The 144,179-nt window shown below is 32.5% G+C and overlaps 2 protein-coding genes across 4 annotated transcripts; both read right to left on the bottom strand.

The window, feature by feature from the left end:
* Nucleotides 1-64,918: 64,918 nt before the first annotated feature.
* On the bottom strand, nt 64,919-95,631 carry LOC143052179 (fibroblast growth factor receptor 2-like). Of its 2 annotated transcripts, XM_076225140.1 has the most exons (8): nt 93,315-95,631; nt 90,660-90,753; nt 88,815-88,880; nt 80,144-80,279; nt 74,167-74,332; nt 73,531-73,694; nt 69,950-70,062; nt 64,919-65,825 (listed from the first exon to the last, which is right to left on the bottom strand). In XM_076225140.1, exons 5-8 carry the CDS (start codon nt 74,173-74,175, stop codon nt 65,629-65,631), a joined length of 483 nt encoding a protein of 160 aa, XP_076081255.1. In that variant the 5' UTR covers nt 74,176-74,332; nt 80,144-80,279; nt 88,815-88,880; nt 90,660-90,753; nt 93,315-95,631; the 3' UTR covers nt 64,919-65,628. The 2 variants fall into 2 exon arrangements, with proteins under 2 accessions (XP_076081255.1, XP_076081257.1); XM_076225142.1 differs by lacking the exons at nt 90,660-90,753; nt 93,315-95,631 and having other exon boundaries at nt 88,815-88,896.
* A 7,588-nt stretch (nt 95,632-103,219) lies between these two features.
* Nucleotides 103,220-118,448, bottom strand: LOC143052178 (vacuole membrane protein 1-like). Of its 2 annotated transcripts, none has more exons than XM_076225139.1 (5): nt 118,335-118,448; nt 108,512-108,621; nt 106,998-107,077; nt 104,208-104,295; nt 103,220-103,745 (listed from the first exon to the last, which is right to left on the bottom strand). In XM_076225139.1, the coding sequence occupies exons 1-5, from the start codon at nt 118,354-118,356 to the stop codon at nt 103,620-103,622; spliced, it is 426 nt and encodes a 141-aa protein (XP_076081254.1). In that variant the 5' UTR covers nt 118,357-118,448; the 3' UTR covers nt 103,220-103,619. The 2 variants fall into 2 exon arrangements, with proteins under 2 accessions (XP_076081254.1, XP_076081253.1); XM_076225138.1 differs by lacking the exon at nt 118,335-118,448 and adding an exon at nt 117,731-117,816.
* Between the last annotated feature and the right edge of the window lie 25,731 nt (nt 118,449-144,179).

Genomic DNA, 144,179 nt, shown 5'->3' with positions numbered 1-144,179 from the left:
CTACTGTATCTATCACACCTACATGTATAAGGTCAACATCTACCACCCCAGTCATGCCCTCATAGCACCCTAGTCAGGCAGTTGGGACATCCTAGTCATACACAATCAACCATACCATACGTACAGACATCATATCTTTGTAATAATTGTTCTATTGTATCTATCACACCTTCATTTTTAATGTCTTCATCTAACACCCCAGTCAAGCCCTTGTAACACCCTAGTCTGGCATTTGTGACATCCTAGTCATACACAATCAACTTTATAATACGTACAGACATGATATCTTTGTAATAAATGTTCTATTGTATCTATCACACGTTTATATATAATGTCCTATCTAACACCCATGTCATGTCCTTGTAACACCCTAGTCTGGCATTTGTGACATCCTAGTCATACACAATCAACTTTATAATACGTACAGACATCATATCTTTGTAATAAATGTTCTATTGTATCTATCACACGTTTATATATAATGTCCTATCTAACACCCATGTCATGCCCTTGTAACACCCTAGTCTGGCATTTGTGACATCCTAGCCATACACAATCAACTTTATAATACATGCAGACATCATATCTTTGTAATAATTGTTCTACTGTATCTATCACACCACATGTATAATGTCTTCATCTAACACCCGAGTCATGGCCTTGTAACATCCTAGTCTGGCATTTGTGACATCATAGTCGTACACAATCAACTTTATAATACATACAGACATCATATCTTTGTAATAATTGTTCTATTGTATCTATCACACCTACATATATAAGGTCTACATCTAACACATCATATCTTTGTAATAATTGTTCTATTGTATCTATCACACCTTCATTTATAATGTCTTTATCTAACACCCTAGTCATGCCCTTGTAACACCCTAGTCTGGCATTTGTGACATCCTAGTCATACACAATCAACTTTATAATACATACAGACAACATATCTTTGCAATAATTGTACTACTGTATCTATCACACCTACATGTATAATGTCCTTTCTAACATCCATGGCATGCCCTTGGAACACCCTAGTCAGGCATTTATGACATTCTAGTAATACACAATCAACTATATAATACATACAGACAACATATGTTTGTAATAATTGTTCTACTGTATCTATCACACCACATGTATAAGGTCTACATCTAACACCCCAGTCATGCCCTCATAGCACCCTAGTCAGGCATTTGGGACATCCTAGTCATACACAATCAACTATGCAATACATACAGACATCATATCTTTTTAATAATTGTTCTATTGTATCTATCACACATTCATTTATAATGTCTTCATCTAACACCCCAGTCATGCCCTTGTAACATCCTAGTCTGGCATTTGTGACATCCTAGTCATACACAATCAACTATATAATCAATACAGACATCATGTCTTTGTAATAATTGTTCTATTGTATCTATCACACCTACATATATAAGGTCTACATCTAACACCCCAGTCATGCCCTCATAACACCCTAGTCAGGCATTTGTGACATCCTAGTCATACACCATCAACTATATAATACATACAGAGACATCATATCTTTGTAATAATTGTTCTATTGTATCTATCACACCTTCATTAATAATGTCTTCTTCTAACACCTCAGTCATGCCCTTGTAACACCCTAGTCAGGCATTTATGACATTCTAGTCATACACAATCAACTATATAATACATACAGACAACAAATCTTTGAAATAATTGTTCTACTGTATCTATCACACCTACATGTATAAGGTCTGCATCTAACACCCCAGTCATGCCCTCATAGCACCCTAGTCAGGCATTTATGACATTTTGTCATACACAATCAACTATATAATACATACAGACAACATATCTTTGAAATAATTGTTCTACTGTATCTATCACACCTACATGTATAAGGTCAACATCTAACACCCCAGTCATGCCCTCATAGCACCCCAGTCAGGTAATTGGGACATCCTAGTCATACACAATCAACTATACCATACGTACAGACATCATATCTTTGTAATAATTGTTCTATTGTATCTATCACACCTTCATTTTTAATTTTCTTCATCTAACACCCCAGTCAAGCCCTTGTAACACCCTAGTCTGGCATTTGTGACATCCTAGTCATACACAATCAACTTTATAATACGTACAGACATCATATCTTTATAATAAATGCTCTATTGTATCTATCACACCTTTATATATAATGTCCTATCTAACACCCATGTCATGCCCTTGTAACACCCTAGTCAGGCATTTATGACAGTCTAGTCATTCACAATCAACTATATAATACATACAGACAACATATCTTTGTAATAATTGTTCTACTGTATCTATCACACCTACATGTATAAGGTCTGCATCTAACACCCCAGTCATGCCCTCATAGCACCCTAGTCAGGCAGTTGGGACATCCTAGTCATACACAATCAACTATATAATACATACAGACAACATATCTTTGTAATAATTGTTCTACTGTATCTATCACACCTACATGTATAAGGTCAACATCTAACACACCAGTCATGCCCTCATAGCACCCTAGTCAGGCAGTTGGGACATCCTAGTCATACACAATCAACCATACCATACGTACAGACATCATATCTTTGTAATAATTGTTCTATTGTATCTATCACACCTTCATTTTTAATGTCTTCATCTAACACCCCAGTCAAGCCCTTGTAACAACCTAGTCTGGCATTTGTGACATCCTAGTTATACACAATCAACTTTATAATACGTACAGACATGATATCTTTGTAATAAATGTTCTATTGTATCTATCACACGTTTATATATAATGTCCTATCTAACACCCATGTCATGCCCTTGTAACACCCTAGTCTGGCATTTGTGACATCCTAGTCATACACAATCAACTTTATAATACGTACAGACATCATATCTTTATAATAAATGCTCTATTGTATCTATCACACCTTTATATATAATGTCCTATCTAACACCCATGTCATGCCCTTGTAACACCCTTGTCTGGCATTTGTGACATCCTAGCCATACACAATCAACTTTATAATACATGCAGACATCATATCTTTGTAATAATTGTTCTACTGTATCTATCACACCTACATGTATAAGGTCTACATCTAACACCCCAGTCATGCCCTCATAGCACCCTAGTTAGGCATTTGGGACATCCTAGTCATACACAATGAACTATAAAATACATACAGACATCATATCTTTGTAATAATTGTTCTATTGTATCTATCACACCTTCACTTTTAATGTCTTCATCTAACACCCTAGTCAAGCCCTTGTAACACCCTAGTCTGGCATTTGTGACATCCTAGTCATACACAATCAACTTTATAATACGTACAGACATGATATCTTTGTAATAAATGCTCTATTGTATCTATCACCCGTTTATATATAATGTCCTATCTAACACCCATGTCATGCCCTTGTAACAATAAGGATACTGTGGCCTATAGACATAGTGTCAGAGTCAATCTATCACAGTGAAATTATTTATCCCGTAACAATAATGATACAGTTACCTATAGGCATGGTATCAGAGTCAATCTATCACAGTCAGATGATTTATCCTGTAACAATAATGATACCTTGACCAATAGAAATGGCGTCAGAGTAAATCTATCACAGTCAGATGATTTATCCTGTACTACTAGTGGTACTGTGGCCAACAGACATAGTGTCAGAGTCAATCTATCACAGTCAGATGATTTATCCTGTAACAATAATGATACTGTCACCTACACACATGATGTCAGAGACAATCTATCACAGTCAGATGATTTATCATATAACACTAATGATACTGTGACCTATAGACATAGTGTCAGAATCAATCTATCACAGTCCGATGATTGATCCTGTAACAATAATGATACCTTGACCAATAGAAATGGTGTCAGAGTCAATCTATCACAGTCAGATTATTTATCCCGTAATAATAATGATACTGTGACCAATAGACATAGTGTCAGAGTCAATCAATCACAGTCAGATGATTTATCCTGTAACGGTAATGATACTGTCACCTATAGACATGATGTCAGAGTAAATCTATCACAGTCAGACGATTTATCCTGTAACAATGATGATAATGTGACCCATAGACATAGTTGTCAGAATCAATCTATCACAGTCAGATGATTTATCCTGTAACAATAATGATACTTTGACCTATAGACATAGTGTCAGAGTCAATCTATCGCAGTCAGATGATTTATCCTGTAACAAAAATGGCACTGTGGCCTATAGACGTGGTGTCAGAGTCAATCTATCACAGTCAGGTGATTTATCCTGTAGTAATAATGGTACTGTGGCCTATAGACATAGTGTCAGAGTCAATTTATCACAGTCAGATGATTTATCCCGTATCAATAATAATACTGTGACCTATAGACATGATGTCAGAGTCAATCTATCACAGTCAGATGATTTATCCTGTAACAATAATGATACCTTGAACAAAAGAAAAGGCGTCAGAGTAAATATATCACAGTCAGATGATTTATCCTGTACCACTAGTGGTATTGTGGCCAATAGACATAGTGTCAGAGTCAATCTATCACAGTCAGATGATATATCATGTTACAATAATGATACTGTGACATATAGACATGGTGTAAGAGTCAATCTCTCACAGTCATATGATTTATCATGTAACAATAAGGATACTGTCAGCTATAGACATGATGTCAGAGACAATCTATCACAGTCATACGATTTATCCTGTAACAATAATGATACTGTGACCTATAGACATAGTGTCAGAATCAATCTATCACAGTTCGATGATTTATCCTGTAACAATAATGATACCTTGACCAATAGAAATGGTGTCAGAGTAAATCTATCACAGTCAGATGATTTATCTTGTACCAATAATAGTACTTTGGCCAATATACATAGTGTGAGAGTCAATCTATCACAGTCAGATGATTTATCCTGTAACAATAATGATACTGTGACCTATAGACATACTGTCAGAGTCAATATATCACAGTCAGATGATTTATCCTGTAACAATAAGTATACTGTGACCTATAGATATAGTGTCAGAGTCAATCTATCACAGTCAGATGATTTATCCTGTAACAAAAATGGTACTGTGGCCTATAGACTTGGTGTCAGAGTCAATCTATCACAGTCAGATGATTTATCCCGTAATAATAATGATACTGTGACCTATAGACATGGTGTCAGAGTCAATCTATCACAGTCCGATGATTTATCCTGTAACAATAATGATGCCTTGATCAAAAGAAATGGCGTCAGAGTGAACCTATTACAGTCAGATGATTTATCCTGTACCACCAGTGGTACTGTGGCCAATAGACATAGTGTCAGAGTCAATCTATTACAGTCAGATGATATCTCCTGTAACAATAATGATACTGTGACCTATAGACATGATGTCAGAGTTAATCTATCACAGTCAGATGATTTATCCTGTAACAATAATGATACTGTCACCTATAGACATGATGTCAGAGACAATCTATCACAGTCAGATGATTTACCCTGTAACAATAATGATACTATGACCAATAAAAATGGTGTCAGAGTAAATCTATCACAGTCAGATGATTTATCCTGTAACAATAATGATACTGTGACCTATAGACATACTGTCAGAGTCAATCTATCACAGTCAGATGATTTATCCTGTAACAATATTGATACTTTGACCTAAAGACATAGTGTCAGAATCAATCTATCACAGTCCGATGATTTATCCTGTAACAATAATGATACTTTGAGCTAAAGACATAGTGTCAGAATCAATCTATCACAGTCAGATGATTTTTCCTGTAATAATAAGGATACTATGGCCTAAAGACATAGTGTCAGAGTCAATCTATAACAGTCCGATGATTTATCCTGTAACAATAAGGATACTGTGACCTATAGACATAGTGTCAGAGTCAATCTATCACAGTCAGATGATTTATCCTGTAACAAAAATGGTACTGTGACCTATAGACGTGGTGTCAGTGTCAATCTATCACAGTCAGATGATTTATCCTGTAACAATAATGATACTTTGAGCTAAAGACATAGTGTCAGTGTCAATCTATCACAGTCAGATGATTTATCCTGTAACAATAAGGATACTGTGGCCTATAGACATAGTGTCAGAGTCAATCTATAACAGTCAGATGATTTATCCTGTAACAATAAGGATACTGTGACCTATAGACATAGTGTCAGAGTCAATCTATCACAGTCAGATGATTTATCCTGTAACAAAAATGGTACTGTGGCCTATAGACGTGGTGTCAGAGTCAATCTATCACAGTCAGATGATTTACCCCGTAATAATAAGGATACTGTGACCTATAGACATAGTGTCAGAGTCAATCTATAACAGTCAGATGATTTATCCTGTAACAATAAGGATACTGTAACCTATAGACATAGTGTCAGAGTCAATCTATCACAGTCAGATGATTTTTCCTGTAACAATAACGATACTGTGGCCTATAGACATAGTGTCAGAGTCAATCTATCACAGTGAGATTATTTATCCCGTAACAATAATGATACTGTTACATATAGGCATGGTATCAGATCTAGAGTCAATCTATCACTGTCAGATGATTTATCCTGTAACAATAATGATACCTTGACCAATAGAAATGGCGTCAGAGTAAATCTATCACAGTCAGATAATTTATCCTGTACCACTAGTGGTACTGTGGCCAATAGACATAGTGTCAGAATCAATCAATCACAGTCAGATGATTTATCCTGTAACGGTAATGATACTGTCACCTATAGGCATGATTTCAGAGTCAATCTATCACAGTCAGACGATTTATCCTGTAACAATGATGATAATGTGACCCATAGACATAGTTGTCAGAATCAATCTATCACAGTCAGATGATTTATCCCGTATCAATAATGATACTTTGACCTATAGACATAGTGTCAGAGTCAATCTATCGCAGTCAGATGATTTATCCTGTAACAAAAATGGCACTGTGGCCTATAGACGTGGTGTCAGAGTCAATCTATCACAGTCAGGTGTTTTATCCTGTAGCAATAATGGTACTGTGGCCTATAGACATGGTGTCAGAGTCAATCTATCACAGTCAGATGATTTATCCTGTAACAATAATGATACCTTGACCAATAGAAATGGTGTCAGAGTCAATCTATCACAGTTAGATGATTTATCCCGTAATAATAATGATACTTTGACATAAAGACATAGTGTCAGAGTCAATCTATCACAGTCAGATGATTTTTCCTGTAACAATTAGGATACTGTGGCATATAGACATAGTGTCAGAGTCAATCTATCACAGTGAGATTATTGATCCCGTAACAATAATGATACTGTTACCTATAGGCATGGTATCAGAGTCAATCTATCACAGTCAGTTGATTTATCCTGTAAGAATAATGATACCTTGACCAAGAGAAATGGCGTCAGAGTAAACCTATCACAGTCAGATGATTTATCCTGTACTACTAGTGGTACTGTGGCCAACATACATAGTGTCAGAGTCAATCTATCACAGTCAGATGATATATCCTGTAACAATAATGATACTGTGACCTATAAACATGGTGTCAGAGTTAATCTATCACAGTCAGATGATTTTTCCTGTAACAATAATGATGCTGTCACCTACACACATGATGTCAGAGACAATCTATCACAGTCAGATGATTTATCATATAACACTAATGATACTGTGACCTATAGACATAGTGTCAGAATCAATCTATCACAGTCCGATGATTTATCCTGTAACAATAATGATACCTTGACCAATAGAAATGGTGTCAGAGTCAATCTATCACAGTCAGATGATTTATCCCGTAATAATAATGATACTGTGACCTATAGACATGGTGTCAGACTCAATCCATTACAGTCACATTATTTAACCCGTAACAATAATGATACTGTGACCTATATACATGGTGTCAGAGTCAATCTATCACAGTTAGATGATTTATCCTATAACAGTAATGATACCTTGACCAATAGAAATGGCGTCAGTGTAAATCTGTCACAGTCAGATGATTTATCCTGTACCACTAGTGGTACTGTGACCAATAGACATAGTGTCAGAGTCAATCAATCACAGTCAGATGATTTATCCTGTAACGGTAATGAGACTGTCACCTATAGACATGATGTCAGAGTCAATCTATCACAGTCAGACGATTTATCCTGTAACAATGATGATAATGTGACCCATAGACATAGTTGTCAGAATCAATCTATCACAGTCAGATCATTTATCCTGTAACAATAATGATACTTTGACCTATAGAGATAGTGTCAGAGTCAATCTATCGCAGTCAGATGATTTATCCTGTAACAAAAATGGTACTGTGGCCTATAGACATGGTGTCATAGTCAATCCATCACAATCAGATGATTTATCCTGTAACAAAAATGGCACTGTGGCCTATAGACGTGGTGTCAGAGTCAATCTATCACAGTCAGGTGATTTATCCTGTAGCAATAATGGTACTGTGGCCTATAGACATAGTGTCAGAGTCAATTTATCACAGTCAGATGATTTATCCCGTAATAATAATGAAACTGTGACCTATAGACATGGTATAAGAGTCAATCTATCACAGTAAGATGATTTATCCCGTATGAATAATGATACTGTGACCTATAGACATACTGTCAGAGTCAATATATCACAGTGAGATTATTTATCCCGTAACAATAATGATACTGTTACCTATAGGCATGGTATCAGAGTCAATCTATCACAGTCAGATGATTTATCCTGTAAGAATAATGATACTGTGACCTATAGACATACTGTCAGAGTCAATATATCACAGTCAGATGATTTATCCTGTAACAATCAGGATACTGTGACCTATAGACATACTGTCAGAGTCAATCTATCACAGTCAGATGATTTATCCTGTAACAAAAATGGTACTGTGGCCTATAGACTTGGTGTCAGAGTCAATCTATCACAGTCAGATGATTTATCCCGTAATAATAATGATACTGTGACCTATAGAAATGGTGTCAGAGTCAATCTATCACAGTCAGGTGTTTTATCCTGTAGCAATAATGGTACTGTGGCCTATAGACATGGTGTCAGAGTCAATCTATCACAGTTAGATGATTTATCCCGTAATAATAATGATACTTTGACCTAAAGACATAGTGTCAGAGTCAATCTATCACAGTCAGATGATTTTTCCTGTAACAATTAGGATACTGTGGCATATAGACATAGTGTCAGAGTCAATCTATCACAGTGAGATTATTGATCCCGTAACAATAATGATACTGTTACCTATAGGCATGGTATCAGAGTCAATCTATCACAGTCAGTTGATTTATCCTGTAAGAATAATGATACCTTGACCAAGAGAAATGGCGTCAGAGTAAACCTATCACAGTCAGATGATTTATCCTGTACTACTAGTGGTACTGTGGCCAACATACATAGTGTCAGAGTCAATCTATCACAGTCAGATGATATATCCTGTAACAATAATGATACTGTGACCTATAAACATGGTGTCAGAGTTAATCTATCACAGTCAGATGATTTTTCCTGTAACAATAATGATGCTGTCACCTACACACATGATGTCAGAGACAATCTATCACAGTCAGATGATTTATCATATAACACTAATGATACTGTGACCTATAGACATAGTGTCAGAATCAATCTATCACAGTCCGATGATTTATCCTGTAACAATAATGATACCTTGACCAATAGAAATGGTGTCAGAGTCAATCTATCACAGTCAGATGATTTATCCCGTAATAATAATGATACTGTGACCTATAGACATGGTGTCAGACTCAATCCATTACAGTCACATTATTTAACCCGTAACAATAATGATACTGTGACCTATATACATGGTGTCAGAGTCAATCTATCACAGTTAGATGATTTATCCTATAACAGTAATGATACCTTGACCAATAGAAATGGCGTCAGTGTAAATCTGTCACAGTCAGATGATTTATCCTGTACCACTAGTGGTACTGTGACCAATAGACATAGTGTCAGAGTCAATCAATCACAGTCAGATGATTTATCCTGTAACGGTAATGAGACTGTCACCTATAGACATGATGTCAGAGTCAATCTATCACAGTCAGACGATTTATCCTGTAACAATGATGATAATGTGACCCATAGACATAGTTGTCAGAATCAATCTATCACAGTCAGATCATTTATCCTGTAACAATAATGATACTTTGACCTATAGAGATAGTGTCAGAGTCAATCTATCGCAGTCAGATGATTTATCCTGTAACAAAAATGGTACTGTGGCCTATAGACATGGTGTCATAGTCAATCCATCACAATCAGATGATTTATCCTGTAACAAAAATGGCACTGTGGCCTATAGACGTGGTGTCAGAGTCAATCTATCACAGTCAGGTGATTTATCCTGTAGCAATAATGGTACTGTGGCCTATAGACATAGTGTCAGAGTCAATTTATCACAGTCAGATGATTTATCCCGTAATAATAATGAAACTGTGACCTATAGACATGGTATAAGAGTCAATCTATCACAGTCAGATGATTCATCCCGTATGAATAATGATACTGTGACCTATAGACATACTGTCAGAGTCAATATATCACAGTGAGATTATTTATCCCGTAACAATAATGATACTGTTACCTATAGGCATGGTATCAGAGTCAATCTATCACAGTCAGATGATTTATCCTGTAAGAATAATGATACTGTGACCTATAGACATACTGTCAGAGTCAATATATCACAGTCAGATGATTTATCCTGTAACAATCAGGATACTGTGACCTATAGACATACTGTCAGAGTCAATCTATCACAGTCAGATGATTTATCCTGTAACAAAAATGGTACTGTGGCCTATAGACTTGGTGTCAGAGTCAATCTATCACAGTCAGATGATTTATCCCGTAATAATAATGATACTGTGACCTATAGAAATGGTGTCAGAGTCAATCTATCACAGTCAGATGATTTATCCTGTAACAATAATGATACTGTGACCTATAGACATAGTGTCAGAATCAATCTATCACAGTCCGATGATTTATCCTGTAACAATAATGATACCTTGACCAATAGAAATGGTGTCATAGTCAATCTATCACAGTCAGATGATTTATCCCGTAATAATAATGATACTGTGACCTAAAGACATGGTGTCAGACTCAATCCATTACAGTCAGATTATTTATCCCGTAACAATAATGATACTGTGACCTATATACATGGTGTCAGAGTCAATCTATCACAGTCAAATGATTTATCCTATAACAGTAATGATACCTTGACCAATAGAAATGGCGTCAGAGTAAACCTGTCACAGTCAGATGATTTATCCTGTACCACTTGTGGTACTGTGACCAATAGACATAGTGTCAGAGTCAATCAATAACAGTCAGATGATTTATCCTGTAACGGTAATGATACTGTCACCTATAGACATGATGTCAGAGTCAATCTATCACAGTCAGACGATTTATCCTGTAACAATGATGATAATGTGACCCTTAGACATAGTTGTCAGAATCAATCTATCACAGTCAGATGATTTATCCTGTAACAATAATGATACTTTGACCTATAGACATAGTGTCAGAGTCAATCAATCACAGTCAGATGATTTATCCTGTAACAATAATGATACCTTGACCGATAGAAATGGCGTCAGAGTAAATCTATCACAGTCAGATGATTTATCCTGTACTACTAGTGGTACTGTGGCCAACAGACATAGTGTCAGAGTCAATCTATCACAGTCAGATGATATATCCTGTAACAATAATGATACTGTGACCTATAAACATGGTGTCAGAGTTAATGTATCACAGTCAGATGATATATCCTGTAACAATAATGATACTGTCACCTACACACATGATGTCAGAGACAATCTATCACAGTCAGATGATTTATCATATAACACTAATGATACTGTGACCTATAGACATAGTGTCAGAATCAATCTATCACAGTCAGATGATTTATCCTGTAACAATAATGATACCTTGACCAATAGAAATGGTGTCAGAGTCAATCTATCACAGTCAGATGATTTATCCCGTAATAATAATGATACTGTGACCTATAGACATGGTGTCAGACTCAATCCATCACAGTCAGATCATTTATCCCGTAACAATAATGATACTGTGACCTATATACATGGTGTCAGAGTCAATCTATCACAGTCAGATGATTTATCCTATAACAGTAATGATACCTTGACCAATAGAAATGGCGTCAGAGTAAATCTGTCACAGTCAGATGATTTATCCTGTACCACTAGTGGTACTGTGGCCAATAGACATAGTGTCAGAATCAATCAATCACAGTCAGATGATTTATCCTGTAACGGTAATGATACTGTCACCTATAGGCATGATGTCAGAGTCAATCTATCACAGTCAGACGATTTATCCTGTAACAATGATGATAATGTGACCCATAGACATAGTTGTCAGAATCAATCTATCACAGTCAGATGATTTATCCTGTATCAATAATGATACTTTGACCTACAGACATAGTGTCAGAGTCAATCTATCGCAGTCAGATGATTTATCCTGTAACAAAAATGGCACTGTGGCCTATAGACGTGGTGTCAGAGTCAATCTATCACAGTCAGGTGATTTATCCTGTAGCAATAATGGTACTGTGGCCTATAGACATGGTGTCAGAGTCAATCTATCACAGTCAGATGATTAATCCTGTAACAATAATGATACCTTGACCAATAGAAATGGTGTCAGAGTCAATCTATCACAGTTAGATGATTTATCCCGTAATAATAATGATACTTTGACCTAAAGACATAGTGTCAGAGTCAATCTATCACAGTCAGATGATTTTTCCTGTAACAATTAGGATACTGTGGCATATAGACATAGTGTCAGAGTCAATCTATCACAGTGAGATTATTTATCCCGTAACAATAATGATACTGTTACCTATAGGCATGGTAACAGAGTCAATCTATCACAGTCAGATGATTTATCCTGTAAGAATAATGATACCTTGACCAAGAGAAATGGCGTCAGAGTAAATCTATCACAGTCAGATGATTTATCCTGTACTACTAGTGGTACTGTGGCCAACATACATAGTGTCAGAGTCAATCTATCACAGTCAGATGATATATCCTGTAACAATAATGATACTGTGACCTATAAACATGGTGTCAGAGTTAATCTATCACAGTCAGATGATTTTTCCTGTAACAATAATGATGCTGTCACCTACACACATGATGTCAGAAACTATCTATCACAGTCAGATGATTTATCATATAACACTAATGATACTGTGACCTATAGACATAGTGTCAGAATCAATCTATCACAGTCCGATGATTTATCCTGTAACAATAATGATACCTTGACCAATAGAAATGGTGTCAGAGTCAATCTATCACAGTCAGATGATTTATCCCGTAATAATAATGATACTGTGACCTATAGACATGGTGTCAGACTCAATCCATTACAGTCACATTATTTATCCCGTAACAATAATGATACTGTGACCTATATACATGGTGTCAGAGTCAATCTATCACAGTCAGATGATTTATCCTATAACAGTAATGATACCTTGACCAATAGAAATGGCGTCAGTGTAAATCTGTCACAGTCAGATGATTTATCCTGTACCACTAGTGGTACTGTGACCAATAGACATAGTGTCAGAGTCAATCAATCACAGTCAGATGATTTATCCTGTAACGGTAATGAGACTGTCACCTATAGACATGATGTCAGAGTCAATCTATCACAGTCAGACGATTTATCCTGTAACAATGATGATAATGTGACCCATAGACATAGTTGTCAGAATCAATCTATCACAGTCAGATCATTTATCCTGTAACAATAATGATACTTTGACCTATAGAGATAGTGTCAGAGTCAATCTATCGCAGTCAGATGATTTATCCTGTAACAAAAATGGTACTGTGGCCTATAGACATGGTGTCATAGTCAATCCATCACAATCAGATGATTTATCCTGTAACAAAAATGGTACTGTGGCCTATAGACGTGGTGTCAGAGTCAATCTATCACAGTCAGGTGATTTATCCTGTAGCAATAATGGTACTGTGGCCTATAGACATAGTGTCAGAGTCAATTTATCACAGTCAGATGATATATCCCGTAATAATAATGAAACTGTGACCTATAGACATGGTGTAAGAGTCAATCTATCACAGTCAGATGATTTATCCCGTATGAATAATGATACTGTGACCTATAGACATACTGTCAGAGTCAATATATCACAGTGAGATTATTTATCCCGTAACAATAATGATACTGTTACCTATAGGCATGGTATCAGAGTCAATCTTTCACAGTCAGATGATTTATCCTGTAAGAATAATGATACTGTGACCTATAGACATACTGTCAGAGTCAATATATCACAGTCAGATGATTTATCCTGTAACAATCAGGATACTGTGACCTATAGACATACTGTCAGAGTCAATCTATCACAGTCAGATGATTTATCCTGTAACAAAAATGGTACTGTGGCCTATAGACTTGGTGTCAGAGTCAATCTATCACAGTCAGATGATTTATCCCGTAATAATAATGATACTGTGACCTATAGAAATGGTGTCAGAGTCAATCTATCACAGTCAGATGATTTATCCTGTTACAATAATGATACTGTGACCTATAGACATAGTGTCAGAATCAATCTATCACAGTCCGATGATTTATCCTGTAACAATAATGATACCTTGACCAATAGAAATGGTGTCATAGTCAATCTATCACAGTCAGATGATTTATCCCGTAATAATAATGATACTGTGACCTAAAGACATGGTGTCAGACTCAATCCATTACAGTCAGATTATTTATCCCGTAACAATAATGATACTGTGACCTATATACATGGTGTCAGAGTCAATCTATCACAGTCAAATGATTTATCCTATAACAGTAATGATACCTTGACCAATAGAAATGGCGTCAGAGTAAACCTGTCACAGTCAGATGATTTATCCTGTACCACTAGTGGTACTGTGACCAATAGACATAGTGTCAGAGTCAATCAATAACAGTCAGATGATTTATCCTGTAACGGTAATGATACTGTCACCTATAGACATGATGTCAGAGTCAATCTATCACAGTCAGACGATTTATCCTGTAACAATGATGATAATGTGACCCTTAGACATAGTTGTCAGAATCAATCTATCACAGTCAGATGATTTATCCTGTAACAATAATGATACTTTGACCTATAGACATAGTGTCAGAGTCAATCAATCACAGTCAGATGATTTATCCTGTAACAATAATGATACCTTGACCGATAGAAATGGCGTCAGAGTAAATCTATCACAGTCAGATGATTTATCCTGTACTACTAGTGGTACTGTGGCCAACAGACATAGTGTCAGAGTCAATCTATCACAGTCAGATGATATATCCTGTAACAATAATGATACTGTGACCTATAAACATGGTGTCAGAGTTAATGTATCACAGTCAGATGATATATCCTGTAACAATAATGATACTGTCACCTACACACATGATGTCAGAGACAATCTATCACAGTCAGATGATTTATCATATAACACTAATGATACTGTGACCTATAGACATAGTGTCAGAATCAATCTATCACAGTCAGATGATTTATCCTGTAACAATAATGATACCTTGACCAATAGAAATGGTGTCAGAGTCAATCTATCACAGTCAGATGATTTATCCCGTAATAATAATGATACTGTGACCTATAGACATGGTGTCAGACTCAATCCATCACAGTCAGATCATTTATCCCGTAACAATAATGATACTGTGACCTATAGACATGATGTCAGAGTCAATCTATCACAGTCAGACGATTTATCCTGTAACAATGATGATAATGTGACCCTTAGACATAGTTGTCAGAATCAATCTATCACAGTCAGATGATTTATCCTGTAACAATAATGATACTTTGACCTATAGACATAGTGTCAGAGTCAATCAATCACAGTCAGATGATTTATCCTATAACAGTAATGATACCTTGACCAATAGAAATGGCGTCAGAGTAAATCTGTCACAGTCAGATAATTTATCCTGTACCACTAGTGGTACTGTGGCCAATAGACATAGTGTCAGAATCAATCAATCACAGTCAGATGATTTATCCTGTAACGGTAATGATACTGTCACCTATAGGCATGATGTCAGAGTCAATCTATCACAGTCAGACGATTTATCCTGTAACAATGATGATAATGTGACCCATAGACATAGTTGTCAGAATCAATCTATCACAGTCAGATGATTTATCCTGTATCAATAATGATACTTTGACCTACAGACATAGTGTCAGAGTCAATCTATCGCAGTCAGATGATTTATCCTGTAACAAAAATGGCACTGTGGCCTATAGACGTGGTGTCAGAGTCAATCTATCACAGTCAGGTGATTTATCCTGTAGCAATAATGGTACTGTGGCCTATAGACATGGTGTCAGAGTCAATCTATCACGGTCAGATGATTAATCCTGTAACAATAATGATACCTTGACCAATAGAAATGGTGTCAGAGTCAATCTATCACAGTTAGATGATTTATCCCGTAATAATAATGATACTTTGACCTAAAGACATAGTGTCAGAGTCAATCTATCACAGTCAGATGATTTTTCCTGTAACAATTAGGATACTGTGGCATATAGACATAGTGTCAGAGTCAATCTATCACAGTGAGATTATTTATCCCGTAACAATAATGATACTGTTACCTATAGGCATGGTAACAGAGTCAATCTATCACAGTCAGATGATTTATCCTGTAAGAATAATGATACCTTGACCAAGAGAAATGGCGTCAGAGTAAATCTATCACAGTCAGATGATTTATCCTGTACTACTAGTGGTACTGTGGCCAACATACATAGTGTCAGAGTCAATCTATCACAGTCAGATGATATATCCTGTAACAATAATGATACTGTGACCTATAAACATGGTGTCAGAGTTAATCTATCACAGTCAGATGATTTTTCCTGTAACAATAATGATGCTGTCACCTACACACATGATGTCAGAAACTATCTATCACAGTCAGATGATTTATCATATAACACTAATGATACTGTGACCTATAGACATAGTGTCAGAATCAATCTATCACAGTCCGATGATTTATCCTGTAACAATAATGATACCTTGACCAATAGAAATGGTGTCAGAGTCAATCTATCACAGTCAGATGATTTATCCCGTAATAATAATGATACTGTGACCTATAGACATGGTGTCAGACTCAATCCATTACAGTCACATTATTTATCCCGTAACAATAATGATACTGTGACCTATATACATGGTGTCAGAGTCAATCTATCACAGTCAGATGATTTATCCTATAACAGTAATGATACCTTGACCAATAGAAATGGCGTCAGTGTAAATCTGTCACAGTCAGATGATTTATCCTGTACCACTAGTGGTACTGTGACCAATAGACATAGTGTCAGAGTCAATCAATCACAGTCAGATGATTTATCCTGTAACGGTAATGAGACTGTCACCTATAGACATGATGTCAGAGTCAATCTATCACAGTCAGACGATTTATCCTGTAACAATGATGATAATGTGACCCATAGACATAGTTGTCAGAATCAATCTATCACAGTCAGATCATTTATCCTGTAACAATAATGATACTTTGACCTATAGAGATAGTGTCAGAGTCAATCTATCGCAGTCAGATGATTTATCCTGTAACAAAAATGGTACTGTGGCCTATAGACATGGTGTCATAGTCAATCCATCACAATCAGATGATTTATCCTGTAACAAAAATGGTACTGTGGCCTATAGACGTGGTGTCAGAGTCAATCTATCACAGTCAGGTGATTTATCCTGTAGCAATAATGGTACTGTGGCCTATAGACATAGTGTCAGAGTCAATTTATCACAGTCAGATGATATATCCCGTAATAATAATGAAACTGTGACCTATAGACATGGTGTAAGAGTCAATCTATCACAGTCAGATGATTTATCCCGTATGAATAATGATACTGTGACCTATAGACATACTGTCAGAGTCAATATATCACAGTGAGATTATTTATCCCGTAACAATAATGATACTGTTACCTATAGGCATGGTATCAGAGTCAATCTTTCACAGTCAGATGATTTATCCTGTAAGAGTAATGATACTGTGACCTATAGACATACTGTCAGAGTCAATATATCACAGTCAGATGATTTATCCTGTAACAATCAGGATACTGTGACCTATAGACATACTGTCAGAGTCAATCTATCACAGTCAGATGATTTATCCTGTAACAAAAATGGTACTGTGGCCTATAGACTTGGTGTCAGAGTCAATCTATCACAGTCAGATGATTTATCCCGTAATAATAATGATACTGTGACCTATAGAAATGGTGTCAGAGTCAATCTATCACAGTCAGATGATTTATCCTGTAACAATAATGATACTGTGACCTATACACATAGTGTCAGAATCAATCTATCACAGTCCGATGATTTATCCTGTAACAATAATGATACCTTGACCAATAGAAATGGTGTCAGAGTCAATCTATCACAGTCAGATGATTTATCCCGTAATAATAATGATACTGTGACCTAAAGACATGGTGTCAGACTCAATCCATTACAGTCAGATTATTTATCCCGTAACAATAATGATACTGTGACCTATATACATGGTGTCAGAGTCAATCTATCACAGTCAAATGATTTATCCTATAACAGTAATGATACCTTGACCAATAGAAATGGCGTCAGAGTAAATCTGTCACAGTCAGATGATTTATCCTGTACCACTAGTGGTACTGTGACCAATAGACATAGTGTCAGAGTCAATCAATCACAGTCAGATGATTTATCCTGTAACGGTAATGATAGTGTCACCTATAGACATGATGTCAGAGTCAATCTATCACGGTCAGAGATTTATCCTGTAACAATGATGATAATGTGACCCTTAGACATAGTTGTCAGAATCAATCTATCACAGTCAGATGATTTATCCTGTAACAATAATGATACTTTGACCTATAGACATAGTGTCAGAGTCAATCTATCGCAGTCAGATGATTTATCCTGTAACAAAAATGGCACTGTGGCCTATAGACGTGGTGTCAGAGTCAATCTATCAGTCAGGTGATTTATCCTGTAGCAATAATGGTACTATGGCCTATAGACATAGTGTCAGAGTCAATTTATCACAGTCAGATGATTTATCCCGTAATAATAATGAAACTGTGACCTATAGACATGGTGTCAGAGTCAATCTATCACAGTCAGATGATTTATTCTGTTAACAATAATGATACCTTGAACAAAAGAAAAGGCGTCAGAGTAAATATATCACAGTCAGATGATTTATCCTGTACCACTAGTGGTACTGTGGCCAATAGACATAGTGTCAGAGTCAATCTATCACAGTCAGATGATTTATCCTGTAACAATAATGTTACTGTGGCCTATAGACATAGTGTCAGAGTCAATCTATCGCAGTCAGATGATTTATCCTGTAACAAAAATGGCACTGTGGCCTATAGACGTGGTGTCAGAGTCAATCTATCAGTCAGGTGATTTATCCTGTAGCAATAATGGTACTGTGGCCTATAGACATAGTGTCAGAGTCAATTTATCACAGTCAGATGATTTATCCCGTAATAATAATGAAACTGTGACCTATAGACATGGTGTCAGAGTCAATCTATCACAGTCAGATGATTTATTCTGTTAACAATAATGATACCTTGAACAAAAGAAAAGGCGTCAGAGTAAATATATCACAGTCAGATGATTTATCCTGTACCACTAGTGGTACTGTGGCCAATAGACATAGTGTCAGAGTCAATCTATCACAGTCAGATGATTTATCCTGTAACAATAATGTTACTGTGGCCTATAGACATAGTGTCAGAGTCAATCTATCACAGTCAGGTGATTTATCCTGTAACAATAATGATACCTTGACCAATAGACATGGCGTCAGAGTAAATCTATCACAGTCATATGATTTATCATGTAACAATAATGATACTGTCACCTATAGACATGATGTCAGAGACAATCTATCACAGTCATATGATTTATCCTGTAACAATAATGATACTGTGACATATAGACATAGTGTCAGAATCAATCTATCACAGTCCGATGATTTATCCTGTAACAATAATGATACCTTGACCAATAGAAATGGTGTCAGAGTAAATCTATCACAGTCAGATGATTTATCTTGTACCAATAATGGTACTTTGGCCAATATACATAGTGTGAGAGTCAATCTATCACAGTCAGATGAGTTATCCTGTAACAACAATGATACTGTGACCTATAGACATACTGTCAGAGTCAATATATCACAGTCAGATGATTTATCCTGTAACAATAAGGATACTGTGACCTATAGACATAGTGTCAGAGTCAATCTATCACAGTCAGATGATTTGTCCTGTAACAAAAATGGTACTGTGGCCTATAGACTTGGTGTCAGAGTCAATCTATCACAGTCAGATGATTTATCCCGTAATAATAATGATACTGTGACCTATAGACATGGTGTCAGAGTCAATCTATCACAGTCAGATGATTTATCTTTTAACAATAATGATACTGTGACCTATAGACATAGTGTCAGAATCAATCTATCACAGTCCGATGATTTATCCTGTAAAAATAATGATACCTTGACCAATAGAAATGGTGTCAGAGAAAACCTATCACAGTCAGATGATTTATCTTGTACCAAGAATGGTACTTTGGCCAATATACATAGTGTGAGAGTCAATCTATCACAGTCAGATGATTTATCCTGTGACAATAATGATACTGTGACCTATAGACATACTGTCAGAGTCAATATATCACAGTCAGATGATTTATCCTGTAACAATAAGGATACCGTGACTTATAGACATAGTGTCAGAGTCAATCTTTCACTGTCAGATGATTTATCCTGTAACAAAAATGGTACTGTGGCCTATAGACTTGGTGTCAGAGTCAATCTATCACAGTCAGATGATTTATCCCGTAATAATAATGATACTGTGACCTATAGAAATGGTGTCAGAGTCAATCTATCACAGTCAGATGATTTATCCTGTAACAATAATGATACTGTGACCTATAGACATAGTGTCAGAATCAATCTATCACAGTCCGATGATTTATCCTGTAACAATAATGATACCTTGACCAATAGAAATGGTGTCAGAGTCAATCTATCACAGTCAGATGATTTATCCCGTAATAATAATGATACTGTGACCTAAAGACATGGTGTCAGACTCAATCCATTACAGTCAGATTATTTATCCCGTAACAATAATGATACTGTGACCTATATACATGGTGTCAGAGTCAATCTATTACAGTCAGATGATTTATCCTATAACAGTAATGATACCTTGACCAATAGAAATGGCGTCAGAGTAAATCTGTCACAGTCCGATGATTTACCCTGTAACAATAATGATACTTTGACCTATAGACATAGTGTCAGAGTCAATCTATCGCAGTCAGATGATTTATCCTGTAACAAAAATGGTACTGTGGCCTATAGACATGGTGTCATAGTCAATCCATCACAATCAGATGATTTATCCTGTAACAAAAATGGCACTGTGGCCTATAGACGTGGTGTCAGAGTCAATCTATCACAGTCAGGTGATTTATCCTGTAGCAATAATGGTACTGTGGCCTATAGACATAGTGTCAGAGTCAATTTATCACAGTCAGATGATTTATCCCGTAATAATAATGAAACTGTGACCTATAGACATGGTGTAAGAGTCAATCTATCACAGTCAGATGATTTATCCCGTATGAATAATGATACTGTGACCTATAGACATGGTGTCAGAGTCAATCTATCACAGTCAGATGATTTATTCTGTTAACAATAATGATACCTTGAACAAAAGAAAAGGCGTCAGAGTAAATATATCACAGTCAGATGATTTATCCTGTACCACTAGTGGTACTGTGGCCAATAGACATAGTGTCAGAGTCAATCTATCACAGTCAGATGAGATATCATGTAACAATAATGATACTGTGACCTATAGACATGGCGTCAGAGTCAATCTATCACAGTCATATGATTTATCCTGTAACAATAATGATACTGTGACATATAGACATAGTGTCAGAATCAATCTATCACAGTCCGATGATTTATCCTGTAACAATAATGATACCTTGACCAATAGAAATGGTGTCAGAGAAAACCTATCACAGTCAGATGATTTATCTTGTACCAAGAATGGTACTTTGGCCAATATACATAGTGTGAGAGTCAATCTATCACAGTCAGATGATTTATCCTGTAACAATAATGATACTGTGACCTATAGACATACTGTCAGAGTCAATATATCACAGTCAGATGATTTATCCTGTAACAATAAGGATACCGTGACTTATAGACATAGTGTCAGAGTCAATCTTTCACTGTCAGATGATTTATCCTGTAACAAAAATGGTACTGTGGCCTATAGACGAAGTGTCAGAGTCAATCTATCACAGTCAGGTGATTTATCCTATAGCAATAATGGTACTGTGGCCTATAGACATGGTGTCAGAGTCAATCTATCACAGTCAGATTATTTATCCTGTAACAATAATGATACCTTGACCAATAGAAATGGTATCAGAGTCAATCTATCACAGTTAGATGATTTATCCCGTAATAATAATGATACTTTGACCTAAAGACATAGTGTCAGAGTCAATCTATCACAGTCAGATGATTTTTCCTGTAACAATTAGGATACTGTGACCTATAGACATAGTGTCAGAGTCAATCTATCACAGTGAAATCATTTATCCCGTAACAATAATGATACTGTTACCTATAGGCATGGTATCAGAGTCAATCTATTACAGTCAGATGATTTATCCTGTAACAATAATGATACCTTGACAAAGAGAAATGGCGTCAGAGTAAATCTATCACAGTCAGATGATTTATCCTGTACTACTAGTGGTACTGTGGCCAATAGACATAGTGTCAGAGTCAATCTATCACAGTCAGATGATATATCCTGTAACAATAATGATACTGTGACCTATAAACATGGTGTCAGAGTTAATCTATCACAGTCAGATGATTTTTCCTGTAACAATAATGATGCTGTCACCTACACACATGATGTCAGAGACAATCTATCACAGTCAGATGATTTATCATATAACACTAATGATACTGTGACCTATAGACATAGTGTCAGAATCAATCTATCACAGTCCGATGATTTATCCTGTAACAATAATGATACCTTGACCAATAGAAATGGTGTCAGAGTCAATCTATCACAGTCAGATGATTTATCCCGTAATAATAATGATACTGTGACCTATAGACATGGTGTCAGACTCAATCCATTACAGTCACATTATTTATCCCGTAACAATAATGATACTGTGACCTATATACATGGTGTCAGAGTCAATCTATTACAGTCAGATGATTTATCCTATAACAGTAATGATACCTTGACCAATAGAAATGGCGTCAGAGTAAATCTGTCACAGTCCGATGATTTATCCTGTACCACTATTGGTACTGTGACCAATAGACATAGTGTCAGAGTCAATCAATCACAGTCAGATGATTTATCCTGTAACGGTAATGAGACTGTCACCTATAAACATGATGTCAGAGTCAATCTATCACAGTCAGACGATTTATCCTGTAACAATGATGATAATGTGACCCATAGACATAGTTGTCAGAATCAATCTATCACAGTCAGATGATTTATCCTGTAACAATAATGATACTTTGACCTATAGACATAGTGTCAGAGTCAATCTATCGCAGTCAGATGATTTATCCTGTAACAAAAATGTTACTGTGGCCTATAGACATGGTGTCATAGTCAATCCATCACAATCAGATGATTTATCCTGTAACAAAAATGGTACTGTGGCCTATAGACGTGGTGTCAGAGTCAATCTATCACAGTCAGATGATTTACCCCGTAATAATAATGATACTTTGACCTATAGACATAGTTTCAGAGTCAATCTATCGCAGTCAGATGATTTATCCTGTAACAATAAGGATACTGTGGCCTATAGACATAGTGTCAGAGTCAATCTATAACAGTCAGATGATTTACCCCGTAATAATAATGATACTTTGAGCTAAAAACATAGTGTCAGAATCAATCTATCACAGTCAGATGATTTTTCCTGTAACAATAAGGATACTGTGGCCTATAGACATAGTGTCAGAGTCAATCTATAACAGTCAGATGATTTATCCTGAAACAATAAGGATACTGTGACCTATAGACATAGTGTCAGAGTCAATCTATCACAGTCAGATGATTTATCCTGTAACAAAAATGGTACTGTGGCCTATAGACGTGGTGTCAGAGTCAATCTATCACAGTCAGATGATTTACCCCGTAATAATAATGATACTTTGACCTATAGACATAGTTTCAGAGTCAATCTATCGCAGTCAGATGATTTATCCTGTAACAAAAATGGCACTGTGGCCTACAGACGTGGTGTCAGAATCAATCTATCACAGTCAGGTGATTTATCCTGTAGCAATAATGGTACTGTGGCCTATAGACATGGTGTCAGAGTCAATCTATCACAGTCAGATGATTTATCCTGTAACAATAATGATACTTTGACATATAGACATAGTGTCAGAGTCAATCTATCGCAGTCAGATGATTTATCCTGTAACAAAAATGGCACTGTGGCCTATAGACGTGGTGTCAGAGTCAATCTATCACAGTCAGGTGATTTATCCTGTAGCAATAATGGTACTGTGGCCTATAGACATGGTGTCAGAGTCAATCTATCATAGTCAGATGATTTATCCCGTAAAAATAATGATACTGTGACCTATAGACATGGTGTCAGACTCAATCCATTACAGTCAGATTATTTATCCCGTAACAATAATGATACTGTGACCTATATACATGGTGTCAGAGTCAATCTATCACAGTCAGATCATTTATCCTATAACAGTAATGATACCTTGACCAATAGAAATGGCGTCAGAGTAAATCTGTCACAGTCAGATGATTTATCCTGTAACAAAAATGGTACTGTGGCCTATAGACGTGGTGTCAGTGTCAATATATCACAGTCAGATGATTTATCCTGTAACAATAATGATACTTTGAGCTAAAGACATAGTGTCAGAATCAATCTATCACAGTCAGATGATTTTTCCTGTAACAATAAGGATACTGTGGCCTATAGACATAGTGTCAGAGTCAATCTATAACAGTCAGATGATTTATCCTGTAACAATAAGGATACTGTGACCTATAGACATAGTGTCAGAGTCAATCTATCACAGTCAGATGATTTATCCTGTAACAAAAATGGTACTGTGGCCTATAGACGTGGTGTCAGAGTCAATCTATCACAGTCAGATGATTTACCCCGTAATAATAATGATACTTTGACCTAAAGACATAGTGTCAGAGTCAATCTATCACAGTCAGATGATTTTTCCTGTAACAATAACGATACTGTGGCCTATAGACATAGTGTCAGAGTCAATCTATCACAGTGAGATTGTTTATCCCGTAACAATAATGATACTGTTACCACTGTTACCTATAGGCATGGTATTAGAGTCAATCTATCACAGTCAGATGATTTATCCTGTAACAATAATGATACCTTGATCAATAGAAATGGCGTCAGAGTAAATCTATCACAGTCAGATGATTTATCCTGTACTACTAGTGGTACTGTGGCCAACAGACATAGTGTCAGAGTCAATCTATCACAGTCAGATGATATATCCTGTAACAATAATGATACTGTGACCTATAAACATGGTTTCAGAGTTAATCTATCACAGTCAGATGATTTATCCTGTAACAATAATAATACTGTCACCTACACACATGATGTCAGAGACAATCTATCACAGTCAGATGATTTATCATATAACACTAATGATACTGTGACCTATAGACATAGTGTCAGAATCAATCTATCACAGTCCGATGATTTATCCTGTAACAATAATGATACCTTGACCAATAGAAATGGTGTCAGAGTCAATCTATCACAGTCAGATGATTTATCCCGTAATAATAATGATACTGTGACCTATAGACATGGTGTCAGACTCAATCCATCACAGTCAGATTATTTATCCCGTAACAATAATGATACTGTGACCTATATACATGGTGTCAGAGTCAATCTATCACAGTCAGATGATTTATCCTGTAACAATAATGATACTGTGACCAATAGAAATGGCGTCAGAGTAAATCTGTCACAGTCAGATGATTTATCCTGTACCACTAGTGGTACTGTGGCCAATAGACATAGTGTCAGAGTCAATCAATCACAGTCAGATGATTTATCCTGTAACGGTAATGATACTGTCACCTATAGACATGATGTCAGAGTCAATCTATCACAGTCAGACGATTTATCCTGTAACAATGATGATAATGTGACCCATAGACATAGTTGTCAGAATCAATTTATCACAGTCAGATGATTTATCCTGTAACAATAATGATACTTTGACCTATAGACATAGTGTCAGAGTCAATCTATCGCAGTCAGATGATTTATCCTGTAACAAAAATGGCACTGTGGCCTATAGACGTGGTGTCAGAGTCAATCTATCACAGTCAGGTGATTTATCCTGTAGCAATAATGGTACTGTGGCCTATAGACATGGTGTCAGAGTCAATCTATCACAGTCAGATGATTTATCCTGTAACAATAATGATACCTTGACCAATAGAAATGGTGTCATAGTCAATCTATCACAGTCAGATGATTTATCCCGTAATAATAATGATACTTTGACCTAAAGACATAGTGTCAGAGTCAATCTATCACAGACAGATGATTTTTCCTGTAACAATAAGGATACAGTGGCATATAGACATAGTGTCAGAGTCAATCTATCACAGACAGATGATTTTTCCTGTAACAATAAGGATACTGTGGCATATAGACATAGTGTCAGAGTCAATCTATCACAGTCAGATGATATATCCTGTAACAATAATTATACTGTGACCTATAAACATGGTGTCAGAGTTAATCTATCACAGTCAGATGATTTATCCTGTAACAATAATGATGCTGTCACCTACACAAATGATGTCAGAGACAATCTATCACAGTCAGATGATTTATCATATAACACTAATGATACTGTCACCTATAGACATAGTGTCAGAATCAATCTATCACAGTCCGATTATTTATCCTGTAACAATAATGATACCTTGACCAATAGAAATGGTGTCAGAGTCAATCTATCACAGTCAGATGATTTATCCCGTAATAATAATGATACTGTTTCATTAGATAGACCATCTAACATCATAGTACTATCTTACTACACAATAAAAACCAATTATACCAAGCATGTTTCATTAGATAGACCATCTAATATCATAGTACTATATTACTACACAATGAAAACCAATTATACCAAGCATGTTTCATTAGATAGACCATCTAACATCATAGTACTATCTTACTACACAATAAAAACCAATTATACCAAGCATGTTTCATTAGATAGACCAACTAACATCATAGTACTATCTTTCTACACAATAAAAACCAATTATACCAAGCATGTTTCATTAGATAGACCATCTAGCATCATAGTACTATCTTTCTACACAATAAAAACCAATTATACCAAGCATGTTTCATTAGATAGACCATCTAACATCATAGTACTATCTTATGTCGCAATAAAAACCAATTATACCAAGCATGTTTCATTAGATAGACCATCTAACATCATAGTACTATATTTCTACACAATAAAAACCAATTATACCAAGCATGTTTCAAAAGATAGACCATCTCACATCATAGTACTATCTTTCATCACAATAAAAAACAATTATACCAAGCATGTTTCATTAGATAGACCATCTAACATCATAGTACTATCTTTCTACACAATAAAAACCAATTATACCAAGCATGTTTCATTAGATAGACCATCTAACATCATAGTACTATCTTATATCGCAATAAAAACCAATTATACCAAGCATGTTTCATTAGATAGACCATCTAACATCATAGTACTATCTTACTACACAATAAAAACCAATTATACCAATAAAATTGAGAAAGGAAATGGTGAATATGTCAAAGCGACAACCACCCGACCATAGAGCAAACAACAGCCGAAGGCAACCAATGGGTCTTCAATGTAGCGAGAATTCCCGCACCCGTAGGTGTCCTTCAGCTGGCCCCTAAAATATGCATAATAGTACAGTGATAATGGACGTCATACTAAACTCCGAATTATACACAAGAAACTAAAATTTAAAATCATACAAGACTAACAAAGGCCAGAGGCTCCTGACTTGGGACAGGCGCAAAATTGCGGCGGGGTTAAACATGTTTATGAGATCTCAACCCTCCCCCTATACCTCTAGCCAATGTAGAAAAGTAAAAGAATAACAATACGCACATTAAAATTCAGTTCAAGAGCAGTCCGAGTCTGATATCAAAAGATGTAACAAAAGAAAATAAATAAAATGACAATAATACATAAATAACAACAGACTACTAGCAGTTAACTGACATGCCAGCTCCAGACCTCAATTAAACTGATTGAAAGATTATGTCTTCATCATATGAATATCAGGTACAATCCCTCCCGTTAGGGGTTTAGTATCATACTATCATAAAATATATGAGAAGAACATAACCCGTGTCATGCCAACAACTGTTTTTTTAGAAATAAATGTGTTTAGTTCCGATGCAAAGACCCTATCAGTGAATCAATGTTAAAGCCAAAATATGCAATCTTTAATGACCTGACAACAGTATCGTAACTATATCCCCTTTTAATAAGTCTATTTAAAGGTTTTGTTAGTTTCTGAGGAGAATACTGACATTTTTGTGCTTTATAAAGAATATTTCCATAAAATTTTGGATGTGAAATACCTGAACGTATAAGATGTCTGCATGTTGAGTTATATTTACGAATTATTTCCTTATACCGGTGATAAAATTTAGTAAATGTTTTGACCAGTTTGTGATATCGAAAACCCTGGTGTAATAATTTTTCAGTAATACATAAATTTCTCTCGCTAAAATCTAAGCATGTTTCATTAGATACACCATCTAACATCATAGTACTATCTTTCTTCACAATAAAAACCAATTATACTAAGCATGTTTCATTAGATAGACCATCTAACATCATAGTACTATCTTTCTACACAATAAAAACCAATTATACCAAGCATGTTTCATTAGATAGACCATCTAACATCATAGTACTATCTTACGTCGCAATAAAAACCAATTATACCAAGCATGTTTCATTAGATAGACCATCTAACATCATAGTACTATCTTTATACGCAATAAAAACCAATTATACCAAGCATGTTTCATTAGATGAACCGTCTAACATCATAGTACTATCTTTCTACGCAATAAAAACCAATTATACCAAGCATGTTTCATTAGATAGACCATCTAACATCATAGTACAATCTTTCTGCGCAATAAAAACCAATTATACCAAGCATGTTTCATTAGAAAGACCATCTAACATCATAGTACTATCTTTCTACGCAATAAAAACCAATTATACCAAGCATGTTTCATTAGATAGACCATCTAACATCATAGTACTATCTTTCTACGCAATAAAAACCAATTATACCAAGCATGTTTCATTAGATAGACCATCTAACATCATAGTACTATCTTTCTACACAATAAAAACCAATTATACCAAGCATGTTTCCTTAGATAGACCATCTAATATCATAGTACTATCTTTCTACACAATAAAAATTAACTATACCAAGCATGTTTCATTAGATAGACCATCTAACATCATAGTACTATCTTTCTACGCAATAAAAACCATTTATACCAAGCATGTTTCATTAGATAGACCATCTAATATCATAGTACTATATTACTACACAATAAAAACCAATTATACCAAGCATGTTTCATTAGATAGACCATCTAACATCATAGTACTATCTTACTACAAAATAAAAACCAATTATACCAAGCATGTTTCATTAGATACACCATCTAACATCATAGTACTATCTTTCTACACAATAAAAACCAATTATGCCCAGCATGTTTCATTAGATAGACCATCTAACATCATAGTACTATCTTATATCGCAATAAAAACCAATTATACCAAGCATGTTTCATTAGATGGACCGTCTAACATCATAGTACTATCTTTCTACACAATAAAAACCATTTATACCAAGCATGTTTCATTAGATAGACCATCTAATATCATAGTACTATCTTTCTACACAATAAAAAATCACTATACCAAGCATGTTTCATTAGATAGACGATCTAACATCATAGTACTATCTTTCTACGCAATAAAAACCAATTATACCAAGCATGTTTTATTAGATACACCATCTAACATCATAGTACTATCTTTCTACACAATAAAAACCAATTATACCAAGCATGTTTCATTAGATAGACCATCTAACATCATAGAACTATCTTTCTACACAATAAAAACCAATTATACCAAGCATGTTTCATTAGATAGACCATCTAACATCATAGTACTATCTTTCTACACAATAAAAACCAATTATACCAAGCATGTTCCATTAGATAGACAATCTAACATCATAGTACTATCTTTCTTCACAATAAAAACCAATTATACAAGGCATGTTTCATTAGATAGACCATCTAACATCATAGTACTATCTTTCTACACAATAAAAACCAATTATACCAAGCATGTTTCATTAGATAGACCATCTAACATCATAGTACTATCTTATGTCGCAATAAAAACCAATTATACCAAGCATGTTTCATTAGATAGACCATCTAACATCATAGTACTATCTTTCTACACAATAAAAACCAATTATACCAAGCATGTTTCATTAGATAGACCATCTAACATCATAGTACCATCCTTCTACACAATAAAAACCAATTATACCAAGCATGTTTCATTAGATAGACCATCTAATATCATAGTGCTATCTTTCTACACAATAAAAACCAATTATACCAAGCATGTTTCAAAATATGGACCATCTAACATCATATTACTATCTTTCTACACAATAAAAACCAACTAAACCAAGCATGTTTCATTAGATAGACCATCTAACATCATAGTACTATCTTATGTCGCAATAAAAACCAATTATACCAAGCATGTTTCATTAGATAGACCATCTAACATCATAGTACTATCTTTCTACACAATAAAAGTCAATTATACCAAGCATGTTTCATTAGATAGACCATCTAACATCATAGTACTATCTTTCTACACAATAAAAACCAATTATACCAAGCATGTTTCATTAGATAGACCATCTAACATCATAGTACTATCTTTTTACACAATAAAAACCAATTATACCAAGCATGTTTCATTAGATAGACTATCTAACATCATATTACTCACTTACTACACAATAAAAAACAATTATACCAAGCATGTTTCATTAGATAGACCATCTAACATCATAGTACTATCTTTCTACACAGTAAAACCCAATTATACCAAGCATGTTTCATTAGATAGACTATCTAACTACATAGTACTATCTTTCTACAGAATAAAAACCAATTATACCAAGCATGTTTCAATAGATAGACCATCTAACATCATAGTACTATCTTTCTACACAATAAAAACCAATTATACCAAGCATGTTTCATTAGATAGACCATCTAACATCATAGTACTATCTTTTTACACAATAAAAACCAATTATACCAAGCATGTTTCATTAGATAGACCATCTAACATCATAGTACTATCTTTCTACACAATAAAAACCAATTATACCAAGCATGTTCCATTAGATAGACCATCTAACATCATAGTACTATCTTTCTACAGAATAAAAACCAATTATACCAAGCATGTTTCATTAGATAGACCATCTAACATTATAGTACTATCTTGCTACACAACAAAAACCAATTAAACTAAGCATGTTTCATTAGATAGACCATCTTACATCATAGTACTATCTTATGTCGCAATAAAAACCAATTATACCAAGCATGTTTCATTAGATAGACCATATAACATCATAGTACTATCTTTTTACACAATAAAAACCAATTATACCAAGCATGTTTCATTAGATAGACCATCTAACATCATAGTACTATCTTTCTACACAATAAAAACCAATTATACCAATCAAGTTTCATTAGATAGACCATCTAACATCATAGTACTATCTTTCTACACAATAAAAACCAATTATACAAAGGATGTTTCAATAGATAGACCATCTAACATCATAGTACTATCTTTCTACACAATAAAAACAAATTATACCAAGCATGTTTCATTAGATAGACCATCTAACATCATAGTACTATCTTTCTACACAATAAAAAACAATTATACCAAGCATTTTAAAAAAAATAGACCATCTAACATCATAGTATTATCTTTCTACACAATAAAAACCAATTATACCAAGTATGTTTCATTAGATAGACCATCTAACATCATAGTACTATCTTTTTACACAATATAAACATCATAGTACTATCTTTCTACACAATAAAAAACAATTATACCAAGCATTTTAAAAAAAATAGACCATCTAACATCATAGTATTATCTTTCTACACAATAAAAACCAATTATACGAAGCATGTTTCATTAGATAGACCATCTAACATCATAGTACTATCTTTTTACACAATAAAAACAAATTATACAAAGCATGTTTAATTAGATAGACCATCTAACATCATAGTAGTATCTTATGTCGCAATAAAAACCAATTATACCAAGCATGTTTCATTAGATAGACCATCTAACATCATAGTACTATCTTTCTACAAAATAAAAACCAATTATACCAAGCATGTTTCATTAGATAGACCATCTAACATCATATTACTATCTTTCTACACAATAAAAACCAATTATACCAAGCATGTTTCATTAGTGAGACCATCTAACATCATAGTAATGTCTTTCTACACAATAAAAACCAATTATACCAAGCATGTTTCATTAGATAGACCATCTAACATCATAGTACTATCTTTCTTCACAATAAAAACCAATTATACCAAGCATGTTTCATTAAATAGACCATCTACCATCATAGTACTATCTTTCTACACAATAAAAACCAATTATATCAAGCATGTTTCATTAGATAGACAATCTAACATCATAGTACTATCTTATGTCGCAATAAAAACCAATTATACCAAGCATGTTTCATTAGATAGACAATCTAACATCATAGTACTATCTTTCTACAAAATAAAAACCAATTATACCAAGCATGTTTCATTAGATAGACCATCTAACATCATAGTACTATCTTTTTACACAATAAAAATTAACTATACCAAGCATGTTTCATTAGATAGACCATCTAACATCATAGTACTATCTTTCTACGCAATAAAAACCAATTATACCAAGCATGTTTTATTAGATACACCATCTAACATCATAGTACTATCTTTCTACACAATAAAAACCAATTATACCAAGCATGTTTCATTAGATAGACCATCTAACATCATAGAACTATCTTTCTACACAATAAAAACCAATTATACCAAGCATGTTTCATTAGAAAGACCATCTAACATCATAGTACTATCTTTCTACGCAATAAAAACCAATTATACCAAGCATGTTTCATTAGATAGACCATCTAACATCATAGTACTATCTTTCTACGCAATAAAAACCAATTATACCAAGCATGTTTCATTAGATAGACCATCTAATATCATAGTGCTATCTTTCTACACAATAAAAACCAATTATACCAAGCATGTTTCAAAATATGGACCATCTAACATCATATTACTATCTTTCTACACAATAAAAACCAACTAAACCAAGCATGTTTCATTAGATAGACCATCTAACATCATAATACTATCTTATGTCGCAATAAAAACCAATTATACCAAGCATGTTTCATTAGATAGACCATCTAACATCATAGTACTATCTTTCTACACAATAAAAGTCAATTATACCAAGCATGTTTCATTAGATAGACCATCTAACATCATAGTACTATCTTTCTACACAATAAAAACCAATTATACCAAGCATGTTTCATTAGATAGACCATCTAACATCATAGTACTATCTTTTTACACAATAAAAACCAATTATACCAAGCATGTTTCATTAGATAGACTATCTAACATCATATTACTATCTTACTACACAATAAAAAACAATTATACCAAGCATGTTTCATTAGATAGACCATCTAACATCATAGTACTATCTTTCTCCACAGTAAAACCCAATTATACCAAGCATGTTTCATTAGATAGACTATCTAACATCATAGTACTATCTTTCTACAGAATAAAAACCAATTATACCAAGCATGTTTCAATAGATAGACCATCTAACATCATAGTACTATCTTTCTACACAATAAAAACCAATTATACCAAGCATGTTTCATTAGATAGACCATCTAACATCATAGTACTATCTTTTTACACAATAAAAACCAATTATACCAAGCATGTTTCATTAGATAGACCATCTAACATCATAGTACTATCTTTCTACACAATAAAAACCAATTATACCAAGCATGTTTCATTAGATAGACCATCTAACATCATAGTACTATCTTTCTACACAATAAAAACCAATTATACCAAGCATGTTTCATTAGATAGACCATCTAACATTATAGTACTATCTTGCTACACAACAAAAACCAATTAAACTAAGCATGTTTCATTAGATAGACCATCTTACATCATAGTACTATCTTATGTCGCAATAAAAACCAATTATACCAAGCATGTTTCATTAGATAGACCATATAACATCATAGTACTATCTTTTTACACAATAAAAACCAATTATACCAAGCATGTTTCATTAGATAGACCATCTAACATCATAGTACTATCTTTCTACACAATAAAAACCAATTATACCAATCAAGTTTCATTAGATAGACCATCTAACATCATAGTACTATCTTTCTACACAATAAAAACCAATTATACAAAGGATGTTTCAATAGATAGACCATCTAACATCATAGTACTATCTTTCTACACAATAAAAACAAATTATACCAAGCATGTTTCATTAGATAGACCATCTAACATCATAGTACTATCTTTCTACACAATAAAAAACAATTATACCAAGCATTTTAAAAAAAATAGACCATCTAACATCATAGTATTATCTTTCTACACAATAAAAACCAATTATACCAAGTATGTTTCATTAGATAGACCATCTAACATCATAGTACTATCTTTTTACACAATATAAACATCATAGTACTATCTTTCTACACAATAAAAAACAATTATACCAAGCATTTTAAAAAAAATAGACCATCTAACATCATAGTATTATCTTTCTACACAATAAAAACCAATTATACCAAGCATGTTTCATTAGATAGACCATCTAACATCATAGTACTATCTTTTTACACAATAAAAACAAATTATACAAAGCATGTTTAATTAGATAGACCATCTAACATCATAGTAGTATCTTATGTCGCAATAAAAACCAATTATACCAAGCATGTTTCATTAGATAGACCATCTAACATCATAGTACTATCTTTCTACAAAATAAAAACCAATTTTACCAAGCATGTTTCATTAGATAGACCATCTAACATCATATTACTATCTTTCTACACAATAAAAACCAATTATACCAAGCATGTTTCATTAGTGAGACCATCTAACATCATAGTAATGTCTTTCTACACAATAAAAACCAATTATACCAAGCATGTTTCATTAGATAGACCATCTAACATCATAGTACTATCTTTCTTCACAATAAAAACCAATTATACCAAGCATGTTTCATTAAATAGACCATCTACCATCATAGTACTATCTTTCTACACAATAAAAACCAATTATATCAAGCATGTTTCATTAGATAGACAATCTAACATCATAGTACTATCTTATGTCGCAATAAAAACCAATTATACCAAGCATGTTTCATTAGATAGACAATCTAACATCATAGTACTATCTTTCTACAAAATAAAAACCAATTATACCAAGCATGTTTCATTAGATAGACCATCTAACATCATAGTACTATCTTTTTACACAATAAAAACCAATTATACCAAGCATGTTTCATTAGATAGACCATCTAACATCATAGTAATAAAAACCAATTATACCAAGCATGTTTCATTAGATAGACCATCTAACATCATAGTACTATCTTTTTACACAATAAAAACCAATTATACCAAGCATGTTTCATTAGATAGACCATCTAACATCATAGTACTATCTTTTTACACAATAAAAACATCATAGTACTATCTTTCTACACAATAAAAAACAATTATACCAAGCATTTTACAAAAAATAGACCATCTAACATCATAGTATTATCTTTCTACACAATAAAAACCAATTATACCAAGTATGTTTCATTAGATAGACCATCTAACATCATAGTACTATCTTTTTACACAATAAAAACATCATAGTACTATCTTTCTACACAATAAAAAACAATTATACCAAGCATTTTAAAAAAAATAGACCATCTAACATCATAGTATTATCTTTCTACACAATAAAAACCAATTATACCAAGTATGTTTCATTAGATAGACCATCTAACATCATAGTACTATCTTTTTACACAATAAAAACAAATTATACAAAGCATGTTTAATTAGATAGACCATCTAACATCATAGTACTATCTTTCTACACAATAAAAAGTAATTATACCAAGCATGTTTCAAACGATAGACCATCTAACATCATAGTACTATCTTTCTACACAATAAAAACAAATTATACCAAGCATGTTTGATTAGATAGACCATCTAACATCATAGTACTATCTTTCTACACAATAAAAACCAATTATACCAAGCATGTTTCATAAGATAGACCATCTAACATCATAGTACTATCTTTCTACACAATAAAAACCAATTATACCAAGCATATTTCATTAGATAGACCATCTAACATCATAGTACTATCTTTCTACACAATAAAAACCAATTATACCAAGGATGTTTCATTAGATAGACCATCTAACATCATAGTACTATCTTTTAACAAAATAAAAATCAATTATACCAAGCATGTTTCATTAGATAGACCATCTAACATCATAGTAGTATCTTATTTCCCAATAAAAACCAATTATACCAAGCATGTTTCATTAGATAGACCATTATACCAAGCATGTTTCATTAGATAGACCATCTAACATCATAGTAGTATCTTATTTCCCAATAAAAACCAATTATACCAAGCATGTTTCATTAGATAGACCATCTAACATCATAGTACTATCTTTCTACAAAATAAAAACCAATTATACCAAGCATGTTTCATAAGATAGACCATCTAACATCATATTACTATCTTTCTACACAATAAAAACCAATTATACCAAGCATGTTTCATTAGTGAGACCATCTAACATCATAGTACTATCTTTCTACACAATAAATACCAATTATACCAATCATGTTTCATTAGATAGACCATCTAACATCATTGTACTATCTTTCTACACAATAAAAACCAATTATAATAAGCATGTTTCATTAGATAGACCATCTAACATCATAGTACTATCTTTTTACACAATAAAAACCAATTAAACCAAGCATGTTTCATTAAATAGACCATCTAACATCATAGTACTATGTTTCTACACAATAAAAACCAATTATACCAAGCATGTTTCATTAGATAGACCATCTTACATCATAGTACTATCTTTCTACACAATAAAAACCAATTATACCAAGCATGTTTCATTAGATAAACCATCTAACATCATAGTACTATCTTTCTACACAATAAAAACCAATTATACCAAGCATGTTTCATTAGATAGACCATCTAACATCATAGTACTATCTTATGTCGCAATAAAAACCAATTATACCAAGCATGTTTCATTAAATATGCCATCTAACATCATAGTACTATCTTTCTACAAACTAAAAACCAATTATACCAAGCATGTTTCATTAGATAGACCATCTAACATCATAGTACTATCTTTCTACACAATAATAACCAATTATACCAAGCATGTTTCATTAGATAGACCATCTAACATCATAGTACTATCTTTCTACACAATAAAAACCAACTATACCAAGCATGTTTCATTAGATAGACTATCTAACATCATAGTACTATCTTATGTCGCAATAAAAACCAATTATACCAAGCATGTTTCATTAGATAGACCATCTAACATCATAGTACTATCTTACTACACAATAAAAACCAATTATACCAAGCATGTTTCATTAGATACCCCATCTAACATCATAGTACTATCTTTCTACACAATAAAAACCAATTATACCAAGCATGTTTCATTAGATAGACCATCTAACATCATAGTACTATCTTTCTACACAATAAAAACCAATTATACCAAGCATGTTTCATTAGATAAACTAACATCATAGTACTATCTTTCTACACAATAAAAACCAATTATACCAAGCATGTTTCATTAGATAAACCATCTAACATCATAGTACTATCTTTCTAAACAATAAAAACCAATTATACCAAACATGTTTCATTAGATAGACCATCTAACATCAAAGTACTACCTTTCTACACAATAAAAACCAATTATACCAAGCATGTTTCATTGGATAGACCATCTAACATGATAGTAGTATCTTTCTACACAATAAAAACCAATTATACCAATCATGTTTCATTAGATAGACCATCTAACATCATAGTACTATCTTTCTACACAATAAAAACCAATTATACCAATCATGTTTCATTAGATAGCCCATATAACATCATAGTACTATCTTTCTACACAATAAAAACCAATTATACCAAGCATGTTTCATTAGATAGACCATCTAACATCATAGTACTATCTTTCTACACAATAAAAACCAATTATACCAATCAGGTTTCATTAGATAGACCATCTAACATCATAATACTATCTTTCTACACAATAAAAACCAATTATACCAAGCATGTTTCATTAGATAGACCATCTAACATCATAGTACTATCTTTCTACACAATAAAAACCAATTATACCAAGCATGTTTCATTAGATAAACTAACATCATAGTACTATCTTTCTACACAATAAAAACCAATTATACAAAGGATGTTTCAATAGATAGACCATCTAACATCATAGTACTATCTTTCTACACAATAAAAACAAATTATACCAAGCATGTTTCATTAGATAGACCATCTAACATCATAGTACTATCTTTCTACACAATAAAAACCAATTGTACCAAGCATTTTTAAAAAAAATAGACCATCTAACATCATAGTATTTTCTTTCTACACAATAAAAACCAATTATACCAAGTATGTTTCATTAGATAGACCATCTAACATCATAGTACTATCTTTTTACACAAAAAAAACAAATAATACAAAGCATGTTTAATTAGATAGACCATCTAACATCATAGTACTATCTTTCTACACAATAAAAACCAATTATACCAAGCATGTTTCAAAAGATAGACCATCTAAAATCATAGTACTATCTTTCTACACAATGAAAACAAATTATACCAAGCATGTTTGATTAGATAGACCATCTAACATCATAGTACTATCTTTCTACACAATAAAAACCAATTATACCAAGCATGTTTCATTAGATAGACCATCTAACATCATAGTACTATTTTATGTCGCAGTAAAAACCAATTATACCAAGCATGTTTCATTAGATAGACCATCTAACATCATAGTACTATCTTTTTACAAAATAAAAACCAATTATACCAAGCATGTTTCATTAGATAGACCATCTAACATCATAGTAGTATCTTAGGTCGCAATAAAAACCAATTATACCAAGCATGTTTCATTAGATAGACCATCTAACATCATAGTACTATCTTTCTACAAAATAAAAACCAATTATACCAAGCATGTTTCATTAGATAGACCATCTAACATCATATTACTATCTTTCTACACAATAAAAACCAATTATACCAAGCATGTTTCATTAGTGAGACCATCTAACATCATAGTAATATCTTTCTACACAATACAAACCAATTATACCAAGCATGTTTCATTAGATAGACCATCTAACATCATAGTACTATCTTTCTTCACAATAAAAACCAATTATACCAAGCATGTTTCATTAAATAGACCATCTACCATCATAGTACTATCTTTCTACACAATAAAAACCAATTATATCAAGCATGTTTCATTAGATAGACAATCTAACATCATAGTACTATCTTATGTCGCAATAAAAACCAATTATACCAAGCATGTTTCATTAGATAGACCATCTAACATCATAGTACTATCTTTCTACACAATAAAAACCAATTATACCAAGCATGTTTCATAAGATAGACCATCTAACATCATAGTACTATCTTTCTACACAATAAAAACCAATTATACGAAGCATATTTCATTAGATAGACCATCTAACATCATAGTACTATCTTTCTACACAATAAAAACCAATTATACGAAGCATGTTTCATAAGATAAACCATCTAACATCATAGTACTATCTTTCTACACAATAAAAACCAATTATACCAAGCATATTTCATTAGATAGACCATCTAACATCATAGTACTATTTTATGTCGCAGTAAAAACCAATTATACCAAGCATGTTTCATTAGATAGACCATCTAACATCATAGTACTATCTTTTTACAATATAAAAACCAATTATACCAAGCATGTTTCATTAGATAGACCATCTAACATCATAGTAGTATCTTATGTCGCAGTAAAAACCAATTATACCAAGCATGTTTCATTAGATAGACCATCTAACATCATAGTACTATCTTTCTACAAAATAAAAACCAATTATACCAAGCATGTTTCATTAGATAGACCATCTAACATCATAGTACTATCTTTCTACACAATAAAAACAAATTATACCAAGCATGTTTCATTAGATAAACCATCTAACATCATAGTACTATCTTTCTACACAATAAAAACCAATTATACCAAGCATGTTTCATTAGATAGACCATCTAACATCATAGTACTATCTTATGTCGCAATAAAAACCAATTATACCAAGCATGTTTCATTAAATATGCCATCTAACATCATAGTACTATCTTTCTACAAACTAAAAACCAATTATACCAAGCATGTTTCATTAGATAGACCATCTAACATCATAGTACTATCTTTCTACACAATAAAAACAAATTATACCAAGCATGTTTGATTAGATAGACCATCTAACATCATAGTACTATCTTTCTACACAATAAAAACCAATTATACCAAGCATGTTTCATTAGATAGACCATCTAACATCATAGTACTATTTTATGTCGCAGTAAAAACCAATTATACCAAGCATGTTTCATTAGATAGACCATCTAACATCATAGTACTATCTTTTTACAAAATAAAAACCAATTATACCAAGCATGTTTCATTAGATAGACCATCTAACATCATAGTAGTATCTTATGTCGCAATAAAAACCAATTATACCAAGCATGTTTCATTAGATAGACCATCTAACATCATAGTACTATCTTTCTACAAAATAAAAACCAATTATACCAAGCATGTTTCATTAGATAGACCATCTAACATCATATTACTATCTTTCTACACAATAAAAACCAATTATACCAAGCATGTTTCATTAGTGAGACCATCTAACATCATAGTAATATCTTTCTACACAATAAAAACCAATTATACCAAGCATGTTTCATTAGATAGACCATCTAACATCATAGTACTATCTTTCTTCACAATAAAAACCAATTATACCAAGCATGTTTCATTAAATAGACCATCTACCATCATAGTACTATCTTTCTACACAATAAAAACCAATTATATCAAGCATGTTTCATTAGATAGACAATCTAACATCATAGTACTATCTTATGTCGCAATAAAAACCAATTATACCAAGCATGTTTCATTAGATAGACCATCTAACATCATAGTACTATCTTTCTACACAATAAAAACCAATTATACCAAGCATGTTTCATAAGATAGACCATCTAACATCATAGTACTATCTTTCTACACAATAAAAACCAATTATACGAAGCATATTTCATTAGATAGACCATCTAACATCATAGTACTATCTTTCTACACAATAAAAACCAATTATACGAAGCATGTTTCATAAGATAAACCATCTAACATCATACTACTATCTTTCTACACAATAAAAACCAATTATACCAAGCATATTTCATTAGATAGACCATCTAACATCATAGTACTATTTTATGTCGCAGTAAAAACCAATTATACCAAGCATGTTTCATTAAATAGACCATCTAACATCATAGTACTATCTTTTTACAAAATAAAAACCAATTATACCAAGCATGTTTCATTAGATAGACCATCTAACATCATAGTAGTATCTTATGTCGCAATAAAAACCAATTATACCAAGCATGTTTCATTAGATAGACCATCTAACATCATAGTACTATCTTTCTACAAAATAAAAACCAATTATACCAAGCATGTTTCATTAGATAGACCATCTAACATCATAGTACTATCTTTCTACACAATAAAAACCAATTATACCAAGCATGTTTCATTAGATAAACCATCTAACATCATAGTACTATCTTTCTACACAATAAAAACCAATTATACCAAGCATGTTTCATTAGATAGACCATCTAACATCATAGTACTATCTTTCTACACAATAAAAACCAATTATACCAAGCATGTTTCATAAGATAGACCATCTAACATCATAGTACTATCTTTCTACACAATAAAAACCAATTATACGAAGCATATTTCATTAGATAGACCATCTAACATCATAGTACTATCTTTCTACACAATAAAAACCAATTATACGAAGCATGTTTCATAAGATAAACCATCTAACATCATAGTACTATCTTTCTACACAATAAAAACCAATTATACCAAGCATATTTCATTAGATAGACCATCTAACATCATAGTACTATTTTATGTCGCAGTAAAAACCAATTATACCAAGCATGTTTCATTAGATAGACCATCTAACATCATAGTACTATCTTTTTACAATATAAAAACCAATTATACCAAGCATGTTTCATTAGATAGACCATCTAACATCATAGTAGTATCTTATGTCGCAGTAAAAACCAATTATACCAAGCATGTTTCATTAGATAGACCATCTAACATCATAGTACTATCTTTCTACAAAATAAAAACCAATTATACCAAGCATGTTTCATTAGATAGACCATCTAACATCATAGTACTATCTTTCTACACAATAAAAACAAATTATACCAAGCATGTTTCATTAGATAAACCATCTAACATCATAGTACTATCTTTCTACACAATAAAAACCAATTATACCAAGCATGTTTCATTAGATAGACCATCTAACATCATAGTACTATCTTATGTCGCAATAAAAACCAATTATACCAAGCATGTTTCATTAAATATGCCATCTAACATCATAGTACTATCTTTCTACAAACTAAAAACCAATTATACCAAGCATGTTTCATTAGATAGACCATCTAACATCATAGTACTATCTTTCTACACAATAAAAACAAATTATACCAAGCATGTTTGATTAGATAGACCATCTAACATCATAGTACTATCTTTCTACACAATAAAAACCAATTATACCAAGCATGTTTCATTAGATAGACCATCTAACATCATAGTACTATTTTATGTCGCAGTAAAAACCAATTATACCAAGCATGTTTCATTAGATAGACCATCTAACATCATAGTACTATCTTTTTACAAAATAAAAACCAATTATACCAAGCATGTTTCATTAGATAGACCATCTAACATCATAGTACTATCTTTTTACAAAATAAAAACCAATTATACCAAGCATGTTTCATTAGATAGACCATCTAACATCATAGTAGTATCTTATGTCGCAATAAAAACCAATTATACCAAGCATGTTTCATTAGATAGACCATCTAACATCATAGTACTATCTTTCTACAAAATAAAAACCAATTATACCAAGCATGTTTCATTAGATAGACCATCTAACATCATATTACTATCTTTCTACACAATAAAAACCAATTATACCAAGCATGTTTCATTAGTGAGACCATCTAACATCATAGTAATATCTTTCTACACAATAAAAACCAATTATACCAAGCATGTTTCATTAGATAGACCATCTAACATCATAGTACTATCTTTCTTCACAATAAAAACCAATTATACCAAGCATGTTTCATTAAATAGACCATCTACCATCATAGTACTATCTTTCTACACAATAAAAACCAATTATATCAAGCATGTTTCATTAGATAGACAATCTAACATCATAGTACTATCTTATGTCGCAATAAAAACCAATTATACCAAGCATGTTTCATTAGATAGACCATCTAACATCATAGTACTATCTTTCTACACAATAAAAACCAATTATACCAAGCATGTTTCATAAGATAGACCATCTAACATCATAGTACTATCTTTCTACACAATAAAAACCAATTATACGAAGCATATTTCATTAGATAGACCATCTAACATCATAGTACTATCTTTCTACACAATAAAAACCAATTATACGAAGCATGTTTCATAAGATAAACCATCTAACATCATATTACTATCTTTCTACACAATAAAAACCAATTATACCAAGCATATTTCATTAGATAGACCATCTAACATCATAGTACTATTTTATGTCGCAGTAAAAACCAATTATACCAAGCATGTTTCATTAAATAGACCATCTAACATCATAGTACTATCTTTTTACAAAATAAAAACCAATTATACCAAGCATGTTTCATTAGATAGACCATCTAACATCATAGTAGTATCTTATGTCGCAATAAAAACCAATTATACCAAGCATGTTTCATTAGATAGACCATCTAACATCATAGTACTATCTTTCTACAAAATAAAAACCAATTATACCAAGCATGTTTCATTAGATAGACCATCTAACATCATAGTACTATCTTTCTACACAATAAAAACCAATTATACCAAGCATGTTTCATTAGATAAACCATCTAACATCATAGTACTATCTTTCTACACAATAAAAACCAATTATACCAAGCATGTTTCATTAGATAGACCATCTAACATCATAGTACTATCTTATGTCGCAATAAAAACCAATTATACCAAGCATGTTTCATTAAATATGCCATCTAACATCATAGTACTATCTTTCTACAAACTAAAAACCAATTATACCATGCATGTTTCATTAGATAGACCATCTAACATCATAGTACTATCTTTCTACACAATAATAACCAATTATACCAAGCATGTTTCATTAGATAGACCATCTAACATCATAGTACTATCTTTCTACACAATAAAAACCAATTATACCAAGCATGTTTCATTAGATAGACTATCTAACATCATAGTACTATCTTATGTCGCAATAAAAACCAATTATACCAAGCATGTTTCATTAGATAGACCATCTAACATCATAGTACTATCTTACTACACAATAAAAACCAATTATACCAAGCATGTTTCATTAGATACACCATCTAACATCATAGTACTATCTTTCTACACAATAAAAACCAATTATACCAAGCATGTTTCATTAGATAGACCATCTAACATCATAGTACTATCTTTCTACACAATAAAAACCAATTATACCAAGCATGTTTCATTAGATAAACTAACATCATAGTACTATCTTTCTACACAATAAAAACCAATTATACCAATCAAGTTTCATTAGATAGACCATCTAACATCATAGTACTATCTTTCTACACAATAAAAACCAATTATACAAAGGATGTTTCAATAGATAGACCAGCTAACATCATAGTACTATCTTTCTACACAATAAAAACAAATTATACCAAGCATGTTTCATTAGATAGACCATCTAACATCATAGTACTATCTTTCTACACAATAAAAACCAATTATACCAAGCATTTTTAAAAAAATAGACCATCTAACATCATAGTATTTTCTTTCTACACAATAAAAACCAATTATACCAAGTATGTTTCATTAGATAGACCATCTAACATCATAGTACTATCTTTTTACACAATAAAAACAAATAATACAAAGCATGTTTAATTAGATAGACCATCTAACATCATAGTACTATCTTTCTACACAATAAAAACCAATTATACCAAGCATGTTTCAAAAGATAGACCATCTAACATCATGGTACTATCTTTCTACACAATAAAAACAAATTATACCAAGCATGTTTGATTAGATAGACCATCTAACATCATAGTACTATCTTTTTACACAATAAAAACCAATTATACCAAGCATGTTTCATAAAATAGACCATCTAACATCATAGTACTATCTTTCTACACAATAAAAACCAATTATACCAAGCATATTTCATTAGATAGACCATCTTACATCATACTTCTATTTTATGTCGCAGTAAAAACCAATTATACCAAGCATGTTTCATTAGATAGACCATCTAACATCATAGTACTATCTTTTTACAAAATAAAAACCAATTATACCAAGCATGTTTCATTAGATAGACCATCTAACATCATAGTAGTATCTTATGTCGCAATAAAACCAATTATACCAAGCATGTTTCATTAGATAGACCATCTAACATCATAGTACTATCTTTCTACAAAATAAAAACCAATTATACCAAGCATGTTTCATTAGATAGACCATCTAACATCATATTACTATCTTTCTACACAATAAAAACCAATTATACCAAGCATGTTTCATTAGTGAGACCATCTAACATCATAGTAATATCTTTCTACACAATAAAAACCAATTATACCAAGCATGTTTCATTAGATAGACCATCTAACATTATAGTACTATCTTTCTTCACAATAAAAACCAATTATACCAAGCATGTTTCATTAAATAGACCATCTACCATCATAGTACTACCTTTCTACACAATAAAAACCAATTATATCAAGCATGTTTCATTAGATAGACAATCTAACATCATAGTACTATCTTATGTCGCAATAAAAACCAATTATACCAAGCATGTTTCATTAGATAGACCATCTAACATCATAGTACTATCTTTCTACACAATAAAAACCAATTATACCAAGCATGTTTCATAAGATAGACCATCTAACATCATAGTACTATCTTTCTACACAATAAAAACCAATTATACCAAGCATATTTCATTAGATAGACCATCTAACATCATAGTACTATCTTTCTACACAATAAAAACCAATTATACCAAGCATGTTTCATTAGATAGACCATCTAACATCATAGTACTATCTTTTTACAAAATAAAAACCAATTATACCAAGCATGTTTCATTAGATAGACCATCTAACATCATAGTAGTATCTTATGTCGCAATAAAAACCAATTATACCAAGCATGTTTCATTAGATAGACCATCTAACATCATAGTACTATCTTTCTACAAAATAAAAACCAATTATACCAAGCATGTTTCATTAGATAGACCATCTAACATCATATTACTATCTTTCTACATAATAAAAACCAATTATACCAAGCATGTTTCATTAGTGAGACCATCTAACATCATAGTAATATCTTTCTACACAATAAAAACCAATTATACCAAGCATGTTTCATTAGATAGACCATCTTACATCATAGTACTATCTTTCTTCACAATAAAAACCAATTATACCAAGCATGTTTCATTAAATAGACCATCTACCATCATAGTACTATCTTTCTACACAATAAAAACCAATTATACCAAGCATGTTTCATTGGATAGACCATCTAACATGATAGTAGTATCTTTCTACACAATAAAAACCAATTATACCAATCATGTTTCATTAGATAGACCATCTAACATCATAGTACTATCTTTCTACACAATAAAAACCAATTATACCAATCATGTTTCATTAGATAGCCCATATAACATCATAGTACTATCTTTCTACAATTATACCAATCATGTTTCATTAGATAGACCATCTAACATCATAGTACTATCTTTCTACACAATAAAAACCAATTATACCAATCATGTTTCATTAGATAGCCCATATAACATCATAGTACTATCTTTCTACACAATAAAAACCAATTATACCAAGCATGTTTCATTAGATAGACCATCTAACATCATAGTACTATCTTTCTACACAATAAAAACCAATTATACCAATCAGGTTTCATTAGATAGACCATCTAACATCATAATACTATCTTTCTACACAATAAAAACCAATTATACCAAGCATGTTTCATTAGATAGACAATCTAACATCATAGTACTATCTTATGTCGCAATAAAAACCAATTATACCAAGCATGTTTCATTAGATAAACTAACATCATAGTACTATCTTTCTACAAAATAAAAACCAATTATACAAAGGATGTTTCAATAGATAGACCATCTAACATCATAGTACTATCTTTCTACACAATAAAAACAAATTATACCAAGCATGTTTCATTAGATAGACCATCTAACATCATAGTACTATCTTTCTACACAATAAAAACCAATTGTACCAAGCATTTTTAAAAAAAATAGACCATCTAACATCATAGTATTTTCTTTCTACACAATAAAAACCAATTATACCAAGTATGTTTCATTAGATAGACCATCTAACATCATAGTACTATCTTTTTACACAAAAAAAAACAAATAATACAAAGCATGTTTAATTAGATAGACCATCTAACATCATAGTACTATCTTTCTACACAATAAAAACCAATTATACCAAGCATGTTTCAAAAGATAGACCATCTAAAATCATAGTACTATCTTTCTACACAATAAAAACAAATTATACCAAGCATGTTTGATTAGATAGACCATCTAACATCATAGTACTATCTTTCTACACAATAAAAACCAATTATACCAAGCATGTTTCATTAGATAGACCATCTAACATCATAGTACTATTTTATGTCGCAGTAAAAACAAATTATACCAAGCATGTTTCATTAGATAGACCATCTAACATCATAGTACTATCTTTTTACAAAATAAAAACCAATTATACCAAGCATGTTTCATTAGATAGACCATCTAACATCATAGTAGTATCTTAGGTCGCAATAAAAACCAATTATACCAAGCATGTTTCATTAGATAGACCATCTAACATCATAGTACTATCTTTCTACAAAATAAAAACCAATTATACCAAGCATGTTTCATTAGATAGACCATCTAACATCATATTACTATCTTTCTACACAATAAAAACCAATTATACCAAGCATGTTTCATTAGTGAGACCATCTAACATCATAGTAATATCTTTCTACACAATACAAACCAATTATACCAAGCATGTTTCATTAGATAGACCATCTAACATCATAGTACTATCTTTCTTCACAATAAAAACCAATTATACCAAGCATGTTTCATTAAATAGACCATCTACCATCATAGTACTATCTTTCTACACAATAAAAACCAATTATATCAAGCATGTTTCATTAGATAGACAATCTAACATCATAGTACTATCTTATGTCGCAATAAAAACCAATTATACCAAGCATGTTTCATTAGATAGACCATCTAACATCATAGTACTATCTTTCTACACAATAAAAACCAATTATACCAAGCATGTTTCATAAGATAGACCATCTAACATCATAGTACTATCTTTCTACACAATAAAAACCAATTATACGAAGCATATTTCATTAGATAGACCATCTAACATCATAGTACTATCTTTCTACACAATAAAAACCAATTATACGAAGCATGTTTCATAAGATAAACCATCTAACATCATAGTACTATCTTTCTACACAATAAAAACCAATTATACCAAGCATATTTCATTAGATAGACCATCTAACATCATAGTACTATTTTATGTCGCAGTAAAAACCAATTATACCAAGCATGTTTCATTAGATAGACCATCTAACATCATAGTACTATCTTTTTACAATATAAAAACCAATTATACCAAGCATGTTTCATTAGATAGACCATCTAACATCATAGTAGTATCTTATGTCGCAGTAAAAACCAATTATACCAAGCATGTTTCATTAGATAGACCATCTAACATCATAGTACTATCTTTCTACAAAATAAAAACCAATTATACCAAGCATGTTTCATTAGATAGACCATCTAACATCATAGTACTATCTTTCTACACAATAAAAACAAATTATACCAAGCATGTTTCATTAGATAAACCATCTAACATCATAGTACTATCTTTCTACACAATAAAAACCAATTATACCAAGCATGTTTCATTAGATAGACCATCTAACATCATAGTACTATCTTATGTCGCAATAAAAACCAATTATACCAAGCATGTTTCATTAAATATGCCATCTAACATCATAGTACTATCTTTCTACAAACTAAAAACCAATTATACCAAGCATGTTTCATTAGATAGACCATCTAACATCATAGTACTATCTTTCTACACAATAAAAACAAATTATACCAAGCATGTTTGATTAGATAGACCATCTAACATCATAGTACTATCTTTCTACACAATAAAAACCAATTATACCAAGCATGTTTCATTAGATAGACCATCTAACATCATAGTACTATTTTATGTCGCAGTAAAAACCAATTATACCAAGCATGTTTCATTAGATAGACCATCTAACATCATAGTACTATCTTTTTACAAAATAAAAACCAATTATACCAAGCATGTTTCATTAGATAGACCATCTAACATCATAGTAGTATCTTATGTCGCAATAAAAACCAATTATACCAAGCATGTTTCATTAGATAGACCATCTAACATCATAGTACTATCTTTCTACAAAATAAAAACCAATTATACCAAGCATGTTTCATTAGATAGACCATCTAACATCATATTACTATCTTTCTACACAATAAAAACCAATTATACCAAGCATGTTTCATTAGTGAGACCATCTAACATCATAGTAATATCTTTCTACACAATAAAAACCAATTATACCAAGCATGTTTCATTAGATAGACCATCTAACATCATAGTACTATCTTTCTTCACAATAAAAACCAATTATACCAAGCATGTTTCATTAAATAGACCATCTACCATCATAGTACTATCTTTCTACACAATAAAAACCAATTATATCAAGCATGTTTCATTAGATAGACAATCTAACATCATAGTACTATCTTATGTCGCAATAAAAACCAATTATACCAAGCATGTTTTATTAGATAGACCATCTAACATCATAGTACTATCTTTCTACACAATAAAAACCAATTATACCAAGCATGTTTCATAAGATAGACCATCTAACATCATAGTACTATCTTTCTACACAATAAAAACCAATTATACGAAGCATATTTCATTAGATAGACCATCTAACATCATAGTACTATCTTTCTACACAATAAAAACCAATTATACGAAGCATGTTTCATAAGATAAACCATCTAACATCATAGTACTATCTTTCTACACAATAAAAACCAATTATACCAAGCATATTTCATTAGATAGACCATCTAACATCATAGTACTATTTTATGTCGCAGTAAAAACCAATTATACCAAGCATGTTTCATTAAATAGACCATCTAACATCATAGTACTATCTTTTTACAAAATAAAAACCAATTATACCAAGCATGTTTCATTAGATAGACCATCTAACATCATAGTAGTATCTTATGTCGCAATAAAAACCAATTATACCAAGCATGTTTCATTAGATAGACCATCTAACATCATAGTACTATCTTTCTACAAAATAAAAACCAATTATACCAAGCATGTTTCATTAGATAGACCATCTAACATCATAGTACTATCTTTCTACACAATAAAAACCAATTATACCAAGCATGTTTCATTAGATAAACCATCTAACATCATAGTACTATCTTTCTACACAATAAAAACCAATTATACCAAGCATGTTTCATTAGATAGACCATCTAACATCATAGTACTATCTTATGTCGCAATAAAAACCAATTATACCAAGCATGTTTCATTAAATATGCCATCTAACATCATAGTACTATCTTTCTACAAACTAAAAACCAATTATACCAAGCATGTTTCATTAGATAGACCATCTAACATCATAGTACTATCTTTCTACACAATAATAACCAATTATACCAAGCATGTTTCATTAGATAGACCATCTAACATCATAGTACTATCTTTCTACACAATAAAAACCAATTATACCAAGCATGTTTCATTAGATAGACTATCTAACATCATAGTACTATCTTATGTCGCAATAAAAACCAATTATACCAAGCATGTTTCATTAGATAGACCATCTAACATCATAGTACTATCTTACTACACAATAAAAACTAATTATACCAAGCATGTTTCATTAGATACACCATCTAACATCATAGTACTATCTTTCTACACAATAAAAACCAATTATACCAAGCATGTTTCATTAGATAGACCATCTAACATCATAGTACTATCTTTCTACACAATAAAAACCAATTATACCAAGCATGTTTCATTAGATAAACTAACATCATAGTACTATCTTTCTACACAATAAAAACCAATTATACCAATCAAGTTTCATTAGATAGACCATCTAACATCATAGTACTATCTTTCTACACAATAAAAACCAATTATACAAAGGATGTTTCAATAGATAGACCATCTAACATCATAGTACTATCTTTCTACACAATAAAAACAAATTATACCAAGCATGTTTCATTAGATAGACATCTAACATCATAGTACTATCTTTCTACACAATAAAAACCAATTATACCAAGCATTTTTAAAAAAATAGACCATCTAACATCATAGTATTTTCTTTCTACACAATAAAAACCAATTATACCAAGTATGTTTCATTAGATAGACCATCTAACATCATAGTACTATCTTTTTACACAATAAAAACAAATAATACAAAGCATGTTTAATTAGATAGACCATCTAACATCATAGTACTATCTTTCTACACAATAAAAACCAATTATACCAAGCATGTTTCAAAAGATAGACCATCTAACATCATGGTACTATCTTTCTACACAATAAAAACAAATTATACCAAGCATGTTTGATTAGATAGACCATCTAACATCATAGTACTATCTTTTTACACAATAAAAACCAATTATACCAAGCATGTTTCATAAAATAGACCATCTAACATCATAGTACTATCTTTCTACACAATAAAAACCAATTATACCAAGCATATTTCATTAGATAGACCATCTTACATCATACTTCTATTTTATGTCGCAGTAAAAACCAATTATACCAAGCATGTTTCATTAGATAGACCATCTAACATCATAGTACTATCTTTTTACAAAATAAAAACCAATTATACCAAGCATGTTTCATTAGATAGACCATCTAACATCATAGTAGTATCTTATGTCGCAATAAAACCAATTATACCAAGCATGTTTCATTAGATAGACCATCTAACATCATAGTACTATCTTTCTACAAAATAAAAACCAATTATACCAAGCATGTTTCATTAGATAGACCATCTAACATCATATTACTATCTTTCTACACAATAAAAACCAATTATACCAAGCATGTTTCATTAGTGAGACCATCTAACATCATAGTAATATCTTTCTACACAATAAAAACCAATTATACCAAGCATGTTTCATTAGATAGACCATCTAACATTATAGTACTATCTTTCTTCACAATAAAAACCAATTATACCAAGCATGTTTCATTAAATAGACCATCTACCATCATAGTACTACCTTTCTACACAATAAAAACCAATTATATCAAGCATGTTTCATTAGATAGACAATCTAACATCATAGTACTATCTTATGTCGCAATAAAAACCAATTATACCAAGCATGTTTCATTAGATAGACCATCTAACATCATAGTACTATCTTTCTACACAATAAAAACCAATTATACCAAGCATGTTTCATAAGATAGACCATCTAACATCATAGTACTATCTTTCTACACAATAAAAACCAATTATACCAAGCATATTTCATTAGATAGACCATCTAACATCATAGTACTATCTTTCTACACAATAAAAACCAATTATACCAAGCATGTTTCATTAGATAGACCATCTAACATCATAGTACTATCTTTTTACAAAATAAAAATCAATTATACCAAGCATGTTTCATTAGATAGACCATCTAACATCATAGTAGTATCTTATGTCGCAATAAAAACCAATTATACCAAGCATGTTTCATTAGATAGACCATCTAACATCATAGTACTATCTTTCTACAAAATAAAAACCAATTATACCAAGCATGTTTCATTAGATAGACCATCTAACATCATATTACTATCTTTCTACATAATAAAAACCAATTATACCAAGCATGTTTCATTAGTGAGACCATCTAACATCATAGTAATATCTTTCTACACAATAAAAACCAATTATACCAAGCATGTTTCATTAGATAGACCATCTTACATCATAGTACTATCTTTCTTCACAATAAAAACCAATTATACCAAGCATGTTTCATTAAATAGACCATCTACCATCATAGTACTATCTTTCTACACAATAAAAACCAATTATATCAAGCATGTTTCATTAGATAGACAATCTAACATCATAGTACTATCTTATGTCGCAATAAAAACCAATTATACCAAGCATGTTTCATTAGATAGACCATCTAACATCATAGTACTATCTTTCTACAAAATAAAAACCAATTATACCAAGCATGTTTCATTAGATAGACCATCTAACATCATAGTACTATCTTTCTACACAATAAAAACCAATTATACCAAGCATGTTTCATTAGATAGACCATCTAACATCATAGTACTATCTTTCTACACAATAAAAACCAATTATACCAAGCATGTTTCATTGGATAGACCATCTAACATTATAGTACTATCTTGCTACACAATAAAAACCAATTATACCAAGCATGTTTCATTAGATAGACCATCTTACATCATAGTACTATCTTTCTACACAATAAAAACCAATTATACCAAGCATGTTTCATTGGATAGACCATCTAACATCATAGTATTATCTTTCTACACAATAAAAACCAATTATACCAAGTATGTTTCATTAGATAGACCATCTAACATCATAGTACTATCTTTTTACACAATAAAAACAAATTATACAAAGCATGTTTAATTAGATAGACCATCTAACATCATAGTACTATCTTTCTACACAATAAAAACCAATTATACCAAGCATGTTTCATTAGATAGACCATCTAACATCATAGTACTATCTTTCTACACAATAAAAAACAATTATACCAAGCATGTTTGATTAGATAGACCATGTAACATCATAGTACTATCTTTCTACACAATAAAAACCAATTATACCAATCAAGTTTCATTAGATAGACCATCTACCATCATAGTACTATCTTTCTACACAATAAAAACCAATTATATCAAGCATGTTTCATTAGATAGACAATCTAACATCATAGTACTATCTTATGTCGCAATAAAAACCAATTATACCAAGCATGTTTCATTAGATAGACCATCTAACATCATAGTACTATCTTTCTACAAAATAAAAACCAATTATACCAAGCATGTTTCATTAGATAGACCATCTAACATCATAGTACTATCTTTCTACACAATAAAAACCAATTATACCAAGCATGTTTCATTAGATAGACCATCTAACATCATAGTACTATCTTTCTACACAATAAAAACCAATTATACCAAGCATGTTTCATTGGATAGACCATCTAACATTATAGTACTATCTTGCTACACAATAAAAACCAATTATACCAAGCATGTTTCATTAGATAGACCATCTTACATCATAGTACTATCTTATGTCGCAATAAAAGCCAATTATACCAAGCATGTTTCATTAGATAGACCATATAACATCATAGTACTATCTTTTTACACAATACAAACCAATTATACCAAGCATGTTTCATTAGATAGACCATCTAACATCATAGTACTATCTTTCTACACAATAAAAACCAATTATACCAATCAAGTTTCATTAGATAGACCATCTAACATCATAGTACTATCTTTCTACACAATAAAAACCAATTATACAAAGGATGTTTCAATAGATAGACCATCTAACATCATAGTACTATCTTTCTACACAATAAAAACCAATTATACAAAGGATGTTTCAATAGATAGACCATATAACATCATAGTACTATCTTTCTACACAATAAAAACAAATCATACCAAGCATGTTTCATTAGATAGACCATCTAACATCATAGTACTATCTTTCTACACAATAAAAAACAATTATACCAAGCCTTTAAAAAAAAATAGACCATCTAACATCATAGTATTATCTTTCTACACAATAAAAACCAATTATACCAAGTATGTTTCATTAAATAGACCATCTAACATCATAGTACTATCTTTTTACACAATAAAAACATCATTGTACTATCTTTCTACACAATAAAAAACAATTATACCAAGCATTTTAAAAAAAATAGACCATCTAACATCATAGTATTATCTTTCTACACAATAAAAACCAATTATACCAAGTATGTTTCATTAGATAGACCATCTAACATCATAGTACTATCTTTTTACACAATAAAAACAAATTATACAAAGCATGTTTAATTAGATAGACCATCTAACATCATAGTACTATCTTTCTACACAATAAAAACCAATTATACCAAGCATGTTTCAAACGATAGACCATCTAACATCATAGTACTATCTTTCTACACAATAAAAAACAATTATACCAAGCATGTTTGATTAGATAGACCATGTAACATCATAGTACTATCTTTCTACACAATAAAAACCAATTATACCAAGCATGTTTCATAAGATAGACCATCTAACATCATAGTACTATCTTTCTACACAATAAAAACCAATTATACCAAGCATATTTCATTAGATAGACCATCTAACATCATAGTACTATCTTTCTACACAATAAAAACCAATTATACCAAGCATGTTTCATTAGATAGACCATCTAACATCATAGTACTATCTTTTTACAAAATAAAAATCAATTATACCAAGCATGTTTCATTAGATAGACCATCTAACATCATAGTAGTATCTTATGTCCCAATAAAAACCAATTATACCAAGCATGTTTCATTAGATAGACCATCTAACATCATAGTACTATCTTTCTACAAAATAAAAACCAATTATACCAAGCATGTTTCATTAGATAGACCATCTAACATCATATTACTATCTTTCTACACAATAAAAACCAATTATACCAAGCATGTTTCATTAGTGAGACCATCTAACATCATAGTACTATCTTTCTACACAATAAAAACCAATTATACCAATCATGTTTCATTAGATAGACCATCTAACATCATAGTACTATCTTTCTACACAATAAAAACCAATTATACCAAGCATGTTTCATTAGATAGACCATCTAACATCATAGTACTATCTTTTTACACAATAAAAACCAATTAAACCAAGCATGTTTCATTAAATAGACCATCTAACATCATAGTACTATCTTTCTACACAATAAAAACCAATTATACCAAGCATTTTGAAAAAAATAGACCATCTAACATCATAGTATTTTCTTTCTACACAATAAAAACCAATTATACCAAGTATGTTTCATTAGATAGACCATCTAACATCATAGTACTATCTTTTTACACAATAAAAACAAATAATACAAAGCATGTTTAATTAGATAGACCATCTAACATCATAGTACTATCTTTCTACACAATAAAAACCAATTATACCAAGCATGTTTCAAAAGATATACCATCTAACATCATGGTACTATCTTTCTACACAATAAAAACAAATTATACCAAGCATGTTTGATTAGATAGACCATCTAACATCATAGTACTATCTTTCTACACAATAAAAACCAATTATACCAAGCATGTTTCATTAGATAGACCATCTAACATCATAGTACTATCTTTTTACACAATAAAAACCAATTATACCAAGCATGTTTCAAAAGATAGACCATCTAACATAATAGTACTATCTTTCTACACAATAAAAACCAATTATACCAAGCATGTTTCAAAAGATAGACCAACTAACAAATTCAGTAATTTTTTCATTTGTAAAGGGGCATAACTCTAGAAAAGTAATAGTAACACCATCAAAATTTGAATTTCATCTGTATTTTGTTGCAATAAGAATTGTGTATAAGTTTTATAACGTTAGGTTGAGGGAAACTTAAGTTTGAGAAAGAAAACGACGAAAAATTCAGCAATTTTTCAATATGTTAACAAGCATACATTTATTTTTGGCATTGCACAAGTCATGTCTTCTTTGACTGTTCATGACGTTGAAATACTAAATCTCTGGGATCTGTTTTAGTTGATTTTAGTCTCTGATGCATGATTTTTTTTTAATTAATTGTTTTTGGCTTTTCAGTAACTAAGAGTACTCTCAAATCGTACTTTCTTGTTTATTTGACCTGTTGATACTATTTGTAATGCTCTTTAGTTATTTAATGTTTACTTATTCAGGGATGTAACTGGTCTATATACCAGCTTTGATAAGTGTTTGATAGTACTATACATTTTCTCTAGAAAGGTTAAAGTTATGCCACTAAAATTCAAACTTGATCCGTGTTTTGCGTAATAAGCATTGTGTATAAGTTTCAAACATTTGGTCGAGTCAAACTATAACATCCATAGCTAAGGCTGCGGCATAAAAATGTTGGTTATCCCCATTATTATTCAATCTATTGATAACTTACGTTACTATCCTTATAAATCTATCTATAATCAGCTTGCATGTTAAATAGTCTAGAGCTGTTCCATTGAATTCGTCTTCTTTTTCTGTTTCTTGAGGAAGTTAAATCAACCTGTTCAGTCACTATAAAGTGTTACAATTCATATTTAGACGCAACACATAAATAGTGACCAAAAAGGTACCGCAATCTCAGGATGAACGCTTAAATAAAAAAAAAATATGAACACACCTCTTATGTCTCACCCCGCAACATTCTGTATGTATGTTCCTGTCCCTTTGTTTATGTGTTACATATTTGTTTTTGATAGATTGGACTGTTAGATCTCTCGTTTGAATTGTTTTACAATGTCCTTTCGGGGCCTTTTATAGCTGACTATACGGTATGGGCTTTGCTAATTGTTGATGGCCATACTGTGCCCTATAGTTGTTAACTTCTGTGTCATTTGATCTCTTGTGGAGAGTAGTCTCATTGGCAATCATACCACATCTTCTCTTTGACATAAAATATTTTAACCTTCGTTTTAAAAAACACATGTCCAAAACTGGAATATGATTTGATTGCGTTAAAGATCTGAACACAGACAGAACAACTAACATGACTAAATCCATATATTTTTGTTCAAGCATAATTGATTTGAAGTCATACTCTCCTCGTACATACTTGAATTTAACACGAGATGGATTGTATGAATAAATGATATCATTATTTTGAAACTTTCGGATGCACAATTAAATTTCCTAATGGTGCACATGCGCAGAAGCGTAACCAATTTGATTAAGATTAACCCGAATAATCCAGTTGTTTCATTCGGATTATTCCAATTATTAATGTATCAAAGGCAATTATAACAACAATCAGTGAGAATTATTATTATGACCTATTAATGCTCCAAAACAAGCCATTAACTTTTAATTATTTTCATGTGTTTTCGTGAATTTCGAGAATTTATACCATTTAAATATCTGAAAAGGTTTATTTAACTTAAATACCCATAATATTAATATTTTAGTATTATGCGTCCTTGATAAAAGTAAGGAGAACGAACCCAGGGCCTTACTGCTGATTAATGTTGATGTTTGAGTTCTTTTATATACGTTATAATATGAATATACCCAATAATCTAGAAAACTTGCAATAAAAACATAATCAACCTAGTTGTTTTATACTCATCTAAAATAGATATTTTTCAAAGGTCTTTTTTATTTTTTTACCGTACACCTTTTACATTTATTGACATTATAATAACAAGAGTGCACACACACACTGAAATGTCTCGCCTTCTTTACTAATCATTGATATTATGTTGATAGTCCTAAGTATAAAGCTTTATTACAGCTGTCACATAAACTTAACATTAACCAAGATAGCTAAACAAAGACCAATGAACCATGAAAATGAGGTCAAGGTCAGATGAACCATGACAGGCAGACATGTACAGGTAACAAAGCTTCCATACAACAAATATAGTTGACCTATTACTTATAGTTTAAGAAAAATAGACCAAAACACAAAAACTACATTGTGCAATGAACCGTGCAATTGAGTTCATGGTCAAATAAACCTGCGGGACTGACATATAGATCATAATATATTTCCATACACCAAATATAGCTGACCTTTGGCATATAATACTAGATAAAAAGACCAAAACTTACAAACTTAACTTTGACCACTGAACCATGAAAATGAGGTCAAGGTCAGATGACATCTGCCCGCTAGGCATGTACACCTTACAATCATTCCATACAACAAATATAGTAGACCTATTGCATAAAGTATGAGAAAAACAGACCAAAACACAAAAACTTAACTATAACCACTGAACCATGAAAATGAGGTCAAGGTCAGATGACACCTGCCAGTTGGACATGTACACCTTCCAGTCCTTCCATGCAACAAATATACTAGCCCTATTGCTTATAGAATCTGAGATATGGACTTGACCACCAAAACTTAACCTTGTTCATTGATCCATGAAATGAGGTCGAGGTCAAGTGAAAACTGTCTGACGGGCATGAGGACCTTGCAAGGTACGCACATACCAAATATAGTTATCCTATTACTTATAATAAGAGAGAATTCAACATTACAAAAATTCTGAACTTTTTTTTCAAGTGGTCACTGAACCATGAAAATGAGGTCAAGGACATTGGACATGTGAATGACGGAAACTTCGTAACATGAGGCATCTATATACAAAGTATGAAGGCTCCAGGTCTTTCACCTTCTAAAATATAAACCTTTTAAGAAGTTAGCTAACGCCGCCGCCGTAGCCGCCGCCGCCAGATCACTATCCCTATGTCGAGCTTTCTGCAACAAAAGTTGCAGGCTCGACAAAAATCATAAAAATTTATGAATTACAATTAATATATATCTTTATTTTTATTTCTTATATATGTTCTAGACCGTATGAGTATTTGGACCGTACGCGTACGGTCTGGACCGTACGCGTACTTTTTCAAAATACGCATACGGTCGGACCGTACGCGTATGGTCTGATTAACATTAAGAAGTTAGTCAAATTTATTAGATACAAATGTATATAACAGATCAACAGAACGTATGTCTCAAATCAATATAAAAGTTCAATAGTAATGGAAATAAAAACTTAATATTTTAACTATTTAAAATAATCACGCTTATTTAATCTGTTAATCTCCTGTATTTAGCATGTCAGTAATTCGTTAACTGCATGCAGCCCATTATGCTCATTGAAATTGAAGTTATCGGAAGTTAACATAATGTGGGGAAACAATTGTTATAAAATATTTAGGAACTTTACAAAAAAAAAAACAAAGGAACATGCATGAACAAATCATGTTAATGTAAGAGAAAATATGACGTTCCTTGTGGTACATTGGTAGCAAGTGTCACCTTGGTCCAAAGTAACACAATAGGATTCAGATATATAATTAAACAAATATTTAATGTCAATTGTTCGCTTATTCACTTTATTCATCTATTTGTAATAATAACAGTTTGTATAACTAAAAATAAAGATTTTGATAAATATTTGTTTAAATCTAACCCATATGATCCCAAAACATGTCTGCTCAGCTGGACCGTACGCGTATACTCATACGGTCCGACCATACGCGTATGGTCGGACCGTACGAGTATACGTATACGGTCCGGACCATACGCGTACGGTCCAAATACTCGTATGGTCTGGAACATATACATGATAAATATATTTTTTATTGGGGCCGGATCGATTTTACATATGGGATGGATCGACGTTGGGCCGGATCGACTTGGACCGGATCTACGTGGGGCCAGATCGACCCAAAAGCTTATTCTTGCTGTGACACTTTCCTGTCGCAGAAAGGGATCAAGGCAAGAAATAAAATAGCCTTTCATGACTTCACAAAAATAACATATTTTATATTTTTCCAGCACCAGCAATAATTTTATCCCTCTATACAGGTATAAACACCATATAGAGGGTTTGTTCCCAACCGGATAAATAAAACTTAGATATGATGTCTTCTCCTTGTACATTTTTTGTACTTAGCTACAAAAGGACAGCAGGAGTCTACATGCCAGTTTGTAGAATTTGAAGCGTTTTACGTTTTTGTGGTTTTATCATAGAGTATTGACCCTTTGACTGCCATGGCATTGAAAAACGTTTTACCTTTGACTGCTAAGAATCGGCCTGGTTTCGAACTTTATCAAACAGCACCATGGCAACCCTGACAACAATTGATAACGTCACGCTATTCTGCATGGTACCTGTATATGATTGCTTGTGTGATGACACCACAGTATGTCTGCTTCGTTCATTTATCACTCTCAAGTGTCGAATGTTTTTACTGTATTTGTGGGTTTTTTTTATATTTGATCAGTCTTTTAATTGGTGTTAATTGCAATTTATTAGTATTTGTAAAAACTGATAGCCTCATTGACTTTAATGGTATTCAGAAAATCTGTGCCACATGGCCAATATTTTGGCCTTAAAGTTATTTCTCAAAAATGCCACGGCCCATTTTAAATTGTTTGTGTTGTATGAAATAAACCATAATTAGTTATGGTGACAACACCAGTGTTTAGTTTAAAATATTTAACGGTTTTACTTCGATTGACATCAGAAGAAGTGTGACGTCTTTTGCATCACTTTTAAATTCACGACAGGCTCCCGTTCTAGAACAAACTCTATGTGTAATATGCTTTATTAAACTCAAATGTTCGGATTTGTGTATCAAATTCCATTGTCAAACTTTTGAAGAAGAAAAATAAAAACAATAAAAAAACTTTGGGCTTTGGAAAAGTTTTCTGATTTTGTTCTACATGCCTTTAGTTTGTATAATATCAAACATCGTCACAGCAAATAGGTATTTCGTCAATTTCGGTAAATGATAGAGCGAGAATATAAATTTATTTGTGAAAATTGCCACTGTGTGAAATTAAGTTCCTACAATTACAGACAGGCAAATTTTCTTTGTCTTGTTTTACTTTTTAGTTGATGATAAAATTGAAAATGGAAATGGGGAATATGTCAAAGAGACAAGAACCCGACCAAATATGTTAAAGGATGGCTTCTTAAAGTCAAGTGGCAAATAAATATGCATATATTAAGGACGTGAACATGCCACTTCTTCATTTACCAAGACCTAATTCTGATTTTTTGAAAAGAACATTTAAATATTCTGGTCTTATTACCTGGAATAATTTACCAAATAATATTAAAGAAATAGATATATAACTTAGATACATTTATGACCAACTGTTCAAACTATTTTCTAACTGAACAGAATAAAGATGCATGAAACTAATGTATTTCTTTTTCTTCTTCTACTGAATGCATATGTGCTTATTTAACTGTATTATGTATTTTATATTGTATGTATTTTTGTACGTTTTTTATTTGTATTGATAGTTTTTGAAGATTAACATGTAATTGTTAAATGTGTTACCTTCGTTAAATAAAGAATTTTATTATTATTATGTAAACAATCGCCATATTGCTTTGTGACGTATTGGAATTTCCACAACAATATATATATTTTCGAATAACAGCCACTTTAACTCGCTTTGTAACTACGATGTACACCTTATCTACTAATATGTATAAATAACGTCACATAATCTGTATATCTGTGTGGACCTAATCTACCATGTACCTATCTGATCACGTGACATGAATATTAATACACAAATTCTTGTTCAAATGTATAATTCCATAGTATTTAAATAAACACAATTTCTTTTATGGTTGTGAAAATATTGAAGTTTCAAATATTAAACTCATGCAACACACATTATTTATATTTACCACAATTGATATTCTTTACAAAACAAAATCGAATAATACTGCATTCTTTTATACTAAATAAAATATCTGATATATAGATTCACTTACGTTTGCATGCAGTTTATTCACATTCGAGAGATATTTTCCTTTTCGTGTTTCAACACATCATCTCATTGTCAACTCATTGTCAATATTGATGTAAACAATCGCCATATTGCTTTGTGACGTATTGGAATTTCCACAATAATATATATATATATTTCGATTCACAGCCACTTTAACTCGCTTTGTAACTACGATGTACACCTTATCTGCCAATATATTTAAATGACGTCACATAATCTGTATATCTGTGTGCACCTTATCTACTATCGTGCCTATCTTATCACGTGACATGAATATTAATACACAAATTCTTGTTCAGATGTTAGATTCCATAATATTTAATTAAACACAATTTCTTTTATGGTTGTGAAAATATTGAAATTTCAAATATTAAATTCATGCAACACACATTATTTATATTTACCACAATTGATATTCTTTATAAAACAAAATCGAATAATACTGCATTCTTTTATACTAAATAAAATATCTGATATATAGATTCACTTACGTTTGCATGCATTTTATTCACATTCGAGAGATATTTTCCTTTTCGTGTTTCAACACATCATCTCATTGTCAACTCATTGTCAACATTGTGGTAAACAATCGCCATATTGCTTTGTGACGTATTGGAATTTCCACAATAATATATATATATATTTCGATTCACAGCCACTTTAACTCGCTTTGTAACTACGATGTACACCTTATCTACCAATATATTTAAATGACGTCACATAATCTGTATATCTGTGTGCATCTTATCTACTATATGTATGATAACTTTTTAATTTACAGTAATTTTTGGGCCGAATAAGGGCCTTATTGCTCCTACTCCTTTGATTGGTTAAGTTCCAGTGATGGTTATTTTCTTGTATGCAATCAAATGTTATGTTAAATTTTTTCTATAGTACTGGACAGGATAAAACTTTACTCATGCCAAGTATATCTTTATTTGTAACAAAGATAAATTCTGCACATTTTTTCTAAAAGTGCAAATTTAACAAAGACTATGGTCGAGTTGTTGTCGCTTTGACACATTCCCCATTTCCTTTTTCAATTTTAATAGGGAAAAATCAATGGTGGTATTACACCTAGAGCAAATCTGACATGTGTGGGTAATCTTCTTTCTATGAAACTACTGAGACACATTTAACCATACTTGACCATAATAATTAATATGTTTTTTCTTTAAAAAATGTATCAGATGACCCCACCTTCCAACCCTCATGGCCCACATGGATAAAAATGGAACATAGGGGTAAAATGCAGATTTTTGTATATATCTCTGAAACTAAACCATTTGGAGCAAATCAGACAGGGGGCAGTTGATGGTTTTCTCAGAGCATGGGTCCTGTGTAATTTCGAGGAGAAGATTTTTTAAAAGTTAACGGACATTTAATATGGACGACAGACAACAAGTGCTGCCCATTGGACCAAGATCGTTTTTAACCCTTAAAGTACACCACTTACCATTTTGTGTACAACATCCCAGGAAATTAATAATGTTTTCATGGCATCCTATTAATTTCATCACTTCCATTTCTTGCATTAAATCTGTCAATTCTCTATCGGTTGCATCCTCTAAAATATTTAAATAATATTGACAATTATTAATGGATAAAACCATTGGTCACATTCAAAGAATACTGTGGATTCATTCATTTTCATGGATTGCTTAAAACTTGCATAATCGTGGATATTTGATTTTGTAATTTTTCCAATCTCTGTATTCAAAGCCTATTCAAAATATGTTATTCAATGAACATTTGAATTCAATGTTCACCTGGACCCACGAAAATTGGTATCAAACTAATGTTAATGAATCAAAAGTAATTTGTCCCAACCCAGGACTATATGTCCCCATTCAAAAACATTGATCAGGAACCCTCCCCTTGCAGTGGCATAGCTTGCATGTATGCTCAGATGCTCAAGCATCCACATCATTTTGACAAAACAAAAATAAAAAAAACAGCAGTTTAACTCGGAAGTATCAAAATGTAACAAGGCTGAGGATATGAGGATAACATCCAGTCATTTTCGAAGCAGTATGCCTGGTCTTTCATTTAGGATAATTTAGTTTGATACATGAATCGCAGAATAGTGTTTCAAGTTAACTTTTCTTCGTATAAATAGTCTATGTCATCAGCTAAGGCAAGCGGAGAGGACTGATACGCAGACCCGTGGACATGTTTCATCTGAAATTGAACCTAGTGGAGGGATGGCTTCTCATTTGACTATAGTAACTAACAACTAAAACACCATATCCTGATATCGTTTCTTGCGACATTGTAAACGACGTGATAAAACAAATCAATTTGTAATAGATCGTGATAAGTCCTAGGCTTATGAATTCCCGTTTCTATTTAGGTTCAAATACTAATTTTATTTTTATTCAGTAAAGAACAAAGATCCAATATTCCCCGCCATGCACATTACATGTCATATTTTATCTATCAAAGGCCAAGGAACAAGGGAATAACTAAAAAAAACTTTTATTTCTTTTTCTTTTTTATTTTTAATATCTAAAAAGAAATAAAAGCTTCACAGCAAATGAAATGGGATTTCCATTACAATTTATATTTCAAAGGGACATTACTAGTTAAAAATATTTGATTACGAATTATTTTCAAAATTGTCAAAGACATTGCTTATGATATGAGTTTCACTTAATCTGACATGAATTGTACACATGAGAGTGCTAACAATACCGGACGATCGGACGCCCGGTATTTTTATGTCTCCTGCATGCGTTTAGCTCAGTAATAAAAAATCCAAGGTTGTAGACTCAAATTCCTGGAAAGAGAAGTCACTTCAGTTCCTATACTCAGAAGTTCCTAAATTATACAGAAGTGCCGCTGTAATGGAGTCCGTTTAAACGGTTTTTGATATGTCAAATAGAAGATTGGGGGGGGGGAACTTTACATCAAATATTTATGAATTGAATGATGGTAGTTTCAAGAAAACAATAAAATTTGGTTAAAAATATAAATATATGAATTGGTGGGTATTTTGAATTTAAACAAAAATCTAACTAGTGTCGGATTCTGGGGGAGTACATGTGCTTAAATAAAAAATATTTTCTGCACAAAAAGGTCCAAAACATTTTTCGGCTCGCTCGACTCGGCAAAACATCCACATCATTTCAACCCTGGCCAAGCCACTGCCTTGGATCCCCAATAGAACAAGCAGAGCTTGAATTGCTCACAAGTTTGTTTTTTTGCTTAAATCTTTCATCAATGACTGTTTTTGCTTTTCAATTTATATTTAATAATAAGAGGCTTACAAATGCCAATACAATGTTCATTGTATCTGTCATATTTTCATTAAAAGCAAATAAATGCATTTTACCCATTTGTTCCATTTTAACCATAGTGTCTTTGTTTCTTGAAGTACAAGGAAATAAAATACAAATTTATACTAAATTCATTTGCGAAGATTTATAAAGTTAAAAAAAAAATAAAACAACTTGTGTAATTTTCCTTAAAGGTCAATAACTCCGTAACGGGTCAATTGACAATTTTTGTCATAAAAAACATTTTTGAAGATGTTACTTTGCTGAACATTTTTTGCTGTTTACAGTTTATCTTTATCTTTAATTAATTTCATACAAAAACTAAAAAAAATCCTTAAGATAACCAATTTAGTGGCAGGAACCCAACAATGGCAGCCATGTTTGTCGATGGATCAAAACTTCGGATACAATTTATAAGCAAGATACCAGATAATTAAGGAAATTTTGTTTTGTTAAAGTTTGAAATCTTTGGCCCAGTAGTTTCAGAGAAGGTTTTTTGAAATAGTTAACAACAGATGATGATGGACGCCAAGTCATTAGTTATAACATAAGCTCAAATGGTTATAGCTAACAAGAATGTGTCCCCAGTACATGAATAGCCCATCCACACTATCATTTTCTATGTTCAGTGGACCTTGAAAATGGGGGAAAATTTCTAGTTTGGCATAAAAATTACAAAGATTATAAAATAGAAAACATGAGCCCTAAGTTTCAAGTTGATTGGACTTCAACTTCATCAAAAACTACCTCTACCAAAAACTTTAACCAATCCTTTAACCTGAAGCGGGACAGACAGACGGAAGGACAAACGGACGGAAGAACGAACCAATGGATGGACAGATGAACAAATGGACAGACAAAAGAACGAATGAATGGACGCACAGAACAGAAAACATAATGCACCAAAATGGGGCATAATAAATGGGACATTAAAATGGGTTTTAATCGATCCTACAAACTATCCATGTTTATGTAATAAGGAGTACTGTCTTTTGGTATGTATAACGAACACATTTACATTTATACCCTGTGTGTTATACATGACTACAAATATTTTCTTATTTTTTCAGGTCCAAAATTGGACCAAAAAATTTCCAATTGAAGTGAAAAGTAAGGATTTTTTTTGCTCAAACCCTGATTGTTTTTTATGTGTTATAATATTAATATTCTTGATTTGTCATGTTTTATTCAAATAAAATACATTTTATATCTTTGTTGTTACGTTTTTCGTGTAAATTTGTCAATATGTTTTGCAATCCGGAAATTTGCCAATTGTCTTAATATTGAAGACACAATAAAGCTTTTGTTATTGGTTAAATCAGCCTAGAGTTGTGTTCCTTGTTGTCATAACTTATTGTTTTGTATGTGTTCATCATAAAGAGTTGAAGAAAAGTGTATGAAAATTGAATAAACAACACTCATTTTGAAAAGATAAACCATATAATATATCAGGTGATCACAAGTCATGTTGGTCAGTCATGTGACATAATATTGTAAAGTGATGATTTATTCTATGAGAAGTTTATTTTTATAAATACGTTTTTACTTTGTAACTTTTCAACTTTTAAACAACTGTTTAAAACCTTTCAAGAAATTATGATTGAAAACATGATTATCACATAATTGTAACCTGAACAAATTTAATTAGGAACAAGGTCAACCTGTCACTGATTTGTTTTGACATTCATTAGACCTGGGGTTGAAGTCATAAAACTTTGCTCAGTGCTCGGAGCACAAAAATCTTGCTCAAAACATAAAATCCAGCATTTTGATTGGTTTTTATTTGTTTAAGTACAAAAAACTGACTCAAATATTTATTACTTCAAGGCCTGTTGATTGAGGTGGGATAATCCAGATTAACAGCTAGAATCATCAAACAAAAAATAAAAGTATTGAGATTTTAACAATTCATTACAGCACTAATGACATTAATTGATTTGTAATTATTTTATTGTTTGAATCAGAACATTAATTGGATATTTATAGTCTTGTCCTTTATACTCAAACAATTCATCCTTTTAACTGTGATTTTCAAAAAATTATCAAAGTTCAAAGCCCATAATTATAGCAAAAATGAGCCAAGCGGAACAAAACTGAAACTTAACAATTCCTAGTTGTGGAATTAGGGAATGACAGAATGATGGAATGACGGAATGACAGAATTACGGAATGACAGAATTACGGACATGGGTAAAACTATATGGCACCGACATCTTTGTTGCGGGCCATATTCGTTGCAGGGCCATAACAATGCAAATTTTTCAATAAAGATAAAAAAGATGGAAAAAATGCAATTCTTATTTCCCAAAATTTTATGCTTGTCTAATAAAAAAAGAAAACCTAAGCATAAATCCAGTTTTCATTAATACTATTTGATTTTTGATCTAAAATATATACGGTAAGTAAATTTTACCCTTCAACATCTTGACTGCTATGGCAGTTGTTGGAGCTTTATTTAAACCAACAGTTTCTGCTTTAAAAACTTTACCAAATGCTCCTTCCCCAAGAGGTTCACCAAGTGATAACCTATAACAATAAATAAATTATTTCATCTCATATTCATTTAGATATTGAGATACTGATTGATGTAACCATATATATATAACTAAATAAAATTCTAATAGTTGTACACATTTTCTTAGATATAAGAAGATATGGTATGAGTGCCAATGAGACAACTCTCCATCCAAATGACAATTTATAAAAGTAAACCATTATATGTCAATGTACGGCCTTAACACAGAGCCTTGGCTCACACTGAACAACAAGCTATAAAGGGCCCCAAAATTACTAGAGTAAAACCATTCAAACGGGAAAACCAACGTTCTAATCTATATAAAACCAGAGGCTCTAAAGAGCCTGTGTCGCTCACTTTTGTCTATGTGAATATTCAAGGACATGACAAAATTGTGTTTTGGTGATAACTAAGATTTATGAAAAATGGTTAAATATTGACTATAAAGGGCAATAACTCCTAAAGGGGTCAACTGACCATTTCGGTTATGTTGACTTATTTGTAAAACTTACTTTGCTGAACATTATTGCTGTTTAGTTTATCTCTATCTATTATAATCATGATAATATTCAAGATAATAACCAAAAACAGCAAAATTCAGGGGTAGCAACCCAACAAAAGGTTGTCCGATTCATCTAAAATTTTTAGGGCAGATAGATCTTGACCTGATAAACAATTTCACTCTATGTCAGATTTGTTCTAAATGCTTTGGTTTTTGAGTTATAAGCCAAAAGCTGCATTTTACCCCTATGTTCTATATTTAGCCCTGGCGGCCATCTTGGTTGGTTGGCCGGGTCACTGGACACAATTTTTAAACTAGATACCCTAATAATGTTTTGGCCATATTTGGTTAAATTTGGCCCAGTAGTTTCAGAGGAGAAGATTTTTATAAAAGTTAACGACGATGGATGACGGACGCCAAGTGATGAGAAAAGCTCACTTGGACCTTCGGGCCAGGTGAGCTAAAAACAAGAAACGAGAAACACATATAAATTATATAAACAAACTACAACTACTGTACATCAGATTCCTGACTTAGGACAGGTGCAAACATTTGCAGTGATGGATTAAATGTTTTAATGGGTTAAACCATTTATTACTAATGATTTACAATTTTCAGTGTTTTTGAACAATTTTGTACCGAGACACATGTTTTTTTTTTATCTAGGTAATGTGAGAATGTTATATTTGCTCTTTTAAAAAATTACCAGAAAATCAAGTTTCTCACATTGTATTGCATGATCAGGCCTCTACAATAACATTTTTTTCAACTTGTCCAGGAGGACTTTGCATTATAAGTTGATTCAAGGAACAAAAGAAATTTAAAACAATAGAACAGAAGTTAGTTTTATATCTTTTGAAATATTTTTCAAAAATTATGAGTCAAGAAAAACTGAAACTAGTCATGTCACAGAACTTAGGATCTACTTTTTAACAATGCCAAGTCAAATCAGACTTGCATATGAGGCACCGTCTGATAGGCATGTCAATGTAAATTCATTGGATTTGTATCTTGTTTTTATTTTAAAGTCAAATTTTTTGTCAGCTTTTTCCAGTTTTATCCATTTCATACAGTAAGTACAGAGTGAGTCATGGATGATATTACGACACTCATTCCAATTTATAATTGACTGGGGAAGATAATTAGGTCCTTTACTGAGGAATGATTTTAACTCTCCGTCTTGAAATATGTTAAGATCTCCTGTTATAACATGGGAAATTGGTCCATAAATGTATTTGGAATTACTGCAATTACATGAAGTAGGTGTATTTTCACTGATATTAAAATCTTTACACAATTGGCTATAATTTAACACAAATTTCCAGGTAGATTTCTTGTAAATATAACAAATAAGAGGGAGCTCAGTATTATCAAAATATCCAGGAATTTGTTCTTTAACAGAATGGTTGTTAAAAATACCAGCAATATTTACAAAATCAAAACCTTTATTGACATACTTTATTTTAATAAAATGTTTTTTATGATCTTCAGGACGATCAATTTTAGGAAACAGTTTAGAATAACAATATGGCATTATAATTTGAACAATTTCGTACTTAGGACTGCTATATGTTGCAATCCTCTAAAATTTTATTTAACTTATTAATCGGTAATGAACAGAGCTTTGTTAACAGATAATGTCTGCCGTTGTTTTTTGAAATAGAAATTAGGTCCGAAATATTGGTGTGATTGGTCCGAAATTTTCTTTGATTGTGATTTTTTCTACGACCATGAGAATGTTTTTTTTTCGAACAGTTTTAGAAACAATATCCAAAATGTTAACAGTATCGGTTCTTGATATTTTTTAATCTAATTTAATTCAATTATTTTCCGTGATTGTACAAACTTTGAATGAGATTCACCAGGCTGCTTATTTACTTCTTCCAAAGGTTGAACTGCTAAATATTTGATAGGATGACTGTGCTTCTTAAGGTGTTGATAAATGATACTTTTGAATTTATTGGGTTATTTTCTTGAGTGCGTTTAGATAAATATCGACCAGTTTAACCTACGTACTGAATACCGCATCCTGGTTTGTTTCATGTGAGTAAATAAATAAGACTGTTTGTTTTTCAAGTTATATCAGTTTCAAATTTTAAAGAAAATGAGCGACCATTAAGTGTGGACCTTACCGTATTGTTGGTGGAAAGACAGGGACATGTTACTCATTTTTTGGCATGACACTTATCGATAGAAGGGTAACCACGATTTTTATTTTTAAAAATGTTAGCGATGGTAGTATTTTTAGATAGGCGATTTTGAAGATTGAGACGTGTAATTACCCTTTGAACGAGTTAAGTATTTAATATTTTTCCATTTCTAAGCTTCCTATTTGTTTTTTGTTTGTGAATTATATTAGAAAGGAGCAAAGACTGGTGTCCAGAATATGAACCAGCATACAATGAATTAAGTTATGAAAAAATGATAAATCTGTTCAGCTAAAGATGTCAAACGCTATCTGTATTAATTACCCAAAAAAGATAGGGTATATCAGGGTAGCGACTGACGTCTGACTAAATATTCTCGCTCGGAAACACACTCCATAATCTAGTATATTATAAGAGCATATAAACCTGTTAAATTAAATTAATATTGATATAGCTTTTACTTGTCTGACCTTTTTATCCTCTAGTACAAGACAATCAGACAAGTGTTATTGTTCAGCCCTAATGATTCCAGTATATATATGAGAAAATGTTAAACCTTGGAAAAAAAGAGTTTTTGGAAAAACTTCTTGTTATATTTCATACTACAGTGGTTACAATATCTATTGAATTCATCTGAAAATTGATACAACCAATCAAATATCAGGTCATTATACAGCTTTTAACCAAAGAAACAATCTGGATGTCAGAAACAGTGAGCAATGCTATTTGTGGGTCGACAGATATAAGTTTAAATGTTGTCATGAGTCAATATATATGTCTTTACAGTATGATAACTTTCATGGAATGGTCAATGTTATGCTTTAACTTACTGTTCCCGTCTAAATTCCCAGTGTTTGTCCAGAGGGAGATCATACTCTGACATCATGGTCAAATCAGATGACAAGCGTCTTCTTGGACCAGGTTCAATTCTGATTGTGGGTAAAACAAATGGTTGTGTACCATCATAAGATTTGTATGGATGGTAATTCTCATTCTGGAATTGATGCAAAACATTCTGATATGAAATTAAAATGTATACCTGTTTCAAATTTGTGTGCAGATCCATGTCATTTTTTTAATTATCATGATTTTGTAATAGAAATAAACATCATAAAAGTTTGAAGAGCACACAGACTATCGCTAATAATAAATGAAGCAAGTCCATATGCAAAGCTGTTATAAATATTCAAATCTAAAATTGACAAAAACTTCCTTAAAACTAAATTAGATTCTGTCTAGATTGAATATCTCTATTTTCATAATCTAAACATTACTGATGAACATTTAATGAATCTCAATTATCTTCCTTTCTTAAGACTTACTTTGTAACTTTTACACCATATAAAGACAACTTCCTCATAAAACTTCATTTCCTAATTATAACCGAATAAGTCAAACATATTCTTTTTTGTGCACTTGTATTTGAACTTATCAGTAATAAAATATGTTTGAATATTGAAACTAGCCTGTGTCATGACAATTACTCTCTTGACATTTCTATATTTGCTGGACTGAACCCTCTTGTAACGTCTATAACATATAAATATCAGGAGTAACAGGAAGAGAACAACTACTGATGCTCTTTATCGTTTGTTCCTCCTGACCTAATGTCTACTGCTTCTGCTTGTTCATCTGCAATTAAAGTATTTGTAATTAAAAAGTTTTCAAAAGATGAAATAATATGTAGGAAATGGTAAATATGTGTCAGCTCAATAGCTGGCTTATCTACAATATTTATAACCAATTCAATCCTTTTTTCCTCCTCATCAAACTTTTAATTGTTAAAAGTCTTTATTTTAGGAATGATTGTAATATTTTTTTCTGTCTATGAAGGAATAATATCATTAAAAAAAATGTGGTGCACACTGAATAACCCACTACATAAGTTACTCTAAAGTGTGTATCAAATTCAACATTTTTAACGATGAACGCCATGATTATTTTTGGTGTTAAAACTGCTTATTCTCCTTTTTTGTAAGTGTTCTATACTTTAAGCACCTGCATAGCCATTTTTACTTGATAGAAATATAAGATAAGGGGGTTTCAAATATTTATTTATTACATATATAAAGTTAAGATAAAGTGATCAGCCATCATATATAGTTGGTAAAAAGTATCTCTGCTTAAGCTACATAATGTCAACTTTGGTAACACTATTGAGCAGTGGCTTTCTGGTAGGTAGCTGTCTCAATATGTTTAATAAAGTCATTAGGGTCACCATAGTCAGCTTGGCAAGAAGTGTAGTAAGCATGATCTTGACCCAATGGCACTGGACTTGTAGAATTTAAAATCAGATCTCCAGGCAGAGAAAATATGGCTAGATAATTGGTTGTTTTTAATTTGCTGCTAGGGTATTTGGTAATAACAGAGACATACAGCTTAGAAATGGAAAAATATTAAATACTAAACTCGTTCAAAGGGTATCTACACGTCTCAATCTTCAGAATCGCTTATCTAAAAATACTACCATAGCTAACGTTTTTAACAATAAAAATCGTGGTTACCCTTCTATCGATAAGTGTCATGCCAAAAAATGACTTACGTGTCCCCGTCTTTCCACCAACAATACAGTAAGGTCCACATTTAATGGTCGCACATTTTCTCTAAATTTTGAAACTGATATTACTTGAAAAACAAACAGTATTATTTATTTACTCACATGAAACAAACCGGGATGTGGTATTCAGTACGTAGGTGAAACTGGGCGATATTTATCTAAACGCACGCAAGAACACCTGTATCGTTTTAAAAGACCCAATAAATTCAAAAGTATCATTTATCAACATCTTAAGAAGCACAGTCATCCTATTAAATATTTAACAGTTCAACCTTTAGAAGTAGTAAATAAGCAGCCTGGTGAATCTCATTCCAAGTTTGTACGATCACGAAAAATAAATGAATTAAACTGGATTAAAAAATTACAGACAGTCTACCCTCTCGGTCTTAATGATAATATCATGGGAATTGGCAATATATCAAGAACCGATTCTGTTAACATTTTGGATATAGTTTCTAAAACTGTTCGTAAAAATCGTTCTCATGGACGCAGAAAAAATCGCAATCAAAGAAAATTTCGGACCAACCATACAAATATTTCGGACCTAATTTCCATTTCAAAAAACAACGGCAGACATTATCTGTTAACCAAGCTTTGTTCTTTACCTATAAATAAATTAAATAAAATTTTAGAGGATTGCAACACAATTTCATATTACAGTCCTAAGTATGAAATTGTCCAAATTATAATGGCATATTGTTATTCTAAACTGTTTCCAAAAATTGATCGCCCTGAAGATCATAAAAAACATTTTATTAAAATAAAGTATGTCAATAAAGGTTTTGATTTTGTAAATATTGCCGGTATTTTTAACGACCATTCTGTTAAAGACCAAATTCCTGGATATTTTGATAATACTGAACTCCCTCTCATTTGTTATATTTACAAGAAATCTACCCGAAAATATGTGTTTAATTATAGCCAATTGTGTAAAGATGTAAATATCACTGAAAATACACCTATGTCGTGTAATTGCAGTAATTCAGAATACACCTATGGACCAATTTCCCATGTTATAACAGGAGACCTTAACATTGTTCGCGACCGAGAGTTAAAATCATTCCTCAGTAAAGGACCTAAATATCGTCCCCCGTCAACTATTAACTGGAATGAGTGTCGTAATATCATCAACGACTCACTCCGCGCCTACTGTTTGAAATGGGTAAAACGGGAAAAAGCTGACAAAAAATCTTTGGACTCTTTTTTTTAATTCAGTAATGAAGATAGTTGATATTCGAATACAACATTTTAAAGAACATTTTACCCTCAACAAAAACTATAAAAACCCTATTTCGCGTATCAAAAATAAACTAACAGAACTAGCCAAGGAATTTGTTTTTGTCCCGGCTGATAAAGCTGCTAATAATATCATTATTGTTTGACGTAAATTTTATATAGAGGTTCTGCAAAAGGAAATCACGAATTCACCAACATTCCAACTGACTTCATTTTCAGAAAACGACATCTGTAACAAACATAAACTTTTAGCTACTTCTTTACAAGCAGAACCAAACACAATGAAAGTCCCAACTATGTACTGGCTTCCGAAGCTGCACAAAAAACCTTACAAATATAGATTTATTTCATCTTCCAGCCATTGTTCAACTACTAAATTGTCTGTTTTACTTACTAGTACACTTGGTACAATAAAAAACCTGATAATAAATTGTTCAAATAAGGCCTTTGAAAATAGTGGAATTAATTACTTTTGGAGTGTCAAAAACTCGTTGGAAGTACTTGATAAATTGCATGCATATATTGGTGATTTTGAATCTGTTCAAAGTTTTGATTTTTCTACCCTATATACCACTTTGCCTCATATTCTTATTAAGAAAAAATTCACATCCCTAATTAACTGGGCATTTAAAAAGTCGGAATGCGAGTACATATGTTCAAACTCTTTTAGATCATTTTTTAGTAGCAATAAACAAAAGAACTATGTCAATTGGACATGCTTTGATACTATTTATGCACTTGAATTTTTACTTGATAACATTTTTGTTCGCTTTGGAGATTCCGTATATCGTCAAGTTATTGGAATTCCAATGGGGACTAACTGTGCACCACTTATTGCGGACCTGTTTTTGTATTGTTATGAGTTACAATTTATGACTAAAATTAGCAAAGACCCATCAAAACAACATTTGATACAAAAATTTAACAATACTTTTAGATATTTGGATGATATATTGGCTCTAAATAATGACGACTTCAGTATGTATACTAAAGAAATTTATCCTGTAGAACTTACTTTAAATAAAGCTAATGATAACAATGACCACTGCCCTTTCCTCGATCTTGATATCTATATCATAAACGGGAAGCTTAATACAAAAATTTATGATAAAAGAGATGATTTTTCATTTCCTATTGTTAATTATCCATTTTTAGATGGTGACGTTCCCTTGTCACCATCTTATGGTGTTTATATATCTCAACTTGTACGATTCGCTCGTGTATGTAACAATGTATTAGATTTTAGCGAGAGAAATTGATGTATTACTGAAAAATTATTACACCAGGGTTTTCGATATCACAAACTGGTCAAAACATTTACTAAATTTTATCACCGGTATAAGGAAATAATTCGTAAATATAACTCAACATGCAGACATCTTATACGTTCAGGTATTTCACATCCAAAATTTTATGGAAATATTCTTTATAAAGCACAAAAATGTCAGTATTCTCCTCAGAAACTAACAAAACCTTTAAATAGACTTATTAAAAGGGGATATAGTTACGATACTGTTGTCAGGTCATTAAAGATTGCATATTTTGGCTTTAACATTGATTCACTGATAGGGTCTTTGCATCGGAACTAAACACATTTATTTCTAAAAAAACAGTTGTTGGCATGACACGGGTTATGTTCTTCTCATATATTTTATGATAGTATGATACTAAACCCCTAACGGGAGGGATTGTACCTGATATTCATATGATGAAGACATAATCTTTCAATCAGTTTAATTGAGGTCTGGAGCTGGCATGTCAGTTAACTGCTAGTAGTCTGTTGTTATTTATGTATTATTGTCATTTTATTTATTTTCTTTTGTTACATCTTTTGACATCAGACTCGGACTTCTCTTGAACTGAATTTTAATGTGCGTATTGTTATTCTTTTACTTTTCTACATTGGCTAGAGGTATAGGGGGAGGGTTGAGATCTCATAAACATGTTTAACCCCGCCGCAATTTTGCGCCTGTCCCAAGTCAGGAGCCTCTGGCCTTTGTTAGTCTTGTATGATTTTAAATTTTAGTTTCTTGTGTATAATTCGGAGTTCAGTATGACGTCCATTATCACTGTACTATTATGCATATTTTAGGGGCCAGCTGAAGGACACCTACGGGTGCGGGAATTCTCGCTACATTGATGACCCATTGGTTGCCTTCGGCTGTTGTTTGCTCTATGGTCGGGTGGTTGTCGCTTTGACATATTCACCATTTCCTTTCTCAATTTTATGTATAATACATTATATATCTATGGGATAACATAGTTTGCATTTCATCAAATTATAAAAATTTAGAATTTTCAAAGACAAACATACTTATACTTAGGTATTCCATTGGTTTAGATAGAAAACAAGCCATAAATATCGTATTTGATTTCATTAAGACATTTGTCTTTGAGGCTCAGTACTATAACTGTTCAATGTTTTCAACAGCATCAAATTAAAGTCTTTTTTTTTACATCTTAATCCATTGTCAGTATTTCACTTTTAATCATCCAGACGTGTGTCTTAAACTAGGTAGTTGATGACCAGGTAATTGCCAATAATTTGTTATTGCTGTATATATAGTCTAATAATAAACACCTTCATTGATTACTCGAAGCTATTTACCTTACGACACAAAAACAAGAAAAAGAAATGGTGACCTTCTGTTTTTACAGACTTTTCCGATATCAATTTCGAGTTTCTCAAGAGTTTTACCCTGTCAGTTTTAATTCTATAAACAAAAATGTTTACTGAAACTTTTTCGATGTTGACATTTTCAAAAGTTGTAGATTTCAAATTTTAATGGGAGGGATGGAAGAGGGTCTGAAAAACAAGAGATTTCGACTCCCATCGGAAGAATCACATGTATGACATACAAAATTTAATTATTACACAATACAAACTAGACTAAGTGAAATCCCTGGCCACACTTCACTCTGAAACTGTTTTATAGCAAAGTCAATGTTGGATTTCTTTGACAGACACAAATGATGCCCCTGCAGATGCAAAGTCTTATTTAAAAATAACTGTCTAACACTTTACCTTAAATATGACAAAGGTAAATTATATTATCACCCAAAAGAGCAAATATAAATAAGAATCAAAATCCTGACCCCATGCACAAAAAATGGAAAAACCACCAACTAAGTGAACACTTCCTAGCATAAAACTGTAGGACAATTATCTGTATGCGAGCTCCCCTTATGCAAGTAACTACTACAAAAAATGATTAAGAGCAAATATTAAACAAAATCAAAACCCTGACCACATGCACACCTTCAATACATGTACAAAGACTACAAACAGACATCAGAGTGAAAACTTCCTAGAATTCAAACTGTAGGAGGAGTTAAGTGGAATAACTGTACACCCATAATGGGAAGGACATACAGAGAGACACTGACAGGGGTAAAATAATATGACGTTCAGTTGTGGCGGCATTAAAAGAATTAATTTTTTTAGAAAAAACTGTACATTTCCAATTTTCATGATGCCAAACCTTCTATTTTTATGACAGTCTATAAAAAATTTATTGATAATGATGTAATCGAAAATTGATAATTAAATTCTCCAAACGATTAAATCATTTTTATGTGAATATTTTGCTCTAAGACGTATTATTTCTTGGTGAAAAACAAACATTTCTCATTCTTATCTAAGCCTTTACCTAAAACTGTTAGCCAGGCAGTCTGGTAATATCTACCAAGTGGATTAGAAATCAAGCAACCATACCATCCAGCATTATCTTTTGTTACATTCTTTATTGTCAGTATTTCTGGGTGACTTAAATTCACCTTGGATTGCTAAAATATCAAATAAAACAGCATTAGAGGATGAGTATATAAAACATTGAAAAGCAAAATTTTCAAAAAAGTGAACTAAGACAATAAATTATAAAAAAAGTGAAAAAAGAAGAAAATATTTCAATAAACTAGACAATTAGAATCACATTATTTTCTTAAGTCACTTGAGATTTGTCATGCAGTCAGTTTTTTAAATATACACATGTATATATACTATTGTATAACACTTTTTAACAGCAAGATAAACTTATCAACAGACAATAAGAAATTAAATTTAAAGAAACATTCACATCAAGATCATTCAGACACACCATATCTGTAAACATTTCATGACTCAGTGAGACATTTTTCAAGCGACATACATTTTGGTGTGAAAATCCCAATGCAACCTTCTACTTGAGGTATTAATAAGTTGAAGTTATGAAATAACTGTTTCACAAATGATATCGGATATGTTCCTTATGTTGTTACTACAATCCCCTTCCCTTTCATGAATGTGACCTACCAAATTAGACTATTTACCGGACTTGTTATTACATAAGCAACATGACGGGTGCCACACGTGGAGCAGAATCTGCTTACCATTCCGGAGCACCTGAGATGACCCCCAATTTTTGATGGGATTCGTGTTGCTTATTCTTCATTTTCCTATGTTGTGTCATGTGTTCTATTGTTTGTCTTTTTTATTTTTAGCCAGGTGCATGTTGTCAATTTATTTTAGTTGATTTATAAGTTTGACTGTTCCTCTGGTATCTTTCGTCACTCTTTTTTTGAAGTCTAGATTGACTATATAGATATAGATAGAAAAATACTGGTCTTGGCCCGTAATTCCTAAACAGTTTGGACCATCACCACCAAAAAAAAATCTGAATCTTCCTTTTGTGGTTTTAATATAACCAAAAAGTGTGTGAAGATTTATGGAATAATCATAAATAGTTTCTGAGATACGGCACAACATGTATTTTTAATAAACATGATCACTCTAAAATAAGATAAAGAATCATCACAATAAAGTAAACAGATCTTCAGATTAATATAACTTACCACTGAACCATGAAAATGAGGTCAAGTTCAGATGACACCTGCCAGTTGGACATGTACACCTTACAGTCCTTCCATACACCGAATATACTAGCCATATTGCTTGTAGTATCTGAGATATGGACTTGACCACCAAAACTTAACCTTGTTCACTGATCCATGAAATGAGGTCGAGGTCAAGTGAAAACTGTCTGACAGACATGAGGACCTTTCAAGGTACGTACATATCAAATATAGTTATCCTATTACTTATAATAAGAGAGAATTCAACATTACAAAAAATCTGAACTTTTTTTCAAGTGGTCACTGAACCATGAAAATGAGGTCAAGGACATTGGACATGTGACTGACAGAAACTTCGTAACATGAGGCATCTATATACAAAGTATGAAGCATCCAGGTCTTCCACCTTCTAAAATATAAAGCTTTTAAGAAGTTAGCTAACACCGCCGCCGCCACCGCCGGATCACTATCCCTATGTCGAGCTTTCTGCAACAAAAGTTGCAGGCTCGACAATTAGCATCCACAGATTTTATCAAAACATTATATGATTAGGCGTTGTTAATTAAAGTCTATTTTTGCTAATGAGAGTAATATTAACATGTGGGGATAAATTGAGTTATTTTGTGTTTTAGTATAAATATCGTTGCAAAATTTTGGAAGAGCAGTCACCCTTCGGAAACCCAAACTTGCACTGCTAAAGTCTATTATACTGGACCTGTAGGACTGACGATCAGTCTTCCAGTTGACTTTGTAGTGTTTGGACAAAAATGTATTTTTTGACTCCCCTTTTATTTTTGAGAATATTTTAAGATAGCAGTCAGTGTTCTGGAAGCGTAACCTCACACTACTCGTCATGCTCATGTCATTATACTAGACCTAAAAGATTGTTTTACCAGTCTACTAGTTGACTGTGCAGTGTTGAGACAAAATTTATCTCTGAATCATAATTTAATTTTAGAAAATACTTTTAAGACTTTTATATTTTGATTTTGAGATTAAGTTCATTTTATGATTTAGTAAATTTGGCATTTATTTTATATTTTACATTGTAAGGAGAAAATAGTTTTACTTTGGATTTTTTATTTTGAATTGAAACTATGTACTTTAATTGGATTATTATTATTATTTGGAATAATCAATTGTTTAATAATTGATTTATTATCATCATACGTCTAAATTATTATAGTAACTAGATATCATTGAGATGGGAGCCATCTCTGTGGGCCCCGCTGTGAATAATGTGCATTAAAAAATTGTATCTTTACCATAGGACATGGGTTTGTCAACTGAAATCAAAGTTTTTGACCTTGACCTTTGACCTATGAAGTTGTAAATAAATTATGACACACCCTTTGGTGTTGGTTTATAAACATGTCAAGTATAAACTTTGAAATGATAAAGGTTCTCAAGATATAGAGCGGACACGATCTTTACCATAGGACATGGGGTTGTCAACTGAAACCAAAGTTTTTGACCTTGACCTTTGACCTAGGAAGTTGCACATAAATTTTGACACACCCTTTGGTGTTGGTTTATATACATGTCAAGTATAAACTTTGAAATGATAACGGTTCTCAAGATATAGAGCGGACACAATCTTTACCATAGGACATGGGGTTGTCAACTGAAACCAAAGTTTTTGACCTTGAACTATGCCCTAGGCAGTCGTTCATAAATTATGACACGCCCTCTGGTGTTGGTTCATATACATGTCAAGTATAAACTTTGAAATCATAACGGTTCTCAAGATATAGAGTGGACACGATCTTCACCACAGGACACAGGGTTGTCAACTGAAACCAAAGTTTTTTTACCTTGACCTTTGACCTAGGAAGTTGTACATACATCATGACACGCCCTCTGGTGGTGGTTAATAAACATGTAAAGTATAAAGTATGAAATCATAATGGTTCTCTAGATATGGAGCGGACACAAAGTGTTACGGACGGACGGACGGACAGACGGACGGACTGACGGACAGACTGATCACTATAGGGGACCGCCTTTGGCGGGACCCTAATTAAAGTATGAAAACCTAGTGATTTTTAGCCTTATGTTACAGTTCTATGTAATATAGGCATTTTCTAGTAATATTACTGTTTTATGTAATATGGAGACTATATTACACATTTCAGTAATATAACAATATTACAGGTTTTAGTAATATAAGAATTATATTACTATTTTTTGTAATATTACTTTTACTTGTAATATTATATAAAAAAGTAATATTACAGTTTTCAGTAATTGCCTGGACTGTGATAACAGCAAAATAAAATTTCATGTAGACAAAAAAAGATACCAAAGAAGACATCATAAGTCTTAGCTTGTGTCTCATTCCCTTTGATGATTACAAATAAAATATGTTTATATTAAGGGGGCTCTCCAGTATAAATCTTTTTTTTCTTTCTAATATATGATTTCTTTATATTTTTCTATAAACATGATAAATGAACTTTATCATATACTTAATAGAACAAGAGGCTCTCAAGAGCCTGAATCGCTCACCTGGTAAACAATGCCTTATTGAACATATTGAACCATGCCAGGCAAACATGTACAGCTAACAATTCTTCAATATTAGAAATACAAGTTCTACCATGTTTACACGTTTCCTTCTAATATAATATGCATACAAGAAGAGCGGCAGGACGTTATTTTTATTACATTATAGTTACAATAAAAGAATTTTAACAATAAAATTGTTATTGTTACATTATTAAATTGTTATTCTTTCGAATTTCTTCATTCATGATTTGGATTTATTCCACTGCTGAGAAGGGGCAAGGGGCTCCAATAACAGCAAAACAGTTAAATGATTTCATTAATAACAGTTAGGCATGGACCATTTAACTTGTAGGGGACATGGTTTTTTTTCTGGTCAGAATATTTTCTATTTTTTGGAAGTAGCACAACAAATTATTTTTTTTGCAAATTGCAAATTGAAAATTTCAGGACAGGTAGACCTTGACCTAATAAATATTTTAACTTCTAGTCTTATTTGCTCTAAATGCTGGAGTTTTTTAGATATAAGCCAAAAACTGCATTTTACCCTGTGTTCTATTTTTAGCCATGACGGCCATGTTTTTAGACAAAATAGAAAATAAAACACAAACTTTATTTTATACACCCTACTGATCATTCAGTTGAAGTTTGGTTGAATTTGGTTGAGTAGTTTTAGAGGAGAAGATTTTTTAAAGTTAGCAAATATGATGAACAAATTGTGAAAAAATTGTCATTAAAGGACAATAACCCCTTAAGGGGTCAATTGACAATTTTGGTCATATTTAACTTATTTGTAGATCTTACTTTGCTTATCATTTTTGCTGTTTACAGTTTATCTTTATCTATAATGATATTTAAGATAATGACCAAAAACTGCAAAATTTCCTTAAAATTACCAATTAAGTGGCAGCAACCCAACAATGGTTTGTTTGATTCGTCTGAAAATTTCAGGGCTGATAGATCTTGACCTAATGAACATTTTTACCCCAAAATGCTTTCGTTTTTGAGATATAAGCCAAAAACTGCATTTGACCCCTATGTTCTATTTCAAGTAAGGATCAAAAATCGAAGCACACACTTTGTGCAGGATAATCTAAGGAACTATCATGCTAAGTTTCATCCAAATCCATTCAGTAGTTTCAGAGGAGAAGATGTTTGAAAAATTGTTAACGACGACAGACGACGACGACGGACACCAAGTGATGAGAAAAGCTCACATGGCCTTTTAGGCCAGGTGAGCTAAAAATGAAATAAAAAAATTGGGTCACCAATCATTTACGCTAACAATCTGCCTCTGAAAGAAGCATAATTTTTTGTTAATGTCCTTATTTACTGTTGAACTAATAGGAGAAAAAGAGGTAATATCGAAATAAAAAAAGAACTAAATTACAGAAATCGCTTAAATTTTACAAGTATTTAGTTTATGTACAGCTTTTTGAAAACAATAATAAAAAATATAGGTCATCGATGATTTAAAAAAGATATTTCAACTTTAATGCCAAAAAAATGTATTTTTGCATCAAAGGGACATAATTTGGAGCTTTTTCAATGCTATAAACATATTAAAAGTCACCTGGGGGCAAACAAAATTGATTTTTTTAGTTGATTTTTGTACCATATCATAAAGCAATAACTAATAGTGTGATGAATAAAATTTGTAATGAAAAAATTCGTAAGGGTTCCGCGGAACCCAGTGTCTCACCTACTTTTGCTGTAAATCGCAGGCTAAACAAAAAAAAGGAAAACAAGAGGCTGTCACAACGACAGCAAACCGGATTTATTAACATTTATTTGTGTCCTAGCAATATCACAAGAACCATTACTGATGAATGGTGAAAGGGAAAATCGTCAATATCAAATTTGACCTCCATTTTGTCATCAGTATCAACATATTAAAATTAGAAAAGTTTAGATTGAATGGTTCATGAGTAAATGCAATAAAGTGAATGGAAACGCCATTTTACGATCTTTCAAGAACCATAACTCCTGAACGGTAAAAGTCAAAATCGTCATTATTGAACATGTTGAACTTGACCTCTATTTTGTCATCAGTAACAACATATAAAAATTTCAAAAGCTTTGGTTGAATGGTTCATGAGAAAATGCACGGACATGACTGGAAACACCATTTTTCAATCTTTCAAGAACCATAACTCCTGAACGGTAAAAGTCAAAATCGTCATTTTGAACTTGACCTCCATTTTGTCATCAGTAACAACATATTAAAATTTGGGAAGCTTTGGTAGAACAGTTCAAATGTAAATACATGGTCACGACTGGAAACTCCATTTTTCAGTCTTTCAAGAACCATAACTCCTGAACGGTAAAAGTCAAAATCGTCATTATTGAACTTTACCTCTATTTTGTCATCAGTAACAACATATTAAAATTTGGGAAGCTTTGGTAGAACAGTTCATGTGTAAATGCACGGACACGACTGGAAAAACCATTTTTCAATCTTTCAAGAACCATAACTCCTGAACGGTAAAAGTCAAAATCGCCATTATTAAACTTGACCTCCATTTAGTTGTCAGTAACAACATATTAAAATTAGAAAAGCTTAGATTGAATGGTTCATGAGTAAATGCAATAAAGTGAATGGAAACGCCATTTTACGATCTTTCAAGAACCATAACTCCTGAACGGTAAAAGTCAAAATCGTCATTATTGAACATGTTGAACTTGACCTCTATTTTGTCATCAGTAAAACATATAAAAATTTCAAAAGCTTTGGTTGAATGGTTCATGAGAAAATGCACGGACATGACTGGAAACACCATTTTTCAATCTTTCAAGAACCATAACTCCTGAACGGTAAAAGTCAAAATCGTCATTTTGAACTTGACCTCCATTTTGTCATCAGTAACAACATATTAAAATTTGGGAAGCTTTGGTAGAACAGTTCATGTGTAAATACACGGACACGACTGGAAACTGCATTTTTCAGTCTTTCAAGAACCATAACTCCTGAACGGTAAAAGTCAAAATCGTCATTATTGAACTTGACCTCCATTTTGTCATCAGTAACAACATATTAAAATTTGGGAAGCTTTGGTAGAACAGTTCATGCGTAAATGCACGGACACGACTGGAAAAACCATTTTTCAATCTTTCAAGAACCATAACTCCTGAACGGTAAAAGTCAAAATCGCCATTATTGAACTTGACCTTCATTTAGTTGTCAGTAACAACATATTAAAATTTTAAAAGCTTTGGTTGAACGTTTCATGAGTTAATGCACGGACAACATTTGATTGACGCCCGAAAAATACCGAAAAAATGAATTTAATTTTTTACAAAATTAAGTTCTGGATACTATCTTATGATCATAAACAAGCTTCTGTCCAAGTTTGGTACAAACCCAGGATAGTTTAAGAAAGTTAAAGTTAAAAAACTACCTTGATCAAAAACTTTAACCTGAACTTTGCTCTATCATTTTCTATGTTCAGTGGACCATGAAACTTGGGTCAAAACTATAATTTGGCATTAAAATTAGAAAGATCATATCATGGGGAACATGTGTACTAAGCTGAATGGACTTCAAATTCTTCAAAAACTACCTTAACCAAAAACTTAAACCTGAAGCGAACGGACACACAGATGGACGAACTAACGAACGAACGAACGAACGGAGGCACAGACCAGAAAACATAATGCCTCTCTACTATCGTAGGTGGGGCAATCGTAGGTGGGGCATAAAAATGAAATCACATTTAAACTTTTTTTTTACACCAGAAATCAGGGACGTTCTCTGAAAGCAGGAAATATATTTCCTGACTTGTGCTCAACCTGTTCAGACGTCTCAGACTATTTTTACTCAAAAGATTTTATCCTTTAAACAGGAACAGAGGTTAAAGACAAATCCAATCAAGGTGCACTCAGTGGGTTGAAAGATGCTTCAGATTTAAGATCACCCTTGCACACAACACAAATCATGTGGCAAGGCATTATGTTTGTTTTCCTTGATTCCAAATCATATAGAAGCTTCAAAGCAAAAAAGCTTTGATTTAAAACGTTTGATGACTGCAGCATCAGAAAGGTATAAAAAAAAAACCAACGCATCGGAAAGATATCACTAAAAACCAACATAGAAAAAAAAAATTTGGACAAGAATGGCCAATAAAAATTTTCGTGTTGCAGTGATTTTACAGGGTTAGTCGTGGAAAGGGAAACAAACAATAATTAATTTTTGGCCTACATAGCTAGTTGACACACAATGAATGTTGTGTTAGAACTTAAAAAAATTAAATTGGACATTTACCTGCTATGGTCCAATATACAAAATCTAAATACATGATTTGATTCAGCATATTTTAAAAAGAACCCCAACAATTCAATTTTTGATGAAATCAAAGAAAGTTCAATTTTGGAACCTCTAGAACTCAATGTGGACCAATTTGATAAAGGGGCCCAGGCATCACAAATCTAAATAAACGATTAGAATCGGCATATCAAAGAACCCCAATAATTCAATTTTTGATGAAATCAAACAAAGTTTAATTTTGGACCCTTTTGGCCCCTCATTCCTAAACTGTTGGAACCAAAACTCTAAAAATCAATCCCAATCTTCCTTTTGTGGTCATAGATTTCTATTTACTTATACATACTAAAGTTATTATCCCGAAATCATTGGTCTTGGATGACGCTCAACAAGGCAGATGACAACAAAGTATAACAAATATCAACTAAATTTTTTTTAATTATTTTTGCGGTTGTATCAAACGGACATATAAACCCATAACGTTAAAAGTGAATGTACCCAAATTCATGCTTCATTAAAAATTTGTGTGAATAAGCATTGTGTATACATTTTTTATATTATTTGGTTGATGCAAACTTCAGTTAGAGAATGGAAACAGAAAATTCAGCATTGTTTCCATAATTGTAAAGAAATATTTAACTTAAATGGAAATTAAGACCTCATTTAACACAAAATTAAAAATAAAAGGTTGAAAAATAAAAGGCAAAGCTACAATATTTACAAACCTTTCGGCTCACTAATGCCATGAATTGATAGCCATACCACAGTGGTAACATCCTGTGTTATCTGATCTAGAAAAGAAAAAAAATACAAAAATAAATATGTAGTAAATATATATACTGTCTTAAGTGTTGAGGTACAATATCCAATAAAGAAAAATAAATTTAACATTAAGACGAAGTTGCAAGTGTTGAATTAATATTTCTGAATGCAGTTGTTTGCCAGCCCAGAATTGCATCAATTGAGGGCAGTATGTTTATTATACTAAGTGCTTGCAGAAATTAATCCTAACTACATAAGCCAAGGTTGTTTATAATTATTAGGATTTTAAATAGCATGAAACATAACCAGTGCTTAACAATTGTAAAGTATTGTGTAACTTATATTCAGAACTGTTAACGTTGGATTATGTTGCTTGATGAATTTGGTGATTAGATTTTGTCAGTTGTCATGGTTGTTGTAGGATTTTTCTTGGATTTCAGTATTTCTGTTATTCTACTTTTTTTGTTATGTATAACAGCACTTACAAAAAGATTTTAATCATTTTAATTAGCCAAACATCATGTAGTCGCCAGAAATGTGGTCATTGTATCGAAGCACGTGTGAATGGTTCCAGTATGAAAAGAAGATAATTACACTTTTGCGAGATATGAACAAAGAAATGTTTAGCAACATTTTGAAAGCATATATTTCATGCTATTTTCATTGCATGAAGTTTTAGAAGAACAATAATGTATACAAAATCATACATGTACATGTATTATTGGTGAAAAAAATTAAAAGCAAAGGAAGGGTGTTTGGCTGTTGTCTTTCATCCTAAGGTCATGGTCAAATGGTGAGTACCCTGATTTAACATAAGTGAATTTCTTTGTTAGTGTGAGTAACCCTGCAAAGACGCCATTGGCATTGCAACAATTAATAAAAGTATATTTCAGGTGTAAGTAGGATGACAAAAGTATCTCTTATATTTGGAACTTGTAGCTTAACAGTGGAAAAGGTGTTTTCTAGAATTGATGCCACAGTAAACCAATCTTATTTCTCGGATTTAAACAAATGAGTAAAGGTTCTGTGCTACAAGAAAAAAAAGTATCATAAGTATAATGTGTACATACATTTTGAAGTTATTTTGCATTTTTTACAAAAAATATTTACATGGTAATAATGAGAAGTTCTGTTAATATTCACATGCAAATTTCAAAAACGCACACATGACATAGAGGGAATAAAAAGCCATATCTAGTTGTTACAATGGTCAACAAATATGGTCATAATTTAACTTAGGACTCAATAAAAACCAACGCATCCCAGCTGGAGAAAACTCTGCAAATTTTGTTTGTTTTTGGATTTGCAAATTTTAAATTCTTCTTCTTGTCTTTATCATGTTTATGTGTTTACAGATTTTTTTACATCATTTATTAATCTCCCACATTCATGACATTTGAATCAAATGATTGATGATTTGAAACAATCACATGGTCACAGTGTGCCCACATATAACGCATCCAAAGACGATTGTGTAAGATTTATTTTAATTCATTCAGAAGTTATATTATAACTTGCTTATTTATAAAAATCTGACATTTTTTTTTTTTAATATTGCAATGTATTGTAATGAAAGAAAAAACAGTGTATCGTAATTTTCTGTCGATAAACACATCTACATATTTTGTTCTTGTTATCTACAGAGTTTTATAAAATTCTGTTGAGTGGTTTCAGAGGAGTTGGGATGACTAGAACAGGACTGATGGACAAAGTCAAAAACATTATACCCTACAGAACTTTGATCCATGGGTTATAATTAATGTACATGAAATAAAAATCTCAGACATAAGAGATTTTATTTTACTTACACACAATTTTCCATTAGGATCCCCCCATGATGCAAACTGTCACATGTCAGTTCTTACCATGATGACCAAACCAATCACTCTGTTTTTCTCGATACTGTAACAAAAAAGAAAGATACATGTATAACAAAGGTATATGTTCCATACTCCAAGGTATATCTAAAAGTAAATGTCCATAAAAACTGTCAATACAAAATCCCACTATCATATCACTATTAGGTAAAAATACCATTTTTTTTTTAATCATTGTTAATGTTCCATTTTCTGTTCATCGTTCCAGAGTTTTATTTTTTTTACACTATCTACATGTATAGTATATAAATACAAATGGTGTTGTGATGTAAACAAATGACACCATAATGACATTTATGTGGTGAAAACAGATACTTTTGCAGTATAAGCTATTTATTTGTCTAGCAAATATGAATAATTGCATACAATTCACATTTTGTATCATAATCCTTCATGCTTAACAAATAAATTATATACATGTACGTAATCTGGCATATTTGACTGTAAACACTGAATTTGACTGAGAATGTGTATGTATGCATTGAAAGAAGTGAGCTCCTTCTTCATGTGTTCATCAGAAAAACCAGATGCTCCGCAGGGCGTAGCTTTATACGACCGCAGAGGTTGAACCCTGAACGGTTGGGGCAAGTATGGACACAACATTCAAGCTGGATTCAGCTCTAAATTTGGATTGTGATTAAATAGTTGACACATCATAGGTTTCTGACACAGAATGAATGTGTTCTAATGAACTTAAAATTTTTGTTTTCTCTTAGAGCAATTCACTATGCTGTTGAATATTAAACCTCTCAAAAAAATGTTTGAAGAAATTTTCTTTTTTATTTATGAAATTTCAAATGAGAAAAATTGAACCCAATTTTTTTAATCACATCCCCCTTTCCCTTATTCCAAAACTAATCTCAATTAAAATTTCTAATGGAGTTTGCAACAATAACTACTCATTTAAATACATCATAAAATATTAAGATGTAAAAAAACTGCTTGTTATCACTGAATGGTAAAGATTATTTTAATTTATCGGTTGGTAGTAAAAAGTGAATATACATTGTATATTGTATATAACAAAGATTTAAGTTGATTCTGGACAAAGAAAGATAACTCCAATTAAAAAAAAATCTTGCTATTGCACAATATTTTGCAATTAGATATTTCTTGCTTACTATTCTGGACAAAGAAAGATAACTCTAATTAAAAAAAAATTTGCTATTTCACAATATTGTGCAATTAGATATTTCTTGCCATTGCGCAATACTGTGCAATTGAAAAGACTTGCTATTGCACAATACTTAATATAATAATTTTAGATCCTGATTTGGACCAACTTGAAAACTGGGCCCATAATAAAAAATCTAAGTACATTTTTGGATTCAGCATATCAAAGAACCCCAAGATTTCAATTTTTGTTAAAATCAGACTAAGTTTAATTTTGGACCCTTTGGACTTTAGTGTAGACCAATTTGAAAACAGGACCAAAAATGAAGAATCTACATACACAGTTAGATTTGGTATATCAAAGAACCCCATTTATTCAATTTTTGATGAAATCAAACAAAGTTTAATTTTGGACCCCGATTTGGACCAACTTGAAAACTGGGCCAATAATCAAGAATCTAAGTACATTTTTAGATTCAGCATATCAAAGAACCTAACTGATTCATTTTTTGTCAAAATCAAACTAAGTTTAATTTTGGACCCTTTGGACCTTAATGTAGACCAATTTGAAAACGGGACCAAAAGTTAAGAATCTACATACACAGTCATGACAGTTAGATTCGGCATATCAAAGAACCCCAATTATTCAATTTTGATGAAATCAAACAAAGTTTAATTTTGGACCCTTTGGGCCCCTTATTCTGTTGGGACCAAAACTCCCAAAATCAATACCAACTTCCTTTTATGGTCATAAACCTTGTGTTTAAATTTCATAGATTTCTATTTACTTATACTAACGTTATGGTGCGAAAACCAAGAAAAATGCTTATTTGGGTCCCTTTTTGGCCCCTAATTCCTAAACTGTTGGGACCTAAACTACAAAAATCAATACCAACCTTCCTTTTGTATTCATTAACATTGTGTTTAAATTTCATTGATTTCTATCATGTCTATTTACTTAAACTAAAGTTATTGTGCGAAAACCAAGAATAATGCTTATTTGGGCCCTTTTTTGGCCCCTAATTCCTAAACTGTTGAAACCAAAACTCCCAAAATCAATCCCAACCGTTTTTTTGTGGTCATAAATCTTGTGTCAAAATTTCATAGATTTCTATTACCTTAAACTAAAGTTATAGTGCGAAAACCAAGAAAATGCTTATTTGGGCCCTTTTTGGCCCCTAATTCCTAAAATGTTGGGACCAAAACTCCCAAAATCAATACCAACCTTCCTTTTGTGGTCATAAACCTTGTGTTAAAATTTCATAGATTTCCATTCACTTTTACTAAAGTTAGAGTGCGAAAACTAAAAGTATTCGGACGACGACGCCGACGCCGACGCCGACGCCGCCGACGCCGCCGACGCCGCCGCCGCCGCCGACGCCAACGTGATAGCAATATACGACGAAAAATTTTTCAAATTTTGCGGTCGTATAAAAATCTAAATTTTATGCATTTGAATATATAGTTATATACCTTTTATGGCAGGAATTTCATTGCAAACTCCATGATTATTAAAATCTGCTGAGGCTTGAGGTCCTTTAGGATATCCAGTTGTGATTGGTCTTAGTTGATTGTTCAGACTATATGTCTCTTCCAGACATGCATCTGATCCATCGTTTGATACAGTTAATTTTCTCTCCTGAATCTTCACAGAACTGAGCACACTGTAACATTTTCAACATCTCGAATCAGCTGACACTGCTCATGATCACATGCTGAGTATAATTCTAGCCTTTTGGGGTAACTGAGAAGTCAAGTAATGCAATGGTCTGCACGTCTACTCTGAGATGCACAATGTACATGACGTAGTTTAAAATCAATTTTAAGGCACTGCTTTGCTGCAGAAAGCTTATTCTTACAAAACTTGGGCTGTTCATTTGACATACATGTGGATCCCTTATTATGAAGCTCATCAATCATCTCTTCAAGTCGTGTAAATGGGCGTATGACATTTGCGCCGATTTTGGAAATTTTCATTCTTTCATTTGCGCCGATTTCATTTTTTCATTTGCGCCGATTTTATATTTGCTCCTAATTAGATTTACAGTAAGTTAATACTTGTACATGTACTATACCATTGGTAATATCTGGTTATAAATGTTGTTCACTTATGTTTAATTAGTTAATTTTGATTCATATTGTTCTGGAACTTCGTTGTAACATGATGGACATATTGCACATTAAAACTAAGCCGAGGAGTCAATTCTTTAATCAGCGACGATCATACATACAGGAAGGTCAGTGTCCTAAAACATATCTTACTAATGAACCATACAATCGTCTAAATCCAGTCACCACGGATTCTGATAGTCTGACTATTATCAAAACACAAAACGAGCATAACCATGTGGCAGATGACCGAAAGTCAGAGGCTATGAACTACGGGTACGGTCAAGGAAAAAGTCTGGAGATGTTTCTTGTTGTCCTTCTTCCATCTCCCCGTGGTGAGCAGGGGACAACAGTTATATGTTATGATTGACAATTCATTTCATTTGTACAAGTGGCTAACCGAAGACGTCTATAATAATTAATGAAAAATAACATGACTTTGTTAGAGAGTTGTCTCATTGGCACTCATACGGTACCACATCTTCTTATATCTATTCACCTGTAATTTACCTGTAAAAAAATCGGCGCAAATGAAAAAAAAAATCGGCGCAAATGAAAGAAAAAATCGGCGCAAATGCAAAAAGTCGGTGTAAATGTGTCATTTTCATCTGCTGCAATATTGTCTAGACCTTGTAAACTTGTTCTTTTTGAAGCTGCATATGTTTGTAAGATTCTATACAAGGATGATTTTCTTAATGGAGTAAAGTCAGTATTTTCACAATAAGAAAGATATATATCATATATATATTAACCATCTGTGAAAGACATAATGTTCTGACTACATCTGGAATACTTAGACTTTTGCCACAGAGTCCAATTTCATATCTGGTGTTTCATATATTTAACTAACTGATTGAACAAAACAGGAGTCAGTTAAGAATGCCATAAAATGTTTTAATTTGACAGTGTTCATCCTTTGTCTGGGGTATTTTTCTTTGACCATGTCAACTAATCCTGTGGTTTCAATATCTAATATTTAGACTGATAATACATGTAGCTTGAAATGTTAGGTATGTATCTGTTTATATCTGACTTTGTGTATTTTTTGGACAGAACAGCCAGCAGTTGCTACTTTAATACATTGTTTTCAGTCTGTATGTTCATCTTAAATAATGTTAATATAAATCCTTCAGGTAATGAAGTTGTAATTCCAGAAGATAGTTTTGCTTTCTTTTAAATTCATCAGACTGGCCAGGTGCAATTCAAATATGTGTGATACTACTTCCTCAGTTTTTCGTGTATAGTATCTTTTGGTGCAGTCTGATGTACTATTCCAAGTTGTTTTAGTTGCAATTTTAAGGAACTCACAGTATTATTTGAGATCAGTGTCAAACAGTTATTAACATTACCAAGTTGATGATCAGTACATGTACTTCCCTGTGCCACAAAAATTCTGACGTCTGACTCCAATTTGATATCTGTGAATCTGTAATAGATCCCTGAAATAAAAGAATACAATTAACAGATATCTATGAACATGATACATTAATAATTCTTATAATAATATGATTTGCATATATCAATAAATACTTGAACGGGATTGGTCAATTTCATTATTCCCCCTTGGTTTACACTTCAATAAATATAAAAAAGAAGATGTGGTATGAATGCCAATGAGACAACTATCCACAAAAGACCAAAATGATACAGACATTAACAACTATAGGTCACTGTACGGCCTTCAACAATGATCAAAGCCCATACCGCATAGTCAGCTATAATAGGCCCGATAAGACAATGTAAAACAATTCAAACGAGAAAATGATACATTAATAATTCTTATAATAATATGATTTGCATATATCAATAAATACTTGAACAGGATTGGTCAATTTCATTATTCCCCCTTGGTTTACACTCCAATAAATATAAAAAAGAAGATGTGGTATGATTGCCAATGAGACAACTATCAACAAAAGACCAAAATGACACAGACATTAACAACTATAGGTCACTGTACGGCCTTCAACAATGATCAAAGCCCATACCCCATAGTCAGCTATAATAGGCCCTGATAAGACAATGTAAAACAATTCAAACGAGAAAACTAACGGTCTATTTATGTAAAACAAGAGGCTGTCACAACAACAGCAAACCAAATTTATTAACATTTATTTGTATCCTGCCAATATCACAAGAACCATAACTGATGAACGGTGAAAATGAAAATCGTCAATATCAAATTTGACCTCCATTTTGTCATCAGTATCAACATATTAAAATTTGAAAAGCTTAGGTTGAATGGTTCATGAGTAAATGCACGGACACAACTGGAAAAGCCATTTTTCAATCTTTCAAGAACCATAACTCCTGAACGGTAAAATTCAAAATCGTCATTATTGAACTTGACCTCCATTTTGTCATCAGTAACAACATATTAAAATTTGAGAAGCTTTGGTTGAACAGTTCATGTGTAAATGCACGGACACAACTGGAAATGCCATTTTTCAGTCTTTCAAGAACCATAACTCCTGAACGGCAAAAGTCAAAATCGTCATTATTGAACTTGACCTCCATTTTGTCATCAGTAACAACATATTAAAATTTGAAAAGCTTTGGTTGAACAGTTCATGGGTAAATGCACGGACACGACTGGAAAAGCCATTTTTCAATCTTTCAAGAACCATAACTCCTGAACGGTAAAAGTCAAAATCGTCATAATTAAACTTGACCTCCATTTTGTCATCAGTAACAACATATTAAAATTTGGGAAGCTTTGGTTGATAAGTTCATGCGTAAATGCACAGACACGACTGGAAAAGCCATTTTTCAATCTTTCAAGAACCATAACTCCTGAACGGTAAAAGTCAAAATCATCATTATTGGACTTGACCTTCATTTTGTTGTCTGTAACAACATATTAAAATTTGAAAAGCTTTGGTTGAACGGTTCATGAGTAAATGCACGGACAATATTTAGTTGCTGCCCGGCCGCCCGCCCAACCGGTTGCCCGCTGTACATCCCCAAATCAATAACCGACATTTTTGTCACAAAAATCCGGTTAAAAATGAACGAACAACAAATATGTAACACATAAACAAACGTAAAACCACTGAATTACAGGCTCCTGATTTCATGTTTCTGAAACCACTTTCATAAACTTCAGTGATCTATTCATGCGCAATACACATGCATAAAAGGATCCCAGGATTTTCATCAAATTGAGATTGAAAAACAAATAAACATAACAGTAGACTTTTTTCTATTTAATGCACATATAACAGAAAAAAACAAGAATGTGTCCATATATAGTACACGGATGCCCCACTCGCACTATCATTTTACATGTTCACTGGACCGTGAAATTGGGGTCAATACTTTAATTTGGCATTAAAATTGGAAAGATCATATAGTTAATATGTGTACTAAGTTTCAAGTTGATTGGACTTCAACTTCATCAAAAACTACCTTGACCAAAAACTTTAACCTGAGCTTCACACTATCTTCTTCTTTGTTCAGTGGACCAAGAAATTGGGGTCAATACTTTAATTTGACATTAAAATTAGAAAGATCATATCATAGGGAACATGTGTACTAAGTTACAAATTGATTGGACTTCAACTTCATCAAAAACTACCTCAACCAAAAACATTAACCTTAAGTCTTTCCACTTTTCTGTGGAAAGACTTATTGTTTTTGTTCTGATTATTATTATTATTAGGTCTTTCCACTTTTCTGTGGAAAGAACTATTGTATTTGTTCTGATTATTATTATTATTAAGTCTTTCCAATTTTCTGTGGAAAGACTTATTGTTTTTCTTCTGATTATTATTTTTTTTTTCCGCCACATTCTGAAATTTTTGTTTTCGCAATATGTCGCTTAGATATTTTGTATATTGTATCATATAGTTTATACAGTTTTAAATCTCACCCTGCTAAGACGAACAATTTTCTTTGTAAGAGTTATCTCCCTATTCACTGTTTATCATCTGTGTGCATCTCCTTCGTAACAAAAAAAGATATCGACAGAATTCTTTTTACAAATTGTTCGTTACATCCTCAGTAAATTTTGGCTAATTTGGATCGAAGCAATTCGATGAACTTTTATAGGAGTTATCTACCTTTACAAAATAAATTTGTCGGTATGTTTTTTTTAACTCATAAACAGTTAACCGTATAACCCTGGAATGTTTTAATTTGCGACTCCTAGGTCAGAACTAAGAAAATGAGGTCAAGGTCAAAGGTCAAGGTCAAGTTCTCAATTGTGACTTTTGCTTGTTTTTGCATTTTCTCTGACACTTTGAAAGATACATATAAAAGAACAAGTGCAAAATGTCTGCTTTATTGTAATGAAGATATGCTACATTTAGACTTATACAATTTAATGGCATCTTATAGGAGTTGGGTCCCCTGAAATGTCTTGATATGAGATTATTTCATTATAACTTCAACTAAGTTCATTTTAAAGGCATTTGACCTTGTACAAAAGGTTAGGTGACAAATGACCTTGAAAAATGACTACCGGAAGTGACCTTGAGAAAACCGGAAGTAGCCTTTTTTGCAATTTTCTCATATCAAAATACTCAGAATCCATGTATTTTGTCATATAGATACATAAACTGATTACTGAAGACTTCAAAAAACCGGAAGTGGCCAATTATCTCCCATTCTACATACAAAAGTAAATAGAAACTATATATTTTTGGAATCAGTGTGAAAGAAGCATTCATATGAGAACGGAAGTGACATTCATTTCACCGGAAGTAGCATATAATCTCCCTTACATCATTCAAAAGTATAATTAAACCATTATTTATTGCATTAGCATGAAGAAACTATCAAAATTTCTTTGTTGTGGAAAGACTTTCAATTGTTCTCTGAACAATTGGTTTTTAATTAGGTCTTTCCACTTTTCTGTGGAAAGAACTATTGTATTTGTTCTGATTATTATTTTTTTTTTTTTTTTTCCGCCAAATTTTGTTCTTGCGATTAATGTTTGTTTGCAATATGACGCTTAGATATTTCTCATATGGTATCGTATAGTTTATGTGCTTTTAAATTTCACCCTGCTAAGGCGCACCATTTTCTTTGTAAGAGTTATCTCCCTATTCACTGTTTATCATGTGTGTGCATCTCCTTCGTAACAAAAAAAGAAAGCGACAAAATTCCTTTTACAAATTGTTCGTTACATCCTCAGGAATTTTTGGCTAATTTGGATCGAAGCGATTCGATGAAATTTTATAGGAGTTATCTACCTTTACCAAATAAATTTGTCGGTATGCTTTTTTAACTCATAAACCGTTAACCGTATAACCCAGGAATGTTTTTATTTGAGGTCCCTGGGTCCTAACTTAGAAATATAGATCAAGGTCAAAGGTCAAGGTCATATTTTAGATTTTCATATGCCTTTGATTTCCCTATAATTCTTGAACGGTTATAGATACAGAAAATTTAAGCAGTGAAAATTGCTTAGTACTTCAAGGGGCAACTTTGTTACATTATGACTGTATTGGTTTTACCATAATGTAAGGGACATAACCCCCATTGATGGTTTATAAAAAGCCATTATTAGGCAAAACTCTTGAACAAAAGGTCCTTGGCCCATACGGTGTTTTGCAATGACATTGTAGAGCAATGACCTTGACGAAGGTCACAAGGTCAAAGGTCAAGGTCATGTACTTAGAGGCAAATTGTGTGTTTTTTGGCACTATTTAAAGAGTTTTATGTGTGTTTGAATTCCAACCAACCAACCAACCAACCAACCAACTAACCAACCAACCAATCAATCAATCAATCAATCAATGCATGAATGTTTCTGTCTCATGTGTTTAATCAAGATCTTTTTTGTTACTTTTTCGCTGTTTCAATTGCCCTATCTAACGTGTTTAATCAATCAATCAATCAATCAATCAATCAATCAACCAATCAATCAATCAATCAATCAATCAGTGCATGCAATTTTCTGTCTCATGTGTTTAATCAAGATCTTTTTTGTTTCTTTTTCGCTGTTTCAATTGACCCTATCCAACGTGTTTAATCAACCAACCAATTAACCAATCAATCAATCAATCAATATATCAACCAACCAACCAACCAATCAATCATTGTATATATGCTTCCGTTATGTGTGTTTAATACGGGGTGCAAGTTCTCATTTGGGTTTTTTCGCTTGTTTCAAGAAAAAAATCCACATGTACTCTGAAACTACAAGTCCAATCGACCTGAAAATTTGCAGGCAGCAGGGCATACATGTACTAAAGGTTCATAAAAAATTTTGGTGCAGATATCTCTCAAGACTTTTCCTAGAGAAACGAAATGGCAATGCCGTAAAAATCGCTTGCTAGGTCCGTAAATCTCAGTAACAAGAGTGCACACACTGAAATGTCTCGCCTTCTTTCATAATCATTGATATTATGTTGATAGTCCTAAGTATAAAGCTTGATTACAACTGTCACATAAACTTAACATTAACCAAGATAGCTAAACAAAGACTAATGAACCATGAAAATGAGGTCAAGGTCAGATGAACCATGCCAGGCAGACATGTACAGCTAACAAAGCTTCCAGACAACAAATATAGTTGACCTATTACTTATAGTTTAAGAAAAATAGACCAAAACACAAAAACTTAACACTGTGCAATGAACCGTGTAACTGAGGTCATGGTCAAATAAAACCTGCGGGACTGACATATAGATCATAATATATTTCCATACACCAAATATAGTTGACCTTTGGCATATAATATTAGATAAAAAGACCAAAACTTAAAAAATTAACTTTGACCACTGAACCATGAAAATGAGGTCGAGGTCAGATGGCATCTGCCCGCTAGACATGTACACCTTCCAAGCATTCCATACAACAAATATAGTAGACCTATTGCATAAAGTATGAGAAAAACAGACCAAAACACAAAAACTTAACTATAACCACTGAACCATGAAAATGAGGTCAAGGTCAGATGACACCTGCCAGTTGGACATGTACACCTTCCAGTCCTTCCATACACCAAATATACTAGCCCTATTACTTATAGTATCTGAGATATGGACTTAACCACCAAAACTTAACCTTGTTCACTGATCCATGAAATGAGGTCGAGGTCAAGTGAAAACTGTCTGACGGGCATGAGGACCTTGCAAGGTACGCACATACCAAATATAGTTATCCTATTACTTATAATAAGAGAGAATTCAACATTACAAAAATTTTGAACTTTTTTTTCAAGTGGTCACTGAACCATGAAAATGAGGTCAAGGACATTGGACATGTGAATGACGGAAACTTCGTAACATGAGGCATCTATATACAAAGTATGAAGCATCCAGGTCTTTCACCTTCTAAAATATAAAGCTTTTAAGCTTTTAATGTTATTAATTACAGTAATAACTAACAAACACAGTGAACAAAGCTAACAAAGTCATACCCTCTAAGCACTGTAAAAAGTGTGACAAATCAAGCCAACATAACAAAGAAGCAAAGTCGTGAGTTTTGTTAAGACGTAGCATATGGTTATTTATGCGCTCAATATCATTATGCAAGGAAAATTCTTTAATTTTTTTAAATGAAATCCATTTCAATGCTGGTTCAGAAACAAGATGCCTAAAAACTTCTGAAGATATAGTAGTCCAAATATGAGACATGAGAATGAACAGACAAACAGACCAACAAGTTAAACATACAATTACTATATACAGCTCCCTTAAAAAGGGAGGTATAATACCTACACTGTTAGTGAATTTTAAAATGGATATCCCCAAAACCATAAATAATATTATCTTCACTCGGACAGTAAGAACAAGATAACGTTTCTTTGTTTACACCGTCAAGTAGTGTTCAACAACTGTATCTATATAGATTCCTACACTGCATCAAGTGTATTACGATATTTCTCCACTCGAGACAGTTAAATTTTATTATTTAAAGCACGAGGCTTAAAATTTAACTGTCTCAAGTGGAGAAATATCGTAATACACGAGTTATAGTGTCGGAATCTGTTTCTCTAATGATTTTTATCCTTCTTTTTCAAAGATTTTCAGAAACTTGTGTTCTTTATATGCGACGTCATCAGGCATTGCCGCCTTTTTTCATGGCGTCACAATAGGACAATTCAGAAGAAAAAAAAACCATTTAGATGTCATAATCAAATTTCGACTAATCATTTGCCGAGAACAGATTTTTCACTAGTGAGGAGAAATATTTTTCTCACACCGGTCAGGAAATGTGAAAATAGCACAAAAATTAGAGAAAGTATCATCAATGTCTGTGCATAGATGTTAAAGAGGAGTTACACTTACAAGAGACAATTACCATAAAAAGCTCAGTATGATAAGTCCCCATTCCCTTTTTGCAACAGGAATTCAGAAAAACCTTTTTGTCACTCAGTGAAATTCTTCAACTTTCAAGATCATGGTCGTTTAAAATGTTTATAGTTCAAAATGTTGAAAAGGATTCTAGAACATTGTTATGACTGTACAGATGCTAAATAAACACAAAATAAAAAAATAAAAAATATTGGAAAGTTTTTGTGTAAATTGTAAACAATTTCATTGTAAGTATGTAAAACATGTAGAAATCCGATCCATAATAAATATTGGGGAAAAAATACAACTTGATATTAGGTGTTAGCTTTTAGTAAATTACTGTTAAATTTATTCATGGCTTGAACGTGTGATGACCGTAGCCAAATTATCCGCCAGCAGCTGTCTGAAACACCAAATCCAATAAATAACTTCTTACGTAAAAATGTAGTTTATACATCATTATGCAATGCTATGAATAGAAATAAGAAATGTCTAATGAATTATATTACATTTTGATATTTATTAGTAAATATTTTTAATTGAATATTAGTATGGAACAGATAATCATTAAAGAATTTGAAAAGAAATAAAGGTGCCCTCTACTCTTTCAGAACATTTCGCAAAGTAAGCAAACATCACAAAATTCTTGCCTTAAGTACTTCAAAATTTGCACTGCTGCCCAGCAATTTGAGATTTGCAGTAAGACTATTGATTTTGCAAGCCCGAGTACGGTGCCACATATTGTAATATTGAAGTAGGTTCAATTATCTCCCCTATCATAATACGACCAAGATTATATTCCTTCATGTACATTGTCAGGTAGAGTTCTACAACTGTGTAAAGTGACCAACAGACAGATAGGTAGTCTGATTCCTAGATTTAAACCTCAAAAGCTTAGGTTGTTGGAAGGGGAGTTTAAAAAAGATAGAATGCCACTTACATTTTAAATCGTGTCAATGGTTTCACAAAAGTTGACACAAAATGCACAAAGGACAAAAGTAAAAATTATGAAATAGACAGAACAAGAATGTGTCCAAAGTACACAGATGCCCCACTCGCACTATCCTTTTCCATGTTCGATGGACTGTGAAATTGGGTAATAATCTAATTTGGCATTAAAATTAGAAAGATTATATCATAAGCAACAAGTGTACTAAGTTTCAAGTTGATTGGACTTCAGCTTCATCAAAAACTACCTTGACCAAAAACTTTAACCTGAATGGATGCACAGACGAACGGACAGACGAACGGAGCCACAGACCAGAAAACATAATGCCCCTCTACTATCGTAGGTGGGGCATAAAAAACAGAGTGATTACTAGAAGGCACCCACAAAAACATGAAAGGCCAAAAATAACAGTACACACTCTCACTCGGACCATAACCTGTGAGACTTACTAATTCTTCAGGATGCTCTTTTTTCTCATGAACATTGATGAATGAGTTCTTCTATTTCTTCAAACTCATCGTCATCAAGATCTGCCCCTGACAGCCTGGCTGCCCTTGCCATAAAATAGGGCGGCAATTCTCCAAGTGCTGTCCCAGCACCCTGAAACATAAAGATATATTTTTTTAATCTCTCACTCTATAATATAAATTATCCAATAATTAGTACTTCTTGTATGGTGACATAATGGTGTGGTATAAAAAATATTCTTGCATTTTTGTGCCTGTCCCAAGTCAGGAGCCTCTGGGCTGTGTTAGTCTTGTATGATTTTTAATTTTAGTTCATTTATATATTTCGGGTTTAACATCCATTATCACTGAGCTAGTACACATTTTTGTTTAGAGGCCAGCTAAAGCATGCCATGGGTGCGGGATTTTTCTCTTTGTGTTGATGACCCATTGGTGGTCTTTGGTGAATATTGCTCTCAGGTTGGGTTGTTGTCTCTTTAACACATTCCCTATATCCATTCTCAATTTTATCTAAATATATATGATGAGTTTATTTATTTGCTATGATAGTTTAGGAGACAATATCATTTTCATAAAGGTTGAATATATGACATACCCACATAATAGCTTCAAGTCTGACTTTATTCATTATAGTCCATAATGATACTGTGCTGCCATCTGTAACACCTTCCGGACAAACAATTCTAAAAATACAAGATTACTTAAATTTAATCTAGTGTATGAAATAAGGGATCTATATACATTTATTCATATATGACATTATTTGTTAACACAGTTTAAAAATTAAATCTGTTCATCAATATATTTTATAAATTACATAAAATAGGCCGTTAGTTTTCCTCGTTTGAATTGTTTTACATTGTCATTTCGGGCCTTTGCGGTATGGGCTTAGCTCATTGTTGAAGGCCGTACGGTGACCTATAGTTGTTAATTTCTGTTCATTTTGGTTTCTTGAGGAGAGTAGTCTTATTGTCAATCATACCACATCTTCTTTTTTATAATAAATATTTAAGAAACTATATGTCATACAACTAATAGGGAAAGAAACACAAGCAAATTAAAGAAAAATGCTATTTCAACATAAGAAATTTATTAAAAAAAATCCAGAAAATTATAAAATTCAGAATTGATTCCTATCATTCACAAAATAAAACAATTCAAACAGGAAAATTAATCTTCAAAATATTACTGAACACAAAACTTTGTTTTTGATGAAGTAGAAAAGTATCAAATGAAAAATAACTTTCCAACTACTTAAAGATACTGTTTATATTGGAAGGTTAAAAATTTAGGAAGATTAACACAATCATACTATTCCGTGAAATTTAAGAGTAAGCAAGTCTTTCAGAAACTTTAAATCAAAATTTTATAAAGCATTCACTGAATCCATTGATACATGTATCTTACTAAATTAAGAAATATGGGAAGTATTAGCAAACAAGAATGTGTCAATAGTACACGGAAACCCTATTAACACTATCATTTTCTATGTTCAGTGGACTGTGAAATTGGGGACAGAACTCTAATTTGGCATTAACATAAAAAAAGATCATATCATAGGGAACATGCTATAAGTTTCAAGTTGATTGGACTTCAACTTCATCAAAAACTACCTTGACCATAAACTTTAACCTGAAGCAGGATAGACAGACAAATAAACGACGCACAGACCTAAAAAGGTACTGCCCCTAGGTGGGGTATAAAAATTTTAAACACAACATTTTTAAATTAAAGAAACTTAGTGAGCGCGCTCACATACCCCACGTCCCCACATTGTCATTGGAGAAATAAAATAAGTATGAGAAAAAAAAATTGTATAAAAAAAAAAATTGAATCATGACATAATTTCCTGTCGATATACACATCTACATAGTATGTCCTTATTATCTGAAAAGGTTTCATGAAATTCTGTTGTGTGGTTTGAGAGGAGTTGCGATGACAAAAGGTTGCAGTAGTATATTGGGCAAATAAGTTCAAAGGGGCATAACTCCTGGGAAAAAAATTGAATCGTAATTTCCTGTTGATATGCACATCTAAGTAGTATGTCCTTATTATCTGAAAAGGTTTCATGAAATTCTGTTGTGCGGTTTCAGAGGAGTTGAGATGAAAAACTGTTGCAGTAGTACATTAAAGTAAATAAGTTCAAAGGGGCGTAACTCCTGGGAAAAAAAATGAATCGTAATTTCCTGCCGATATGCACATCTACGTAGTATGTCCTTATTATCTGAAAAGGTTTCATGAAATTCTGTTGTGTGGTTTGAGAGGAGTTGCGATGACAAAAGCTTGCAGTAGTATATTGATCAAATAATTTCAAAGGGGCGTAACTCCTGGAAAAAAAATTGAATCGTAATTTCCTGTCGATATGCACATCTACGTAGTATGTCCTTATCATCTACAAAGTTTCATGAAATTTTGTTGTGTGGTTTCAGAGGAGTTGAGATGACAAACTGTTGCAGTAGTACATTAAAGTAAATAAGTTCAAAGGGGCGTAACTCCTGGAAAAAAAAATGAATCGTAATTTCCTGTCGATATGCACAACTACATAGTATGTCCTTATTATCTAAAAAGGTTTCGTGAAATTCTGTTGTGTGGTTTGAGAGGAGTTGCGATGACAAACTGTTGCAGTGGTACATTAAAGTAAATAAGTTCAAAGGGGCATAACTCCTAGAAAAAAAATTGAATCGCAATTTCCCGTCGATATGCACAACTACATAGTATGTCCTTATTATCTGAAAAGGTTTCATGAAATTCTGTTGTGTGGTTTGAGAGGAGTTGCGATGACAAAAGCTTGCAGTAGTATATTGATCAAATAATTTCAAAGGGGCGTAACTCCTAGAAAAAAAATTGAATCGTAATTTACTGTCGATATGCACATCTACGTAGTATGTCCTTATTATCTACAAAGTTTCATGAAATTTTGTTGAGCGGTTTCAGAGGAGTTGAGATGACAAACTGTTGCAGTAGTACATTAAAGTAAATAAGTTCAAAGGGGCGTAACTCCTGGGAAAAAAATGAATCGTAATTTCCTGTCGATATGCACAACTACATAGTATGTCCTTATTATCTAAAAAGGTTTCGTGAAATTCTGTTGTGTGGTTTGAGAGGAGTTGCGATGACAAACTGTTGCAGTAGTACATTAAAGTAAATAAGTTCAAAGGGGCGTAACTCCTAGAATAAAAATTGAATCGCAATTTCCCGTCAATATGCACAACTACATAGTATGTCCTTATTATCTGAAAAGGTTTCGTGAAATTCTGTTGTGTGGTTTGAGAGGAGTTGCGATGACAAGAAACAGGACTGACTGACGGACGGACGGACGGACGGGTCAAAAACATTATACCCTCCGCAACTTCGTTGCTTGGGGTATAATAAACTTTATACATACTCTGTTGGATATGGTGGTTCTGGAAAGTTTGTAGATTTACATTCATAAGCTGCTAACGTTACTGCTGCAATATGTGGTCCCTGAAATAATACAAATTAAAGAACCTTAGTGAGCACGCTCACATACCCCAAGTCCCCACATTGTCATTGGAGAAATTAAATAAGTACAAGAAAAAAAAATGGTATAAGAAAAAATATTGAATAATAATTTCCTGTCAATATACACATCTACATAGTATGTCCTTATTATCTACAAAATTCCATGAAATTCTGTTGTGTGTTTTCAGAGGAGTTGATATGACAAACTGTTGCAGAAGTACATTGAAGCAAATAAGTTCAAAGGGGCGTAACTCCTAGAAATAAAATTGAATCGTAATTTCCCGTCGATATGCACAACTACATAGTATGTCCTTATTATCTGAAAAGGTTTCATGAAATTCTGTTGTGTAGTTTCAGAGGAGTTGCGATGACAAACTGTTGCAGTAGTACATTAAAGTAAATAAGTTCAAAGGGGCGTAACTCCTAGAAAAAAAATTGAATCGCAATTTCCCGTCAATATGCACAACTACATAGTATGTCCTTATTATCTGAAAAGGTTTCGTGAAATTCTGTTGTGTGGTTTGAGAGGAGTTGCGATGACAAACTGTTGTAGTAGTACATTAAAGTAAATAAGTTCAAAGGGGCGTAATTCCTAGAAAAAAATTAAATCGCAATTTCCCGTCGATATGCACAACTACATAGTATGTCCTTATTATCTGAAAAGGTTTCGTGAAATTCTGTTGTGTGGTTTGAGAGGAGTTGCGATGACAAGAAACAGGACTGACGGACGGACTGACGGACGGACTGACGGAAGGACGGGTCAAAAACATTATACCCTCCGCAACTTCTTTGCGTGGGGTATAATAACATTTAACATGGGATATTGTGTATATGGAGTTGTAGAGGATGGCATCTAAATTCCTGTAAAAATAAACTCTGAATCTAGAATTTCTGAAAAACACAAAGTAATCTTTTTAACAGACTTAGAGATAAGACAAAATATACAAGTTTACAAAACACAACAGAACTGCATGTAATCCTGGTCAATCACAAGATACTCAAAAAATGTTTGTAATCATGTGTTTCATGACAGACTAATGTTAATACACCTAGATAAAGTGCTCACCAGATATAATAGAAATGTATGTAATCCTGTCCCCAGACCTACAGATGATAGTACACCAAGATATACTCACCAGATATAATAGAAATGTATGTAATCCTGTCCCCAGACCTACAGATGATAGTACACCAAGATATACTCACCAGATATAATAGAAATGTATGTAATCCTGTCCCCAGACCTACAGATGATAGTACACCAAGATATACTCACCAGATATAATAGAAATGTATGTAATCCTGTCCCCAGACCTACAGATGATAGTACACCAAGATATACTCACCAGATATAATAGAAATGTATGTAATCCTGTCCCCAGACCTACAGATGATAGTACACCAAGATATACTCACCAGATATAATAGAAATGTATGTAATCCTGTCCCCAGACCTACAGATGATAGTACACCAAGACCTAACCAATATGCACACCATATACATATTTCTCTATTTTTGCAACATACTGAAAAATGAGGACATAATATCATGGGTTATAAATTCTTATTGATTTCTTCTTAATAAATCTAATATTTCTTTTAACCCTTTCACCGATTGCTGCCCAGACAGAAGCTACTCTGAGACGATGGCTTCCCTGGCTACTATTGCTCAAGTGGGAGATCTTCATAATAAATGTCAATAAAAACTTGTTTGTAGTTATTTGTGTATTTATTTCATTCACTAACACCATGTTCACAGTTTTATTCATGTTTTGATAATTTTTTCCTCATAAAATATTCAAATTTTCAAATTTTCGGCATTATATCTAGGTGAAATTCTCAAAATTCTGCTATTTGACCCCAAATCGTAATTTTTTAACCCAAAACGGCAAACTTTTGAAAAATTTCATGAGGCTGTACAAATTCCTCACACTGAACGATGTCCATCCCAAGTGTTTTGTACATAAAACGACATTTTATGTCAAACCAGGTGCTCCGCAGGGCGCAGCTTTATACGACCGCAGAGGTCGAACCCTGAACAGTTGGGGCAAGTATGGACAAAACATTCAAGCGTGATACAGCTCTGAATTTGGATTGTGATCAAATTTTTGACATTATATGTTTTTTTTTTACACAAAACAAATGTCAAGATTTTACAAATCAATTAAAGATTTCTTCAAACTTTTTAAATCTAAAATTAAATAGTTGACACAGCATAGGTTTCTGACACAGAATGAATGTGGTCTAATGAACTTAAAAGGTTTTTTTTGCCTTTGAGCAATTCACTATGCTGTTGAATATTAATCCTCTCAAAAAAATGTTTGAAGAAATTTTCTTTTTATTTATGAAATCTGAAATGAGAAAAATTTAAACCCCCCCCCCTTTTTTTCACATCCCCGTTTCCCTTTTTCCAAAACTGATATCAATTCAAATTTCTAATGGAGTTTGCAACAATAACTACTCTTTTAAATACATCATAAGATATTAAAATGTAAAATAAAGTGCTTGTTATCACTGAATGGTAAAGATTGGTTGGTAGTAAAAGTGAATATACATTGTTTATTGTATAAAACAATAAAAAAAACTTCATCAGCAACATTTTATATTGGCAAATTTCCAATGAAGTTATTTACATAAAGTTATTGGCAAATAAAAATAGAAAATGACATCATAGTCATGTCTGGCAAATGTCCAACATACATTATCTAAAAACATTTTAGATAAGATAAGGAAAAAAAGCTTCATCAGCAACATTTTATATTGGCAAATTTCCAATGAAGTTATTTACATAAAGTTATTAATTGGCAAATAAAAATAGAAAATGACATCATAGTCAAGTCTGGTAAATTTCCAACATATATTATCAACTACTATTCTATACAAAGAAAGATAACTCCAATTGAAAATTAATTGCTATTGCACAATATTGTGCAATTAGATATTTCTTGCTATTGTGCAATACTGTGCAATTGAAAAGGAGAAGGGGCTATAAGGGGCAAAATTGGCCTCAATTTCGAGAATTTTTCAAATTCTACTTATTCGTATGTGTATGGCTTTCTTTTTCCGTTACACATATTCATTTTATGAAAAAAATGTTTTTTTGTAGTTATGACGTCATAATGCCGTGTTTTGACAACACTTCACGTGCATATTTGTTGGCTTTTCACAATTTTTTACTCATTTTCACTAACTTTTTTTACGAAAAAAGTACCAGCGCATTCTTGCCCCAACGAAATATTTAATCAGAGCAATAATATCAACATAAAGCATCTTATGTTGAAATATTTCAGTGGGGCAAAGCTGCGCTCATACTGAATTTTAATTAAAAACTTGCTCAAAACCGGCATCAAAGTTCCAAAATTTTTCGTCCGTTTTTCATACATACTGTTATCGGAATAAGGTTGACCAGGAACAGTTGTATTTGTTTAACATATTATTAGTCAATGGTTGATAATAAAACAGTTTCATTATAGAAAGTAAATTATAAAGTGTTTTTCTTCATATTAAAGTACATAACATAGCCTCTCAAGTACAGCCTAGCCCTTGTCGTCTTATATTTATTGTAAGTGATTATGGAACTGACACACAGAATTTTACTTGTTTCTGTTGTTAAGAAGCTTTTTATAGCAGAATAGAAATCATTGTATCATTCGTTAAATACTTGATATAAACAGACAGAATTAAAAAAACTTTCAATATTTAAACAACACGTAAAAAAATTCCACAGCACAGCAGGGGAGTGTTTTTTTTTTTGTTCTTAATTGGTTGTGAGCCAGAAAAGGTCCATTTCTGTTGTTTTTTTTTTTTTGTTTTTTTTTTTTTTGCATTGGGAAGATCTTCTGGCTCTCTTCTACCTCTTCCCTTGAAATAGGTGGTTTAGACAGCAGAGGCACAAAACAAAAATGGCGTTGTTTTGTCGAAATGACAATAATAAATAGAGAGCCTTCCCGTGCTTAAGGTTTATGCTCTTATATTATACTAGATTATGAGCCTTCGGCTGTTGTCTGCTCTATGGTCGGGTTGTTATCGCTTTGACACGTTCCCCATTTCCTTTCTCAATGTTATTATGAATGTAGATATATTAGAATGTGAGCTGTGTTATACATGTTTTTATGGTACGACAGCCTTAGTAGGACATCTCTGTAGGATGATAAGCTAGATGAATATATGAATATAAGAACTACACGGACAATAACAGTTAAGGGCCAACTATTTAATATTCTAGGGAAGGAATTTAAATTTATTGTTGTTAAACTCTACTTTCATCACTCATGATTTGGCTAGTGGTTAGTTGAAATCATTAGATGAGGAATGAAGAAGGAAAGAGGGTATTTATTGATCATTTTAATATGTCGCTAAACATGCCTTTTTTTCAACTCTTAGCAGGCAACCATATTTATATACGAAATACTCCTGTCCCCACCCAACCGAAGTTATTAAATATCAGATGGTTTTCTCTTATTTAACACAACTTTAAATTGATGCTAATTTTAACGCACAGTGACACATATTTCATGCAATTGCATATTCAGGAAAAACGAGATTAAACATCAGATATATATAATATAAAAACTAAGAGATGTGTTATTATTGATAATATGGCAACTATCCACCGGAGTTCAAATATGAAGTGGATGTAAGCAATTACAGGCAACCGTAAGGCCTTCAATAATGACAAAATCCGATACTATTAAGCCGTGAAGTCCATGAAAAGTGTGAAACAATTTAAACGAATAAACTAACGGTTTAATTATACATAACAAATCAATTTAAAAAATATCTAAAATGAGTTGAGACATGAACCAACGACAACCACTAAACTGCAGGCTGCTGACTTGGGACAGGTTCATAAAGAATATGGCAGGGGTTGATATTAAAACGAAGATGTGGTATGATTGCCAATGAGACAATTTCTCACAAGAGACTAAATGACGCAGAAATTAACAGCCATATATCACCATACGCTCTTCAACATAAGCATAATAAAATTGAGAAAGGACATGGGGAATGTGTCAAAGAGACAACATTTCACATATTCAGCTATAAAAGGCCCCGAAATCACTAGAAGAAAACTAACAGCCTAATTAATGTACAAAATAATGAACGAAAAACAAGTAAGTAACACAGCAACAAACAATAACCACTGACTTACAAGCTCCTGACTTGGGACAAGCATATAGTTTTTTACATTCATAATTTGGCGGGGATAAACATGTAAGCCGCGGATCCCAACCATCCCCTAACCTAGTACAGTGGTTTAACAGCACAACAGCATGTTTGTGAGCGCTCAACCCTCCCAGAAGCTGAAACAGTAGCGTAGCAGTACAATATAAAAACAACCGGCACAAATCAGTTGCAATTAGATTAACTCAAAATATCGGTACAGACAAACACAAAATAAAACCAGCAAACTAGAATTAAGACAATAGAGTATTGAACTAAGAGTATTTGCAATTACTGGTAATGTGTTCAAAACTAATTGCAACAAGTACTGAGATAAATCTTGTTCTCCCAGAATGAAGTATCAATCAGTACACAACCAACTGGTCCTTTTTCGTTGTCTATAGTCCCTAGTGTAAACAGTGTATAACTTACATGTTTTATTTGATACACTTTCCCAATTTATTTCTTGATATCAAATGCATGAAATATTAAGAGGGGGGGGGGGGGGGGGGTGTATTTACATGTTAAAAAAAATTGGGTGCTGAATCTTTATGTTATTAGTAGTGATTTGGTCCAGTTCAAAAAGGTCAAATTTTATCACGCCTGAAGCTGTCAAACTGAATTTTACACCTCCTTAACACAGAATTGTCAATATTTTGAGTTAGAGCTGGTAGAAGTTTCTATAATTTTGATATTATTTGTCCCACTGGTAGAACACTACACTGTAAAAATCTTTTTGAGAAAGAGCAGCTGCGATTTTTTAAATTTGAATTTATTGTCTAAAAGAAATGCACTACGAAATAACTGTGTTCTCGGGCCAACTGATTTATTTATTACAGTGACTTGACTGATAGTGTTGCTATCCAACAATTGCAATTCATTCAAAATTTTGACCAAATTGCAATTTGTTTTATTAAACCAAATTGTTCAACTGGTCAGAAATTTGAACAAATTGTTCAGTCAAAATGTGAAAGTGCAAGGTGATAAAATAAATCATACTTACAATCCTATAAGACTTTAACTCCACTGTGTTGATGTTATTTTTCAATTAGTTTATCAATCTGTATAGGTATATATAGCTATTACCATACTAAAGGTGAACTGTTTTATTTGTAATTGCTATAAAAATGTCCAAACTAAGCTTTTATATAGTTTTTCTTTCAAAATGTATTCTATATTCATAAGAATCACACAGTATATGAATAAAAACATCATATTCAGTAAAATAATTCGTAAAATTGCAATATATTTGTAGGAAGGGGAGATAATCTTTTTTGGTTTCAAAAAGTCTTTATTCAAAAGAATAGTATTTTAGGTTATTTTCCAAAGGAAACTTATCAATAGCATATTGTTATTTCACATATAGTTTACTGAATATATGATGTATTATTTTAAATGATATATGATTCTTATAAATATAAAATCCTTTTCGAAAGAAAAACTATATAAAAGCTTAGTTTGGACATTTTTATAGCAATTCAAAATAAAATAGTTGACCTTTAGTATGGTAATGGCTATAATATAACATATATGATATAATATATCAATACAGTGGAGTTAAAGGCTTATAGGATTGTAAGTATATTTTATTTTATCACCTTGCACTTTCACATTTTGACTGAACAATTTGTTCAAATTTTTGACCAGCTGAACAATTTGGATTAATAAAACAAATTGCAATTTGGTCAAAATTTTGAATGAGTTGCAATTGGTATAATTATATTATATCATATATGTTATATTATAGCCATTACCATACTAAAGGTCAACTATTTTATTTTGAATTGCTATAAAAATGTCCAAACTAAGCTTTTATATAGTTTTTCTTTCGAAAAGGATTTTATATTTATAAGAATCATATATCATTTAAAATAATACATCATATATTCAGTAAACTATATGTGAAATAACAATATGCTATTGATAAGTTTCCTTTGGGAAATAACCTAAAATACTATTCTTTTGAATAAAGACTTTTTGAAACCAAAAAAGATTATCTCCCCTTCCTACAAATATATTGCAATTTTACAAATTATTTTACTGAATATGATGTTTTTATTCATATACTGTGTGATTCTTATGAATATAGAATACATTTTGAAAGAAAAACTATATAAAAGCTTAGTTTGGACATTTTTATAGCAATTACAAATAAAACAGTTCACCTTTAGTATGGTAATAGCTATATATAACTATACAGATTGATAAACTAATTTAAAAATAACATCAACACAGTGGAGTTAAAGTCTTATAGGATTGTAAGTATGATTTATTTTATCACCTTGCACTTTCACATTTTGACTGAACAATTTGTTCAAATTTCTGACCAGTTGAACAATTTGGTTTAATAAAACAAATTGCAATTTGGTCAAAATTTTGAATGAATTGCAATTGTTGGATAGCAACACTATCAGTCAAGTCACTGTAAGAAACGTCTGGTATACCTTATATACTTACATATAGATCCATATACAATGAAGGTTGTAGAAAAATGGTAGATCCGAAGGTTTTGACCATCAAAATTGTGCATTAGAAATAATATTTAGGACCAGAAGATGTTCTTCATGGAGCACCATAGAAAAACGATATTTAGAACTTCCAGATATCTTAGCTTTATACAAAAAAAATCCAGTTCGGTTTCTTTTTAAAAAAATGTATAGACTGAGATGTACTTTTTGATCAGTCATATTGACAAACATTGACGATTTTTCGTGCACTTTAAGATAAATCGTAAAAATCAAATAGTGGGAGATTAAGCCTGGTTTGTTTAGAAAAATTGAGACATAGGAAAGCACTTTAAAGAAAATTGTAACGAACAGAGCACACTTTTACAGTCATGCATGTCTACGGGACGTATCTTAATATTCTAAAAAAAAAAAAGGTCATCGAAAACTTGATTTATGTCATCCAACATAACAAAAATCTGCTATATTCGACGTCAAAATTAATTTTTATTTTACTCTTCACCAGAAGACATTCTGGAGATGTGCAGAAGAGACCAATAAAACAAGCCCCAGACGAAAAAACTCAGTTTCCATTTTGCACTATTAACGTCTGTTTGGTAAAACAAAAATAATTTAGACCACGACATAATCAACAAAGATGAAATGGCCATATCATTGATATAAACAATTTAGTTGAATAAGAAGTAAAGAAATGAAAAAAAAAAATTGTTCCTACGGTAACCGTTTATGAATCAAAATGATCAATATGAGTTATTAACTTCAAATAGTTGTGTCAATGTGGTTCAAATCGCCTACACGCTGCGCATTGGGCATGATGGTGTACGTTCGAGTCCCATCAAATCCAATTGTTTTTTCATCGTTTCGTAATTTTTTACATCTGTCGTTTTAAATCACATTATCATGATATTGTAAAGACACCTTTTAAAACAACAAAAAATAAAAAATGTGCTAACAATATTTCAGTTTTATTAAGGTTGAGCCGGTAATTGTGTCTTTGATTATATGTATACTAGTGCGTAATATGTCCCACCTTAATGTGTTTTTATCAGCCGAGTACATTAAAGTACACACAAACTCATTTTTGGTTATTCAAGTTAAAAGAAAAATAAATAAGGCCGTTAGTTTTCTCGTTGGAATTGTTTTACATTGGCATATCGGGGCCTTTTACAGCTGACTATGCAGAATGGGCTTTGCTCATTGTTGAAGGCTGTTTGGTGACCTATAGTTGTTAATGTCTGTGTTATTTTGGTCCCTTGTGGACAGTTATCTAAATGTCAATCATACCACATCTTCTTTTTTATACAAACAATAACTGTAGATTTTCTCTGGTGAAAAATTTCTATAATTTGGTCATACATGTACATAGAACGAATGTTAACTTGTTGTTACCATAGCAACTATTTTACTGATATTAAATAGCTAAACTTTATATCAATTTTGTTCTTCATTGTATTAATACAATGGTTCACTAGTAATTATGTATGCACGTTGACTATTTAAGGTGTAATCTATTGTAAAATGTACACAATACATAAAAAAGGATAAAATATGTAAAAATCTGATATTTAAGCTTAGTCGGCCTACTATTTTTACGACGTCCTAACAAGAAAACCGCAAGAGATAACTATATACTTTTTGGTGTTTTATAAGCTCCATATCATAGAGATCAATTGAAAGAAATACCAATAGATCTTGAAGTGGGGCCAATTTTGCCCCTTATAGCCCCTTCTCCTTTCTTGCTATTGCACAATACTTGATATGGAATCCTGATTTAGACCAACTTGAAAACTGGGCCCATAATCAAAAATCAAAGTACATGTACATATTTAGATAAAGCATATCAAATAAGCCCAAGAATTTAATTTATGTTAAAATCAAACTTAGTTTAATTTTGGACCCTTTGGACGTTAATGTAAACCAATTTGAAAACGGACCAAAAATTAAGAATCTACATACACAGTTAGATTTGGCATATCAAAGAACCCCAATTATTCAATTTTTGATGAAATCAAACAAAGTTTAATTTTGGACCCCGATTAGGACCAACTTGAAAACTGGGCCAATAATAAAAAATCTAAGTACATTTTTAGATTCAGCATATCAAAGAACCCCAAGGATTCAATTTTTGTTAAAATCAAACTAAAGTTTAATTTTGGACCCTTTGGACCTTAATATAGACCAATTTGAAAACGGGACCAAAAATTAAGAATCTACATACACAGTTAGATTCGGCATATCAAAGAACCCCAATTATTCAATTTTTGATAAAATCAAACAAAGTTTAAATCTGGACCCTTTGGGCCCTTTATTCCTAAACTGTTGGGACCAAAACTCCCAAAATCAATACTGACCTTCCTTATACGGTCATAAACCTTGTGTTTAAATTTCATAGATTTCTATTTACTTATACTAAAGTTATGGTGCGAAAACCAAAAAAAATGCTTATTTGGGTCCCTTTTTGGCCCCTAATTCCTAAACTGTTGGGACCTAAACTCCCAAAATCAATACCAACCTTCCTTTTGTGGTCATAAACATTGTGTTTAAATTTCATTGATTTCTATTTACTTAAACTAAAGTTATAGTGCGAAAACCAAGAAAATGCTTATTTGGCCCTTTTTGGCCCCTAATTCCTAAAATGTTGGGACTAAAACTCCCAAAATCAATCCCAACCTTCCTTTTGTGGTCATAAACCTTGTGTTAAAATTTCATAGATTTCTATTCACTTTTACTAAAGTTAGAGTGCGAAAACTAAAAGTATTCGGACAACGACGACGACGACGCCAACGTGATAGCAATATCCGACGAAAAAATTTTCAAATTTTGCGGTCGTATAAAAATGTAATATTTAAAAACTAAATAAAAAAATTGTATATATTAAAAACAAAGAAAAATTGTAAAAATTGAAAATATGAAAATATATGACCAAAAACAACTTTGAATAAGAAATATTTTGTTAATTTATATTTTGACAAAAATTATCAACATAAATTTATTAAAAAACATTTACCAGGCATGCGCCGGAAAGTAAACATCTGTACGTTGATGGTTTTCTGTAACAAAAGAAGAGAAGAAGAAATCCAACCCCCATAATAGATCATGAATTTATACATTTTTAGAATTATTTATATTTATTTTATCAAATATTATAGGATGCCGAATTGACTTTACAGTTTTTCTATAAAAGCATGCAAAACAAAACATTGATCTACTAGCTTGCTATGAATGCTTGGTTGTTTGCAAACACTAGGTAGGCGGAGTTTCTGTCTGTTTTTATTAATTATTGGATTTGATTGGACATTAAGAATTGACATGAAATGAAGTTATTGTTTATTGTCCAATCAAATTCCAGTAAATAGTTAACAGCCTGAAATAAACTACCTACCTGTTGTTTACAAACATCCAAACAAATATAGCAAGCAAGATAATCAATTGTTTGTTTTGCATGCTTTAATAGAAGAACTGTAAATAGGTGCTGATTTGACAAGTTCCGATTTAACAAGGTGCCGATTTGAACAGGTGCCGATTTGACTTGAAGTTGTACCCATTATAAATTGCCTTCCGACAGAATTTCGGCTGTAAAATCTCGTCTCTGTCCACATTTCAGTCCTAACCTTTTGAAATGTGATGTAACATCCCCCTGGCAATCAAACAACTCTACTAAATGTGTGCCATGAAGATGTAAACATAAAACATAAATTGATAATGTTACAGACAGCATCCATGTTGTATACAGCGCCATCTATAAATAGTTCTAAAGGGAGATAAGGTAATGTTCTTCTTCTTCTTCCAAATTTTCACATCCTTTGTAGGACAACCACACCGTTACGGCGTGTAGAACAAAACCCACCACCATGAATGTAGGAATATAATATGTACACTATATATTGAATAATGATATCCTCCACTAATATATACAGGATCACTTTCTAGTTGCACAGAACGGGCAGATTTAATACTGCTGTTCCTCAATCCCAATCTTAACCAGCGCATACCAAATTTAAAGCACAGAGAACTTGAGAAAATACGTCGAGGAAAACGCACCAGAGAGGAAAACTGCACATTGGGACAATTCGTGCCAACAGGCCATAAGATTGAGGATTGAGGACGTATAGAAGAGGGACGAAAGATACCAAAGGGACAGTCTAACTCATAAATCTAAAACAAACTGACAACGCCATGACTAAAAATGAAAAATACTAACAGACAAACAAAAGTATACATGACACAACATAGAAAACTAAAGAAAAAACAACACGAACCCCACCAAAAACTAGGGGTGATCTCAGGTGCTCCGGAAGGGTAAGCAGATCCTGCTCCACATTTGGCACCCGTCGTGTTGCGTATGAGATAACAAATCCAGTAAATAGTCTAATTCGGTAGGTCACATAGCTTGTAGTATGCATTCTTAGTTGCGTTAAAAATTGTTAGGCTAGTTACCGGACATATATACAGGGGGGGATTACAGTGGCGGATCCAGAACTTTTCATAAGGGGGCCCGTTGACTGACCTAAGGGGGGCTCCAGTCATGCGTCAATGATTCCTTATATAAGCAACCAATTTTTCCCACACAAAAGGCGGGCGGGCCCCCAGGCCCCCCTGAATCCGCCTATGGGTTATATATGTTTACGTAGTAAAATAGTAAAAGATAAATGTTGTAAAATAAATTACTTCACTCACATTCACACGGGTAAAAAGAATAACAAGCTTGCAGCATTTAAATCTAAAAATAGTTCGCTTTTCACAATATAGACTAAGGATCTAAAAGCTAAAACACTTTGTCTTCTTTTCATCAGAGACTCTGTTTTCATTAACTAAAATCGAATAAAACGTTCATAGTGTCTACATACTTAATCCACGCATAGAATTTGTCGTTTCTGGAATTACGTATATCAAAATATTTAAGTTTAGTGCTTTTCGGTAAAATCCTATTTATTACAGAAATGCAATCTAAAACAAAAACCAAAGGTATCTTTTTAAATAACAAGATACCCAAGTCGGAAGAATTAATATTTTAATTAATGATTAAAAAAAGGAAGCTGAAAGTATCTATTTAAGGTCTTTCATAACAGCGGTATTTGTTAAAGGGACTGAAACGATTAGACGCGTGCTCAAAATCAGCATGCATGATGAGTTGGTTACCGTTATGTGGTTAAAAGCTTGATAAGTGAAATGACAACTTTATTGCACCTACGCCTACGCAGGTCAATTCAGTTCAATGATGCACCGTCTAATAGTTCTCGCACTTATATCATTAGCAACGCCAAAGTAAATACATCAATTGAGTGAAACATTTATATGCAACAGTTTTATCAAACGGTGCGAAAAGATGCAATTTAGTATTATGATTTGTATTTTTATATGTTGAATTTATATGTAGTAGTTTTAGACAAAACCGATTAATAATCTGATTGAAAAAAATACCATTTACCTGAATGGTCTCAAATATTAGATAGTATCAGATAGTAGAGAAACAACAGTCATATCACATCCCATATATATGATAATAAGAGATGTTTCTGGAATTACGTATATCAAAATATTTAAGTTTAGTGCTTTTCGGTAAAATCCTATTTATTACAGAAATGCAATCTAAAACAAAGACCAAAGGCATCTTTTTAAATAACAAGATACCCAAGTCGGAAGAATTAATATTTTAATTAATGATTAAAAAAAAGGAAGCTGAAAGTATCTATTAAAGGTCTTTCATAACAGCGGTATTTGTTAAAGGGACTGAAACGATTAGACGCGTGCTCAAAATCAGCATGCATGATGAGTTGGTTACCGTTATGTGGTTAAAAGCTTGATAAGTGAAATGACAACTTTATTGCACCTACGCCTACGCAGGTCAATTCAGTTCAATGATGCACCGTCTAATAGTTCTCGCACTTATATCATTAGCAACGCCAAAGTAAATACATCAATTGAGTGAAACATTTATATGCAACAGTTTTATCAAAAGGCGCGAAAAGATGTAATTTAGTATTATGATTTGTATTTTTTTTTAAACTTTACATCAGTAGGATACAGTCCTGCATGATCTAAGCCGTGGAGATTTTTTTCTCAGTTATAAAAAGGCAAAATAAAGCTATTAATCTGTTATGGCATGCAGATAATAACATGCTAAAACAACAAGTTCTAAGGTTTTGGGATTTTCTAATAACCACTCAAAGATAGAAAAATATAGTACATGTTCTAGAAATGGGACAACTTTGACAGATTATCTATACACATACATTTAACCCTCTTGCTGCCGGAGGGACACATATGTCCAAACCGGCAGTGCCGGAGGGACACATATGTCCAAGGATAAATTTATGCAAGCTTCTTATCAATGCTGTATCTCTTTCAATTAAAATACAGAAGAATAAACAGGGTCATGTTTTTCTCCAATTGGTCCCCAATGTAGTGGTCATTTTGTCGTGACGTCATATATCGAATGACGTGGTTGTTTGGCATGTTACGTCACAGACGTTGAGCTGTCGTATTTTCCGGCATATGAAATGCAACCTTGAAAACCGGTCGGCAGCAAGAGGGTTAACGCATTAAAAAGAATGAAGGAAATTGAAAAGAAACTTCAGTTTTACATATAATATTAGGTTTACATGCATTTAATAATCTAACCATACTCATTTTTTTCTAATAACCTATAATGAGACTTAATTAATTAATTAACTTAATTAATTTTTGTTGTTTTGTTTTTTTCAATGTAATAATGTCAAACTGTAACCAACACAAGAATGACGTTAAGATTTATACCGAAAACATGAATTTGGATGGTTTCGTTTTCCTGCGTTATGATATAATAGACCAAACATCAAAAACAATGTATGGATATAAGTTGTTTGCTTCACGTCCAATGGACAATATTTCATGATATTCAGGACGATACTAATTAACAAAAACACTCAGTTGTATTAGCATTAGCAAAACTCATATCCGTGATTCAAGATTCAAGATTCAAAGTTTTATTTAGAGTCGATATTCAATAAACTACATAACACAAGCTCTAGACTTAATAACAAAATACAATACACACATACACAATACAATACACACATACAAAAGTCATGAAAAACAACACAATTTTAAACATATAATGCATAGTAAGATACCATAAATGACATATATAAGTTAAAAGCATATAGTACACTTAAAACATAGCACAAGTTAATAATAAGATTGCACAAATCATATAGTTACACAAAAAATAAAAGCAAAATAAAACAGGCATAAACACTATATGCATGCACTCCACTGGCATGAGCTATATTATGAATATTATATGAATGCATGGTCGACTTTGAAACTTTTGCTTATATATTATATATACTTTCTATGTTAAAGTTTGTGATGGAATGTCTGTCAATCAAAGATGGACCCATATAAAGCTGCTCAGTCTTAATATTTGGTATGCAGGTGTAATAATATTAGAACATCTCATTTCTTTGCCGCATAGTACATGGCCCAGCAGGGGCGGATCCAACCATTTTAAAAAGGGGGGGGGGGGTTCCTAACCCAGGACAAAAGGGGGGTTCCAATTACATGTCCCCATTCAAATGCATTGATCGTCCAAAAAAAGGGGGGTTCCAACCCCCGGAACCCCCCTCTGGATCCGCGCCTGCCCAGTCGCCACAGTCCGCATAATGGACTGTTCACCGACTGGAACTTTTCTTCTATGGTACTGGCACGATTTAATTTAGGATTATCATGATTATAGGTCCCTTATATTAATGATATATGGTACGCAATTATATTAACATCGACATATCTCAATTCACTGAGATAATTTTACTCTACAATCAATGAAGTTTTTCACCAGTTATTTAATCGTGTAATCTTTCGGGGTTTCCCTTACAAAAAATGCTTAACTAGTATATTTATATATATAAATATAGGAAGATTTGGTATGATTGCCAATGAGACAAATCTCCACATGGTCAGAGAACAAATGCACAAGAATTATACAACTATTAGTTAACGTACGGTCTTCAAAAATGAGCAAAACCCAAACCACATATAGCAAGCTATGAAAGGCCTCAAATGACAAATATAAAACAACTAACGGCCTGACTTATGTACAACAACAGCGGAAAAATATTATGATATATAGCAATAAATGCAAGCATACAGATTTATACAGGCTACTAACTTGCTACATGCACATTTAGAATGACGCGGATTTAAACTAGTTTGCTGCCTCAAGAACTCCCTGATAACCTGGGACAGTGCATGGTGAACTAGTACATAGAACATAAGAACAAACTATAAAAAAAATCATTGAAAAGGGCTTAACTCATCAGATTGATCGAAAGCACAAAACAACTAACAGAACACATCCTGGACGTGCCAGGGATTTATTCAACCCCACAACAACAACAGACACATAACGTTACTCGCAGTTACTAACAGTTAGTTCAAAGTCAATAACAAATAATTAAAAAAATATCTAATACAGATCTTATCAAAACGGGAAGCTCCCTTTCTGAATTGTATTGAAAATAGGTTAAAGGTTCCCCATATTAAGTTTTTTCTGGTGCAATTGAATACCTATAAACTGGTATCAATATAAAAATGAATACATGGTATGATTGCCAATGAGACAACTCTCTACAAGAGACCAAATGACACAGAAATTTACAGATATACATTAGGTCGCCACGTGCGCACGGGCTTCAAGAATGAGTAAAACCCATACCGTATAGTCAACCATAAAAGGCTTCAAAATGACAAATGAAAAAAATGAAATATGTACTAAAACAATGAACGGAAAACAAATATGATATACAGCAACAAATGACAACCTCTGGTTTACAGGCTCCTAAGTAGGAACAGGCATATATATTTATATATATATACATAATGTGACAGGGTTAAATCATGTTAAAGGCGCCAAGCATTCATGACCTTGGAAAATGGTGTAACGATTGGAATATTCGATTAAAAGAAATAAAATAATTAAAAATGAGCTTTCCAAAATTTTCTGTACTTGTAAAACGAAGATGTGGTACGATTACCGATGAGACAACTCTCCACAAGAGACAAAATGACACAGAAATTAACAGAACAGTATAATCAATGATCGAGATCTTCATTTGTACTTGTGAGAGAACGAAACGGATGCAATCAACTGAAAACCAAGATATCTTATCCTAATCAATTAATAAATCAATATGTCTACGACATCTTTAGAATTTCACTCATTTCAAGTGTTTATTTCATCGCATGTTATTTAAAGCAAATGTCTAAACTTCTTGAGATAGCGGATAACTGCAAGCTATTTTCTTCTAACTAGAGTATTAATATAGAAAAACATGTATGAGAAATCTGACAAGGACAGAACAGCCCATCTCCGAACCGTAACCACCAACAGAAGTTTCATCTTTAAAGACATTTATGAAGCAACATAATAATGAGAAAATGTAGTAAAATTGCCAATGAAACAATTAGTACAGACGAGAGTCAGATTTTGAACTTTTGTTTAATTTTGTAGACTGGGTATCTCAAATCTTTTTATCTAAAAAAAAAAACGAAATGCCTTTAGTGGGAACTCTCGAGCTGAAACCTACACTATTCAGGTTAGCTGGGACAATATACTTTGTTATTTAGTTTTGTCATTTTTGTGCATGGGATCGTTAAAGAGACTGTCAGTGGTTTAAAGCATTGCTTGTCAAAGACATAAAATTGAGAATGGAAATGGAGAATGTGTCAAAGCGACAACAATCCGACCATAGAGCGGACAACAGTCGAAGGCCACCAATGGGTCTTCAATGTAGCGAGAAACTTCCACACACGGAGGTGTCATTTAGCCGGTCCCTTAACAAGATGTATACTAGTTCAGTGATAATGGACGTCATACTAAAATCCGAATTATACACAATAAACTAATACTAAAAATCATAAAAGACTAACAGAGGCCAGAGGTCCCTGACTTGGGACAGGGGCAAATTGCGGCGGGGTTAAACATGTTTTTAGAGATCTCAACCCTCCAAACATGCTCCTTTTGAATAGCGACTGCTCTCTTTATTCTCAGAATTACTCTTTTCTATTGGAAATAGATATTCTACATTATTAGGTGTCGACTTTAAGTAAGGAATGTAACCTTATCCTTGGAAATGTTATATATCTTCTCATTACTTATTGTTTTCCCTTAAGGTAGCTGACACAATATTAAGATAGTTTTGCTTTAAAATTATCTATTCCACTAGTTGTTCAAAATAATATTTATGTTTAACAAAACTATGATCTGTTTGTGAAACGTGAAGGATATATAATGATTGGTGTGTTCATTGTTGGTCTTTAACGCCACTTTTATCATTATTCGCTATTTCATGGCATGTAGAGAAAAACTGGGAAGCCTGGAGAGAGACACTGACCTTCGACATGGAATCTGTCCATCCTTGTCAACTACGAATGAAGTGAAACTAAGCACCAAGTGTTCAAACTCTGAAATAAGTAATGAAGCAGTATTTTTCGAATTCACTAATGAAAGAAAATTCAGTTTTCGTTTTATTTGAATTTTTCAAATTGGAGAAACAAAGAGGTTTTAAAAACGAACTGAAGAATAAAAAGGTAGCAAAATGCTAAGTTCTTTCAAAAATATTCTTTTATCGCTAAGAGGCTGGCTTGTCATGCCAAGAAATTGCCTCCGTTGAAATTTCAAACATCCAATAGAGCAAATTACATCGATGATTAATATTGACCTTATGGTATGGGCACGGGACGTTTGCGCTTTTTTACCTGTAAAACGATAGGACATTTGCGCTTCAAATACTATGGACATTTGCGCTTTATGTTTTGATTCACCTGTATTAAATTGATTGGACATTTGCGCTTTTTACCTTTGTATTAGTGAACTTGGATGTTCCAAATTTGCAGACTATCTGCAAAAATTATGTGACAATTGAATCACGATTTACTTGACTCATCCTGCTATGTTTATCTTGTTGAAGAGTATCATTGAACAACACTTAGTGAATTACATTTAGATTCATTATATTGATGATCAGGCATTCCAGTCAAGAACTGAGAAAGAAAAACTTGATTTTTGTATTTGAAATGTGGACAAAATACCAGTCAGAATAGATAACAAGAGCTACTTATTTTGACTCTTTAGGCTTCAGATATTAAGCGAAACATGAACTGTGATGACTGTTCGTGTTTTATGTGTTTTAAAATGTTAACTTTTAGCTGTATATAAACTTTTAAACATTTAAAAAAATATGACTTGTCGGTCCCAAGCCAGTATAAAAGAGGAAGGAAGTCATAAAAACAAATATTGCAAAAGCGCAAATGTCCTATGTAAAAAGCACAAATGTACATTTTTAAAAAGCGCAAATGTCCTATGATTTGAAGCGCAAGTGTCCAAAATTAAAAGCGCAAATGTCCTATGAAAAAGCGCAAACGTCCCGCGCCGTATGGTATATGGCCGTTTTCTAAGCGATACGTACATGCAGGTCATACATTAAATTAATTTGTTTAGTAAAAACAAATCTTTAACTACTAATAGGTGCCGTAGGAGGTCCACAGAATTTTTAGCAAGGATTTCTTGGCTAGATCAGACAATTTAAGAACAGAAAGCATTGCACTGATGTATGTCCATTATTAATTTTTCAGTAGTCAAAATTCAATGTTAAGTGATGTATATTGAATCATGATATATAGTTTGTATTTCTGTTTTCAAGATAAAAAGTGAAGGTTCAATGTATGGACAACCTGAAAACCAAGACATATATATGATTCGGCGCGGGACGTTTGCGCTTTTTCATAGGACATTTGCGCTTATTTTTTTTTGGACACTTGCGCTTCAAATCATAGGGCATTTGCGCTTTTTAACTAGAGGCTCTAAAGAGCCTGTGTCGCTCACCTTGGTCTATGTGCATATTAAACAAAGGACACAAATGGATTCATGACAAAATTGTATTTTGGTGATGGTGATGTGTTTGAAGTTCTTACTTTACTGAACGATTTTGCTTCTTACAATTATATCTATCATGAACTTTGCCCATTAGTAACAGAGAACTATATTTGGTAAAAATTTACATAAATTTACCAAATTAATGAAAATTGTTAAAAATTGACTATAAAGGGCAATAACTCCTTAAGGGGTCAATTGACCATTTAGGTCATGTTGACTTATTTGTAGATCTTACTTTGCTGAACATTATTGCTGTTTACAGTTTATCGCTATCTATAATAGTATTCAAGATAACCAAAAACGGCAAAATTTCTTTAAAAATTACCAATTGGAGGGCAGCAACCCAACAACCAGTTGTCCAATTCATCTGAAAAATTCAGGGCAGATAGATATTGACTTGATTAACAATTTAACTTCTTGTCAGATTTGCTCTAGATGCTTTGGTTTCATAGTTATAAGCAAAACACTGCATTTTACCCCTATGTTCTATTTTTAGCCGTGGCGGCCATCTTGGTTGAATGGCCAGGTCATCGGACACATTTTTCAAACTAGATACCCCAAAGATGATTGTGGCCTAGTAGTTTCAGTGGAGATTTTGGTCATGTTGACTTATTTGTAGATCTTACTTTGCTGAACATTATTGCTGTTTACAATTTATCTCTATCTATAATAATATTCAAGATAATAACCAAAAACAGCAAAATTTCCTCAAAATTACCAATTCAGGGGCAGCAACCCAACAACCGATTGACCGATTCATCTGAAAATTTCAGGGCAGATAGTTCTTGACCTGATAAACATTTTCATCCCATGTCAGATTTCCTCAAAATGCTTTGGTTTTTGAGTTATAAGCCAAAAACTGCATTTTACCCCTATGTTCTATTTTTAGCGGTGGCGGCCATCTTGGTTGGTTGACCAGGTCACGCCACACATTTTTAAAACTAGATACCCCAAAGATGATTGTGGCCAAGTTTGGATTAATTTGGCCAAGTAGTTTCAGAGGAGAAGATTTTTGTAAAAGATTACTTTAATTTACGAAAAATGGTTAAAAATTGACTATAAAGGGCAATAACTCCTAAACGGGTCAACTGACCATTTTGGTCATGTTGACTTATTTGTAGATCTTACTTTGCTGAACATTATTGCTGTTTACAGTTTATCTCTATCTATAATAATATTCAAGATAATAACCAAAAACAGCAAAATTTCCTCAAAATTACCAATTCAGGGGCAGCAACCCAACAACCGATTGACCGATTCATCTGAAAATTTTAGAGCAGATAGATCTTGACCTGATAAACATTTTTATCCCGTCAGATTTCCTCAAAATGCTTTGGTTTTTGAGTTATAAGCCAAAAACTGCATTTTACCCCTTTGTTCTATTTTTAGCCGTGGCGGCCATCTTGGTTGGTTGACCAGGTCACACCACACATTTTTTAAACTAGATACCCCAAAGATGATTGTGGCCAAGTTTGGATTAATTTGGCCAAGTAGTTTCAGAGGAGAAGATTTTTGTAAAAGATTACTTTAATTAACGAAAAATGGTTAAAAATTGACTATAAAGGGCAATAACTCCTAAACGGGTCAACTGACCATTTTGGTCATGTTGACTTATTTGTAGATCTTACTTTGCTGAACATTATTGCTGTTTACAGTTTATCTCTAACTATAATAATATTCAAGATAATAACCAAAAACAGCAAAATTTCTTCAAAATTACCAATTCAGGGGCAGCAACCCAACAACCGATTGACCGATTCATCTAAAAATTTCAGGGCAGATAGATCTTGACCTGATAAACATTTTTACCCCATGTCAGATTTGCTCTAAATGCTTTGGTTTTTGAGTTATAAGCCAAAAACTGCATTTTACCCCTATGTTCTATTTTTAGCCGTGGCGGCCGTCTTGGTTGGTTGACCGGGTCACGCCACACATTTTTTAAACTAGATACCCCAATGATGATTGTGGCCAAGTTTGGTTTGATTTGGCCCAGTAGTTTCAGAGGAGAAGATTTTTGTAAAAGTTAACGACGACGGACGACAACGACGACGGACGACAACGGACGACGACGGACGACGACGGACGACGACGGACGACGACGGACGACGGACGCCAAGTGATGAGAAAAGCTCACTTGGCCCTTCGGGCCAGGTGAGCTAAAAAAGGACATTTGCGCTGTTAACATAGGACATTTGCCCTTTTGCAATATTTGATTTTTATGACTATCATATCTTCCTCTTTAATACTGGCAGAATAATATTTTTTCTTTATGGTTAAAGGTTTAAAAAAATCATTTAATAGCACATTTCATAGCACATTCATTTCATAGCACATTGATATGTGTTTAAAAGTCTATATACACTGAGCTAAAGGTAAACATTCTAAAGACCTAAAAACACGTACAGTCATCACAGGTCAGTTTTCGCTTGATATATGAAGACCAAGGATTGGACAAATTTAGCTCTGTTTATCTGTCCAGACTGGCATTTCGCACACATTTCAAATATATATTCAATATTCTCTTTCCCAATTCTTGACAGGGGTGCCTGTTCATCAATATAACGAATCTAATGTGATTCACATACTGTTGTTCAATGATGCTCTTTAAAAAGATAAAAATATCAGGATGAGTCGAGTAGAACTGTTCATTATAATGTACAGGGAATTATTCTGGACCATTTGTCGTACTAATGCCAAATATAAGTTAAATTTATTTACGCAATAATTACTTCTCTTTAAAATTACAGATAGACGACAATAGGTGCAAAAGCGCAAATGTCCGGTCAATTTAATACTGGTGAATCAAAATTTAAAGCGCAAATGTCCATAGTATTTGAAGCGCAAATGTCGTATCGTTTTACAGGTGAAAAAGCGCAAACGTCCTGTGCCCATATAATTAAGGTTATTTTTATTTATGTATTTGCTGTTATTTATCCCCTGATTATAAAACATGTCGATTGAGCCACAATGATTACTACATTGGTTACGGAGGACCTAAATACCAAAAACACGCAAGACAAGGAAGAAATGCCCAATTTTGATTATAATGGAATGGATATTTTAAGTAATGGAATGGATATTTCAAGTAATGGAATGGATATTTTAAGTAATGGAATGGACTACAACGACCCTTCATTCACTAATTACAGATATACTTTATACCTTATTCGAAAGTTTATTTATTGAGGAACAAAAGGTACATAGTTAATGTGTTCCACAACGCATATTAGAGGAGTAACAATACCTACATATCGAAATACGCGTGAACATTAAGAAATAGCTTATTTTAAATGATGAAATGAACTGCTGCGACATTTCATCCCTTAATTCAGGAAAACTTTATGTACCATTTGAGAGTTCATTGCTGTCGCAATGACCATTAGAAGGATTACGGAGGATCTAAATGACAAAAATACGCGTGAAAAGAAAGAATTTTGAATGATAGCATGGATATTTTGAATAATGACATGATCTGTTGTGACCCTTCATCCCCTAATTTCAGAAATACCTTTAACCTCATTCGAAAGCTTATTTATAGAGGAACTAAAAGTATATAGGGGCCATTTTAAAAAAAATGAAGCAAAAGTGTGACATGGGGGGTCCAATTTCAAACTTAATATTTTGTATTTCTTTTTGTCTTGCCCTTTTACCAATACTTTAAATTTTATAATTCCAAAGTTTCAGGCAGAATGAAACAGACACATTGAATAATCTTAAATTTTAATAACATACATCTCAAAATTTTTAAACAGAAACCATACTACTTAAAAACAAGTTTGGTAATAAAACAGTCAAGAAAACATTGCTCAGACCTTTTCCAAATGAAAGTCAATATAAAAAGGAAAATTTTAAAACCAAAATTTCCATCTTTTCTGCTAAATCATATAATAACAATCAAATTGAATAGCTTAATTTGAAAAAATAATAGTAACTAGTGATTGAAGTTTTTGCCAATAAAAAGAATCTTAATATATTTCAGTTACAATAGTAAACTTTGAAAGCCCTGAGTTTTTGTGATCATTTGCAAAAAACAAAATGTCATTTCATTGTACCGTTTAAATGTAATTGTATGTAGAAAAAGCCTTCTATTTTCAGTATTTTGTCACACTCCTGACATATTTTATAAAGATTGAAAAATGCTTTAAACTTTCACAAAAAATCACTAAACACATTGCTATATCATTGATTTCAATTTCTGGTATCTTTTCCCATAGAACAGGACTTTCTTTTTAGGACCATTTATAAAAAAACGAAGAGAGGCACCCCAAAATGTCAGGAGTGTGACAACTGTCTTTAAACATCTACCAAAGAACACAAAGGTCTTAAATGTTTTATTTTTTTTTATTTTTTTTTATTTTTCAGAAGTGGCTATTCCAAAGAGAAGAAAAAAAATTATTACCACTGTGATATGTTTATATCATAGATGTGGGAGTGCATTATATATGTCAGGAGTGTGACGCTTTTTTGAGGCATTTTCTGTCAATTCATAATTTCACAAGATTAAGTTCCACAAGTTTCTTTGTGTTAGAAATGTTAAAACCAAGTAATATTCATATCATTTACCTCTTAAATGTGTTATTTATCATGATTGTTTTGGCACAATCAGTTTAAATTAGTCATTTTTCTATTTTTTGTGCACAGTAATGCAAATTTATCAAAGGAAATAAGTGTGTACAACTATAATATCATATAGGAAAGTGAGGAAATGAATTTTGTACAAAATAGAACAATTATTTTGATTTAAAATGGTATATTTAAAGATGTTTCGAGGATTAACCATTCAGATGTAATTTGTCACACTCCTGACATGAATTTAACAATTTAAGAAAAATATGAAAATTAGCTTTAGTTTTAGGACAGATAATTGAAAGACAGCTAGAAAATAGAAGCACATTTTGGTAAAACTTTCATTCATCAAAACATCCACTAGATTTGCTGAAATAAGCAGGGCAAAATTCTCTAGAAGAAATAAATGAAAGAAGGAGACTTGGAAAGAGCGAACCTGTAAATACTGGCTGAATCTGAAATTTAAACATGATCAGAAGAAGTTGGACAATCTTAAACAAAATAAAAACCTATAAAACGAAGCTAACAAAAAAAGGCTTAAAGTAAGAAGAACTTTGAATTCCAAATTTGATAAACAATATAAAGAAAAACAAAGGCAGTGGCAGAAAAACAGTAGAAAAAAAGGAAGAAAGATAACAAAAGAAGTTGGCTTGAATAAGGACTTATAATCGAACAAAAACACCTCAGATTCAAATGAGAACAGATCTGTGACTGTGTCAGATTCCAGATCTACACTGAGAAAACCTGCATAACACACAAGAAATCAAGTGCCACAAAACCCAAATGCTTATAACTGATCTCGTCTAGAAGTCCCTTTTTTCCTAGCATTTTTTATGATGTGTTTCAAAGTACTCGTCCAAGCATTTGGGATTTGTGGTAGTTGATTTGTGTTGTGCAGGTTTTCTCACTATAGATCTGGAATCTGACACAGTCACAGATCTGTTCTCATTTGAATCTGAGCTGTTTTTGTTCGATTCTAAGTCCTTATTCAAGCCAACTTCTTTTTTATCTTTTCTTCCTTTTTTCTACTGTTTCTCTGCCACTGCCTTTGTTTTTCTTTATATTGTTTATCAAATTTGGAATTCAAAATTCTTCTTACTTTAAGCCTTTTTTGTTGGCTAGGTTTTGTAGTTTTTTCTTTTACGCATAATACCTCATTAGAAAGCCTATTAATAGCAGAACAAAATGTATGTAGTTAATATGTTCCGCAACGCATATTATAGGAGTAACGAAGGATCTTAATGTCAAAATATGCATAAACATTATGAAATATAGCTTTTTTAATAATATAATGGACTGCTGCGACTCGTCAGTAACAATATCGTTATTTAGAGGCAGTAACTCAGGCCCTAATTAGCGAAAACTTTATAGACAAAGTGAAAGCTTATTGATAGAGAAACCACAATGACGTTTAATAGGGTTACAGGGGACCAAAATGCCAAAATACGCGTGAAAATAAAATAAAAATAGCCAATTTTAGATAATGGAATTGATTGCTTCGATAATTCAGATCCTAATTACAAATAAACAAATTACCTCATTCGAAAGCCTATTAAAAGAGGAACAAAAGGTATATAGTTAATATGTTCCACAACGCATATTGGAGGAGAAATGAAGTACCAAAAAATCGAAATACGGGTGAACATTATAAAATAGCTTATTTTGAATCATGAAATGAACTTCTGCAACCCATAAGCCCTATAATTAAGGAAAACTTTATACACCATTTGCAAGGTTATGAATAGAGGAACAAAATTTTTATTGATAATATGTGCCCCAATGACAATTAGAAGGGTTACGGAGGACCTAAATACCAAAATACGCGTGAAAATTAAGAAATAGACAATTTTGAAAATTGGAATGGATATTTTGAATAATACAATGGCCTGCTGTGAACCTTCAGCCCCTAATTACATATGAACCTTATATCTCATTCGAAAGCTTATTAATAGAGGAACAAAAGATATATAGTCCATATGTTCTGCAATGCAAATCTGAGGAGTAACGAAGGACTTAAAAATCGAAATGGGGGTGGACATTATGGAAAAGCTTACTTTGAATAATGGAATGGACTGATGCGACCTGTCAGCCCCTTATGAAGGACAACTTTATACACCACGTGAAAGCTCATTGGTAGAGAAACAAAATTTATCAATAATACGTCCCTCAATGACCATAAAAGAGGTAACGGAGGACTTAAATGCGTGAAAAGAAAGAAATTGCCAATTTTGAATAATTGAATGAATATTTTGAAATAATGACATGAACTACTGTGACCCTTCAGCCCTATAATTACAGAAATAACTTCAAGCTCATTCGAAAGCTTAATCATAGAGGAACAAAAGGTATATAATATGTATATTGCTAATATGTTCCGCAACGCGGATGAGTAACGAAGTACCTAAAAATCGAAATACATGTGAACATTAAGAAGTACAAATGTAGCTTTTTTTAAATAATGAAATGGACTGCTGAGACTGTCGGCCCCTAATTAAGGAAAACGTTATAACCATTTGAAAGTTCATTGATCGAGAAACAAAATGGTTTAGGTTATAAATAATATGTGCCGCAATGACCATTAGAGAGCTCGAGATTACGGAGGACATAAATGCCAAAATAACCGTGAAGATTAAGAAATAGCCAATTTTGAATGATGCAAGGGATTGCTGCGACCCTTCAACCCATACTTACATATTTACATGATACCTCATTCGAAAGCCTATCAATAGAAGAACAAAATATATGTAGTTAGTATGTTCCGCAACGCATATTAGAGGAGAAACGGAGGATCTAACATGTCGAAAAATACATAATGCATATTATGTGTCATTTAAAACTCTTATGGACCGTTGTCTCATTAGAAATCATACCACATCTTCTTTTTTATATAAAAATTTAGACATAGTTCTTTTTAAGAAAAGAATGAATTGCTGTGACTCGTCAGTAATAAAACTTTATTTAGAGGCAGTAACTCAGTCCCTAAATAAGAAAAACTTTAAATACACCATGTGAAAGCTATTGATAGAAAACCCACAATTACGTTCAAGACGGTTACATAGGACCAAAATACCAAAATACGCGTAAAAATTAAGAAATAGCCAATTTTGAACAATGGAATGGATATTTTGAATAATGGATTAGATTGCTGCAACACTTCAGCCCCCAAATACAAATATACCTTTTACCTCATTCGAAAGCCTATTAAAAGATGATCAATAAATATGTTCCGCAACGCATATTAGAGGAGTAATGAAGTACCTAAAAATCGAAATACGGGTAAAAATTATAAAATAGCTTATTTTGAATCATGAAATGAACTTCATAATTATTTTTTTTTTCTAAATGAAAACCAAATATTTGTTTAGCCCCAACATTCATTTTTTCAAGGGGGTATAGTTATATTTGCTCGGAACAAACATTTGTTTTCCAAATCGAAGGATAAAACGCCCTGGAACAAACTAACATATTCCCTTTTTTCAATATACATGGTTCCTTTTATAAATGAAAAGATGGTCGATGTTTAAAAATAGTTAAAAAAAAGACTGTTGCAATTTAAAGTATCATATTAATAATTTTTTGATTCTTTTTTATATCTAATCCTTTATCGGTGAAGCAAAATACTTTAGAATGATGTCGAGCACTGTCAGATTAATTATAAATTGCAGCGGAAACTAGAGGATGGAATGTGTACTTGTGGTAGAGATGATAAAACAACGACCTTCCCTGTATCAAATATCCGTGAGAAATGCGTAATCAGCATGTTATGTATAATAGCTTACAGTTATATTTCCCGCTTCATTCGCCCTATCATCATTTAACAATTTTGGACACTATCTAAATAAACATGTTAGTTGGGTTAACACATGCTGATTTATAATGTATAGCTTACAGTTACATTTCCCGCTCCTTCTTAGTCTCAAAACAAACCAAAGTGTTTGTACATGTATCTGAGTATTAATTTGGAGAACAATTTCGTTTTGGTGTTAAATATATGGTTTTAATAAAAGACTTTGAAATATCATTATATAGAAAGATCTTCTGATCTGCACAATTATAATATAATTAAAACAAATAGATGCATGCATTTCTTATTTCTTTTAATATTTAGACATTTGTTTTAAGGTGACTTCTAACACACATGACCTTTTAGCATATTTATATCTCTTAGAGATCTGAATAATAGGTGGTTTGAGTATACATCGACGAGACAGCAATCTAACAACACAAAACTTTTGGGTTTTAACTATTTGTTTATTAACAAATGGTGTGATGAGTGAAAATGGTTTAAACTTGGACTATGGATTTTATATAACTACTTACTGTAGATTCAGAAATCATTGCGTGCATTTATTATTGCGATTTTGTCATTTTAGACTTAAATGCGATTTTTAACTTTTACGAATCTTATTATTGCGTTTACAACTCTTTCGCAATAATTAAAAACCTCGCAATAATTTAAGAATTTACAGTAATATACCTGGCAGTCTTTAAAGAAATAAAGTAAAATACCACATATATAAGATCTTTAAACTTCATTATTTGCATTTGAAAAACTCAACTCTGTGTGTGTTTACGGCGCTTCACTATATATATATATCTCGATAAGAGTGGGGGCCCGGGCCTGAAAAACCCTTCAAATCCGTGAAAATTAAGAAATAGCCAATTTTGAATAATGAAATGGATATTTTGAATAATAAAATGGACTGCTGTGACCCTTTAGTCTCTAATTATTAATATACCTTATACCTCATTCGAAAGCTTATTAAGAGAGGAACTAAAGTTATCAAGTCAATTTGATCCGCAACGCATATTAAGGGATGACATAGGAACTAAACATCGAAATACGCTTGAACATTAAGAAATAGTTATTTTGAATAAAGGAATGGACTGCTGCAAGCCTTTAGTCCCTAATCAAGGCAAAATTAATACACGACGTTAAAGCTTATTGATAGAGGAATCAATTCATAAAATTTAGAAAGGAAATGGGGAATGTGTCAAAGCGACAACAACCCGACCATAGAGCAGACAACAGCCGAAGTCCACCAATGAATCTTCAATGTAGCGAGAAACTCCCGTACCCGTAGGCGTCCTTCAGCTGGCCCCTTAAAAATATGTATACTAGTACAGTGATAATGGACGTCAAACTAAACTCCGAATTATACACAAGAAACTAAAATTAAAAAGCATATACAAGACTAATAAAGGCCAGATACTCCTGACTTGAGACAGGCGCAAAATTGATGCGGGATTAAACATGTTTGTGAGATCTCAACCCTCCCCCTATACCTCTAGCCAATGTAAAAAAGTTAACGCATAACAATACGCACATTAAAATTCAGTTCAAGAGAAGTCCGAGTCCAATGTCAGAACATGAAACAAAAGAAAATAAATAAAATGACAATTATTATACATAAATAACAGCAGACTACTAGCAGTTAACTGACATGCCAGCTCCGGACCTCAATCAAACTGATTAAAAGATTATGTTTTCTTCATATGAATATCAGGCATTAATGATATGTGCCGTAATGACCATTAGAGGGGTTACGGAGGACCTAATGTCCAAAATACGCGTGAAAATTAAGAAATAGCCAATCTTGAATAATGAAATGGATATTTTGAAAAATGGAATGGACTGGTGCGACCATTTAATCCCTAATTATAGATATACATTATACTTCATTCAAAAGCTTATGAAGAGATGAACAAAAGGTATATAGTCGATATTTTCAGCAACGCATATTAGAGGAGTAACGAAGGGACTAAACATCGGAATACGCTTGAACATTAAGAAATAGCTTATTTTGAATAACGGAATGGACTGCTGCAAGCCGTTAGCCCCTTTTCAAGGAAAAATTAATACAACAAATTAAAGCTTATTGATAGAGGAATAAAATGAGTATTAATGATATGTGCCGTAATGACCATTAGAGGAGTTACGGAGGACCTAATGTCCAAAATACGCGTGCAAATTAGGAAATAGCCAATCTTGAATTATGAAATGGATATTTTGAATAATGGAATGGACTTTACGAGACTTTAGTCCCTAATCATAAATATACATTATACTACATTCGAAAGCTTATTTAGAGATGAACAAAAGGTATCTAGTCGATATGTTCAGCAACGCATATAAGAGGAGTAACGAAGGAATTAAACATCAAAATACGCTTGAACATTAAGAAATAGCTTATTTTGAATAACGGAATGGACTGCTGTAAGCCGTTAGCACCTTATTTTGGCAAAATTAATACACGGAATTGAAGCCTATAGATAGAGGAATAAATTTAGTTTAAACGATATGTGCCGTACTGACCATTAGAGTGGTACGGAGTACCTAAATGCCAAAATACGCGTGAAAATGTAGAAATCGCCAATTTTGAATAATGAAATGGATAGTTTGAATAATGGAATGGACTGTTGCGAGACTTTAGCCCCTAATTATAGAAATACCTTCAACCACAATTGAAAGCTTATTAAGAGAGAAACAAAATATATATAGTTGATAAGTTCCGCAACGCATATTAGAAGAGTAACGAAGTACCTAAACATCGAAATACGCTTGAACATAAAAAAATAGTTTATTTTGAATAATGGAAAGGACTGCTGCAAGTCATTAGCCCTTAATCAAGGCAAAATTAATACACGAAATTAAAGCTTATTGATAGAGGAATCAATTGATAAAATTTAGAAGGGAAATGGGAAATGTGTCAAAGCGACAACAACCCGACAATAGAGCAGACAACAGCCGAAATCCACCAATGGGTCTTCATTGGAGTGAGAAACTCCCTTACCCGTAGGCGTCCTCCAGCTGGCCCCTTTAAACATATGTATACTAGTACAGTGATAATGGACGTCATACAAACCTCCGAATTATACACAAGAAACTAAAATAAAAAATCATACAAGACTAACAAAGGCCAGAGGCTCCTGACTTGAGACGGGCGCAAAATTGCGGCGGGGTTAAACATGTTTATGAGATCTCAACCCTCCCCTATACCTCTAGCCAATGTAGAAAAGTTAACGCATAAAAATACGCACATTAAAATTCAGTTCAAGAGAAGTCCGAGTCCGATGTCAGAAGATGAAACAAAAGAAAATAAATAAAATGACAATAATACATAAATAACAGCAGACTACTAGCAGTTAACTGACATGCCAGCTCCGCACCTCAATTAAACTGATAAAAAGATTATGTTTTCATCATATAAATATCAGGCATTAATGATATGTGTCGTAATGACCATTAGAGGGGTTACGGAGGACCTAATGTCCAAAATACTCGTGAAAATTAAGAAATAGCCAATCTTGAATAATGAAATGGATATTTTGAATAATGGAATGGACTGGTGCGACCATTTAGTCCCTTCTTATAGATATACATTATACTTCATTCGAAAGCTTATTAAGAGATGAACAAAAGGTATATAGTCGATATTTTCAGCAACGCATATTAGAGGAGTAACGAAGGAACTAAACATCGGAATACGCTTGAACATTAAGAAATAGCTTATTTTGAATAACGGTATGGACTGCTGAAAGCCGTTAGCCCCTAATCTTGGCAAAATTAATACACGGAATTAAAGCTTATTGATAGAGGAATTAATTTAGTTTAAAGATAGATAGATAGATAGTTTATTCTCATAAAACCATGCAAGTACAAAGGTTACAGAGAAGTTAAAAAAATAGTATACATAAAAATAAAAAATGCATTAAAAATGCATAAAATTCAAAATTTCGGATGAGATAACATATAAAAGAATATATATATATAGACTTGTATATATATAACGATATGTGCCGTACTGACCATCAGAGTGGTTATGGAGTACCTAAATGCCAAAATACGCGTGAAAATGTAGAAATCGCCAATTTTGAATAATGAAATGGATATTTTGAATAATGGAATGGACTGTTGCGAGACTTTAGCCCTTTATTATAGAAATACCTTCAACCACAATCGAAAGCTTATTAAGAGAGAAACAAAATATATATAGTTGATAAGTTCCGCAACGCATATTAGAAGAGTAACGAAGGACCTAAACATCGAAATACGCTTGAACATAAAAAAAATAGTTTATTTTGAATAATGGAAAGGACTGCTGCAAGTCATTAGCCCTTAATCAAGGCAAAATTAATACACGAAATTAAAGCTTATTGATAGAGGAATCAATTGATAAAATTTAGAAGGGAAATGGGAAATGTGTCAAAGCGACAACAACCCGACCATAGAGCAGACAACAGCCGAAATCCACCAATGGGTCTTCATTGGAGCGAGAAACTCCCTTACCCGTAGGCGTCCTCCAGCTAGTCCCTTTAAACATATGTATACTAGTACAGTGATAATGGACGTCATACAAAACTCCGAATTATACACAAGAAACTAAAACAAAAATCATACAAGACTAACAAAGGCAAGAGGCTCCTGACTTGAGACAGGAGCAAAATAGCGGCGGGGTTAAACATGTTTATGAGATCTCAACCCTCCCCCTATACCTCTAGCCAATGTAGAAAAGTTAACGCATAAAAATACGCACATTAAAATTCAGTTCAAGAGAAGTCCGAGTCCGATGTCAGAAGATGAAACAAAAGAAAATAAATAAAATGACAATAATACATAAATAACAGCAGACTACTAGCAGTTAACTGACATGCCAGCTCCGCACCTCAATTAAACTGATAAAAAGATTATGTTTTCATCATATAAATATTAGGCATTAATGATATGTGTCGTAATGACCATTAGAGGGGTTACGGAGGACCTAATGTCCAAAATACGCGTGAAAATTAAGAAATAGCCAATCTTGAATAATGAAATGGATATTTTGAATAATGGAATGGACTGGTGCGACCATTTAGTCCCTTCTTATAGATATACATTATACTTCATTCGAAAGCTTATTAAGAGATGAACAAAAGGTATATAGTCGATATTTTCAGCAACGCATATTAGAGGAGTAACGAAGGAACTAAACATCGAAATACGCTTGAACATGAAGAAATAGCTTATTTTGAATAACGGTATGGACTGCTGAAAACCGTTAGCCCCTAATCTTGGCAAAATTAATACACGGAATTAAAACTTATTGATAGAGGAATTAATTTAGTTTAAACGATATATGCTGTACTGACCATTAGAGTGGTTACGGAGTACCTAAATGCCAAAATACGCGTGAAAATGTAGAAATCGCCAATTTTGAATAATGAAATGGATATTTTGAATAATGGAATGAATGGACTGTTGCAAGACTTTAGCCCCTAATTATAGAAATACCTTCAACCACAATCGAAAGCTTATTAAGAGAGAAACAAAATATATATAGTTGATAAGTTCCGCAACGCATATTAGAAGAGTAACGAAGGACCTAAACATCGAAATACGCTTGAACATAAAAAAATAGTTTATTTTGAATAATGGAAAGGACTGCTGCAAGTCATTAGCCCTTAATCAAGGCAAAATTAATACACGAAATTAAAGCCTATTGACAGAGGAATCAATTGATAAAATTTAGAAGGGAAATGGGAAATGTGTCAAAGCGACAACAACCCGACCATAGAGCAGACAACAGCCGAAATCCACCAATGGGTCTTCATTGGAGCGAGAAACTCCCGTACCCGTAGGCATCCTCCAGCTGGCCCTTTTAAACATATGTATACTAGTACAGTGATAATGGACGTCATACAAAACTCCGAATTATACACAAGAAACTAAAATAAAAAATCATACAAGACTAACAAAGGCAAGAGGCTCCTGACTTGAGACAGGCGCAAAATTGCGGCGGGGTTAAACATGTTTATGAGATCTCAACCCTCCCCCTATACCTCTAGCCAATGTAGAAAAGTTAACTCATAAAAATACGCACATTAAAATTCAGTTCAAGAGAAGTCCGAGTCCGATGTCAGAAGATGAAACAAAAGAAAATAAATAAAATGACAATTATACATAAATAACAGCAGACTACTAGCAGTTAACTGACATGCCAGCTCCGCACCTCAATTAAACTGATAAAAAAATTATACTTTCATCATATAAATATCAGGCATTAATGATATGTGTCGTAATGACCATTAGAGGGGTTACGGAGGACCTAATGTCCAAAATACGCGTGAAAATTAAGAAATAGCCAATCTTGAATAATGAAATGGATATTTTGAATAATGGAATGGACTGGTGCGACCATTTAGTCCCTACTTATAGATATACATTATACTTCATTCGAAAGCTTATTAAGAGATGAACAAAAGGTATATAGTCGATATTTTCAGCAACGCATATTAGAGGAGTAACGAAGGGACTAAAAATCGGAATACGCTTGAACATGAAGAAATAGCTTATTTTGAATAACGGTATGGACTGCTGAAAACCGTTAGCCCCTAATCTTGGCAAAATTAATACACGGAATTAAAACTTATTGATAGACTAGTGGAATTAATTTAGTTTAAAATATATGTTCCGTACTGACAATTAGAGTGGTTTCGGAGTACCTAAATGCCAAAATACGCGTGAAAATGTAGAAATCGCCAATTTTGAAAAATGAAATGGATTTTTGAGAAACAAAATATATATAGTTGATAAGTTCCGCAACGCATATTAGAAGAGTAACGAAGGACCTAAACATCGAAATACGCTTGAACATGAAAAAATGGTTTATTTTGAAAAATGGAAAGGACTGGTGCAAGCCATTAGCCCTTAATCAAGTCAAAATTTATACACCAAATTAAAGCTTATTGGTAGAGGAATAAACGGAGTATAAACGATATGTGCGACAATGGCCATAAAAAAATCAAGAAATAGCCAATTTTGAATACGAAATGGATATTGATTTATGCAATGGACTGCTGCCACCCTTTAGCCCTTAATTATAGATATACCTTATACCTCATTCGAAAGCTTATTAAGAGAGGAAAGAAAAATATATAGTCGATATGTTTTGCAACACATATTAGAGGAGTAACGAAGGATCTCAACATCGAAATACGCTTGAACATTAAGAAATAGCTTATTTTGAATAATGAAATGGATAGCTGCAAGCCCTCAGTCTGTAATCAATGCAACAAGTATACACCAAATTAAAGCTTATTGATAGAATAATTAACTGAGTATAAACGATATGTTCTGCAACGCATATTAGAGTAGTAACGAAGGAACTAAACATCGAAATACGTTTGAACATTAAGAAATAGCTTATTTTAGATAAAGCAATTGACTGCTGCAAGCCTTTAGCCCCTTATCAAGGCAATATTAATACACGAAATTAAAGCTTATTGATAGAGGAATCAATTGATAAAATTAAGAAAGGAAATGGGGAATGTGTCAAAGCGACAACAACCCGACCATAGAGCAGACAACAGCCGAAATCCACCAATGGGTCTTCATTGGAGGGAGAAACTCCCGTACCCGTAGGCGTCCTTCAGCTGGCCCCTTAAAACATATGTATACTGGTACAGTGATAATGGGCGTCATACTAAACTCCGAATTATACACAAGAAACTAAAATAAAAAATCATACAAGACTAACAAAGGCAAGAGGCTCCTGACTTGAGACAGGCGCAAAATTGCGGCGGGGTTAAACATGTTTATGAGATCTCAACCCTCCCCCTATACCTCTAGCCAATGTAGAAAAGTAAACGCATAAAAATGCGCACATTAAAATTCAGTTCAAGAGAAGTCCGAGTCCGATGTCAGAAGATGAAACAAAAGAAAATAAATAAAATGACAATAATACATAAATAACAGCAGACGACTAGCAGTTAACTGACATGCCAGCTCCGGATCTCAATTAAACTGATAAAAAGATTATGTTTTCATCATATGAATATCAGGCATTAATGATATGTGTCGTAATGACCATTAGAGGGGTTACGGAGGACCTAATGTCCAAAATACGCGTAAAAATTAAGAAATAGCTAATCTTGAATAAGGAAATGGATATTTTGAATAATGGAATGGACTGGTGCGACCGTTTAGTCCCTACTTATAGATATACATTATACTTCATTCGAAAGCTTATTAAGAGATGAACAAAAGGTATATAGTCGATGTTTTCAGCAACGCATATTAGAGGAGTAACGAAGGAACTAAACATCGGAATACGCTTGAACATTAAGAAATAGCTTATTTTGAATAACGGAATGGAATGTTGCAAGCCGTTAGCCCCTTATCAAGGAATAATTAATACAACAAATTAAAGCTTATCGATAGAGGAATAAAATGAGTATTAATGATATGTGCCGTAATGACCATTAGAGGAGTTACGGAGGACCTAATGTCAAAAATACGCGTGCAAATTAGGAAATTGCCAATCTTGAATTATGAAATGGATATTTTGAATAATGGAACGGACTTTGCGAGACTTTTGTCCCTAATCATAAATATACATTATAATATATTCGATATGTTCAGCAACGCATATTAGAGGAGTAACGAAGGAATTAAACATCAAAATACGTTTGAACATTAAGAAATAGCTTATTTTGAATAACGGAATGGACTGCTGTAAGCCGTTAGCCCCTTATTTTGGCAAAATTAATACACGGAATTGAAGCCTATTGATAGAGGAATAAATTTAGTTTAAATAATATGTGCCGTACTGACCATTGGAGTGGTTACGGAGTACCTAAATGCCAAAATAGTCGTGAAAATGTAGAAATCGCCAATTTTGAATAATGAAATGGATATTTTGAATAATGGAATGGACTGTTGCGAGACTTTAGCCCCTAATTATAGAAATACCTTCAACCACAATCGAAAGCTTATTAAGAGAGAAACAATATATATATAGTTGATAAGTTCCGCAACGCATATTAGAAGAGTAACGAAGGACCTAAACATCGAAATACGCTTGAACATAAAAAAATAGTTTATTTTGATATAATGGAAAGGACTGCTGCAAGTCATTAGCCCTTAATCAAGGCAAAATTTATACACCAAATTAAAGCTTATTGGTAGAAGAATAAGCGGAGTATAAACGATATG

The sequence above is a fragment of the Mytilus galloprovincialis genome, chromosome 11 (assembly GCF_965363235.1).
Source record: "Mytilus galloprovincialis chromosome 11, xbMytGall1.hap1.1, whole genome shotgun sequence".
Taxonomy (NCBI): domain Eukaryota; kingdom Metazoa; phylum Mollusca; class Bivalvia; order Mytilida; family Mytilidae; genus Mytilus; species Mytilus galloprovincialis.
This window is presented reverse-complemented; position numbering and strand designations above follow the sequence as displayed.

Excerpts from the sequence above, each read along its gene's own strand:
- LOC143052179 (XM_076225140.1), bottom strand. Across the intron at positions 70,063-73,530 it reads TGGGAATTTAGACGGGAACA|GTTATCACTTGGTGAACCTC; the intron begins GTAAGTTAAAGC and ends TTATTGTTATAG. Across the intron at positions 65,826-69,949 it reads AGCAGTCAAGATGTTGAAGG|AGGATGCAACCGATAGAGAA; the intron begins GTAAAATTTACT and ends TAAATATTTTAG.
- LOC143052178 (XM_076225138.1), bottom strand. The coding sequence starts at position 117,755 with ATGTTTACTTTCCGGCGCATGCCTG. Across the intron at positions 108,622-117,730 it reads TACTTTCCGGCGCATGCCTG|TATGTTGCAAAAATAGAGAA; the intron begins GTAAATGTTTTT and ends CTCATTTTTCAG. Across the intron at positions 104,296-106,997 it reads GAACCACCATATCCAACAGA|AATTGTTTGTCCGGAAGGTG; the intron begins GTATGTATAAAG and ends TTGTATTTTTAG.